At 36.1% G+C, this 144179-nt stretch overlaps 7 protein-coding genes across 14 annotated transcripts in view; 6 read left to right on the top strand and 1 right to left on the bottom strand.

The window, feature by feature from the left end:
- LOC131991221 (interleukin enhancer-binding factor 3-like) overlaps positions 1 to 9203 on the top strand; it is a 22615-nt gene extending 13412 nt beyond the window's left edge. For 3 of the 4 annotated variants that reach the window (XM_059356742.1, XM_059356589.1, XM_059356662.1), the window contains exons 13-20: positions 1664 to 1854; positions 2714 to 2830; positions 3621 to 3752; positions 4799 to 4960; positions 5937 to 6063; positions 6168 to 6206; positions 7404 to 7724; positions 8737 to 9203. In XM_059356742.1, the coding sequence (XP_059212725.1) occupies positions 1664 to 1854; positions 2714 to 2830; positions 3621 to 3752; positions 4799 to 4960; positions 5937 to 6063; positions 6168 to 6206; positions 7404 to 7724; positions 8737 to 8834 (1187 nt within the window). In that variant the 3' untranslated portion in view covers positions 8835 to 9203. The remainder of the gene's footprint in view (positions 1 to 1663; positions 1855 to 2713; positions 2831 to 3620; positions 3753 to 4798; positions 4961 to 5936; positions 6064 to 6167; positions 6207 to 7403; positions 7725 to 8736) is intronic. The other variant, XM_059356814.1, reaches the window with a different exon arrangement.
- Positions 9204 to 12643: 3440 nt separating this feature from the next.
- On the top strand, positions 12644 to 16620 carry acp5a (acid phosphatase 5a, tartrate resistant). Of its 4 annotated transcripts, none has more exons than XM_059337505.1 (6): positions 12644 to 12693; positions 13226 to 13316; positions 13432 to 13631; positions 14746 to 14870; positions 15338 to 15683; positions 16174 to 16620. In XM_059337505.1, exons 2-6 carry the CDS (start codon positions 13226 to 13228, stop codon positions 16411 to 16413), a joined length of 1002 nt encoding a protein of 333 aa, XP_059193488.1. In that variant the 5' UTR covers positions 12644 to 12693; the 3' UTR covers positions 16414 to 16620. The 4 variants fall into 4 exon arrangements, with proteins under 4 accessions (XP_059193488.1, XP_059193426.1, XP_059193349.1 ...); XM_059337443.1 differs by lacking the exon at positions 12644 to 12693 and adding an exon at positions 13036 to 13083; XM_059337366.1 differs by lacking the exon at positions 12644 to 12693 and adding an exon at positions 13066 to 13122.
- Positions 16621 to 28759: 12139 nt separating this feature from the next.
- Positions 28760 to 32329, top strand: syce2 (synaptonemal complex central element protein 2). Its single transcript, XM_059339689.1, has 5 exons — positions 28760 to 28886; positions 29279 to 29383; positions 30692 to 30771; positions 30868 to 31015; positions 31958 to 32329. Exons 2-5 carry the CDS (start codon positions 29309 to 29311, stop codon positions 32156 to 32158), a joined length of 504 nt encoding a protein of 167 aa, XP_059195672.1. The 5' UTR covers positions 28760 to 28886; positions 29279 to 29308; the 3' UTR covers positions 32159 to 32329.
- A 298-nt stretch (positions 32330 to 32627) lies between these two features.
- Positions 32628 to 43747, bottom strand: gcdha (glutaryl-CoA dehydrogenase a). Its single transcript, XM_059339678.1, has 12 exons — positions 43430 to 43747; positions 42251 to 42360; positions 41818 to 41850; positions 41562 to 41702; positions 40373 to 40435; positions 39499 to 39669; positions 37734 to 37863; positions 35116 to 35332; positions 34016 to 34119; positions 33700 to 33825; positions 33432 to 33592; positions 32628 to 33082 (listed from the first exon to the last, which is right to left on the bottom strand). Exons 2-12 carry the CDS (start codon positions 42351 to 42353, stop codon positions 33009 to 33011), a joined length of 1323 nt encoding a protein of 440 aa, XP_059195661.1. The 5' UTR covers positions 42354 to 42360; positions 43430 to 43747; the 3' UTR covers positions 32628 to 33008.
- A 4414-nt stretch (positions 43748 to 48161) lies between these two features.
- slc44a2 (solute carrier family 44 member 2) lies at positions 48162 to 81638 on the top strand. Of its 2 annotated transcripts, none has more exons than XM_059329903.1 (22): positions 48162 to 48309; positions 62253 to 62301; positions 62398 to 62471; positions 64715 to 64799; positions 65083 to 65167; positions 65263 to 65382; positions 67399 to 67459; positions 67563 to 67689; positions 68545 to 68628; positions 68953 to 69065; positions 69160 to 69291; positions 70589 to 70688; positions 71955 to 72047; positions 72812 to 72896; positions 73110 to 73372; positions 74152 to 74246; positions 75109 to 75212; positions 75289 to 75362; positions 75481 to 75551; positions 75668 to 75756; positions 75845 to 75929; positions 77462 to 78881. In XM_059329903.1, exons 1-22 carry the CDS (start codon positions 48273 to 48275, stop codon positions 77941 to 77943), a joined length of 2508 nt encoding a protein of 835 aa, XP_059185886.1. In that variant the 5' UTR covers positions 48162 to 48272; the 3' UTR covers positions 77944 to 78881. The 2 variants fall into 2 exon arrangements, with proteins under 2 accessions (XP_059185886.1, XP_059185892.1); XM_059329909.1 differs by lacking the exon at positions 77462 to 78881 and adding an exon at positions 80750 to 81638 and having other exon boundaries at positions 48163 to 48309.
- A 917-nt stretch (positions 81639 to 82555) lies between these two features.
- odad3 (outer dynein arm docking complex subunit 3) lies at positions 82556 to 101904 on the top strand. The gene is made up of 13 exons (XM_059330679.1): positions 82556 to 82685; positions 84958 to 85079; positions 86580 to 86657; positions 88120 to 88311; positions 88434 to 88535; positions 92870 to 92995; positions 93781 to 93903; positions 95199 to 95348; positions 95941 to 96101; positions 96202 to 96358; positions 97747 to 97896; positions 101481 to 101568; positions 101653 to 101904. Exons 1-13 carry the CDS (start codon positions 82607 to 82609, stop codon positions 101775 to 101777), a joined length of 1653 nt encoding a protein of 550 aa, XP_059186662.1. The 5' UTR covers positions 82556 to 82606; the 3' UTR covers positions 101778 to 101904.
- Positions 101905 to 108775: 6871 nt separating this feature from the next.
- Positions 108776 to 143833, top strand: rgl3a (ral guanine nucleotide dissociation stimulator-like 3a). The gene is made up of 18 exons (XM_059334569.1): positions 108776 to 108941; positions 111842 to 112100; positions 124115 to 124404; positions 128452 to 128496; positions 129254 to 129423; positions 130448 to 130608; positions 130867 to 131178; positions 131609 to 131712; positions 131821 to 131905; positions 133242 to 133295; positions 136741 to 136827; positions 137256 to 137288; positions 137478 to 137599; positions 137718 to 137813; positions 138562 to 138697; positions 139355 to 139609; positions 140094 to 140208; positions 142045 to 143833. Exons 2-18 carry the CDS (start codon positions 111912 to 111914, stop codon positions 142197 to 142199), a joined length of 2409 nt encoding a protein of 802 aa, XP_059190552.1. The 5' UTR covers positions 108776 to 108941; positions 111842 to 111911; the 3' UTR covers positions 142200 to 143833.
- Positions 143834 to 144179: the final 346 nt, after the last annotated feature.

Genomic DNA, 144179 nt, shown 5'->3' with positions numbered 1-144179 from the left:
GCTCCCGTCAGTGCCACCTTCTTTGCAGAAAGTGCAATTGAGGCTGAAGCATTTATTCGTCTTTTTTCCACTAGTGGATGAAGTGATTTGGGTGCCCAAAGCAAACAGCATCTTGCGTCACATTTTCCCCTTTCTTTAACGTAATGTAATTGACATTGGTGCAACTTTTTAAGTAAAATTTAGTATTATTAGTGAAACAATTCATACCACACAGTAAAAAGCATTATCAGTACAATGTTCTTAAATTTACGTCTGAAAGAGGTGGAGCTCTAATCTAATGAGTGATTGTTTAAAGAATAATAATGTATCATATTTTATTTAATTGTGATAATTAGTGAGTAAAATCTTACCAGTAACATTTCTCTCAGCTAAATGTAATAGTACTGTACACAGCAAGTTAACATTGCATACATTTTGTGCTTTTGAGAGCCTTTTGCGATTTGAATTACAACATAATTCATATGTTTCATATCAGACCATCATAAGGGCCCGAGGCAGTTTCCTACCTTACCTTACCTGATGATAGATCTGCACCTGGTGTTATTTCACTGTGAGCCAGAGTTCAGCTATGTCGAGGCAGCTGTATTGTTTTGGAGTGAAGGAATATTTGCATGAGCTGTTTTCGAGAAAGCTGCTTTGCATTAATGCCACAGACCTGTTCCCAACAAAACACACTGCATCATTGTACATAATTACTGAAAGACTACTGGTTGCTGGTTGTAATCTTGTTGAATTGTTGTAATCTTATGTATAAATATATGTATGTATAGGATATATTTGCATTTTCAAAAACTACAATAACCTATCTGTTAGCATATTCCAGTGCATGCTGTAGAGCAGCTATTCTCAGCCTTGGGGTTGTGAGATGATTTCTGGGGGTCGCCAAATCATTTTGGAAGTCAGCTCTGTCTCCACTGTGTCAAAGTGTTCATGTGTTAATGTGTTTTAGTCTTTTTGGTCATTTTGTGGGTTTTTTTTTGGTCATTTTCTGGTCAATTTGTTTCTTTTTTTGGTCATTTTGTGTCTTTTTTTGGTCATTTTCTGGTCAATTTTTGTCTTTTTTGGTCATTTTGTTTCTTTTTTTGGTCATTTTGTGTCTTTTTTTTAATCATTTTGTGTCTTTTTTGGTATTTTTTTATCTTCTTTGTGTCATTTTGTGTCTTTTTTTTGATCATTTTGAGTCTTTTATAGTCATTTAGTGTCTTCTTCGTCATTTTGTGTCTTTTTTTGGTCATTTTCTGGTCAATTTTTGTCTTTTTTGGTCATTTTGTTTCTTTTTTTGGTCATTTTGTTTCTTTTTTTGGGTGATCTGAACTGTGCGTGTGAGATTGTGTTCAGTGAGTGGGGGTCGCGGACAACATGCATGTTAAATTGAGGGTCGCGACTCAAAAAGGTTGAGAACTACTGCTGTAGAGGATAATGAATCCTGAACTGTGCATGTGTTTTTCAGTATACTGAAACATGAATATTTGGTCCCTGCTAATAGAAACTTGGTGTATTAATACAAAGTTATCTTCTTTAAGTCTGATTTAGAAATATATAATGGTTCAAGGTAACCAGTTTAGGGAATACCTATTTATTTTTGTTAAATGATTCTTCACATTTATTTGACTGCTCACATTTCTCATTCTGCCTTTTCTCTACCTGTTCTTGTTCTCTGCAGTCCCGGATGATTTTAGCATGAATGCAGTGATGCGTCTAAACCAGTACAGACCGGGCCTAGAGTACCGACTGACCTCTCAGACTGGTCCAGTCCATGAGCCGGTCTTCACAATGGCTGTGGAAGTAAACGGGAAGACCTACGAGGCAACGGGGCCCTCCAAACGAGCTGCCAAGCTTAATGTAGCCACCAAGGCAAGACTCTTGTATTTCAGTCTACATAAGCTGCTTTATTATAAAAATACAGCAAGTAGCCTGTACCAAGGTTATAATAGTTTTGGATTTTTCATCAGTTTTAGTTTAAATTTTGTTGGGATTTTTTGTTTTCAAATTCAGTTAGTTTAAATTATTTAGAGTGAGTTTGCTAGTTTTAATTAGTTTTTATTTTTTGGGAAATGCTTAGTTTTAGTTTAGTTTTTTTGTAATGGGGTATTTGTTGGGTGCCAGATTCAAAGAGGTCACAATAAATGTTTCCTTTATTTCCTTTGTCTGATCCATCTCATCTCAATAAGTTTATTAGGTCATAAAACCAGATAGATGAAATAGATTTCATATCAACCACAAAGGTTTACGTATGAAAAAAGTTGACAAAGACAAAAACGAAGGACATTTTCACTATAGTTTTAGTTAGTTTTAGTTAGTTTTGTAACCACAAAATACAGTTTCAGTTATCGTTTTTTTTAAAAGCTTGTTTTTTTTATTTCAGTTAACGAAAATGTTTTTTCAATTCTAGTTTTCGTTATTTAGTTAGTTTTCGTTAACTATAATAACCTTGGCCTGCACTGCATCCAGTGTTATGATGTAGCGTTGTGTAGTTATCTGCTACCAGCAACAAACATTTGACTCCTTTAATGGTCTGAATTTCTCTGGTTTCTAGTTTACTGATTGGCTCCCATACCTAAAACGTCACTAACTTAAAAATCAAACCCCCAGATTTAACTCATGATATCTTTAATGGCACAAAACGGCACAAAACTAGAAACATTTGGATGTTTTTTCTTGGGTTTGTGAATGAAGAAAGAGTTGTTAATGTTTTGACTTTTGTCATTTACAGGTCTTGCAGGATCTCGGTCTTCCAACAGGAACAGAATCAAAATCAGAACCCACAGTTGATGCTGAAAGCCAGGAATCAGTAAAAGCTGCTGGCAGCGCCTCGACCACGTCAGAAGACGTACGTACCTCAGTTGCTTCCTCTAGACGGGTGTTTTTAGAAGCCCCTTTAAAAAGAAAAAAGAAAAAAGCCCATAAAATTAAAACATTGCTCTTGAGAAAGGAAAAAAAAAATCTATATACACTACCGGTCAAAAGTTTTAGAACACCACAATTTTTCTATTTTTTTATTGAAATTCAAGCAGTTCAAGTCCAATGAACAGCTAGAAAGGGTACAAAGATAAGTTTTGAACTGCCAGAGGTAAATAAAAAAGGTAAGGTTAACCAAAACTGAAAAAGAATGTACATTTCAGAATTATACAAAAAGGGAACAAGAAATGGGTTAAAAACTTAAAGCAGTTCTGCAGCTACCGAGGTTGATCAAGCCTTGAAAGTTGCTAAGTTGCTACCAATTCCTACAGGTGTCCCAACTTTTCTTGATCACTTACAACCTACAAGTTGCTCCACATTTAAGGGAACTTCTGCAACAGAGTTGGGAAGAACTTTCTGAAGAATATTTGATTTCCATTGAGTGTGTTCAGCTGTTCTATCTGTTAAGGTGCTACTTCCATGAGTCAACAGTTTAGAATACGTTTTCCTTTCTAAATTGATTCTATGATTTATTTTTTAACTTCAATTGTTTATTTGTTATAATTTCAGAGTACACTGAAACATTAAACTGCATCATTTTCAATAACATTCTGGAAAACTAAAACTTCTAAAACTTTTGACCAGTAGTGTATATTATCAAGTGAAGGGTGTGTAGTCATGAGCGTTTTAACAGCTATTGTTTGTCCATTTGCAATAACCAGAGTGGTCAGGGTCCGATCTTGACCAAACATGGCAAAAACCCTGTGATGGAGCTAAACGAGAAGCGCCGCAGCCTGAAGTACGAGCTTTCTGCTGAGACGGGGGGCTCCCATGAAAAGTGCTTTGTCATGGAGGTGAGTCAGAAGTATCTTATGCAAGAAACCAGACTAAAGACAGAAAACAATAACAATATGCCCCTTTCCAAATGCATTGTTAACACAAAAAGACGAAAGAGAAAAGAGATTATCACATTTGTGTAAAGTGTATCAGCGTTTAACTTGTAGACAGTATAAAAGAAGTTCATTTAGCTTTCCGGGTCTGAAAACTAAAGTCAATGAAGAAATGCCTCGAACCTGCATTCTCTCTAATGGCCAGCAGGGGGCGACTACAGTGATTGCAAAAAGAAGTCTGTTTGTATTACAGTGGAATACAAATTAAGTAATTGAAAAGTACTTGGATTTTGGATAAAGTGCTTGAAAATGCTTGAAATTCTTACTGTATTTCTCGTGCAATCTGACTAAAGATCAGGGATGGGCAACTGGAGGCCCGGGGGCCGCATACGGCCCGCACCCTCACTTGAAGTGGCCCTCAGTACAACTACATGCATTTGAGCATGAAATCTTAAAAGTGCAGTGTAAAAATGCACAAAATTACTTCTTGCAATGAATGTTGGTCTGCTGTTATTGCACTGAAAAATAAATAAATACCACAGTAAGTGGGTTTACTAAGTTTTTATTTGCTTCAAACCTTTTGTATTCCTATTTATACAGTTATACATGCATTTTAGCATGAAATATGTTAAGTTACTGCACTGTAAACATATTTAAAATTGCAGTTTCATCATATCTGGTCCTTGAAAAGTGCTTGAATTTGACCACTGAAAAAGTGTACCTTGGTATTAGTCTATGAGGGACCGACCTACTTTCTCACTTGATTTATGGTCTCAATCACTAGTTTCAATACAGTATGATGTTAATTTTTAAGATTATGGTCTCATTCAAAGTGATATAGACAATAAAGTGGGGTACCACAGTGACCTGTCAATCAGGAAAGAGCCTTAGCAATGTTAACCATGACATTGTGGTCATTTAAGAGAAAACCGCCCTGTTTTCCAATTATGGTCACTTCTGCATTCCAGTTTGAAAAACTTGAATGTGTTATTTTTTTCCTGCCCTGTCAGGTGGAGGTTGATGGGCAGAAGTTCAAAGGGAGAGGCTCTAATAAGAAGGAGGCGAAGGCGTTTGCTGCCCTCGCTGCTCTGGAGAAGCTGTTCCCAGATGACAACGGAGAGTCAAACCCCAACAGAACCTTTGCAAAGAAGAAGGTCACCTACACTGACATGGTAATTCAGCTTGTTAATGATGCGAACTGTTGTTTATCTAGTTATTTGTACTGATCAGTCAGGGTACATTAACCCATTTAGGCCTAAAACGCCTGGAAAAAATGCCTGTAAAACCTCTGGGTGATTTTAAAATAAGCCCCTAAAACCTGAAGTTTTTCTGGAAATTCAACAGAAGTGTCAACGCTTCCTACTAAATAATAGATTTTTCAGCCTCTGTAGCAGATAGAAATGAAATTCACTAAGTGTTTGAGAGCTTATAGCTGTTATATCTGAGCTCCCTTCGCTATAGTCGTCTTCCGCCATGATTTCAGTTCTGGAAAAGTCCCATGATGCATTGCGACACTCCCACATGTATTCTGATGCATTTCATTGGCCAAGAGACCGAAAATAGGTGGACAAAAACTACAAATAATACATGGTAGATAATGGTAGAAATGCGGTAATGCTTTCCCGGCTTAAATTGGTTAAGATAAATAGAAACAATTTACTAACGTGACTATTTATCTTAACCAGTTTAAGCCGGGAAAGCATTACTGCAATTTCTACCATTATCTACCATGTAGTATTTGTAGTTTTTTCTACCTATTTTCGGTCTCTTGGCCAATGAAATGCATCAGAATAGAGTGTCGCAGTGCAACATGGGACTTTTCCAGAACTGAAATCATGGTGGAAGACGACTATAGCGGAGGGAGCTCAGATATAACAGCTATAAACTGAATTTCATTTCTATCTGCTACAGAGGCGGAAAAATCTATTATTTAGTAGGAAGCGTTGACACTTCTGTTGAATTTCCAGAAAAACTTCAGGTTTTAGGGGGTTATTTTAAAATCGCCCAGAGGTTTTCCAGACATTTTTTCCAGACATTTTAGGCCTAAATGGGTTAATGTACCCTGACTGAACCTACAGAAGCCTACTCTTTTGCCTAACAGTATTTGCTACTTACATTGAATCTTCTGCTGTTTTTCCTCTTCAACAGCACATCCCAGGGTTCGGCACAATCCGTGGCATCCCTTCAGACTCCGGGACCCGAGGCTGGGGTCCCAACAGAGGTCGAGGCAGGGGCCGGGGAAAACCCTTTCCTTCAGGACCCAGTTATAACAAAAGTACCGAATTTTGCACTCAGCTATGTATCACCCTATTTAGAAAAAAACTTTAAAATCTGTAAGGAAATCAATTAAATTGTTATTTCTTTACTTTATTCTAAAAGCTAACTACAGTTATGACGGCAACAGTGGCTCAGGCTATCGTAAGTTAACGCTCCTCAAAATCACCTACAGGAGCATCTCAATAAATTAGAATATCATAGAAAAGTTTATTTATGTCAGTAATTTAATTCAAAAAGTAGAAATAACGCATAACACAAAAGTATTCGTCCCCCTTGGATGTTTCACCCTTTTGTTGCTTTTACACATGAAATCATTGTCAATATAACTTGGCCTTTTTAAAAAAGAATTTGCAAAAAAAAGCCCAATATAATATCAAAGTGAAAAAAGATTTTTACACAATAGTATCAATTAATAAAAAATCTATAAGGTAAAATGAATGATTGCATAAGTATTCATACCCTTTAAAAGTAACTGAGCTAATTCAACAGAGGTCCAGCTAGTTGATGCCATCAACTAGCTGGATTGCATCATTGTTATTAAAGAGGGGTTTTTTTGCAAATTCTTTTTAAAAAGGCCAAATTATATTGACCATGATTTCATGTGTAAAAGCAACAAAAGGGTGAAACATCCCAGAGGGATGCATACTTTTGCAAGGCACTGTAGATCCATTACACACAGAATGAAACATTTCATGTCATGATTTATTTAATTTCTTCTAATTATAATGATTATGGCTTACATTTAATGAAGACTTAAAAAGTATGTTTAATATGGAAACGTTGGCCTCTGAAAAGTACAGTACAGGCCAAAAGTTTGGACACACACCTTCTCATTCAATGCGTGTTCTTTATTTTCATGACTATTTACATTGTAGATTCTCACTGAAGGCATCAGAACTATGAATGAACACATATGGAATTATGTACTTAACAAAAAAGTGTAAAATAACTGAAAACATGTCTTGTATTTTAGATTCCTCAAAGTAGCCACCCTTTGCTTACTAGAATATAAGACATGTTTTCAGTTATTTCACACTTTTTTGTTAAGTACATAATTCCACGTGTTCATTAATAGTTTTGATGAATCTACAATATAAATAGTCATGAAAATAAAGGAAACGCATTGAATGAGAAGGTGTGTCCAAACTTTTGGCCTGTACTGTATGTCCATCTATATGACTCAATACTTGGTTGGGGCTGTTTGACTTGAACTACTTGAAATGGACTTTTCCATCATATTCTAATTTATTGAGATGCACCTGTATATCCCTAAAATATTAGTGATATAATATTGTTTGAAACTGCACTAATACGGCTCTTGTTTCATGCTTGTTTTAGATAAACTTTATGGTAACAATGCAGCCAGCACCAAAGGCTCCGTCTCCACTGAATCAGGCAGCAACGCTGGCTACGGCACCTTTTATCCAGAGGCCAGCACCACCTACACCTCCCCACCCATCTCCAGCTCCACAAAGGTAGAGAGCTACCAGTCGATGCCTCCTCCCGCCGACCAGGAGAGCCCCTACAGCTACGGCTATGGAGACGAGAAGAAGAAGATGCTGACTCAAGGTCAGACTGAGGCCCAGGGAGGAGACTACTCCATGTACAGCACGGCGTACCCGAGCTCCGTGACGGGCGGCCAAGTCTATAATAATTATGGTGAGCAAAAGAAATCCACTGCTACAGTCAAATAAAACTGCCTGTCTCTTCTGGTAAATACAGGTACATCTAAAAAAAATTAGAATATCGTGAAAAAGTTTTTTGTCAATTATTTCAGAAAGGGAATTTATTTTATATAGATTTATCACACATAGAGTGAAATATTTCAAGCCTGTTTTTCTTGTAATTTTGATGATTCTGGCTTAGAGATAATGAAAACCCAAAACTCAGTGTCTCAGAAAATTTGAATATTATATAAGATCAAAAAAAAGAGAGGATATTTTAGACACAAATGTCAGGCTTCTGAAAGTTTGTTCATTTCTATCCATCAATACTTGGTTGGGCTCCTTTTGAATCATGAATTACTGCATTAATACTTGGTGTCATGGAGGAGATCAGCCTACAGCACCATGTTGCTTTTATAGCAGCCTTCAGCTCATCTGGTGTCTCTCACCTTCCTCTTGACAACAGCCCATAGACTCCTATGGGGTTCAGGTCAGCCCAGTAACACCATGGTCATTGAAGCAGCTTTTGGTACCTTTGCCAGTGTGGGCAGGTGCCAAGTCCTGCTGGAAAATGAAAGCAGCATCTCCAAAGAGCTTGTGGAAGCATGAAGACTCTAAAATGTCCTGCTAGATGGCTGCTATGTTGACTGTGGACTTCAGAAAACACAGTGGACCAACAGCAGCAGAGGACATGGCCCCAAACCACCACTGACCCAGGACCAGCATATTCAACTTCTGATCAATATTCAAATTTTCTGAGACACTGAGTTTTGTGTTTTCTTTATCTCTAAGCCAGAATAATCAAAATTACAAGAAAAACAGGCTTGAAATATTTCACTCTATGTGTAATGAATCTATATAATGTACGAGTTTCACTTTCTGAAAAGATTGACAAAAATATTGAACTTTTTTCATGATGTTCTAATTTTTTGATATGTACCTGTATATAATCCTTCACTGCATTTCTGACATTAAATAACACCTTCTGCTCTGATGTCCCTCTGCAGGCTGGGGGAACCAGTCGTCCTGGGGGGACCAGCAGGGCTACACCTCGTACCAGGGCTTCGGGGGTCAAAACCAGAGCTCGTACGACATGAATTACTAACCATCACATCTCTGAAAGTGGAATTTTTGTTTTTTTTATTGTGTTTTCACTGAACTCGCTTGTTAGTTCTTGGACATCTGGTAAAACAATGTTAGGTGACGGATGCAGGCTTATCTTTTGATTAAACCTGTTTTCTCTTAACTGCAGCATCATGTCTATGGTGACATAAGTGTAAAAAAACATATCTGGTTCATCATTATGTTTTGTTTCTAGGGTTGTTGTGTTTTTTTAATCGTGTGCTGCTTCTGTATCAGTACGTAGTGGTTTTTATTTAAAGCTGCTTGTAGCTTTGAACTGATGGGTTTTATTCTGTTTCGTTCAATGCTCTGATCTTTCTTGCAAAATAAATGACTCTTATTTTGAAGCAAAGTTTCTTACCATAATTGCTAATTCACAGATGGAAAGTTGCCCAAATTTAGTTTTTCAAGCCTCCCTTTCCAGTTGCTGTGATGGATGCAGCTCTGATATTGAAAGTCAGCTCAGGTCAGAGCTGGATTACCATTTGTTGGATTATGAATTATGTTTTTAAAGCTATGCTCAATTTGAGCTTCTCTTTTTTTATATATATACTCTTTTTATTGGTTTTATAAGCACAAACAAAAACAATTCAGACAACAAAGCACAAAACAAAACAAAAGAAGTCCCACCCCAAATTAACACAGCATTGCGCTATATATTTCTAATTTTACATAAAATAAGTAAGTAAATAAAAAGATGACAGGAGACAGGTAAACAAAGAGCACATACATAAAATAAATGAAAGTGCAGACAGTCCTCATCTCCCAGAGACAAATGAAGAGTTATAGCTTCTGTAAAAAGGACTGCAATGGTTCCCAGATCCTCCTGAACTTGTCCGATTTGTGATAAAGGTCATGAGTCGACTTCTCGAGAGGAATAAGAGCAGAAATCTGTGATATCCACATGTCGACTGGAGGATCTGGGGGGTTGACCACCGCAGCAAGAAACATTATTTAGCCAAAAACAAAAGATTTATCAACAGAGATTTGGTGTCCGTGACCCAGAAATTGTCTGAAGCATGATTAACCCTTTATCAGGCAAAGAACTATATTTGGTAACTTCAGGTAATATTTCGAGAAAAAAGTTGCAAATTTACTAGATTAAAGTGGCAAATCTACAAGAAAAAAGTTGCAGATTTGCGAGAAAAAAGTTTTTTCTCATAAAATCTCATTTTTAAATCTCATAAATCTACGCATTTTTTTCCTCGTAGATTTGCCGATTTAATCTTTTTTTGTGATCAATTATTTTTATTTTCAAAAGAGAAGGGCATGAAACAAGTCAAATACAGTAATACAACAAGTAGTATTCACTTCCCTTTACCCACCCACCCCTCCCAGGTTAGCGACATCCCCCTCCCTCGATATCCCAAAAAGATCTTCTACATTACATACAGCAAACATCACATAGTACATAAGTCATATCAATGTCCTATATGTCAAAGTAAGTGCATGAAAATAAACAAAAAATTACATGTATTTCAAGTAAAGATATCTTTCTCTTGCCGCTTTAATCTTGTAATCTTTTTTCTCAAAATATTATTTTCGTATGTTTGTTTTTTTTTACACATTCTGGCTGTATGTAATATCCTCCAATATTCTCTAGGGTTGAAATTTGGAATTTGCAAGTATTTCAATGAGTGTCCTGTTAAGGGTTAAAGTGGTGAATCTGGGAGAAAAAAGGTGTTTTTTTCACTTTTTTCTTGTAAATCTGCAACTTTTTTTACGCAGATTTGCCACTTTAATCTAGTAAATTTGCAACTTTTTCTCTCGAAATATTACCTGAAGTTACCAAATATAGTTCTTTGCCTGATAAAGGGTTAAGTAGATAGAAGGAGTTTACCAGTGACCTCCTGGATTACAGAGTGACCCCCTTCCAGAAAGTCTGGATGCGGTCACATGACCAAAATAAGTGGATAAATGTACCTTTGTGTATATTACATTTGTAACAAAGATTGGAGGTGTTAGGGAACATTCTCTGGAAGAAAACTGGTGTGTAATAAGTTAACTTGAGCTTCTCCTAAAAATGCCAAATATATTCCTCACATCAGTGTTACTGGAAACATTTGGCAACAGCCACAAGTGCAGCAAACGGCTTCTGCAGTGTATGCAGATGCTCCACAGTATTAGCCAGTGTAGCATTTATGTAGCATCGCCATGTAGCATGCATGTTTAACGTGTGTTGGGTGGCTAGAAATAATGGAATCAGGCCTCATTGACTGTTGTCAGGAGTTTAGGTTACTGTAGTTGGAAAGGTGCTTTGCCAAGGAGAAATTAAACAGACAACAAATGCACATACATATAATAGGTGTAAAACAAGTTGTAACAGGCGGCAACCTCTTTGTCTGAGCAGGGAGGCAAACCAGGAAGTGCCTTAAGCCGCATTCTACCGAAAATTCCAGCAGGGGGCGCTGATGGAGGCTCAATACAAAATGAGAAAAGTGTAAAGAGTAAAAAATCTTCAGGATAATTTGATGTTAATAGTGTAAATAATGGCCCCATTTAGAAGAAAATAGAAGATAAAGAATCGTGTGATTTGGGGCGTGGCTACCTTTGATTGACAGGTCACTAACAAGGCTAGCTGTCATCAGGAGAGAAGAAGAACAATATATATCCATGGCAACGTGTCAGTTAAGTTTTATATATATATATATATATATGTGTGTGTGTGTGTGTGTGTATATATACATATATAGTATATACACACACACACACACATATATGTGTGTGTGTTTGTGTATATACTATATATGTATATATTATATATATATATTTATATATATGTGTGTGTATATATATATATATATGTATATGTATATATGTGTATATATGTATATATATATGTGTGTGTGTGTGTGTGTATATATATGTATATATTATATATATTTATTTATTTATATATATATATATGTGTGTGTGTATATATATGTATATGCATATATATATGTGTATATATATATGTGTGTGTGTGTGTATATATATATATATGTGTGTATATATATGTGTGTGTGTGTGTTTATATATGTATGTGTATATATGTATATATACATGTATATATGTAAACTAAAATGTACAATATTTGCCTCTAAATGTAGTGGAGTATAAGTATAAAGTTACATAAAATGGAAATACTCAAGTAAAGTACAAGTACCTCAACATTCTACTAAAGTACAGTACTTGAGTAAATGTACTTAGTTATTTTCCATCACTGCCTTTTACTCAGGCCTTCATGTGTGAGCAATGTAACAAATATTAGGTCGATTTTAAACTGCTGACTTCTGCATCTCACATGCTAGTTGCTCTTCATCTGTTCATGTAAAAATGTGTCTTCTATTGATAGCTTGATTTAGTTTTTAAAAAAAGTAAATTTACAGGTTATAGTGCACTGCCATTGCGTCACAAAATAATTGTTTGCATCAAAGAGACAAGAGAGTAGTGAGTCCTGTTTAACTCAGATTAAATATGGGCCAAGCATTTATTGAGCTTCCTGTAATCATTAACCATTGATCCACTTATATAAACTCAGTAAAGTAGATATTTTACTCCCACATTGTATTAAAAGATGGAAGCACAGAAATAAAAATAAAAAAATGAAGAAGGAGATCAGTGATTAACACTGAGTCTGGACGCCAGCTATAATAACCATTGCGGGTCATGTGGCCCAGATGACCCTACAGTCCCAAGACTGAGTCAGAGTGTGAACAATAATCATGCCGCTGCAGCGTGTCCCGGGGCTGGTCCTCACAGAGTGAGGACTGCCTGATAAAAGGCAGGCAGGACGAGCATTGCGAGGACGGAGAGTGTCCCGTTGAGTCTTCGTGAACACACCTCCACAGTTATCAGCTGTGAGTGTTTCCTTTATCTTTGGCTCTTTGACATCATTATCAATGCAAGTTGTTTTTCTTTTCAGTCAGTTTTGTTTTCTTTCTGATACGAGAGGGGGGTTGAGGCATCGGATACTGCTTCACTTTTATGCTTTCATTTCATTGTGTGCTTCATAAAGTGTAGAGTTTCTTATTTAAAACAAGCAAAAGCTGAAATGTTATGCGATTGACTGATATGAAACTTGACCTCTGACCCTTTTGATCATGGCTGGTCTGATTAGCTTCTATTAGCTCCAGCTGGGGCATGTCTGCTTCAGGCTGGAGCCAATCACCACTCACCTTTAGGCTTAAATGCATGACAACATGTTGTTTGGTGAAGCAAGAAGGAGAGAGGAAGCGTAGGCTCACATGGTGCGCTGCAGCTGTGGTTTGACTAGTTCCGCTCGCTCTGCAAGTTTCTTTGCTTGTGTGGCTTTGTTATGCTGTGTTATCCATTTGATATGCGTTTAGCTCTGCCGCTAACTGTAGATCTGTCTATTTTCTTTCTTTAAAGATGGCGCTGGCACTGGTATCTATCTTAATCGCTGCCATTCCTGTGGCCTACTGCTATCCCACCACCTTCCAGGACCTGGAGGGGACTAGCAGTAAGTTTCTCTTCATGTGTGCTTTTATCATCTCCTGTGAACTTTTATGTCAGAGTGAGGTCTTGTCCTTTAATCTGTCATCTCTTGAGCTCTTCTCTTGTGTTCCCTTTTACAGCAAACCGAACCTCCATTAAGTTCCTGGCTGTAGGAGATTGGGGTGGAGTGCCTCATCCCCCCTATATCACCGCTGTGCAGAAGGCTACTGCTCATGAAATGAGCAATGTAGCGGAGCAGATGGGAGCTGACTTTGTTCTGGCCCTTGGTGATAACTTCTACTTTAAAGGTGTGAACAGTGTGGATTCTCCTCGATTTCAGGTCAGTTGATTAAACTTCTGAATTTTTATTTTATTTATTTTTAAACCCTCTAGAGTCACTGAAAATGCCTTTGCATATCTCTTTAACCCTCTATGGTACACATTATTATGCCAGTTAGGAAAAAAAAATGTTTGGAGTTTTTTGTCTTAAAATGGAAGAAACAAACATCTGGAGAATTGTTTTTGTTTTTTTTGGAAAATTTTCAGCATATTACCATAATGGTGCACAAGTGAAAAAGTTTTTAAAATTAATTTTAACATGTGTAAAAGCTTCAGTAGCTTCAACAGGGCACAATACATAACATTTTAAGTTTAAAAACATTATAAAAGGAACTTTTTTTAAAATGGTTTCTTGTCTGAATGTCGCCTGTAGGAAACATTGAACCAACGACCCATTGAAATTATTGTCTTGTGTATAAAACTATCAAAAAATGAAGGTTTACTCACCTATAAGTAGGAGTAGATCTTTTTTTTCCAGATGGAAAAGGGCCAAGAAATTACATTTGAGGGTTTTTTGTTTTTGTGGCGCAAAGCTGTTTCCTTTGCAAAATAGGGTTTCAACATGGCCTCCTGGAGGTCATGTGACAAATTAAAGCATTGCTAGTGGTTCCCTATACTCTTCCCTCTTAAAGTGTGGCATCACTCAAACATGCAATGTAGAAATTTGACAGGCCAAAAATGGGGGCAACACCGTACAAACGAAAACGAAGCAACGTTGAGCCCTGCTGTCAAATTCCCTCTAAAGTACTGGGTTGAAACACCGTGCCAGTTTTTGTTTGATTAGGCAAAGTTAAACTGGAGATAAGGTCAAATATATTCAGTATAAAAATGTATAACTTGATCCTCATTTAACTCGTATGTTATATTTGCAACCAGGGTTTAAAAAAAAAATAATAATAATTTTCAGCGTCATTTTGGGTTCAAAATGTTGATACAGTAAATTATCAGGTATTTTAGGTGAGGTTGTGCTTGAAGAAAAAAGATGCCAACATGGCATGGTAAACATTTTTACAAGTAGTATATACATGCAGAATGAGAAGTATTTAAAAAAGCCTCAAAGGTTAATTAAAAGCAACATTGTGGAACTAAACCCTTGTTTCTCCTTTGACTATCAGGAAACTTTTGAGTCGGTGTACACAGCAAAGTCTCTCCAGGTCCCGTGGTATATACTTGCTGGCAATCATGATCATGCAGGGAACGTCAAAGCCCAGATTGAGTACAGCCAGAGATCTGACAGATGGTAAGGACCAACTTCTTTAAAAGTCTTCTAAAAACAATCTGAGTCCAAAACTACAGAAAGTGTCAAATGTGCTTTCCCTTACAGCTGCATCAAGTCAAAAACAATTTCTTCCCAAAAGCAATAACAACCCTGAACTCTCATATGCACTGATTTCATATGGACTTTATTACTGTGCAATATTTATTTTTATATCTATACTATACCTAGCTATGTGCAATAAATTGTCCTTCAATGTGCAATATATTTATGAACACTGCATAGCATCATATCTGCTTCTGGCAAATTGAGGACTGTGCACCTTACCTCCCTTTCTTGCCAATGTTTACTTTATATCATATATATATATTCTTTAAATTTACTTATGTATGTTTATATTTTATATATATATTGTCGCACTGCGTTTTGGAGTCAGCTCTCAAATCTCATTGTACATGTGTATAGTGACAATAAAGGCATTCTATTTTAAGGAAATTCCCATCTTACTATTACGAGCTGAACTTCCGCATCCCCAACACTGGGAAGACCCTGACCATCATCATGCTGGACACCATAATGCTGTGCGGAAACTCTGACGACTTCCTGGATGAGAAGCCCCGAGGCCCTCTGAGTGCGGTGGATGCTAACCGCCAGCTGACGTGGCTGCAGGGCAGACTGGCTCGCTCCAGGGCTGACTTCCTGTTGTTGGCCGGCCACTACCCTGTGTGGTCCGTGTCTGAGCACGGGCCCACAGAGTGTCTCCTGCAGAGGCTTCACCCTCTGCTGAATAAATACAACGCCACTGCTTACCTCTGCGGCCATGACCACAATCTGCAGGTTGGTTCATGCAAAACTTGGAATGGCATTTAGTGTAAATCGACTTGGCCTTTAATCCATCACACAGTAGAGAGACAGCGGAGCACCTTCTCTCACAGGCTGCTCAAAGGGACAGATACAAAAAAATCTTTCCTTCCACATGCCATCACACTGTACAATAACAAATAATAGTCTGGTTCATTACATACTGTCTATGCACTTTGTGTTTTTTATGCACACTGTTCATTGCACCTTATTTGTTTCATAGCACCAACATTTTTATACTGTATATTCATATTTATTCTGCACTGGAATTCTATTCTACTCAATACATACCCCTTCTTTAGACACTTTATTTTTTATTGTATTTTTATATTTTATTGCTTGAAGTATGCCTCGGTTGTTTTTATTTAATTGTGTTATTGTCTCTGTGTGTAATGCTGCTCCTACACTGTAATTTCCCAGTTTAGGATAAATAAAGTCTATCTATAATCTGTTTTTCCCCTTGCAGTACATTGAGGAGTCTGGTGTGGGCTACGTGGTGAGCGGTGCTGGAAACTTCCTGGATCCTGACGTCCGTCACTGGAACCATGTTCCCAAAGGTACTGTGAAGTTCTTCACCGGCCAAGCTTCAACAATGGGAGGCTTCGTCCACGCAGAAGTCACAAAGAACAAGATGATCTTGACGTTCTTCCAGGCTAAAGGCACTTCTCTCTATCGCACCGTCCTCTCCCAGAGGACCTTTGAGTAGACCAGCTCATCACAGGAACTGTAAAGTTAGTTATCTATTGCACACAGTGTTGTTCTGCAATGATAAAGTAATGGCTGTTAATCCTGTGTTTTTAAACTTTGGCATTAATATTTCAAAGCAATTCACAATGCATATTTTAAAGAGAATCAACTTGTTTTACATGTAAATTTCTTGTATGATAAAAGAATAAATGTGATTTGTAAATAATGTGACTTGTGGTGCTTAAGTTTCTACCACAGACTTCTTGTTTCACTCAGCTGTTATCTGTTTCCTCTTAAATGTGGTTTTATAGAAGTGCTTGTTGTGCAATCTACAACACCACTGGGCTGCTTATATGGTTCCTATAAAGAATTCACAAGGCTTTGAATTATTTCAGATCCTGATCTACAGTAGTAAGACCAGTTTTGCTTACTGCGTTCACTTGTCTGTACATGTCACGGACAATTTACGTTGTTATTTCTACTAGAATGCATGTGGTGGGTGCTTTTCAATTCTACAACTTGAAGGCATAATATGCATCAAAACATTCTTTGTTAAAAGGCCACTCTCATATCCTTTATTTACCCTGGTAAAAAGTCTCTGAGATTAAAAATATATATTTTCCAAGAGACCTGGCCAAGAAAGCAGCATAAAAAGTTACAATTACAACATTTAAACAGTTGCCTTTATACTGTTAAATACAAATCCAGCCACAAGAACACTGAAGGAGCCTCAGTAGCCGACTTATAAGGAGCAGTCACACTGACCAAGGGAAGAGATTTCTTTATCCTTTAGAATTGATTTAAATTCACAGATTGTGATCAGTGTCAAGTCCTTTTGCAAATTTTTCCATGATAAAGGGGCGGCGTAACTAAAAGCTTTCTTGCCTAACTCTATTCTCACATGCAAAAAAAACAGTAAATCAGGAAGATAATTGTTAGAGGATATATTCTAAAGCACAAACACGCCTACACCTCTGCAGACAATGCTGTTGGAAGGTTCCACATTTTGTGTGAATGCAGAGCTTCATCCAGTCATGTGTGCAGAAAATCCTAGAAAACACACACACACAGCAATGCGACACAGGCTGTGAAATACTGCAGTATTCAGGAATGAGAAATCTGCCTGCCTGCTCTTATTGATTTGTGATTGGACACCAACTGGTGCACAAAGGCTTTTTGCTGATGAGACAAACGCTGCCCAAATGGCAAAATTAAAAGAAAATTCAAGCAGAGGCCAGGGTCTTAAGTGAGGATTGTTTAAGTAAATGCTGCATATTACACCTTTTTCCTCAATGTGAATGTGTTCTTTGCATTTTTCAAATGCTAATGACCTGTAAAGATTTGCACTTACTACACTTAAAGTTGATCCATATTGTTAGGAATTTAGTCTTTGTCTATTTAGTAGCAGAGATCTACTAGTATTACAAATATGACTGGACAAATATTGGCTGCTTTGTTCTCTTCATGGTGAATCAGGTGACTGTTTAATAACCATTTGTAATGATATTGCAGTTATGCACATCTAAGACATGCAGAGGTGGAAGAAGTATTCAGATCCTTTACTTAAGTAAAAGTACTAATACCACACTGTGAAATGACTCAAGTAAAAGTCCTGCATTCAAAACTTACTGAAGTCAAAGTACAAAAGTATCAGCATCAAAATGTACTTAAAATATCAAAAGTAAAAGTACTTGTTATGCAGAATGAACCCACTCAGATTGTTTATATATTCTCAATATAATATTACATTATTTGTATTGATGCTTTTATATAAGCAGTGTTTTAAATTTCACTTTAAACTGATATATTTTATGTTAAATCTCAACCTGAAAAGTAACTAAAGCTGTCAGCTATATGTAGTGGAGTAAAAAGTACAATAATTACCTCTAAATGTAGTGGAGTAGAACTTAAAAGTTGCATAAAATGGAATTACTCAAGTAAAGTACAGGTACCTCAAAATTGCACTTAAGTACAGTACTTGAGTAAATGTACTTAGTTACTTTCCACCACTGAAGACATGAAAAAAACAAAACATGTTGAAGGGGTCAGAGAGGTATAATGGTAAGAGTTCATCTATTTATTGAAAATACACAGCATGTTTTATTTACAGTAATAACTTTATTTATATATGATATGTAGACAAGCTGAGAAAGCCAGTTGAAAGTGCATCATAGGAGCTTTCACAGTGTGCCATTTATGTTTCTAGACCTTTTTTAAAATGTGAATTTTCTTTGTACTAAACTATTACTGTCTTTAATTTACATGCAAATATACATGTTGATGTTTTTATAGTTATTTATTTCATTATTTTCTGCTGTTTTTGTGTGCATAAATAGTGAAAAATTACATTTCCATTGAAACCTGTGTCTTTTGTTTGTATTTTGGGTTCCTGGCAGCTTTATACTTGTAATTTAAAAAAAAATGAAAAATCTGTCTGATAGCCAAGTTTGTGTGGAGAAAAAGGAGCCATGCATGTGATGTAAGGACAGACTGAAAGATGCTGAACAGAGACAGAAATGAATGCAGAGGAAGTTGACAAATTTGAACCAAAATCTCCTGGACTTCAGAGGTTTAATACATGTGCCATACAGTGTTTTTGTACTAGAGGCCCTTGTGCAGAGTTTAAACAGTCACATGATTGGCTGCTGCTGAAGGACGGACAGGTCAAGACTTCCACGTTCTCTTTTGTTCAGCACAGAGAACCACCTGGCCTGCCAACTCAGGATTAGGCTGAATGACTGCAGATTGGCAGTGACTGCAACCAGGATAAGCTCAGCCAACCAATGACCAAACAGAACTGACTGGTTTCTATTTTTTCTCCTTCCTCCTGCTGACAGGGTGAAATGTTTTGTTTTGCTGCCTTTAATTTCTGCATTATGTAAGCAGGATTTTGGGATCTCACCTCTTTTACTCTGCAGCGACAAAAGAAAAGCATGTACGGTTTGTACAAATGACCACTATGTTGATCATATTCACAAATCCTCAAACAGACCAGGACACGCTATTACTTTCTAACATAACGTCTCACTGTATCTTGCAGTTAAATACCATAGAGATGTTTTTATTTCCTTTGTTTTTTATTGTCTTAACCACAATTTGGCTACAGTAGTGTTACGGACTCTTCACATGTGTTGTCCTGATCCAATTAGGATAAGTTGCAGTCTGCTGATGTCATGCATCGTCAAACTGAGAGTTGCAACTGAGAACAGAATCAGTGTCAAAGAGAAATTGGCAGAGGGTAAGCGGTTACCTGAGGATAAGGTACAGGTAAGAATCACTTAACCCTGACTGACGTAAACCCAAAGAAAAGCCTGACGTTTGCACATTAGACTGACTGCTGATGAGACGCTTTCTGAATATACAGTAATATATGCTTTGCTGCTTTTGATACATGTTTCATGAGGTTTTTTAGGCATGTTTATATTCTATCCTGACATCCATTCAGACGCTACAGTTGTGTTGGTTAATCAAGCAGTTTTAATGTTGTAGGGCCATTAGGCTCATTTCCATTAGGTACTTTTCCCTCTGGTGAGCCGCTATGGTGTGGCTTGGGAGAGAGGATCCATCCAAAATCCGTCTAACTTCACCGGTTAGCAGCTCAGAAAGTACCTGCCTCGGCAAATTCGCGCACGCGTGATTCATTTGGAGACTGGTGCAAACTGGATGCTGAGGGGTTAACAGCTCCTGCTCTGCTGACTGCAGCTGGGAGAGACTGCTGCGGGAGGACTGGGCCGCCTGTGAGTGCTTTGGGACGTCACTACTCATTAAGAAGAGTGGGAACGAGTCTCCAAAAGTCTCCAATAACATGATAAAAAGTCGCTAGATTTGTCAATAGTTGCTTTTTTTGAAAAAGAGTCGCTAGAGAGGTCTGAATAGTCGCTAAATATAGCAACAAAGTTGCTAAGTTGGCAATACTGCTTGCCGAGCCAATCTGTTGTCACATTTGGACTCTGTTGGTTAGCCGCCACAAAAGTACCTGTATGGGAACAGAGGCAGAGGGGAACTAACTAGTGGGCGGAGCCGAAACACTCAGCCGCATTCCAAAAAGTACTCAGAAAGTACTTTTTGGAGTGAGAAGTGAGAAAGCCTATAATCTCATAGACCTCCATACAATCTCTATACAAGCTGGCCATTAGAAGGGATGCAGGTTTAAGACACTTCTGCATTAGCTTCACTTCGGCCCTCACAATTACATCCACTTCTTTTTATAAAGTCCACGTCGAGAACAGTGAACAGTGATATTATTACCCTCGGTTAAAGGGTCGGAACCGTCTGATGCAGCACTTCATCACAGATTGACCTTCTTTCTTTATCGGCTCCACCATAAGCCCTGACCCCTCTGCGTTACTTGGAGAGCTGGGCATCTCCCAGTGTCAGTGTGATCTGCTGCCTGAGGAAATAGGATTAACAAACCTTTAACCCTCCCTCAAGTCAGAACCGAAAAGACAATTTTAAAAAGGTGCATTTAAATTTGAACATGTTGATATGCTGAATAAAGCTTGCTTCTTTTATAGTGCACACTTTCCAACAGAGAACCAAATAATTAACTTTAAACAGATGGGAAGTACAAGAAGAAATCTGATTGGATATATTCTATTATATCGTGACTTTCAACTCGACATCTGTGCATTTGTTTTCCCTTCATAACGTCTCGTCTGTTCTCTGCATCACATTGCTGTTGTTTCCCTTTGCCAGCCCACTCCACACTCCTCCCTCTTCACCCTGGCCGGGATCCAACGAATCCTGTCATACAAGCAGAATACCAATGTAAGTTTCAGAAGTTCGCCCACTCAGATTAGGCTGTTGCTGACCGATTATCTAATTCCATGGCTCAAAAGTAATAAAAGGATGCTGTATTAAAGGCTAAGCTGCCCATCTAATCTTCTCTCCCTAATCTCCATCCCTCACTGAATACAAGCACTCCGGGTTTCACAGATGGCATGAACAATGTTATTGTTAAATATATATAAAAATAATAATGTAATACTTGTCGTCAATGTTGAAATGACAGTAGAGGTGGAATAATCTTTTAAAATACGGGCGCAAACAAGGTGAACTGAGAAATTAATGAAACTGCTGATACTGTGCAAATGTGTGTGTGTGTGTGTGTGTGATGTCACAGCCTTCATGTGCTTTTAATACCCCAGGATTTCTGCATCTCAGCCAATATCCTGCTTAAAAATGGGCCCTGAAATCTGTCTTTTTGTGTTGTGTAACAGTGCGTGTTTCTGGTGCCAACAAGCAAAAAATAGAGAGCTGCGTGTCTACTGCAGTTACAACCCAAAAGCACCATGTCTTTATAGCGATTATTTTTCAAAAAAGCGACTGGCGACAAATCTAGCAACTTTTTCTGGTGTTTTTGGAGACTCGTTCTTACTCTTCTTAACGAGCCGTGGGACCAGCGGCTCCTTAAGAAGAGTAAGAACGAGTCAAAGCAGCACAGTCCTCCTGCAGCAGTCTCTCCCAGCTGCAGTCACAGAGCCGGAGGGGATGTTAACCCCTTAGTGTCCAGTCTAATAGGCTAACAGTTAGCTCTGTAGCAGTACAGTGTGTATGTGCTAACAGTTAGCTTTGTAGCAGTGCAGTGTGTATGTGCTAACAGGCTAACAGTTAGCTCTGTAGCAGTGCAGTGTGTATGTGCTAGCAGTTAGCTTTGTAGCAGTGCAGTGTGTATGTGCTAACAGGCTAACAGTTAGCTCTGTAGCAGTACAGTGTGTATGTACTAACAGGCTAACAGTTAGCTCTGTAGCAGTGCAGTGTGTATGTGCTAACAGGCTAACAGTTAGCTCTGTAGCAGTGCAGTGTGTATGTGCTAACAGGCTAACAGTTAGCTCTGTAGCAGTGCAGTGTGTATGTGCTGCTGCTGCAGGAGGTGTTCACTTAGCGATCTCAGTTTGTTTACAACAAGCACTGGGCACTCTGTGCACAGTTAGCAATGCCGGTTGATTTATTATATAATAATAATAAGTCTCCAATAACATGAGAAAAAGTCACTAGATTTGTCGCTAGTTGCTTTTTTGAAAAAGAGTCGCTAGAGAGGTAATAAATAATATAATAATTATTACTTGACCAAAATAGATAAGAGGAGTTGATTACTCTATTTCCGAGGCCTTCATTTTCTATTTTAATTAATCTGATGTATACTGTGTCTTATCCTTAGAAGACATCACGCGGTCACGTTAACACGCTCACCTCCACTAATTGAATTAACTTCACCCTATTAGTCGGCCGATCCTCCTCAGGGCCTTAAATATATTTAGTATCTGAATGAGATTGACACACAGGTGTTAGCAACCATTCTCTTAGCGGATACGAGCATTCACCTTTATTGGACACAGGAACTCACTTGGCTCTCCTGTAATATGCACACATCATTTCTCTTCAGGTATTCATTAAACATGGTATTCTGATAATATATATATATATATATATATATATATGTATGTATATATATATAACAGTCAGTGAAACAGTGGAGCTTTAGGCGTAATACACAAAATTGTAAAAATGTCTATCACAGCATACAATCAATGTACTGTTATATCAGGCTTTCAGTCTGGATCCCTGGCGTCAAAATTTTATTTAACTGAGCCATTTTCTTAACATTATAGAAGTTATTATCTGGTTTCCACTCAGGTTGCTGCTGCTGTATTATGAAGCATTATAGTTTTAATGCAGTGCCTCAAAATCAATGCTGTTCTTTATCATTGAAAATGCTAATTTGTGGAGAAAAAAATCCCCCTAGTATTCAATATACATAAAATATAAGTATATAAAAATATTTATATATGTATATATATATATATATATATATATATATATGTGTGTGTATATATATACATATACATATATATACAACAGTCAACAGTGGCATTATGTAAACAAACTGGCATTTACAGGGTTAAAATCAATGTAGTTGTTTATCATTGAAAATGCTAATTACTGGCGGAAAGAAATTCCCCCTAGTATTCAATATACATAAAATAGAAATATATATAAATATTTTTGTTATATCTATATATATATATATATATATATGTATATATATATATATATATATATATATATATATATATATATATATATATATATATATATAACAGTGGCATTATGTAAACAAACTGGCATTTACAGGGTTAAAATTCTGACAATAAATGAATATTGTGGTTAATAGCATCACACCCCTGTATACAGCCAAATATGAACTAATTATAAATCTGGACTTGAATGTGGTCACAATCTCCACATATCCCAACACCATCTCTTTGTCGAATGAAGTAAAGACGCTACATAAAAACAAATGTAACAGCATGGACTGATGTGAGGGGTGAGTCTGGTTAGAAGGTTAAAGTCATGATGCTAACTTGGCACAAATCCACAGGGAAGAAAATGAACAAGTGAAGGCCGTCCCACTGAGAGTCCCAGGCTCTGATCCTGTGGAAAGCAGCAGTTTATTTCTGTTTCGGTCAAGTACAGAGATCAGTGACTGACAGAAGGAAGTCCAGACATCCATACTTGGCCTTGATCACTGCTTGTGTTTGAGTCCAGTCAGATGTGGAAAAGTCTGGATTTGTGAGACTCAGTTGCTCATGAGATCTTCCCAGAAATGGCTACTTTTTTCTTTATAATATACAGGTGCATCTCAATAAATGAGAATATGATGGAAAAGTCCATTTCCAGTAGTTCAAGTCAAACAGCCCCAACCAAGTATTGAAACATACTTTTCAGAGGCCAACATTTCCATATTAAACATACTTTTTAAAATTGGTCAATTTTTTTGAGACAGTGAATTTTAGGTCTTCAATAAATGTAAGCCATAATCATTATAATTACAAGAAATTAAATAAATTAAGACATGAAATGTTTAATTCTGTGTGTAATGGATCAATATAATGTGTTATTTCCACTTTGTGAATTGAATTACTGACATAAATAAACTTTTCTATGATATTCTAATTTATTGAGATGCACCTATTGATATGGGTAAAAGGTTGGTAACGCTGCAAACAAGAAGCTGAAGATCTACAGAAGAATATCAAGACCAGTTGTGAAACCAGCTACACATGGTCCAATCCATGGGAATTGTATGTCTCTGACATTAATCTCATGCGTCTGCACAGCTGGAACAAGAAGGAGCCGTGGTAGAAGGAGGAAGATACGGTTCAAAGTATCATTTCACAATGCAAACTGCTGTTTGTTATTGTCAGTAAATTGATCCTTTCCATTAAGGGTCAGAACACCAGCAATATGCTGACACATCGTCCCCTGCAACATGGGTGTAAAATCCAGGAATGCCATGCATTTGCCACTGCTTCCTTAGTTTGGTTCCTCTTCTTGACTTAGCAAACCTAAATTAAAATATTGGTATACCAATGTTCTGTCATTTAATCTGTGTTCAGACAGAAACAGCTACACTGACGGCTTTTTTTCTTGCCAGAAACTTGAATGAATGAGGAAAACAGAACTGATAATCATATTGGTATCAATAAAAAAACTTTATCCACTTTCTTCCACAATCAGAGATGCACCATGTAAAAAAATGTCTTCAACCCTCAGTGCTGCCTCATGCATCACTCTCCCTCGCGAGTGGTTGATTGTAGGCGGGGCTGCCGAAAAAGGAAGGTAGGATTTCTGCATCTCAGCCAATATCCTGCTTAAAAATGGGCCCTGAAATCTCTCTTTTTGAGTTGTGTAACAGTGCGTGTTTCTGGTGCCAACAAGCAGAAATAGAGAGCTGCGTGTCTACTGCAGTTATATCCCAAACGCACCAAGTCTTTATAGTTTAAAAGATCAAACAGATATGACTTGTGTCAGTCATAATCAGCCCATGGTGTAGTACCTATGCCAATCAGACATGCACCATATAAAAATGTCTTCAGTCCTGAGTGCTGCCTCATGCATCACTCTCCCTCGGGAGTGGTTGATTGTAGGCGGGGCTGCCCACGTTGAGGGAGTTGGGGAAAAAGGAAGGTATGTATGGCATGACGGCCATCAGAGGGCTGGTCTGCGGGCTCTCCAGCGTGGAAGACATGGGGATGATGACGTCATCCTGGTCCCACACGTGGAAGGCGTTGGGGTGGGAGTGGCCGAGGGAGGGGGGCATGTGCAAAGGGCTCACTCCCTCCACATCTCCCTCTTTTTTCAGCTCGTCGTCGATTGGGCCCAGCAGACAGTCTGTGAACGGACAGACAGAAGAGCTGGAGTGAGAATTGTATTACATAATAAATGACTTATATTGTTTTACAAGTCTGTGACTATTGTTTAGGCACCAAACATAGTAGCAAGGGACGTGTATCTGGTGATACGATACATATGGCGGAAGAAGTATTCAGATCCTTTACATCAGTAAAAGTACTAATACCACACTGTGAAATTACTTCACTACAAGTAAAAGTCCTGCATTCAAAACTTACTGAAGTAACAGAACAAAAGCATCAGCATCAAAATATACTTAAAGTATCAAAAGTAAAAGTACTCGTTATGCTGAATGGACCCACTTAGATTGTTTTATATAATCTGGATTATTATTGATGCATGTAAGCAGTGTTTTAATTCTAAAAAGATAGAGCTAATTTTAACAACTTTAATTATCTTCATGTGGTTTATTTTAAAAAAATTCTAATCACTTGAAATTTATCACATTTATGTTAAATCGCGACCTTAAAAGTAACTAAAGCTGATAGCTAAATGTAGTGGAGTAAAAAGTACAATATTTCAAAATGTAGTGAAGTAGAAGTATAAAGTTACATATAATGTAAATACTCAAGTGAAGTACACGTACCTCAAAGTAAAGTACTTGAGTAAATGTACTTAGTTACATTCCACCACTGGGTACAGGGAATACGAATCAATTTATTGTGATGTATTGCAATACTGTAAACAAGGCAATATAATGCAATTTTAAAAAATCTTATTTTAGGAAAACTGTCATAGTGTAAAGAGCACACTACAATATGCATAAAATCTGAGCTTAAAAACAACCTTTGAATCTTTGTAAAAACAAAAAGAAAAACTACTAGAAATAATGACAAAACACTCAATTTTAAATTGTTTTTTGTAAAAAAAAAACAACAACATGCAACTATTTTAAAACTGAGAGGGGAATTGAAGTTGAAGGAGCAGTTAAATTAAAAACTGTTTGCCATGCAATAGGGCTAGGCGATATATCAATATATTTTTAAATGTGATATAATTAATAATTAGACCATATCGCATATTTCAATATAGTTAAAAAAAAATGTCTTTCTTCATATATAAATGTGTAAAATGTATAAAGATATTTTTTTCATTTAAATGTGCACTTTATGGAGCTTTGATTTTTTTAAAAGGTACTCCTGTTGTTATTCAGTATTTATAATAAAAAGTTTCAATAAAACTACTTGTGACATGTCATATTTGACTTTGACTTTGACTTTGACGGAACATTTGCTCTCACTTTGCGATACAAATATCGTGATATATATCGTATATCAATATTCAGCCTAAATATATCGGGATATGACTTTTGTTCCATATCGCCCAGCCCTACCATGCACTATCAAACGTGTATTGGTGTATGAGGACAGACAGCACAAGCTGACAGACTCATTTAAACATTAAAGACAGTTCTGGTATAAAACTAAAGTTGATTTAAGACGAGACAGTAACCTCTAACAGACTGGAGTACCTGTTATATCCAGCATGAGGTCTTTGATGAGGTGACCCACGATAGCGTAAGCCACAGCGACTATGACCAGAGCGGCCACCACCAGGTAGAGGACAGACTTAGGTAGCTGGATGATGTCCCTGGAAGGAGGCTTGTACTCTCTGTACAGAGGCTCCCCATTCTGAACCAAGTACTGGAATGAAAATCCGCCGTTGTCCGTGTAGTTAAAGTTGTCCATATTCCCAGAGTAGGAGCTTCCACTTCGTCCAATGGGTAGTAGTTATTTCATAGTATCCAGAGGGAAAGTCTTCCCAGTTTTATTGATCCATTTGCTGATGTGTCACTATAAAATGCACAGAGAAAGTCAATGAAAAAACTTATTAGGCAGAAGGAAGGCCAACATTAAAATAGGCCAGTGAATAAATTCACCCACCTGTCAAGACTAAGTTTTTGCAGCTTCCAGAGTTCACACATTTGGATCTTTGCAGTGCTGGTTCACCAGCATGTTTTTTTTAGATACTAATTCATGTTTTTTTTTAATCAATCTGTCCCCCAGCAGACATCAGGACATTTCAGACTGCCTCTGTGCCTCTCTGGTGTGTGCTGTGCCCTCTCTGATGAAATAATCCAGACTGTGGGCGGGGACAGAGAGAGAGGATGGGAGGGATTACACTTCCAATCACAGCAGAGATCAATCACTCCCTCATCCCAGAGCCATATCCCTCACGGATGACTTAATCCACAGCAAAGAGTGAGTGTTTCCTCCCCTTGGAGACGCCCTTCCCCCCACAAATCAAAGGGAAATTAATACATCTTTTCTAAGTTATTCTAAATTGTTTTGACATCATCAAAAAAATAGATAAATCATAATACTTCAGACTTCCTGACAAGAAAGGATGAGATTAAGCCCACTTCTAGATTTGTCTGTTTTACAGACTGTAAAATAAAAATGTGCTCTATAAATAAACTTTATTACACATCTTTTAATGGTAACTGTTAATTGAGTGTTTATTTGAGTGTGGTGTCACAAGCTACTTCTTAAGTATTTTTCTCATTTTTAACTTTCTAATTAAGCTTTATAAATATATTATTGAGGATTTTCATGAAGTAAAAATATATATGTACACATTGGTGGAATGTTACGAAGTACATTTACTCAAGTGCTGTACTGAAGTACAATTTTGAGGTACTTTTCTATACTTAAGTATTTCAATTTATACTTCTTACTCCACTACATTTAGCTGACAGCTTTAGTTACTTTTCAGGTCAAGATTTGACATGAAAAACATGAGACATTTAAAGTGATTTGACTTTTTTTTATTTTTTTTAAAACACTTCAATACAAATAATCTAATAATATATTTAGAATACATACAGTCATGGAAAAAAATTTAAAAAATATTAAACCTTGTTTTCTTCACTTTCTTGTTCATTTCAATGCCTGGTACAACTAAAGGTACATTTGTTTGGACAAATATAATGATAACAACAAAAACAGTTCATAAGAGTTTAATTTAAGAGCTGATATCTAGACATTTTCATGGTTTTCTTGATAATGATTTTGGTTATTATTATCAAGAAAACCATGGAGCTCTTAAATTAAACTTATGAGCTATTTTTGTTGTTGAGTAGATGGATGGATAGATAATAATAAAAGCAATAGTAGTAGTAGTAATAATAATAACAACATAGCAATGTGTCATATATTTAGCTAGCTAGTAAATAGCTAACTAGCTATTTAGCGTTAGCTAGTTAGCGATAGCCATACAACGTTAGCAATTAAAAAGTTACTTTGTAAGCTAAGCGGCAACATTACACTGAGACAGCAAAGATTTCTGGACTAACAAGTAAAGTGCTAAGTATATGTTTCTGAAGATAGCATTTTAAGCATTTGTTCGCAGGAAACTATAACTTTATAACGGTATTCACAGTATGGTTTGTATGTGTAAAGCTAAAGATAACTTTATCTTACATTTTACAGCCAAGGTTTAGCTTAAGTTAGCTATCAGCTAAAGCTAGCTGCGACTAGCTTAATTTACGTGAGAATAGAGCATCTCCTACTTTTTATCTTAATAATTACAATTATTATCTTAATAATTACAATTATTATCTTAATAATTACAATTATTATGTTAATAATTACAATTATTAAGGTACAATATACTAGATATAGATATTAAATTTATTCGCTGACATTATTGGTGTATTGTAACCACTGTTTTCATTATATTCAATGCAGAATCAGCTCTGCAGAGTCAAACAATAAAAGATGGATTTTTTCTTCGATGACCTGCCCTCCACCTCCACCTCCACCCCCAACAACCGGCATGATGATTCACTGATGGTAACCATTATCATGACGTCACCCTGTTAAAATAAAATAACTAAAATAAGTTTTGCAGGAAACACAAAAAACTTCACCAAAAGTGTAACATATGACATTTGTTGATCATTTCACTCAAAAAGGATGTAACAAAGGATGGCTGTTGTCATAGTAATAACACTGTGTGTAAATTATGTAACTTAAGAGAAATAAATGACTTAGGCAATTTTTTTAACATGCCTTTGTGAACATGAAACAGAAACATGACATGACAAGTATCATGAGCATTAATGTTACTTCAAAGTGTCATTAATGTTCATGACACATCCCATGTCATGTTTATGACATGCTCATGTCACTCTTATGTAGACACCTTCAAAATAAAGTGTTACCATATCTTGCTTAAGTCACAAAGGCATGTTCAAAAAATTGCCAAAGTCACATTTTATTTTGACTTAGGCGTAATAAATCCGCTTAAGTCACACACGCCATTATCTTAAAGGGGTAAAATGACATGATCGGCGTCATGAGGAGATGATTTAGGCAAAAAAAACCCATTTTGACAAAAAATGACTTAGGCGATTATTTTAACAGTGTGACAATATCACACTTAAGACCCAGGAGTCCCAAAATAGACCCCAAAGATAACATTTATTTCTCTGAAGATTTAAAAACTAATTGGGATCTGATCATACTTATAACCAGTGGTGGAAGAAGTATTGTGTAAAAGTACTAATACCACAGTCTGGAATTACTTCACTACATCACTACAAGTAAAAGTCCTACATTCAAGACTTACTGAAGTAAAAGTACAAAAGTATCAACATCAAAATGTACTTAAAGTGTCAAAAGTAAAAGTTCTTGTTATGCAGCAAAGACCCACTCATTGTTTTATATATTCTAAATACATTATTTTATTATTATTGACACATTTATATTAATTTTCTCAAGGTAGGGCTCATTTCAACTTAATATACTGTGATGTGGTTTAATTTATTTAAAAAAATAGCTTATCACTTTAAACTGATCTTGTTTTTCATGTTAAATCTTGACCTATAAAGTAACTAAAGCTGTCAGCTAAATGTAGTGGAGTAAAAAGTTCAATTTTATCTCAAAATTTAGTGGAGTAGAAGTATAAAGTTACATAGAATTGAAATACTCAAGTAAAGTACAAGTACCTCATAATTGTACTTAAGTACAGTACTTGAGTAAATGTATTTAGTTACATTCAGCCCAGTTTGAACATATCACTATTTTCTTTACTACATTTACTGTTGCCCCTCTGGGGATGATGTGTGAGTTATGTTTTAATTGTTCTTGGTAATGAAGACAGGAGACACAGACCAGGATTCTTCAAGAGAGAAATCCTCAAGCACAAACATGCCTGAGAGTGCAGAGCAGCAACTCAGGTACAGCACCTCTACAGTCCAGTTAATTAAATGAAATAATAATGCATGTAGGAGCTACTTTTTCCCTGAGCAGTGTGTACTGTCCACTTTCCCCAGGATGGAAGGGACTGTATTGTATGCAACTGAGCCATCGAGCGCTGATGACATAAGTGGGAAAGTTCAGGAACTGGTGGAAAAGATAAACAACCATCGCGCCAGTGACCAGAAAGTGATGGACACCTTCCAGGAGAAGTTAATTGAGAGGGTACAAAACGTACTGTTTATGTAGATTCAGTCCATTGCTATATATATATGTATATATATATATGTATGTAGAGTGATACCTATATTATATTGTTTACTGTGTATTTTACACATCTCTGTCAACATACCGGTGCATCTCAGAAAATTAGAATATCATGAAAAAGTTAAATATTTTTGGTCAATCATTTCAGAAAGTGAAACTCCTACATTATATAGATTCATTATGCGCAGAGTGAAATATTTCAGGCCTGTTTTTCTTGTAATTTTGATGATTCTGGCTTAGAGATAAAGAAAACACAAAACTCAGTGTCTCAGAAAATTAGAATATTGATCAGAAGTTGAATATGATGGTCCTGGGTCAGTGGTGGTTTGGGGCCATGTCCTCTGCTGCTGTTGGTCCACTGTGTTTTCTGAAGTCCACAGTCAACATAGCAGCCATCTAGCAGGACATTTTAGAGTCTTCATGCTTCCACAAGCTCTTTGGAGATGCTGCTTTCATTTTCCAGCAGGACTTGGCACCTGCCCACACTGGCAAAGGTACCAAAAGCTGCTTCAATGACCATGGTGTTACTGGGCTGACCTGAACCCCATAGGAGTCTATGGGCTGTTGTCAAGAGGAAGGTGAGAGACACCAGATGAGCTGAAGGCTGCTATAAAAGCAACATGGTGCTGTAGGCTGATCTCCTCCATGACACCAAGTATTAATGCAGTAATTCATGCAGAAGGAGCCCAACCAAGTATTGATGTATAGAAATGAACAGACTTTTCAGAAGCCTGACATTTGTGTGTAAAATATCCTTTTTTTTATTGATCTTATGTAAATGTCCTGAAATAGTTGACAAAAAATATTGAACTTTTTCATGATATTCTAATTTTTTGAGATGTACCTGTATGTTCTAATCTGATCAATGAGACGATTGTTTACCTCACATTTATCCCCTAGGTGACAGAGATGTGTCAGCAAATGAAGGAGCACATGTACACGGTGTATGAGGACAACAGTGAGAAGATGCAGGTGAAGCTGCAGGAGTTGCAGGAGGTGCTGAGGAGCTGCACGAAGCTCCAGGATGAGCTGATAGAGGCCAGCCGGGCCCTGGCCAGCCTCAGAGGTGGCCTGGCCATCAGCCGGGCGTCAGAACCCTGAGAGGCTAGTTATTGTTCTCATGTGCATATTGGTGTTTCACTAGTTCTGAAATAGTTCATGTGTTGTTTTATTTATTATGCTGAGTATTCAGTATAGTTGTCTTTTTCCAAATCCTGGAATGACTAAGAATTACTCCTTCGTTTCCTTCTTCTTCTTCTTCCTCTTTTTCCAGGAATACACAGTAAACTGTCTTTGTTTTTAGGACAGTAGTTCGGGTTAAAATACATGCTTCTAGTCAAAAACTACAAAAACAAAAGCTGAATCCATGTTTTTTTTTAATGCTTGTTCAATTTGTTCAATTGTTGATTCAACAAATAAAAGTACAACTAACAACAACAAAATAAACCCTATTATTTTGATCTCAGGTGTTAACATTTTACACCAAAACTTAAATACATTAGCACAAATACACAGCTCTCAATAACAACCGAAGTGAATTGTGCACAGGTCTCTGCTATACTCACTCATACCTTTCTTTCATCCAAAACCACTTATTTACATAATATTCAATTTTCACCAAATAAACCAACTCATAATGCCATTACTTTTCATGCACCATGCCTAATGAGTGCCTGAAATAAACTCCAGACATCTTAACAGTACACACCATCACAGTTGGACCCAGTCTTAGATTTTTATATTAACCAAAGATACCAAACAGAGGTAGTTAAAACACCTCTTGTTTAAAAACTAGTTTAAAAACATGTAACTGTAATGAGGTATTTGTGATTTTGCCCACCAGGCAAAGCCCATAATATGGAGCAAATGAGGTGCTCTTCCTGTTTCTACAAGTTTAAGAAATAAGAAACTGGTTGCACAGCAGTGATTCATATCAAGTCCATTTCAACCTTTACTTTTCAACAGTGAAAGACTGCAGTCCAGTGATGGCTCTGCCCAGGATCAAGGCATGAATGTCGTGAGTTCCTATAAACAACAATGAAAGAACAAAATTGTCAGAAAATAACAGCTCTTTAAGTATGAAAATACCTAATACCTAATAAGAGTAATACACAGTAATTTGACTAAAATGAAATATATTATTTATATTAATTTAACCATGTGCTTTCTATGAAGCTGATCAAAAATAAGAGTTTTACAAAATATATTTCTGAATCAACCAACAATAATCTTTGCACACAGTGACCTCTGGTGGTAGATTTACATAATAGCAGCTCAAATTAGAAATACTTTTCATTATAATGCTGCTTTCTGTTGGTCCTTGTAAACATGTTGAATACACAAAGACTTGATGTATCGACAGCTGGTTGCCTACCCTCGTATGTGTTGACAGCCTCCAGGTTCATGACGTGGCGGATTATGTGGTACTCATCTGAGATGCCGTTACCTCCCAGCATGTCTCTGGCTTGTCTGGCGATATCCAAAGCTTTGCCACAGCTATTTCTCTTCAGCATGGAGATCATCTCTGGTGCTGCTCTATTAGATGAAAAATAATACACATTTTTAAGGAAAAAGGTTTTGAAGGCAGGTTCAGCGGCTAACAGGCCAAAACCAACGTGAAAGAAATTTAAAGACGGACTCACTTCTTCTCATCAATAAGTCTCCCCAGGGTCAGACATGACTGCAGCCCAATGGTGATCTCTGTCAGCATGTCAGCCATTTTTTTCTGCATCAGCTGGTTCCTGGCCAGTGGCACCCCAAACTGGATTCTGATTGGAGGACAGAAAGACATGAAAACCAATCCTCTAAAAAGGCTGAGGCTGGTATAACACGGGAAGACAATCTGTCTTGCTAGTGTTCACACTTTTTCCACTGGAGTTGGATTTTATTCTGTAGTCTGTCAGGTCCTCTGACCTTAACTGCACTGAACACACATACTGCAGACAGAACGTCATGTACCTGTCCAGGGTGTACTGTCGGGCAGCGTGGAAGCAGAATTCAGCAGCTCCCAGAGCTCCCCATGCAATACCGTACCGGGCGTTGTTCAGACAGCCAAAGGGACCCTGGTCACAAAGGTCAACAACAAAAGAAATGTTAGATATTAGCACACAGTAACTTTAATGTAAGCACTACCTAGCAGGGAGATCCTTTAAAGTATCTTGGACGGGAGAAGTGTCCAAACTACAAAACCTTTCCACTGGGGTGCCTCAAGGATCAGTACTAGGCCCTAGGGGTGTGCCATATCGTATCGTTCACGATAATATAGATATTTTTTTTTATGGTTAAAAAAAATGCATATCATGATATCTGCAACATTCCTACTTCTTGATGAAGTGGTTAAAGTTGTTTTAATCACAAAAAGCTACTTACTCCCTGTCGCTAAACACATGCAGCTTTCAAAATAAGAGTACAGTGTGTTAAGAGAATCCGCCACAGAATTTACAAGAAGACTGTCAAAATAAGATGCCTTAAATAAAACATATAAGAACCTTTATTCTCCTTTACAATATTTAATTAAAATATGCCCCCGGAACCCCTAAATGGTTATTTTTATTATTTGCTTATACTCAAGAGTCGAGAGTAATTTTTTTTGTATTTGGCAACTGTTGAGATTTGCATTTCACACTACATTTTAGATTTTTATTTATTTATACATTTTCTATATCTTTTTAGGTATCTCCTAATATCTTCAAGAATATCGTTATCGCAAAAAATGCCTGCAATATCGTGATTTTCTTTTAGGGCCATATCACCCAGCCCTACTAGGCCCCCTTCTCTTCTCAATCTACACCACCTCACTTGGCACAATCATTCGCAATCATGGCTTCTCATACAATTGTTATGCCGATGATACCCAGCTGTTCCTCTCCTTCCCACCAAACGACCCCACAGTCTTGGCTTGTATCTCTGCTTGTCTTGTGGACGTCTCCACATTGATGACAGAACATCAACACACTCAATTAAAATGAATCGGACTTGGAGGCAAAAAAACCTGATCTGGACATCCCTAATTGTAATATGGTTTTGTTGGAACTTGATCGAAGGGAGCAGCAACTTACACCTAGACCAGAGACATTGGGCAGCAGGTTCTCCTGGGGAACTTCCACTTCGTCCATCAGGATCATGCCAGTGGCGGACGCCCTCAGCGAGAACTTGCCCTCAATCTTGGGGGTAGCGAAACCCTTCATCCCACGCTCCAAGATGAAACCCCGCACCTTGCCGTCTTCACACTTGGCCCACACCACTGCGATGTCTGCCACGGGGGAATTTGTGATCCTAGCAGAGGAAAGAGAGCAGGAACATGAAAAACCTTCACTGCATGATTACGCATACAGTCAGGAAAAGATTATTAGACCACCCTTTTTTTTTTTAATTTCTTGTTCATTTTAACGCCTGGTACAACTTAAGGTACATTTGTTTGGACAAATATAATGATAACAACAAAAATAGCTGATAAGAGTTTAATTTAAGAGCTGATATCTAGACATTTTCCATGGTTTTCTTGATAATAACCAAAATCATGATCAAGAAAACCATAATAACCTAAATTATCATCAAGAAAACCATGGAAAATGTCTAGATATCAGCTCTTAAATTAAACTCTTATCAGCTATTTTTGCATTATATTTGTCCAAACAAATGTACCTTTAGTTGCACCAGGCATTAAAATGAACAAGAAAATTGACGAAAAACACGGGGGTGGTCTAATAATTTTTTCCATGACGGCAGAATATTTGACAGTTCATATAAAGTTTTCTAATATGTCAGTCTATCCCTCAGATTGTCAGTTAAAGAACAGGCTTTGTCAACTTGTGAGATGTTCTGCATCAGTTAGGATGTTTGTTCCCACTGGCGGCTCTGCAGTAAAAGTTATTTTCACATTATTATTCATTATTATTCAACACCGGACCTCCATGTGTCAGACACAATCATTTAAGTCCCCATTAGTAGGCACTTAAAAGAGAAGTGTACACTTAAACTATCTACCCTGTAGTCCCAAGCTAAAAGGTGACAGTGGGGCGATATTATTTTTTCCTTTTGTTCTTTGCAGCAGCAGTGTAAAATGTGAGCTTAACTAGAAAGTTGTAAAAAAAAATTATTTATTTTGTTGCCATAATGAATCATTTATAATACCTCTGCCATGGAGGTCATGTTTTTGATTTGGTTTGTCTGTCAGCAGGATTACCACAAAATGATTTTCATGAAGCTTTGTGGAAGGATATAGCATGAGCCAAAGAAGATTGTAAAAGTTGTAAAATATTGCATTTGTGCTACATTCATGGGGTGTCAAAGTAATAAGACAAATGAGTTCCCATCTGGGAAAATTCACTTAAAAGGCCTCAAGTCAATAGGACAAGCCTAGGCAGAAGTTTCTCAGAGTGCCCTTCTAGTTCTGTGAGTTTTGCTTCGTGTCACATTTTTTCACACAAGTGAAACTAAACAGCTGATACATTACAATCTAAAGCTTAAATCATTGTTAGAACTGGCATCAAAATCCTCATCTTTGTCCCTTTGTGAGTCAGTAGAAGGCTTTGACATAAAACAGCCAATGCTTCTTGTACATACAGAGACTGTATCCTAAATCGGACACAATTGCAATGCCGCACTTTCCGGTGTTTTCATGGTCATTTGGAATAAGATCACCACCACCAGTGTAGGTATAACTGATGTATACATATTTAACAATCTACATGTGAAATTTAATTAATGTACATGGAGATTTACATGTCTAATTACAATATGAAAGTAACTCTGATGAGAGAAAGCAGTAAGAACGCTTAGTGACACTCAGGCGACGATCTTTAAGTACATCTGCATTTTTACTGTACTGTATTTTATTGTGAAGGACAGAAGTACGGTCCGGGTGTGTTGATAACGATGGTTGATAACGTTGTTATTTATTTGGCTTACCCAGAAACATCCTATTTCCCCCGAAAAACTCATCAGCCACCATTATTTTACAGCGAGGAGATCCAAGTGTCTGATGTGGGATACAGTTAGCGCACGGCTAATTCACCGGCGTTAGCGTCCTTTAGCCCAATGGTTCTCAACCTTTTTGAGTCGCGACCCCCAATTTAACATGCATGTTGTCTGCGACCCCCACTCACTGAATAGAATCTCTCACACACAGAAACAAAATGACCCAAAAAAGAATCAAAATGACCAAAAAAGACACAAAATGACAAAAAAAAAGACACAAATTGACCACAAAATGACCAAAAAAGACACAAAATGACCAAAAAATACACAAAATGACAAAAAAGACACAAAATGATCAAAAAAAGGCACAACATGACAAAAAAACACAAAATGACCAAAAAAAGACATTAAATGACCAAAAAGACTAAAAACCATGAACACTTTAACACAGTGGAGACAGAGCTGACTTCCAAAATGATTTGGCGACCCCCAGAAATCATCTCGCGACCCCAATTGGGGTCAGGACCCCAAGGTTGAGAATAGCTGCTTTAGCCGACTCTGGTAAACTCGAGGCTAACGTACACGGTTCAAACAATAAACGGTTTGAAAGATAAGAAGTGAGACTTTAGTTTCACACCATTTAATGAATTGGAAGCATAACATGATCAGTTATATTAGTAGTTAATGTGAAATTTTAATAGAATCTTAGCCGAACGGTGTCCGATTTGAGATACAGTTACGCTATCTGTCCACCTACCAGGTCTTGGCTCCACTGACGCTGAAGGTTCCACTGGATGGGTTGTATTTGGCCTTGGTCTCCATACCGGCGGGATCACTGCCGTGGTTGGGCTCGGTCAAGCCAAAGCAGCCCAGGATTTCTCCTCTAGCTGCGAGACAAATAAAAACACAAGGGACAATTTCAAGACTGTTCTTTTAGAGGTGGGGGAATAAATCGATACAGCACAGTATCACGATGTTTTTCCTGGCAATATTATATCGATTCATGGCCGCCAAGTATCGATATTTAGCGTTCCGGCTGGTCTTCAGTATTTTTTGCCATTTTTTTATACATTATATTATATTAGATTATATTACATTATATAATATATACTGTACTATTATTACAATTACATACCGTCTAGTCACTATAGCATTGTTGCCATCATATCATCAGTATAATTATAATTACCATCATCTTGCCAACCTACCAACTGATCTGCTTTTTTTAACTTCTTAAGTGTCCTTGTTCTATTCTGTGTTTTTTTCTATTGTTGTTTTTATTTATGCTACCTCAGTATCTTATTCTATTGTATTTTATTGTATTTTATTGTACTTGAATACCGGACTGCTGTGACAACCGAATTTCCCTTCGGGGATGAATAAAGTAATCAGTCAATCAATCAATCAATCAATCAATCAATCTATCTATCTATCTATCTATCTATCTATCTATCTATCTATCTATCTATCTATCTATCTATCTATCTATCTATCTATCTAGAAGATCTAGAAGATCTAGAAGATCTAGAAGATCTAAGGAATCTCAGGAATATCATGCTGGGAAGTTGTCGAAATAACCCTTTTTTTTTAGGTTTCATTCAAAAAATTTCTGAGCAGTGAAGCTTAAAGATGAGGAAAGCTTCATATCAGTTCAGTTCAGTTTGACTGAATACTTTGTTGGTCAGTCTGTGGGTTTGACTCTCATTGTGGAGAAATAAAAAGACTGAAATGAGATCAACAGACTGAGAATTTTCTCTTATTTGACAAAACAACTTTTCATTGAATTTAATTTTGTGGACACAGAATGCACTTAAACAGTTAAATCTCAATATATTGTATCGCAATACTCTATCACAAAATGCTTAAAATCGCAACAATATCGTATCGTGACTCAAGTATCGGGGAAAAAAATTGTATCGTGGGGCCGATATGCTGTTTCACACCTTTATGCAGTGGCGGTTCTACACAGGGGCCTACAGGGGCCACTGCCCCTATGAAGAAGCCTTTGGCCCCTGCTGTGGCCCCTGTGTCAAATTAATAATAGAATGATCAATTTATAACGATGAACAATGGAACAATTCTAACCTTTTTTTGTTCAAACAATATCTCATTGTACACAAAAGGAACCCAGAATGTGTACATTGTATAATAGTTTAATTGTGCAATAAAATATTGTGTATATAAAGATAATTCTCACTGTACTGCACTTTCAAAATAAAAAAAAGTGATTGTGCACAAAAATGAGAAATGTCATTGTCATACAAAAAAAACTGTTATTGTTGGTGAGTCTCATTTGTATCTTCCAAATATACTTAAATGTGATGTTTAAATAAGCTAAAATAAAGATTTTGAATGCTTAAATATCATCTTTGCCATTTTTTAATGTGCTAATGTGCCCCTCTGATTAAACACTGGCCCCTCCTTGGCCCCCACAGTAAAATTGGTCTAGAACCACCACTGCCTTTATGTTCTTTGCCATTTTAATAAATGTCATGCACAAATACAGCAAATGTCAGTCTCACCGAGCCGGGGCAGGTACTTCTCCTTCTGGGCCTCTGTGCCGTAAGCATTGATCGGATGCATGACCAGTGAAGACTGGACACTCATGGCTGAGCGATAGCCGCTGTCCACTCTCTCAATCTCTCTGGCAATCAAGCCGTACGCCACATAACTGGTGCCTGCACAGCCGTATCCTGCAGGGAGGATGAACAGTGTAATGTGCTACGAGTAATGAAGTTTGAAGTTTTTTATTTTGCACAATAATAAGACAAAAAGAAAAGGATAAAGAAATAATAAAAAAAGGAAGGTGCAAGGTAGCGGCAAGAAATCCGAAAGGGCTCATACAGGCCTCTACCTATATTAAAATTCACAAGTTAAATTAGAAACAAGTAACTATGAAATAGAAAAAAACCAAAAGTAACCAAAAATAATGCAAAAGTGTAGAAATGTGTGTGTGTGTGTGCATGCGTCTCTGTGTGTGTGTGTGTGTGTGTGTGTGTGTGTGTGTGTGTGTGTGTGCTACTTAGTGAACTGAGCAATCAGAGCCACTAAACTGCTCTTGTAAAGGAAAACTGTATTGAATTATTAAATTAATCATTCAAGTATTGTACCTCTGTATTTTAAGGAAAATTTACCAAGGGTAGTATGATAGTGAGGAGGTGAAATCTTGTCAGTTGTCTAGTTTTGTACTTATGTAATTGTGAGTTGACATGGAAATATTCACTGAAAGCTTTAGGAATGGAATTTGGAATATACATATAATTAAAGATAAAAATGCAAAAATTGTCATTATCTTGAGTTTTTGGATTCATCCGATCCAAAAAGATCTTAGGAATACTGCAGAACAAAGATTATTCTGTAGGACAAAATAATGAAAATGTAGCTTTGTTTGTTTACCTTTAATAGTTGGTCCTAAGACGCCCAACTCTCCCATCTCTGACATGATCTCACGGTGGAAATCTGCAGCACAGAACATGTTGGGGAAATAGAAAGTGGCAGTCAAATATTTATCAGATAAACATTTTTTTTCACATCTACAGGTACATCCCAAAAAATTTGAATATTGTGAAAAAGTTCAATATTATTTGTCAGTTTTTATATAGATTCATTACACATAGAGTGAAATATTTCAAGCCTGTTTTTCTTGTAATTTTGATGATTCTGGCTTAGAGATAATGAAAACACAAAACTCAGTGTCTCAGAAAATTAGAATATTACATAAGATCAATAAAAAAAAAGATATTTTAAACACAAATGTCAGGCTTCTGAAAAGTCTGTTCATTTCTATACATCAGCACTTGGTTGGGCTCCTTTTGCATGAATTACTGCATTAATACTTGGTGGCACCTTCCTCTTGACAACAGCCCATAGACTCCTATGGGCTTCAGGTCAGCCCAGTACCACCATGGTCACTGAAGCAGCTTTTGGTACCTTTGCCAGTGTGGGCAGGTGCCAAGTCCTGCTGGAAAATGAAAGCAGCATCTCCAAAGAGCTTGTGGCAGCATGAAGACTCTAAAATGTCCTGCTAGATGGCTGCTATGTTGACTGTGGACTTCAGAAAACACAGTGGACCAACAGCAGCAGAGGACATGGCCCCAAACCACCACTGACCCAGGACCATCATATTCAACTTCTGATCAATATTCTAATTTTATACTGACACACCGAGTTTTGTGTTTTGTGGTGTCCCCCAGGGATCAATCCTGGGGCCATTATTGTTCCTTATATATATTAACGAAGCATGACATTTGTGTTTAAAATATTCTTTTTTTATTGATCTTATGTAATAGCCTAATTTTCAGAGACACTGAGTTTTGTGTTTTCATTATTTCTAAGTCAGAATCATCAAAATTACAAGAAAAACAGGCTTGAAATATTTCACTCATTGTGTAATGAATCTATATAATGTATGAGTTTCACTTTCTGAAAGAATTGACAAAAAATATCGAACTTTTTCATGATATTCTAATTTTTTTAAATGTACCTGTTAACTAACCCAGAGCTGCTTCTAAAACAACAAGAAAGTCACTTCAGGTCCTTTGACTTTGTATCCTGTGATAAACATGGATGTGTGCTGGTTGCTTACGCTCGTGTCTGTTGGCCATGAGGATACGGGGCATGAGTTTCTCCTGGCAGTAGTCGCGGAAGGAGTCCCGGATCATGACCTCCTCCTCCGTCAGCAGACCCTCCAGATTCAGAGCGTCCCGCCAGTTAAACACCACCTTGGCTGAGGGTCAAAACATGCACACACACACACACACACACACACAGATATGTTATGTCACTGTGACATGTGAGAGAATCTGAACGGAGCAGGTTCAACTCGTTAAAACATCACTCACGTGCTTTCGCCGGCTTCTTGACTTCTTCAGCATCTAAAAGGAAGAAAAATGTAAGTCTTTAGTTTTGTGAATTATAGTCAAGTCAAGTCAAAGTTTATTTATATATATATATAGAGCACATTTAAAAACAACCTCAGTTGACCAAAGTGCTGTACAGTTATTAAAATACAATAAAAATCCTACACAAATATAGTTTTAAATAAAAACAATGAAAACAATAAAATGATAAAAACAGTAAAACAATAAAATAGTAATAAAAACTCAATCCAAAGGGTAACAATTATACATTGTTTAAAATAAAACAAATAAAAAAATGTTTTTTCCTTTGGGGAAAAGAGAAGAGTGTTTCCTACATCAAGGGAGATATAATAATATATAATAAGACCGCCACTACCAACTTTAACTAAGAAATAATAAAGACTTTGAAAAGAACCTTTGGTAACTGTTGCAGCTGTTCCCTGAGCTCTAGAAACAGTGACAGCAGCACATTTGTGGCTGTTGGAGAGCAGACGGGACACAGCACCTCTGAGAGCCATGTTTACTGAAATAAGAGGAAAAGGAGATTAATACTTATTAAAATTATACTTTTAAAATATCTATAAACAGAGTGAAAGCTCATATCCAGTGGTGGAAAGTAACTAAGTACATTTACTCAAGTACTGTACTTACGTACAATTATGAGGTACTTGTACTTCACATGAGTATTTCCACATTTGTTACTTTATACTTCTACTTCACTACATTTTTAGGCAAATATTGTACTTTTTACTCCACTACATTTGGCTGACAGCTTTAGTTACTTTTCAGGTCGAGATTTAACATAAAAACATGATCAATTTAAAGTCATGAGACATTTTTTATTAAACCTCATAACAGTATAGTAAGTATTTTAAATGAGCCCTACCTTTACAAACTTAAAACACTGCTTACATAAATGCATCAATACAAATAATACAACAACATATTTATAATATATACAACAATCTGAGTGGGTCCATTCTGCATAACGAGTACTTTTACTTTTGATACTTTAAGTACATTTTGATGCTGATACTTTTGTACTTTTACTTCAGTAAGTTTTGAATGCAGGACTTTTACTAGTAGTGGAGTAAAAGTACTTTTACTGAAGTAAAGGAATCTGAATACTTTTTACATCACTGCTCGTATCCCAGTTATGACACACTGTTATGCAACAATGGCTTGGTTGAGTTGCAAGATCAGTGAAATTAAGCAAGTTTTTCAAAATAAAATAAATATTACAATTTCCTTTATTAGCTATGTAGTTCACAAATCCACTTTTTGTGATTAATTAGTAGTAGTAACTGTGTAAGTATTATTAATGCATTATTATTATTATTATTATCACTTCATGGAGGACTAAACTGCGTACAGATTCGGTTAAAATACTAAAAAAAAATACATCTTTAGATAGAAAAATCAAATTATAGCTTAGTTTATAATGTTAGACATTCATGTGAACAAACACACATGCTGAACTGAACCTTTGTGCCCAATGTGCAAACACCCGACATCAACTTGACCATGCAACAGTGTAAACATTTAGTGACTTTTGTTAAGAAACCTTGTGCTGATCATCCAGTGGTACTGTACCTTTTTTCTTCCCGGCAGGTTTATCTGATGATCCGATGACTTTTCAGCTGCGAGGTGAGCTATAAAAGTTGCTTAAGTAATATTTCGCCGCTTGCAACGTCACGAGAATACGTAACGGGACACATGGGAGGTCTTTTCCTCCATGACAGGTGTGGCAAACTAAGCTGGAAGCAATGCACGACCTATAGTTGTGAAACGCATGGCAGTTATGCAACCAGTGGAAAACTGAGTGGAAAACATGCTTTTATTATAATGCGCGCGCGTCTTTGTCATTGTCGTGGACATGTTTGAAGCTGCTTCCTGCACCGATCACAGCAGATCGGTTTAAGTTCTAGTAGGCGTGTTGTGAATTACATTTTCCACGCATTTCCACACTCAAGATGGCGCATATGGCTTGCTGTGTGAGCGGGTGTGTGGAGGGTGTGGGTGCACGCCTCCAGCTCATTGGCTGCTAAAACAAGAACAATGTACAGAATGTCAGAGGGCCCAAAGGTTTGAAAGTGACACTGCAGCTGAGAGTGGAGACAACTCAAAACATGGTCAATATAACAACAACTATATTTGATTTTTTGATTTGATTTAAGTTTATTTTGAATATGAAAACAAATAATAATAAATTTAAAAAAAAGAGTCAGACAAAACATTAACATGACAGAATACATATTCGAAAAGGAGTGAGAAGAAGTAAAACTTATAAACTCCCACCATCTCCTTAAATATGACAAGTTAACATTCCTGTCTAAACGTGTCTTGTATTACAAAAACATAAATATAATTTTAAATAAATTCAACATATATGATATTTATTATCAGTCAGTAATTTCTTTTAACACTCCAAATAATTTTTATCATACCACTAATATAGGTTATTTTTCATAGAATTGCTTGAAATTCACCTAACTCATTTTTTGTCAAAATTGTTTTTTGTTTTTTTTTGCCTAAATCAGCTATTCTCAACCTTGGAGACCCCAATTGGGGTCGCGATAAGATTTCTGGGGGTCGCCAAATCATTTTGGAAGTCAGCTCTGTCTCCACTGGTGACAGAGTGTTCATGTGTTTTAGTCTTTTTGGTCATTTTGTGTCTTTTTTTTGGTCATTTTGTGTCTTTTTTGATCATTTTGTGTCTTTTTTTTGGTCATTTTGTGTCTTTTTTTTAAATCATTTTGTGTCTTTTAAAAAAAAATCATTTTGTGTCTTTTTTTTGGTCATTGTGTGTCTTTTTTTTAAAATCATTTTGTGTCTTTTAAAAAAAAATCATTTTGTGTCTTTTTTTTTGGTCATTTTGTGTCTTTTTTTTTTTTTTTTATCATTTTGTGGTCAATTTGGGTCTTTTTTGGTCATTTTGTTTCTCTTTTTTTGGGCAATTTTTTGTCTTTTTTTGGTCAATTTCTGTCTTTTTGTGGTCATTTTTGGTCATTTTGTGGTCAATTTGAGTCCTTTTTTGTTTAATTTTATGTTATTTTTTGGCAATTTTGTTTTTTTTCTGACAAATCCCAAAGTAGCACAGACAGGGAGATGTTTTAGTTGTTCTCTGCTTCATTATTCGTCCAAAATTCGTCGTATCAACTGAGTTAGTATGATCTGAACTTTGCGTGTGAGATTCTGTTCAGTGAGCGGGGGTCGCAGACAACATGCATGTTAAATTGGGGGTCGTGACTCAAAAAGGTTGAGAACTCCTGGCCTAAATCATCTCCTCATGACGCCGGCCACCTATGGTAAAATCACCTACATCCTCAGTTGATCAGATCATGTGATTTTACCCCTAGGATAATGGCCTATGTCAAGTGTGTGACTTAAGCAGATTTATTATGCCTAAGTCAAAATAAAATGTGACTTAGGCAATTTTTTTGAACATGCCTTTGTGACTTAAGGAAGATATGGTACCACTTTATTTTGAAGGTGTCTACATAAGAGTGACATGAGCGTGTCATAAACATGACATGGGATGTGTCATGAACATTAATGACACTTTGAAGTAACATTAATGCTCATGATACTTGTCATGTCATGTTTCTGACAGGCTTGTGTTGCTCTTATGTAGACACCTTCAAAATAAAGTGTTACCATATCTTGCTTTAGTCACAAAGGCATGTTCAATAAATTGCCTAAGTCATTTATTTCTCTTAAGTTACATAATTTACACACAGTGTTATAACTATGCCAATAGCCATCCTTTGTTACATAATTTTTGAGTGAAACGATCAATAAATGTCATATGTTACACTTTTTGTGTTTCCTGCAAAACTTGAAAAAATGAGTTAGGCGATTATTTTAACATGGCTAATATAACAACAACTATATCAACATATATGATATTTATTATCAGTCAGTAATTTCTTTTAACCCTCCTGTAGTCCTGGGATCCTTTTTGACCCTAAATAATTTTCATCATACCACTAATATAGGTTAACTTTCATAGAATTGCTTGAAATTTTCAGCATATGTGCCCCTCTGTATCCTTTATAGATAGTATACATTTCACATACATTTTTACGTGTTTTATACATTTTTATAGCACCCATGGTCCTCAGGGGTCAAAAAGGACCCCAAGACATTTGACTGGTTTTAGAACATGTAGAAAAAAAATATTAACAACTTTTTTTTTCACCTTTTAAGGTAACTCATGACCAACAAATTGATATTTATTTATTTTTTATTTTTAAATCACTTCTTAAAACCCACTTTTATAGACTTGCTGTTATGTAATACTTTCTATCTCACCACTCCTTTTTACTTCTTCACTTTTTACTTTTTTACTCCTTTTACCTTTTATTTCCTGTGTATCTGAGAATGTCTTGTGATTGTTCCTGCTCTGTCTCTTATTGTTTTTCTTTCAATGTAAGAATTGTTTTTAGCCTTACGGCATCATTCTCTTTGTGATTAACTGTTTGCTATATAAATAAAGTTATTATTATTATTATTATTATTATTATTATGTGGGCTTTAGGTATTGACCCTTGATGGACTAATAGGCTAGAGTGAGGACAATGTCATGTATGTACAGTCATGGAAAAAATTATTAGACCACCTTTGTTTTCTTCAATTTCTTGTTCATTTTAATGCCTGGTACAACTAAAGGTACATTTGTTTGGACAACTATAATGATATCAACAAAAATAGCTCTTAAGAGAAATTGAAGAAAACAAAGGTCTAATTTTTTTTCCCGTGATTGTATGTATAAAAGAAAGCAAAGAAACTCCAGAAGTCTGAAATGTAGTCTATTAATTGTATAAAGAAAAGGGTGAGTACCACAAGCTGACTACCATCTAGTTCCATTATATTGGAGAGAAGGCAGATATCTTTGCAGTTGATAGTTATTATAGTATATATTTCCTGGTATTTATAATATTTCCTTCTATTTGTATTTTATATTAAACTTTTTATTGTCACTTGAACTCTCTAATTTTGCACATTCAGACTAGTTTTAATTTTATTCTATTGTATTTTATTGTATTGTCGTTGCTGGAATTGCAATTTCCTGAGGGAACCTTTATTAGGGATTAATAAAGTTCTTATCTATCTATCTATCTATTGTCACAGATTTTTTTTAAGAAACCTGAGATCTTTAAATTATTAATTTCTTTACCGGCACAACTACACATGACACTATTTTGGCGAGAGGCGGGGCAGAGAAAGTCACTTGTCATCAGCTCCCCTTCCAGCCAGTGGATTTATACAGTTAACAGTCTCTCCTTTATTTTGTACATTACATATTTGCTGTAGTGTTTATAAGAGCTGAGTAGTAGCCTACGTCAGTCATCTATCTGCTATGACCAGTTTAATTGCATGAAAATGTGTTTCCAAATGATAGTAACTGTATGCTTATCTATTAATGTTGTCACGGGTTAGATCGTAAGGTGAAAATCAACACATTTTAATATTTTTCAGCAGTAGATTACTATGTTATACAGCCTACAACTGAGTTGTTTAACCCTCTGATGCACAACATGGGTCTAAAGTGACCCCAATGAGTTTTTATGTTATATATCTGTGCAATAAATTAATTTAATCATTGAGTATTCCAAATTTTCCTCAATTAACTTATGAAAAAACATTAACTTGAGAAAAAAGCATGAAGGGAAAATGGAAATAATGATCTGTTGTAATTAAAAAAACAAGATATTCAAATAATACTTTGAATATTCAATCATAAAATAAATGGATTTAAAAAAAATAGAGCAAAGAAACACACAACCAGCATGGAATAACATGGGAAATGAATGTGGGTCATTTTTGACCCATGTTGTGCATTAGAAGAGGTGTCTACAAGTTGTGCATCAAAGGGTTAATCTATAACAAGGAATCATATTTTATCAGCTGATCATATATGAAAAAAAACTTAATAGGCACAGTAACTGTAACTAATACTAAAGTTATGTAGGCTCACATGATTTAGTTATTTAGTGTTCTCTTACACACTTTACACATACGATTAAAGTAGGCTACGGATGTAAATAAATAAATAAACAATGATTTATTCTTACTCAATAAAAGGAAAGCGGTGATTTTAAACTTCTTTCTAACTCCATTATGTCCATTAGGATCTCATTAGTCTCTGCTTCACACATTCCATTAAACTCGCTGCAAGCCAAATGTTTTTGTTCCGCTCAGGCGCACTCTGATTGGCTGCGGCAGCTGTCAGTCACCAGATGCTGCTCTGTGATTGGCTGCCTCCTTTCTCCGTTATCTTGGAATGCGCCGTGCTTCTGTTCGGTTTGGGATGGTCTCTCTCTAGTAGCTGTAGCGGTCTGCCACTGTTATTGGTGTTTTTTTCCTCGACATTTCCATGGTAACTGTCCTGTCTAACGTCTGAACAGCAGTGAGCAACCGAGCAGTGAGTGAGAATGGAGCTGGAGGAAAAAAACCCGGACCCTAAATACGGTAAGAACCGCTTTATGTTACTGTTTTCTCCCCGATCTTTGATTTTTCTCTAAACGATCGAAGAAATGGAAACAATGACTGCCAGGGATGGATGGGTGTGGACCTCATGGGTCTCATGCAGATCTGGAGACATCCTCATCTTCCATAGCCGGCTATTTGTCAGATTAATTATCATATTTAATCACAATTTTCATGTAATTCGTCTTTTATTTTTTCATTTGAACAATACACAGTGAATGGAAGCAACATTCTGTAAATGTATAGATGTGTTTGTCTGGTTTTCCCTTTTTTAATTACAAACCAAATGTAGCTTTCAATGAAACTAAAACTACACACCTCAACCTAGGTTGTTTATTGTTCATATATGGCTTAATGTGACCGATTAAACAGCCTGATAAGGAAAAGTAGGTTGCCATCCATTCAAACCAGGCTTGTCATGATAAGCTTTAATTAAGTTACCTTCATATTCAGGTTATTCTGTACTGCACAAAAACAGGCCAGGTTTCTTGAAGGCTCCCCCGGGTCCAAAAACCATTTGGTGTTTGTAGAACAACATATGGCCATCTCATCCACCAATGCACTCAAATACTCGCTCAAATACATGCACTTCACAGATGTTTATTGCTTTTGTTCGTACTCATTTATTTAAATGTACATATTATGGAAAATCCATTCTCTTATGCCAGCCAAAGACGTGACTCATTGCTGATTATTATGTGTGTCACACATGCATTTTCTTAACTTAGCAGCCCACAGCAGCCTGGTGTGGTCTTCATGTGTCTGGGGTTGGGTTGTTGTTCACATGGACTGTTGAGTCATGAAGTTTTCGTAACGGGTGTTATTCTTGCTTTAATACCCCTCTTGCCCGTGTTGTTACATGAGAGGGTGGCTGTAGCTCAAAAGCCAACCACAGCCTTCACACTGGAATTTAATTTCCAAGACAGCACTAATGCTGTGTGATTGTTAAATTATTCCATCTTTAACAATGCAAGATGCCCAACAACAGCTCACACCCACAATGTTAAGATGTTAAGTGCATCACATCCTCTCCAGTCAATCCATGGAGCTCCCAGTGTGGAGCATTTCCTTTTTACCACGTCAACTCTTTTCCCCCAGCTCTCCTCCCCCCTGAAGGCCAAAGGTCAGAAACACAGCCCTGTTAAACCGTAGATAAAGGTTTATACGACACAAACACACAAAACACATTCCAGCTCAGCAGTATTCTTAAACAGCAGGTTTTATCAGCAGAGTTGTGAGGAGTCCCGGGTTGCCTACTTTTGTCACTACAACATTTTCCATTTATCTAGGTTGATCCATGCATGCAGGCAGGCTGCAGCCTGCACGGCCTGGACTGTGTTCAGCCTTGCCTGCTCTACCCACTCAGCAGACACAGTCAAGACGCTTCCAGTCAATATTAAGCTGGCACACACTCAGATGCATTACCACACAGATACACTGCATGTACACACACACACACACACACACACATGCAGAGACACTCCTGCTACGTGTCTCACAATGATCGCTTGTCATTTGCACAGTTGGTTTGTGAAAATTATACAAACTGTTGCTGTGAGGAGACAGTGATCAGAGCCAATGCTTGTCAGGTTTTAAGTGTTTAGCTGTGCAAAAAGACACTTTAATGTGTTTCTTCATTTCCTTTAAGAAGTATTGAGGCCAATGACCTCCTTTGTAGCTGTCAAAAGGGAGTTTCTGTTGCAGTAACAGCTGTTAGATAAAAGCTGTAAAACAGTAGTACATAGAGGAGTTTCTGTAAGTCACAAACATTAACCATTTTTATCTACACACTCTAAATAGAAAGATAAAAATGTCAAGTATAAGAGCAAAGGAGAGCAAGTGTGCTCATAATGTATTACAGTCCGCGTGCACACACGCACACACACACACACACACACACACACACACACACACACACGTGCACAACCACAGTGGCCGCTAACCCATTAAGGTAGCCAGGGAAGGGTTCATCTGATATCCCCTCTGGGCCCATTAGTGAATGATATCAGTCATGACATCATCACTTCCTATAACACACACACACACACACACACACACAATCATGACTTGAAGCCAAGCCCATATTCCTCCACTTTTACCATTCACTTTTGTTTCCATGTCATTTTTTAAATTTTTTAATGATTGCACTAAATACTGGTTTGTTTAAAGAGCAATATACATGCTATTTATCAATATCAATAGATGACACTTGTGATGCTCTCAAAAACTCAACAGCAATGGCTCTTTTCAGATACCATGACCAAATTACGCACAATAATCCAAATACCTTGTTTTGAGCAGTTTCATGTAGGAACTACTTTCTTTTCTACCAAACTACACCCACCAGCCATATCACCATGCTGAAGAAAGCATCTACTGTGCAAGATGTAAACATTAGGGGCATCCTCCTCAGCTTAGCTGTAGCGTTAGCTAGCTCAGGTGAGCTAACAGTATGAACTATTTGTTCTGAGCAGTGATACAGCTGGCAGGTGTAGTTTGGCAGAAAGAAAACAGTGATGAGACAGCAGACATCTATACAGCTGATATCTCCCACACTCAGCAACTTGCACTAAAACAATCTAGATTGTTTAATAGTATTACAGGTAAGAGAAGAAAATATGTTTTTTTTTGTGATCAAATGTTTCTTTTTTTTGAACATCCAGCAATGTACAATGTCAAGTATTCAAGTATTCTGTCAGAGCCACTTCCAAACAATATGTTGAATAAAGTGGGGAGGCTTCCAGCAGGTAGCCACTAGTTTTTTCGCTGCCGTTAACCCAGTTAGTAACGCTCGCTTTCTAACCAGTGTCAAACTTGGACAGATTGTTCAAAATGAGTGTGCAGGTGCATCTCAATACATTACAATATGATGGAAAAGTCAATTTCCAGTAGTTCAAGTCAAACAGCCCCAACCAAGTATTGAGTCATATAGATGGAAATACTTCTCAGAGGCCAACATTTCCATATTAGACATACTTTTTAAAACTGGTCTTTTGTAATATTCACATTTTTGAGACACTGAATTTTAGGTCTTCTTTAAATGTAAGCCATAATCATTATAATTAGAAGAAATTAAATGAATTAAGACATGAAATGTTTCATTCTGTGTGTAATGGATCTATATAATGTGTTATTTCCACTTTTTGAATTGAAGAACTGACATAAATAAACTTTTCTATGATATTCTTATTTATTGAGATGCACCTGTAATGTAATAGGGTGAACAAGAAGCATTAATCTCAAACATCTCTGAGAGGTAACCCTCAAATCCTAGCCACTGGCCTTCGCAGTACATAGAGAGCAGGTGGAGTCATTTATCATTTTCAAAATATGTATTTTTGATTTTGGGGTGACCTGTCCCTTTAAGGTTTGGTGGGTACCTTGAATGAACCTGGATGCAGACTGAGATGTTCTGCCAGGCTCTGTGGGTTTCCAGCATCAGGCCCAGGTCATCCAAATCCAAATGATTAAAAAACACATTTGCAACATTTTCACCTTTCAGAAATATCTGCATAAGTTTGCTACATCTACTGAGAGTGACACCAGTAAACCACTATGCAATTAGTTTTTACTAATTACACAAACAGACACAAGTATTTACAAGACATTTGGCAGCTTTTACACAACAAAATGTGCTGGAATGGTCCGAGCACAATCAGACATTGTTTTATGGCACAAAGCAGGCAAAGAGCCGCCTGTTCCTCCGGCTCTAATGGAGTGGTGTCTCTCACATTAGCAGATGGTCATGCAAATGAAAGGCTGATGGAAGAAAATCACTCCGATGTTTATCCTCCTCTGTAAAGAGAAAGAGGAAATGTACACAGACAAAGTGATGACAGGGATGAGTAAGCCCTAAACAGCAACCGCAAACCCTTTAAACTTTTGTTTAAAATACTATGCAAAAAAAATTTGTTTCTAACTGCAGTCACATGTAGGGGTGGGCGATATGGCCCTAAAAGAATGTCACGATATTGCAGGCTATTTTTGCGATAACGAGATTCTTGACGATATTAGAAATTACTTAAAAAGATATAGAAAATATGTTTTTTTTAGTCTGTATGAATAATTAAAAATCTAAAATGTAGTTTGAAGTGCAAATCTCAACAGTTGCCAAATACAAAAACATTTACTCTTGACTCTTGAGTATGAGCAAAAAATAAAAAAAAAACATTTAGGGGTTCCGGGGGCATATTTTAATGAAATTTTGTAAAGGAGAATAAAGGTTCTTGTATGTTTTATTTAAGGCATCTTATTTTGACAGTCTTCTTGTAAATTCTGTGGTGGATTCTCTTAACACACTGTGCTCTTATTTTGAAAGCTGCATGTGTTTAGCAACAGGGAGTAAGTAGCTTTTTGTGATTAAAACAACTTCAACCACTACATCAAGAAGTAAGAACATTGCCAATATCGTGATATGCATTTTTTTTAACCATAAAAAAAATATACCGGTATTATTGTGAACGATACGATATGGCCCTAGTCACATGTGGTTGTGTAATATTTTGTGCAATTGTATTAACCAGAATTATTTTGGTTGACAATAATACCTCATTTTTTTGCAATCTTCAACAATAATCCATGACATCACAAATGATTTACTAAAGAAAATACTGTACATCTTAGTAACAGTAAATACAATTCATTTTGGCTGTTTAAAAACCTTTAATTTCATGATTAACATGGAGCCCAGTGAATACATACTGATATTAGCAGTTTTCTTTAGCTTATCACAGATATGCTGTATAAATATATATTTGGGTTGATAAATTACAAATAAGTGCAGTACAGAGACACCAAAATATACTTTTGATAACATTTTGAAAGTGTCTCCAGTTTATCCACCCGAGAACTGTTCAATTGTAACATGTCCCACTCAGTTTTTGATCATCATTCTTTAATAAAACCAAACTTAGGGGATGCTCATCAAAAATATCAAAATATGTGTATATCTTTATTGGATTTGTAAAAACAGAATAGTTTGACATTTTGGAATTCACATTCTCATGTTATATGATATTCTCTACGCCAAGTATGAACCTACCACTAGCTGTCGATTAGCTTAGCATATAGACAGCAAACAGGAAAACAGGCAGCAGCAGCTAGCCTGGCTCTGTTCAAAGGAAATAAAATCACTAACAAGCACCTCTTAAGCACACTGATTAACATGCTAAGACTTGTTTGTTTAACATATTCAAAAACTGAAGTGTCATTGAGACCTTATGAGGAATGACTTCTCCTTGCCAAGAAATAGTCTGGCACCTAACCTTTAACCCTTTATCAGGCAAAGAACTACATTTGGTAACTTCAGGTAATATTTTGAGAAAAAAGTTGCAAATTTATTAGATTAAAGTGGCAAATCTACAAGAAAAAAAGTTGCAGATTTAAGAGATTTAAAGTGGCAAATCTGTGCGCAAAAAGTCGCAGATTTACGAGAAAAAAGTGGGAAAAAAGCAACTTTTTTCTCCCAGATTCAACACTTTAAATCTCATAAATCTACGCATTTTTTTCTCATAGATTTGCCACTTTAATCTCGTAAACTTTTTTCTCAAAATATTATTTTCATATGTTTTTTTTACACATTCTGGCAGTATGTAATATCCTCCAATATTCTCTAGGGTTGAAATTTGGAATTTGCAAGTATTTCAATGAGTGCCCTATTAAGGGTTAAAGTGGTGAGACTTTTTTCGCGCAGATTTGCCACTTTAATCTAGTAAATTTGCATCTTTTTTCTCAAAATATTACCTGAAGTTACCAAATATAGTTATTTGCCTGATAAAGGGTTAACAGTTTGGTTTCTGTATAGATTTAACAAACAAGATATGACGTATTCATTAGTGAGCTAGCTGGTGGGCAAATGTTGTTACCTTCTGACAGAGCTGGCTACTTCCCTCTATTTCGAACTCTACTTTCAGTCTTTAACTGGCTACAGCAGCAGTATCACGCATAGAGATGCTATGACATGATAGTGGTGGTATCAGTCTTCTCATCTAACTCTGCAAGAAAGCAAATAAGCGCCTATCTGTTGGGCTCAAAATACAGGCTTAAGAAACTGAATATCATGGCACAAGGTTGAGTTGGTGTGGGCAAGGACATGGCACTGTGTATATAACAGGCACGTGCATGAGGCCAACAGTTAGTATTGTATTTCATGCTATGGCATGCCATCAGTCTGTCACATGGCAGCGGAAGTGGGCAGACTGGACCACAGTCATGAGCCATGTAGGACGCTCTTATCTCTGATGTACAGTTCAGCTCACCGCCTCGCATGTGTCAAACACACTCCTGATCATAAACAAATCATTGTCCAAGCAATGTAAGAAACCAGTTAAAGAAATCTTTGTCCATTGTTTGGGAAGTCAAAAGCACTCAGAAGAGAGATGTGGTCACAGTGCTGAAACAAGCTTAAAGTAGAAACAGGAAGCAGAGAAAACAGGACATAAATGATACTGGGGCAGAATGGCACAGTAGTGGTGCTGTGTAGTAGTGATACCCAACCATGGGTACTTGTACTCTTTTTAAGAAAACACAAATTGGGATTTCATGAAAAAAAATAACACATATCAAGACCATTTACATTGTAATGGATACACAGTTGAAATGTAGCTAAAAGTAATGAATAAATAACTAAAAAATAATGTATAAATAGTTAAAATCACTGACTCAATTAAACACTGAACATAATTAGCTTTAGATAGAGGATAAATAATTTAAAATAAAGCTATCAGATAGATGCTGTAGCTAAAAGCAAGGGGTAAACAATTCAACTGAGTTCTTAGCTAAATGTAATGGACAAACAGTAGAAATAAGCTAGGCCTTAGTGTAGCTATTGGATAATGGTGAATTAGCTAAAAGTGATGGGTAAATAGTTGGATTGATTAGCTAAAATAACATTTAATATAGTAACTAAAAGTGAAAGACAAACCACTGAAACATAGCGAGTAAAACCACAAGTAATGGTTGAAATACTTAGCCAAATTAAGTGGTACAAATAGTTAGCTAAAAGTAGGCTAATGGATACATAGTTAGCTTAAAGTAGGCTAATGGATAAATAGTTAGCTAAAAGTAGGCTAATGGATAAATAGTTAGCTAAAAGTAGTTGATAATTAGCGGAAATAGGTAGCTTGAATGTCAAAATACTTAGCTAAAAATCAGTGATAAATGGTTAAAATATAGAGCCAATCAAGTGGTTCAAATAGGCAACCTAAAGTAAATGATAAATGGTTGAAACATTTAGCTTTAGCCATAAAATAAACATATCAAATATACATACATATATATAGTAATGTAGTTACTAAAGTGAAAGACAAACCACTGAAACATAGCTAAAGTAATGGTTGAAATACTTAGCCAAATTGAGTGGTACAAATTGTTAGCTAAAAGTAGGCTAATGGATAAATAGTTAGCTAAATGTAGTTGATAATTAGCGGAAACAGGTAGCTAAATGGTCAAAATACTGAGCTAAAAATGAGCGATACATTTTTTAAATAGTAAGCTTGACCAAGTGGTTCAAACAGGCAGCTGAAAGTAAAGGATAAATGGTTGAAACATTTAGCTTTAGCCATCACAGTGCAGTTCAACAGTTCAGGTATATAACGTTTTACAACAATATCCACGTTACATAGCTTCTGGTAATATTATTAAAACATCCCATTCCATTTAAAATCCACTGTCCACATTTTGAACATGACTGGAGTGGTAGATAAGGCCATGTGAGTTCATGGGAGAGGCTCAGTGGGGATACGTCTGGTAACGAAGGTTGGGAGGAAGTGTGTTACATAGTGAGTTTTAAGAGCTGTGCTGTGAGAATTACATGTTTTGGCCATGTGGCTACTGTGGGTGAGAGCGCAGCTGCTCTGTATGCAGCTGCAAACTGTAACACAGGAAACAGTGAACGCAGTTCACAATACATGTTGATAAAATGGATTGAGTTGAAGCCTATAATAACTGTTTTGATGCTGGAGTGAAAGACTATTTTGATTTCTCATGTCCCTGTAGTTAGATGTGTAAAACAAACGCATTTTAGGCTTTTGGGCTATTTTGGCAACAGCAGGTTCACAGGCGCCACAAGTCTTTGTTGCTTTCTGCTGCTCCGCTCAATTCCCCCATCAATACTGTTTGCTGCAATTCCCCCGACGAGTGCTGAGCTAAGAGAGGGACCAAAGAGAGAAAGGGGGGATAGGAGGTGAAGGCAGGGCTCTGAATACACTGAAAGAAGGAAGTGAAGAGTTAGAGACTTGATACAGGAAGAAGGAGACACAAAAAAAACTACTGCCAGACACAGCAAAGACGCTGAGAGAAATCTATAGAACCGTCCATGACAGAAATATCAACAGGATGACCAAATACGAAAGACAAGGTACTGTGACAGCCTCAGTTTATGCTGAACTGGAAGTTAATTTGATGCTTAATATATAAAATCTTAATGAAGCATGTCAGATAGACTGCTGCTCACATAGATCACTTATTTTAATTATTAATTATTCTATGGGCGGCTTTAAGTCACTTATTATCGTAAAACACGAAGTCCAGTGACGCCTTTGTGGTGGTGCTGGTTGTGCTGTAACGTTGGACAGAGTGGGAGTGTTTGTGTTTATGTGTGCATTTGTGTGTGTGTGTGTGTGTGTGTGTGTGTGTGTGTGTTCGTGTGTGTGTGTGTGTGTGTGTGTGTGTGTGTGTGTGTGTGTGTGTGTGTGTGTGGCAAGTTTTTCCACACAGAAAGTGTTTGTAATCTTTACTCAGGCTGTTTCTAAGTAATATTTATTTAATAGAACCACTTTATTTTTATTTTTATGAAAATACACAAATAAATTGCAGATTCACTGATTTCCCTCAAGTACATTTTACTTGGAAATATCAACTAATTAAGCCAATGAACTGGTTTAGTGAATATTACTTGGAACAAATGATTCAATTTACATATAAAACTGAGGACACATAATAACAAACATCACTAAGTAATGCACTACATGGAAAAACTGCTATTTTAAAGTAAAAGCACTGAATTCGTATTTTCTTTGTAGAATTTATATAGATGATTAAAAAATATTTTCCTTCCTCGCCTCTTTGTGTCTGTCACAAACATTTAAAGACCATTTTGACAGTTGGGTAATGTGGCAGGATGTGTAATATGTGTCTAGTTTTCTTACAAAAGGACGTCGTCGAGGAGATTATGTGAACTCTAGTCCTCATTTCCTGTTTAAAACATATTTCAAGGTTTCATTTAGAAGAAAACGAGCGATGAGCACATTCATCCTCTGTAGCTTGAACATGTTGACTCACAGTGTCAGATCATGATGACCTCACTGTAGGCGGAGTGGGCTTGGTTGGTGTTTTCTCGCGCGCCGTGTCTGAGGTGTTTCCATGGCGGCTGGAGATGTCCACAGGGACAGCTCACTGTCGCCGGGGAGCCATTTTGTGGGTTGCTAGGCATGGCAGTCAGGCAGAAGAATCCTTTTGTTCTGGAGAATGTCCTGTCTCTGTCAACACCAGAGCTTTCACTTAGATGTTGTTCCTGTGTGGGTCTCCGCTACGCTGAGTGCACTTTGTGTGACAACATACATTGAAATTATTCATCTAATCTGCTCCACCCTACAAAGCCTAACTGTTGTAGATACATTTGTGGTCGAAATTGAGTTATAACAAAAAAAATGAAGTCCTTGATATCTGTTTTATCTCTTGACAAAGTTTAAGATTTCAATTGTACCAGTGCTTTTTGATGTAAAAAATTGCAGTAACTACAAAAATTGCAGTAACTACAAAATCCAACTCAAAACCAAAGCAGACCACTGTAATATATATATATATATATATATATATATATATATATATATACATATATATATTGAGTGGGACATGTTACAATTGAACAGTTTGTGCTCTCTGATGGATAAACTGGAGACACTTTCAAAATGTTATCTAAATATTTTGGTGTCTCTGTACTGCAATTATTTGTTATTTATCAGCCCAAATATATATATATGTATATATATATATATATATATATATATATATATATATATATATATATATATATATTTACAAATTTAAACATACAACAAATAGTGAAGACAAGAATAATAGAAATTATACGTTTATTTGATAGGGACATTATTATCTTGATAGTAATTCAGTTCAGTTCAGCTTCTTTATTTTCGAACATGTGCGAGTAACACAACAAAGTAAACTCAAAAACAAACAAATCCAATGAGAATAATCAAAACAAAAGCTATAATGTGAACACAACATGTCCGAAAAGGAGTAGGATGAAGCATATCATATGCTTATTTAAACCTACCCCTTCTCCACTACTCAATTAACATTTTTTTCCCTCTAAACATACATATTTACATAATACATATTTACAAAAAAATTGAAAATAAATAGATTAAATAATTAAATACATAAATAATTTATCATTTATGAAAACACCCTGTTGTTGAAGCCCTTCTTCCTCCCTGTACCTTGTGAAAACCATGTGTTTGTACTGCTTTTAATTAATTAAATAAAAATAAAGTGAGATAAAATGATATGCTGTATCAACTAAATTTTTGGGGGTCAAGGTTAAAATAAATCGTCATGATTTTTTAGCATAAAAATGACATCATCAACACATGAAGAAATAAGTGTCATACCACTTATCTACCTATAACCCATTTGGCTGGCCAGTTAAAAAAAACTTTAAAGCAGTTTTCTTCAGTTTTACCCTTTTTGTAGTTACTGCAGTTTAACTTTGTAGGAAGTACTGTAGAGACCAATAAAGTGCTAACAATTTGAAATGTAGGGCGCAGTACTGGAAGAAATGTTTTTTTGCAGGGTCCCCATTTCCATTCTAAACCAAAAGTTGATTGAGTTGAGCTTCCGGTTTCAATTACTAAAATTAGAATCAGGATCTGCGGTTTGAAAATTTGTGTATGTCGTACATAAGCAAAAATGCAACACTTAGAACACACCTGAAACCATGTAGCATATCTTCTTATGTGGCCTGTTATTCTGGCCTTCAATACTGAAAAAAAAAGAAATAAAAGATTTAATCAAATCGGGACCATAAGGTTTGAATATATAATCAAATTCTGTTTTGTTTTTTTAAATCTTGACACTTCTGCTTGATGTTGTGTGTGTGTAATCTGTGTCACGAAGCAATGCACAGACTCTGATTTATAGCTTCGTTTCAAACCATTAGTGGTACAAAAATAGCCTTGAAGAAACCATGACAGCATAAGCACTTCAAAAGCACTAATGTAAAATCTATTGAAGAGTGTTTTTCTCGCATTTTACCCTTTTTATTTCATAGTGACTGGCAGTACAAATAAAAACCAAAGCAGGGAGACAGAGACAGGATGACAGGCAACAAAGGTCCCAACAAAGGGACGTTACGGTCACGTGTTGTGTCTTTGTCTTAACCACAGGCCCCCAGAAGTCCAACTCAAAAAATCTCAAATGTGGTAGCACGGAAAAATAAAATAACCACCTACAGATGTTGGAAATATGTAAACATTATACTGCCGTAACTGCAGTAACTACATTTTTGGTTGAAATTGAGTTTATAACTAAAAATGAACCCCTTGATGTCTGTTTTATCTTGTGACAAAGTTTTAGATTTCAATTTTGCTTTATTTTGGAGAAATAATTATATAAAAACCACAAAATCCAGCTCAAATCCAAGCAGTAATTGCACTTACCACAGTCTGCTTTGGATTTATATACTAATTTAAATATAAAAATAATACACATTATAAGTTTATTTGAAAGGGAAATTATTATCTAGATAGTGATGAAGTAAAAAAAAAGTGAGATGAAATTATATTAAGACTAAAATAAAAAAAATCTTTATAATATTTATTAAGTCTAAAATACACACTTGATAACAAAATCAGTTTGAAAATGTTTATTCACTGAAAACAAAATATAAAAGCTGAAGGAAGACAACAACAGGAAGACTCCTTGTTGTCTGTTTTATCTTGTGACAAAGTTTTAGATTTCAATTTTGCTTTATTTTAGAGAAATAATGATATAAAAATTGCAGTAACTACAAAATCCTGAAAAAAGTGAGACAAAAATGACTTTAGGACTAAAATATAACATCACTTTATAACATTAAGTCTAAAATACACAAATATTTGAATAGAGTTGTTAAACACTTTTAAATACTCTTATAACAAAATCAATTTGAAAATGTTAATTTACTGAAAACAAACTATAAAAGCTCAAAGAAGACAACAACATTGTAGTTACTGCACTCTGTTTTTGCATTACTGTTGGAACCTTTTACAGCAAAACCTGAGTGCACTAACTACATTTTTGGGGTCAAAGGTCAAATATTTGTCATGGTTTTCAAGCATAAAAATTACATCATCAATACATAGAAATAAGTGTCTTAACTTATAATAAGTGTCATATCACTTACCTACCAATAACCTATTTGGCTGGCTAGTTAAAAAAATGTTTTAAAAAAATTTCCTCAGTTTTACCATTTGCGTAGTTACTGCAGTTAGACTTTGTAGGGCAGTTTAGTTGCATATTAACCAGATTGTAATCATAACTCTTCACTCACACACAAATTTATACAAAGGTAGTTTTTTTAAACATGTGCACCATTTGTGCTAGGAGGTGCTCTTAATCCAACAGTGACATTATACAGTGATACAGAGTCTTCTTCACATTTTCATATCTATATTTAGTTTTGCTTTGATGACACTGATGATCACAGAGAGTGTAAACTGGCCAGCAACAAGGGCTGGACAGTTATTTAACCCTCTGAAATCTTGGGCTACTATGTCCTTTAAAAATCTGTTAAAAATCTTCACCATGCCATGTTGGTATCAGGGTTTTTTTAGCGCAGCCTCACCTATATGTCCTTATAATTAATTTTTAACTTTGACTTACTTGATAAAAATGTTGAACCCAAAAGAAACAAAGGAAAACATAACATCTGATCTTAAATTATGTTTCACTACACAGAATTTTAAATGTCGCAATATGAATACAGGTTGCAAATACAACATATAACAGGTAAAATGAGGATAATCTTGAGTTCTATATTTTTATACTAAATATATTTGACGTTATCTCCAGTTTTACTTGGCCGAATATAATCCCAAAAACATCTTGTATGGAATTTCAAGCCAGAACTTTAGAGGGAAGCTGGTGGCTAAAGGCTCGATGTTGCTTCATTTTTATGTCTTCATGTCATGAAGAAGTAATATGCAGGTGCTTTCATGGACTCTAGAGGGTTAATATTGTTATACATGATTGCTAATGAAGTTGTAAAAACATATTTTTACCTCTGTCCATGAAATGATTGTGACAATGTGATTTGTTCTTGACATATAGAGTGTATATATTCTCAAAACTTTATTAATCAATCTCTTCCAAACATATCACAATGAAAATGAAACCACAATTAACAGAAGATTGTGTCTGAAAACAAAATTATTCCAACTTTATGGGCGACCATGTATTATTATTATTATTATTATTATTATTATTATTATTATTATTATTCAGTGGAATAGCATTTTAATGTTATATTCTTGCAGTTTTATCATTTTACAAGTTGTCCAAATTAATGATCCCATTTTAATTAGAAACGTATCTGAGTCCATACCATGATCTATCACAATTTTGGAGAAATATTTTATTTTATTTTTATTTATTTCAATGTCAGTATGAACAACCAAAGGATTAACCAATTATTGCTGTCTCAGTGGTCATATACATTTATTTAATGAATTGATTTTCACTGTTTTAAATTGAGGTTGTCATTGAGAGCTAACAATGCTAACTGTTGTTGCGGAGGTGAAACCTAGAGATTTTGGTTAACTAGCTTTAATTAATGTGTTATAGACTCATGAGATTGAAGTTAATGGTTACAAATTCAAGTTATAGTCAGAGATATTAACAAGCCTGTTGTCTCTTTTTATCCGCAGGGGAGTCCAGGAAGTTTGATCCAAACTTCAAAGGGCCGATTCACAACAGGTGAGACATCTGTTTTCAATAACTGATCATAATTCTTTTCATTCTCTGTAGTACAAGAAGCATGCAAATAACAATCCTCTCATCTCTTCTCCTCAGGGGCTGCACAGACATCCTCTGCTGTATTCTCTTCATCTTGGCCTTGTTGGGTTACTTTGCCGTTGGTATTGTCGGTAAGATTAATCCTACATTACTACAATATGTAGTTTCTTTCAGTGCACCAAAGACTGTATCGTCTGACAGCTCCACATAAGTTAAGAACATGTTTATCATTAAGATAAAAAACCCTTGAGATGTATCATCTCATTTTCAAGGTGGTCCCTAACCCATTTAGGCCTAAAACGCCTGGAAAAAATGCCTGTAAAACCTCTGGGCGATTTTAAAATAAGCCCCCAAAACCTGAAGTTTTTCTGGAAATTCAACAGAAGTGTCAGCGCTTCCTACTAAATAATCGATTTTTCAGCCTCTGTAGCAGATAGAAATGAAATTCAAAACGTATTTGAGAGCTTATAGCTGTTATATCTGAGCTCCCTCCGCTATAGTCGTCCCACATGTATTCTGATGCATTTCATTGGCCAAGAGACCGAAAATAGGTGGAAAAAACTACAAATACTACAAAACGACGCATGCGCTTTTCCGGCTTTAATGGTAGAATAACACAAGAGCGACCCCGGTTTTAATGGTAGAAATGCAGTAATGCTTTCCCGCCTTAAATGGGTTAAAGTGAAGCCAAAACATCTGGATCGCCCCCTGGTGGCTGGCTGCAGTATAGGTCATAAACCCCGCCCCCTCCATGTTAGCAGATGAGACAAAAACCAGCTAAAAAATCTATGAAAAATCAGATTTTTCCCCACGCTGGTTTCTGCCAATGTGTGTATCACATTGATGTATTTCAAGTGTTAAATTTGGTTTTACATTTATATTTGATGTTATAAAATGGGAGAATGTTGTGATTGACAGCTCCCATTGTGCTCCCATTTGGTCGGGTGGGTGTTTGTGCAGGAACTCAATAATTAAAAGTGAGTGAGTGACTGAGAAACTAAGAATAGGGCTCCAGATAACGTCACCAGTGCAAGATGGCAGCAGCCGTATGTGGATATTTTGACTTTTATGTTTGTACAGTGGGAGGAAGTGGAGACATGAGGTCCGGTCTTCATGTAGCTTATAGCCTGGACACTTAAGCATTGTTTACCTTATTTGTATCAGACCATCAAAATGAAAACACATCACCAGTGGTGGAAGAAGTATTCAGATCCTTTACTTAAGTAAAAGTACTAATACCACACTGTGAAATTACTCCACTTCAAGTAAAAGTCCTGCATTCAAAACGTTAAAAAAAAAGTATCAGCATCAAAATGTACTTCAAGTATCAAAAGTAAAAGTACTCGTTGCAGAGTGGACCCACTCAGATTGTTTTGTGTATTCCAGATATATTATTAGAATATTTGGACTGATACATTTATGTGAGTGTTTTAATTTTGTAAAGATAGGACTAATTTTATGTACTTCAAATACTGTTATTAGGTTTAGTTAAAAAAAATGTCTAATCACTTTAAATAATCATGTTTTTGTCCCTGTCCCTGTGTGACGTTACCCAAAAATTAGAACTCAATACTACTGCAGTGCTTTTATTTTGAAGGCGATTTACGTACGTGCTTGCAGGCATGAGTATGCACAGAAATGCACATAAACACTTGAGTTACCTTGTTACCTTGTGAAAAACACTTGTTTCTTTTTGTATAAAGTTAATTAATTGCTGGTTTACTGTAAACATACATGCTCTATGTTGTTTTTGTGGTTTGAATATATGTTGTGTTTAAAATAAATGGAAAAGTGATAATGATAATGATGGAGTTCTTACTAATTTTTACTGCTATATTTGATTTACTCCACATTAATATTAAGCCTTATAACATGTATTCTTACCAGTAGCAGCTCAAAACCAGATAATTTACTGCGTTTTATAAGGCGATGAAATTAAATTTGAGCAGAATTTATTTCAGAGTTTTGGTCCGGCCCTCTGAAACCTTAACAGTATGTCTTGTGGCCCCTTGGGGAAATTAATATAGATACTTTGTACAATACCAATAGATACAGAACAAAAAATAGATAGAACCATTTAGACATACAGAACAATGTACATAATCCTTTATCTGCTTTCCCAGAATCCTTTTCCAGGTCTTTGCTACAGTATGTAACAGTCTGTCTTTACCAGCTGGAGTATTATATAAATCACACGAATGCCAGCAAAGAGATAAATCATACATCCAAAAATTGCATTTGTTTGATCGTGTATTAATAGAAAGATCTGGTCATATGCAAGAGCAGTGTGTGCCAATTTCCATTTGTAATATTTGTTGCGATTTGCTCAAATGTCGTCTTTAGTTGTGAGTGATTTTGATTCTTCTCCGTGCAGCCTGGTCTCAGGGCGACCCCAGGAAGGTGATCTACCCCACCGACAGCAGGGGGCAGTTCTGTGGACAAGCTGGAACACGTCTGGAGTGAGTCACCTCACAATATGATGTTTACACTATCGGTCTCCATGGAAACATCTCACATGCACTCTATCTTGTGTAGTTCAATAATGAATTTACTCTTTTTAATTTAGTAAATTCCAAATTAAAAAGACAGTTTGCAGAATCAAACCGTTAAATTATAGCCATTTGGATTAAATGTTTAGGAATAATTGGTGTAGAATGACTGTAATCTGATACCGCTCATTTGTTTCTTTTATTTATAACACAGGTAAAATAATAGTTTTTTAATACTGTTCTCACGAAACAGGAAGAAGCCTCTTCTGTTCTACTTCAACATCCTGAAGTGTGCCAGCCCTCTGGTGCTGCTGGAGTTCCAGTGTCCCACCACGCAGGTCAGAAACGATTTCTTTCATGTTCAACACATCTGTTTTCTCCTCTGCATCAATCACGCCAAATATCCTGTTTGTATGTTGTTCTTTGTGTCCAGTTATGTGTGGAAACCTGCCCGGACAGACATATGACGTTGGTGAAGGCCAAGCTGGGCAGCGCAGAAGACCGCGAATACTACCAGAAATACTGCAAGGATGGAGTGGATTTCGCCAAAACGGTAAGTCAGTGCATTTATATGCACAGTTTAATCAAGCTATGCTTAACCCTTTATCAGGCAAATAACTATATTTGATAACTTCAGGTAATATTTCGAGAAAAAAGTTGCAAATTTACGAGATTAAAGTGGCAAATCTACAAGAAAAAAGTTGCAGATTTACGTGAAAAAAGTGGGAAAGAAGCAATTTTTTCCCCCCAGATTCACCACTTTAACCCTTAATAGGGCACTCATTGAAATACTTGCAAATTCCAAATTTCAACCCTAGAGAATATTGGAGGATATTACATACTGCCAGAATGTGTAAAAAAAATATACGAAAATAATATTTTGAGAAAAAAGTTTACGAGATTAAAGTGGCAAATCTACGAGAAAAAAATGTGGGAGAAAAAAGTTGCTTTTTTCCCACTTTTTTCTCGTAAATCTGCAACTTTTTTCGCGCAGATTTGCCACTTTACATCTCTTAAATCTGCAACTTTTTTTCTTGTAGGTTTGCCACTTCAATTTAGTAAATTTGCAACTTTTTTCTTGAAATATTACCTGACTCTAACTACCAAATATAGTTCTTTGCCAGATAAAGGGTTAAAAATCGATTTAGGTGTCTTATAGGACTTCTGTCCTTGTCCTAATTTACATGCAACTGAGAAAATAACAAACGAATAACTGACAGGAACGTGTCCTCCTCCTCAACACTAGGTGGTGATATGCGTCGTTTCAGCAGGTTAATACGGCCCCCTTTCTGGTTGACCTCAGTTTGACACTTTGTGCGGTCGCTACTGATAATAACTTATGTGATCGGTTACTGCGACCGGCGTTCTTGAATGTTTTTGTCCGGGATCGTACACAAGCGCGTTGTCTTGCCACACATGCTGGTGAAAATCCTATTCCAAACGTATTATCTGGGTGTCTTAACACGTTTACATGCACTTCAGTTGTCCAGTTATAGTCAGATTAACCCATTTAGGTCTAAAACACCTGGAAACAATGTCTGTAAAACCTCTGGGTGATTTTAAAATAAGCCCCTAAAACCTGAAATTTTTCTGGAAATTCAACACAAGTGTCAACGCTTCCTACTAAATAATAGATTTTTCAGCCTCTGTAGCAGATAGAAATGAAATTCAAAAAGTATTTGAGAGCTTATAGCTGTTATATCTGAGCTCCCTCCGCTATAGTCGTCTTCCGCCATGATTTCAGTTCTGGAAAAGTCCCATGTTGCATTGCGACACTCCCACATGTATTCTGATGCATTTCATTGGCCAAGAGACCGAAAATAGGTGGAAAAAACTACAAATACTACAAAAACGACGTATCCGCTTTCCCGGTTTTAATGGTAGAAATGCGATAATGCTTTCCCGGCTTAAATTGGTTAAGGCATGGGTCTCAAACTCGCGGCCCGCAGGCTAATTGCGGCCCTTGTGATGATATTTTGTGGCCCCCACCTTGATATGAAAGTTTAATGTGAGTTTTATATAAATGGCACTTTACCGTGTTGTGTGTGGAAGGTCCCTTTATTGCGCAAGCTGGAGCTTTGTTTCACTTATGACGACGTTAACAAAAAAGAAAGGCAGCTGCTACTGGACCGTTTATTATCTGCCGTGTAGGTTGTTAGTGGAAATTTTATGTAATGTCATTTTGTGTCTTTTTTTTGGTAGTTATGTGTCTTTTTTGGTAATTTTGTGTCTTTTTTTGGTAATTATGTGTCTTTTTTTTTGTAATTTTCTGTCTTTTGGGGATTTTTATTTATTTTTTTGGTCATTTTGTGTCTTTTTTAAGTAATTTAGTTTTTTTCTGTCATTTTGTGTCTTATTTTTTAGTCATTTTGTGGGTTTTTTTGGTCATTTTGATACTGCCTCCAGCGGCCCCCAGGTAATTTGAGTTTGAGACCCCTGGGTTAAGGCAATAATTAGTTTTTCAAGTGTCATGTAAACATACCGAGTGTTCAAATAATTTGGTTTCACAGTTTTCACAAGAGTAAAATCTTGTAAAAAGTTTAATGAAGGGTGTTGATTCATGATTCAGAGCCCTCCTGAGCTGCTGAGGGACGGCTTGTGTCCTGCCATGCTGATGCCCAGTAAAGCCTGTAAGTGAGAAACTTGTTCTTCACCTCTTAATCTTACTTCATTGTCCACCCACACTGCAAGCTGCTGTGTCTGCATAAAACACATCCTCTTGTCCCTCCACAGTCACACGCCGCTGCCTTCCCGCCTTGGGAACGCTGAAAGGAGGCGTGGTGGTGGTGGGCAATGACACCTCTTTCGATGCTGGAATGGGCGTCACTATCAACGCCTCGGATGTGCTGGAGGCATCAAAGTGAGTCTTTTCCACTGTTTAGTAAAACTTGGGGTTATTTGACAGCATGATCTCTATTCATGATCTTTAACATTCTTTTTATTGTAAGCCAGGGATGGGCAACTGGAGGCCCGGGGGCCGCATACGGCCCTCACCCTCACTTGAAGTGGCCCTCAGTACAACTACATGCATTTGAGCATGAAATCTTAAAAGTTCAGTGTAAAAATGCATAAAATTACTTTTTGCAATAAATGTTGGTCTGCTTTTCTTACACTGAAAAAAAAAAAAAATCACAGTAAGTGGTTATTTTTTATTTACTTCAAACCTTTTGTATTCCTATTCATACTGTTATACATGCATTTGAGCATGAAATATGTTAAGTTATTGCACTGTAAACAAATAGACAAAAGTTAAACAAATAGACACAAAATGACCAAAAAAGACACAAAATAAGTAAAAGAAGACACAAAATGAACAAAAAAAGACGCAAAATGGCCAGAAAAGACACAAAATGAACCAAAAAAGACACAAAATTAACATAAAAAGACACAGTTACTGCACTGTAAACATATTTAAAATTGCAGTTTCATCATATCTGGTTAAGTGCATGGTCCTATATGTGGCCCTGTGGTAGTGTCAATAAAAACTGTGGCCCCCTCCAGCATTTAAGTTGCCCATCCCTGTTGTAAGTATTTAACTCAACAGCATTATTTATTGAAGTGTTCAGTTGCATGCTCATTTTTGACCTTTTACTAAAAGTTGCATCATATCAAAATTCAATATCATATCAAATATCGCAATAAATGTTCATTTAAGAGAACAGTGGTTTGTTTTAAATAATAAAAAAATGTATTTCTTCTTTTTTTTTTCTTCAAGGAAATCAAATGTGGTTGTTGAAGCCCGCCAGGTGGCCATGAGGATCTTTGAGGACTACACTCAGTCTTGGCACTGGATTTTGCTGTAAGTCTGTCATTTTCTGGTGATTACAGTAGCAGAAGACTGTTGTGTTCAGCAGAAGTTTGGGGAATAAACACAGTTTTTCCTTATTTACTGGTTTGTATAGCAACTTAACAGATTCAGTCAGCTGATTTGCTGTAAGTGTTGAAACAAACAGTTCTTGTGACTCGTAAATGTTTTCTCTTGGTATATGGAAGCATGTGAGTGTTCAAGATGGACAGCTAATGGATCATTTAGAAACCAGGAAATATGCAGGACAAGATCATAGGCAGAAATTCTGAAAGACTCTGTTGTTAACTGTCTGTACGTTGATGTGTCCCTGTCCAGAGGTCTGGTGATCGCCATGCTCGTCAGCTTGATTTTCATCGTCCTGCTGAGATTCCTGGCCGGCATCATGGTCTGGGTCATGATTGTTTTGGTTATTCTAGTCATCGGATACGGTAAGTCTTCAGCCTCCGGGGATTATAAAACTCTCTGCTTTTATTAAAATGGAAAAACTCTAAAAAAAACGAAATATTTGAACTATTTATTCAGGGATTTTCCACTGTTACATGGAGTTTGCGAGTCTGAAGGGAGAGCCCGGCTCTGACGTCACCATCCGGGACCTCGGCCTGCAGACCGACTTCTCTGTCTACCTGCAGATCAGACAGACCTGGCTGGCTTTCAGTACGTACAAACACACTTCCAGTCTCTAATATACAGGTGCATCTCAAAAATTAGAATATCATGAAAAAGTTCAATATTTTTTGTCAATCAATTCAGAAAGTGAAACTCATACATGATATGGATTCATTATGCATAGAGTGAAATATGATGATTCTGGCTTAGAGATAATGAGAACACAAAACTCAGTGTTTCAGAAAATTATCAGAAGTTGAATATGATGGTCCTGGGTCAGTGGTGGTTTGGGGCCATGTCCTCTGCTGCTGTTGGTCCACTGTGTTTTCTGAAGTCCACAGTCAACATAGCAGCCATCTAGCAGGACATTTTAGAGTCTTCATGCTTCCACAAGCTCTTTGGAGATGCTGCTTTCATTTTCCAGCAGGACTTGGCACCTGCCCACACTGGCAAAGGTACCAAAAGCTGCTTCAATGACCAGAATCAGAATCAGAATCACTTTATTTGTCCCTTGAAGGGAGATTTGTTTTGCAGCAGGACACACAAGACAAGGTACACAACAATACAAGACAAGGTACACAACGATAACATAACATAATAAGACCCAATAAATATCTAATAAAACACAGTCAAAGAAACGCCATACGCATATATAAAATCACTGACACATGGTCGTTGCAGAGCTGATACCCCTAAATGGAGAGTTACTACCTAGTATAGGTATAGGTAAAAAGTGCAATGTGCAGATGTGCAAGAAACAGACTTGTGAAGATGAGCAATTTGAGGGCTACTTTCTATTAGTTAAATAAATGGCAGTTGGTATAAATGAGACCTGGAGGGTAACGGTTTTACTGGGCTGACCTGAAGCCCATAGGAGTCTATGGGCTGTTGTCAAGAGGAAGGTGAGAGACACCAGATGAGCTGAAGGCTGCTATAAAAGCAACATGGTGCTGTAGGCTGATCTCTTCCATGCCACCAAGTATTAATGCAGTAATTCATGATTCAAAAGGAGCCCAACCAAGTATTGATGGATAGAAATGAACAGACTTTTCAGAAGCATGACATTTGTGTTTAAAATATCAATTTTCTTTATTGATCTTATGTAATATTCTAATTTTCTGATTTTTTCTCTCTGTTTTGGGTTTTCATTATCTCTAAGTCAGAATCATCAAAATTACAAGAAAAACAGGCCTGAAATATTTAGTTTCACTTTCTGAAATAATTGACAAAAAATATTGAACTTTTTCACAATATTCAAATTTTGATTCCAGATGTACCTGTATATCTATATTAGGTATTAAGTATTTACAAATCATGTTAATCTAATTCCCTCACTGTGTTGCAGTGATCATCCTGGCTATTGTGGAGGTCATCATCATCCTGCTCCTCATCTTCCTCAGGAAGAGAATCATGATCGCCATCGCTCTCATCAAAGAGGCCAGCAGGTCAGTCTGAGCTCTGTACAGCAGCTTTCTCTTCTGTTGTCTCTGAGGTAGACATGTCACCTGATAACTTATTTTAAAGCTGCATTCATCAATATTTTGGATGGATTTAATGACTCTTATTGAGTATTATGATCCAGCTCACAAGGAGTGTTTTAGCTTCTTTCAGCTCATTGTTTTGGTTTTACATTACACTATTAGAGCTGCAAGGATCAGCCAACTTATTGATTAGTAAAATGACAGAAAAATAATCGTCAACTTTTTAATAATCAGTTAATCTTCTTCAAAAAATAGCAAAAAAATGCTGAGATTTCCTGTCAAAAGTATCGATACTCAAAAGAGTATCAATGCTAAAACGTTGTATACGATACTCATTTTCAAAAGTATCGATTGTTAATATTGTTCTAATTGTTATTGTTTATTGCATTTATTTATTTTTTGCACTACCTCAGACCTGAAGCTTGTTATCATAGTTGCAGTTTCTTTTTGCACAACTGTTTTTTATTATAAATATTGAACCTGTGGTTCTGTTAATTGTTACATGTTGCATTTTTCTTGTTAATGAAAATATTTCTGTTAAATTTTGGGGTCTTTGTTTTTATCCTTGTGGTTTCGAAAATGGTATCGAGTATCAAATATTTTCCTGAGTATCGGTATCGAGTTGAAAAATTAGTATCGTGACAACCCTAGTTTGAACTGACATCACATTGGACTTTGAGACATTTTTCACTATTTTCTGACACTTCATGGACTAAATGATAAAATAAATAATCGGCAGGTTGATTCACAATGAAAATAATAACTAGTTGCAGCCCTACACTCTCTCAGCTCTCATTACCTCCTTGCAGCCGCAGCAGACAGCTGTTTTTTTTAGCACAAAGCTTTGATGATCCCACTTCAGTCTACCTGTTCAGCAGCACTGTGGAGCCCTGAGCAGCTTTAGAGACAACAAATCCCCTCAGTAGTTTTTGGAGGCCAAACAAAGCTCGGTTTGGACTCACATTCATCATTCATTCATGAATGCTCATGTTGCTCCATGTCCACTGGATGATTAAACAGGCATCTGTTTACTCATACCATTAGCATCCCAACACTAACAGCTAATATGTCAGCGTTATATTTAGAGCTTGTTGAACTGCCTCTAAACAATGACATTTATTTTTCCATTTAACCCGGTTTTATTTGTCTGGGAACAAACTTTCCTCCTCCTTTTATAGAGTGTACTCTGACTTCTAAACTTGTTTACTTTACTTTTGATGTGTTTTTCAGAGCTGTTGGGCACGTGATGTCATCTCTGTTCTACCCCCTGCTGACCTTTGCCCTCCTGGCCTTGGTGATCGCTTACTGGGCCATCACGGCTGTGTATCCTTTCATTTGTCTTGATGGTGATCAAAACACAGATGTGTTACTTTATAGGCCTCTGCTACGGTGGCCCTGAGAGCTCACAGCACTGCAACTTAAGAAAACACATGCAAATACACAAAACACAAGCAAACTGAGAAAACATCTTCATCAATTTGACAACACAATTGCAGCATTTATAAAACGGCCCTCACCCTCACTTGAAGTGGCCCTCAGTACAACTACATGCATTTGAGCATGAAATCTTAAAACTGCAGTGTAAAAATGCACAAAATGACTTCTTACAATTAATGTTGGTCTGCTGTTCTTGTACTGATAAAAAAAAAGAAATCACAGTCAGTGGTTATTTTTTATTTGCTTCAAACCTTTTGTATTCCTATTTATACTGTTAAACATGCATTTGAGCATGAAATATGTTAAGTTACTGCACTGTAAACATATTTAAAATTGCAGTTTCATCATATCTGGTTAAGTGCACGGTCCTTATGTGGCCCTGTGGTAGTGAACATGATAAATTGTGGACCCCTGCAGCATTTAAGTTGCCCATCCCTGCTCTATATAACGTGTTATTTCCACTTTTTGAATTGAATTACTGACATAAATAAACTTTTCTATGATATTCTTATTTTTTAAGATGCACCTGTATTTACTAGTTTGTTAGGTGTTCACATTAATATTAAAACACATGCAGACGTCTCTTGATTGTGACCCTTTCAGAGATATCTCCTCTTTGTTGACATAATCTCCTTGACCACTCTGACCAGTTTCTTGTCCACCTCCAACGAGCAGGTGTACAAAGTGTTCAACAACTCTGACTGTGAATACTCACGAGAGACCTGCGACCCCAAGGTACGCTTTTAAAACTCACTGCCTCATCATGTTAACTGATTGAAAATGTGTGTTTGGTTCAGCCAAAAAAAAAATCTTATTTTTGTCAGAAGGGAAACTGTTTTTTATCTCCCTGTTTACTCAGACGGTACCACGCTTTTTATTACAGCTTACAGTGTGAAAACTCTCTCCAGTAATCCTGCGTCTGCCTCTTCTTTTTCTCTTTCTCTCCAGACGTTTAACACCTCCAACGCTTCGGCTCAGTGTCCCGATGCAGAATGCCTGTTTGCCTTCTACGGTGGGGAGACCCTCTACCACAAATACCTCATCCTGTTCCAGTTCTACAACGTCTTCCTCTTCTTCTGGTGCGCCAACTTTGTGACGGCCCTGGGCCAGGTCACCCTGTCGGGGGCCTTCGCCTCCTATTACTGGGCCTTCAAGAAGCCTGATGATATTCCCGCCTTCCCCATCTTCTCCTCACTGGGACGAGCCCTCCGGTTAGAGCCTGAATTTGTATTTTTATTTTCATATATATATATATATATCTATATATCTATATATAGATATATAGATATATATATACAGCCATGGAAAAAAATATTAGACCATTGTTTTCTTCAATTTCTTGTTCATTTTAATGGTTTCTTGATAATAACCAAACTCATAATCAAGAAAACCGAATTTTTCGTATATATATGGAAAAAATATTCAACCATTGTTTTCTTCAATTTCTTTTTAGTTTTAAAATCATAATCAAGAAAACCGTGGAAAATGTCTAGATATCAGCTCTTATGAGCTATTTTTGTTATCATTACATTTGTCCAAACAAATGTACCTAAATAACTTCTCCTGAGTGTTGTATGTACATTTTCAATGTAATGTGTATATATATATATATATTTTTTATTTTTTTTAACTTAATCACTATCTAGATAGTAATTTCCCTATCAAATAAACGTATCATTTTTATTACTTTTGTCTTCACTATTCGATACAATGAAGAAATACAAGGCTACACTGTATCACAGTCAAAGCAGACCGAACCAAAACTTACTGCAGTCTGCTTTGTTTTTATGTTTAAATTCATACACACACACACACACACATATGTATATATATACATATATATATGCTTTGTTTTTATGTTTAAATTCATACACACACACACACATATGTGTATATATATATATATATATATATATATATATATATATATATATATATACATTTAGTTTTTGATGCTTACTGTTTTCTTGTGTCCCCTCCACCTGTCCAGGTACCACACAGGCTCCCTGGCTTTTGGCTCTCTGATCCTGTCTATCGTCCAGGTCATCAGGGTCATTCTGGAGTACCTGGATCACAAGCTGAAAGGTCAGAAGATTTTACTTTGCATGTGAATTTAGATATAGATGGTTTCTTAATCCAATAACTTTATCAGTAGTATTGCATTTTGAAGATTTGCATGGGAAAAGCTTGATGGAAACACCACAATTTGAAGAAAAAAAAAAAGAATAAGCTTGAATGAGGTAGTTTTTGTGTGTTTTTTAGAAAAATAATTAATGCGCTAAACAGGAGATGGAAACAGTTTTTCTGACGTATCAAACTTTTAACTCATGACAGATCAGCTGTTTCCGCTCTGCCAGTCAAGATGAGCTGGCATGAAAGAACAATATAAGTTTCCCAATTGAATCCAATTCCTGAAGACTTCTCTCCATTTTCTCTCGTGTGTGGCCAAAGTTGTCCGATTAGCAACTTTTTTTTTCTTGCCCTCTCTTATGTAATCTCTTCTTCTACTTTTTACTGACTGATTAGCCGACAGCAATACATTGCACTGCCATCTTCTGACAAAAGTACATTAATACAGCTTTGTTTATTCAATCTAAACCAGCTGATGGAAACGTCCTAAATTCACATTTTCATTAATGCAAAATTTTGCTTCAAAATTTGCTTAGAGTTTAATGGAAACACAGCTAGTGACTGTGTTAAAATGCATTCAGTATATTGTTAAACTGGTTAGTATTGAACCATGGTTTAGATGCATATGAAACACAAGGTCAGAATAAAGCAGGTTATCTGACACTGCAATCATAAATTAACTGTAACATTTATGGCTGCTAATGATGCAAAAATTACAATCCCCCTAATGTTGTGGATCATAAAGCCATTGCCATATTGTTCAAATAATCACAATTAGATATTTTTTCCTATTTACATTCCTGCTCTCGTCCTCCAGGTGCTCAGAACAAGGTTGCTAAATTCTTTCTGAGCTGCATGAAGTGTTGCTTCTGGTGCCTGGAGAAATGTATCAAGTTCCTCAACAGGAATGCCTACATCATGGTGAGTCATGGTAACCAGATGCTGCAGAGGAGCTGTTGTGTCTCTCAGGTTTTAAAGTGTTGTTTTTCTCCTACAGATTGCCATCTACGGAAAAAGTTTCTGTCCCTCAGCTCGAGATGCCTTTTTCCTTCTCATGAGGAACATTGTCAGGTGCATTTCATCAACATCCACATTTTATTATTCTATAAGCATCTAAAACAAATATTCTGAGTTTCTAAGCTCAGTGATGTTCTCTCATATGCTCTGCTGTGCTTGTTTTTAAATGCAGGGTGGCTGTTTTAGACAAAGTGACTGACTTCCTGCTGTTTCTTGGGAAGCTCCTCATTGTTGGAATCGTCGGTAGGAGAGCTTTTATTTTTAGAGCTTTTATTTTTAGACCTTTTGTTCCTACGCTGGAGTGAGATCTGTCTGGATTTCTACTTCAAATCCACTGATTCACTTTATATTCTGCACAGGCATCTTCTCTTTCTTCTTCTTCTCCGGAAGAATCAAAGCGGTGGAGGAGGCAGCTCCGTCTCTGAACTACTACTGGGTGCCGATACTGGTGAGAGACAGTAATAAGGATACTTTGAGCTCCACTGAGGGCTTTGATGGCTCAGTAGACGTCTTGATTTATGATTTTCTTCTCCTAGACGGTGGTGGTGGGATCCTACCTCATCGCCCATGGCTTCTTCAGTGTGTACGCCATGTGTGTGGACACACTCTTCCTCTGCTTCTGTGAGTATCGTTTCATTCAGCCAGATCTGCCCTGCAAAGCCTAACTGCAGTAAAATATACATTTTTGGTCGAAATTGAGTTATAACTTAAAATGAGCTCTGTAAGAGCCATTTTGCTTTTTTATTTGTTTGTTTGTGCCTCCCACCACCAGGTGGAGAAGAGCGCTCATTATTATTATTATTATTATTATTATTATTATGTTCTGATATCACAAGTTAATAAAGGCTGACTGTGGTAGATGCCCGAGAGGCACACAGTTTTTTTACTTTTGTGGTAATCGGACTGCTACTCTAAAAAGATGCCACTAATATGATAAGATCCCGTTCAAAGTGTTTTTTGACCGCAGAAATGTGATGCATAAGTTGGAAGATATAACTTTATTTGTCTAAGAAGGAAGTGTACCTTTGTTTGGAGACGCTATAATAAACTGAGTTAATTTATATAAGGAAACTGGACATTTCATTTGTGCGCGTAAAACACTTTGAACAGGATCTCATCATATTAGTGGCATCTTTTTCGAGTAGCAATCAGGTCACTACAAACTCCTTGATGTCTGTTTTATCTTGGGACAAAGTTTTAGATTTCAATTTAGTTTTATTTCAGAGAAATAAACATAAAAATTGCAGTAAATCCAACTCAAAACCAAATCAGACGTAAGTTCACTCACCATATATATATATATATATATATATATATATATATATATATATTTAAACATAAAAACAAAGCAGACTGCAGTAAGTTTGGTTCGGTCTGCTTTGACTGTGATACAGTGTAGTCTTGTATTTCTCCATTGTGTTGAATAGTGAAGACAAGAATAATAGAAATTATAAGTTTATTTGATTTATTTGATAGGGAAATTATTATCTAGATATTGATTAAGTAAAATAAAGTGAGATTAAATCAATGAATATATTAAGACTAAAATATAACATGACTTTATAATATTAAGTCTAAAATACACAAATCTTTGAATAGAGTTGTTAAACACTTTTAAACACACTTTTTTCACACTGAAAAGGTTTATTCAACAAAATATAAAAGCTGAAAGAAGACAACTACATTACTATTAGAAGCTAATACAGCGATGCAAAAACCTGAGTGCATTAAGTACATTTTTGGGGTCAAAGGTCAAATAAACTCTCATGATTTTTGACCATAAAAATGACATCGTCAAGTGTCAATATATCACTTACCTACCTATAACCCATTTGGCTGGTCAGTTAAAAAACGTGAAAACACTTTAAAGCAGTTTTTCTCAGTTTGACCCTTTGTGTAGTTTCTGCAGTTAGACTCTGTAGGGCAGAGATCTCCTCTCTTCTTCCTGTTTTCAAGCACTCTTTCAAGCTGAAATGCTGGTTTCTTTCTTCCTGCCATGTTTCTGACTTTTCTTCTCTTTGTCTCCCATTAATTTCACTTTATTTTCACACATTTCCCTTTATTTCATGCTTCCATTTTCCTTTAATTTTCCATTAACCCAATCAACAACAAAAAAAACACAAAATCCCGACACACACACACACACATAAAAGGCGAGGACCTGGAGAGGAACGATGGCTCGTCTGAACGGCCTTACTTCATGTCCCCGGAGCTGCACGAGATCCTCTCCAAAACCCAGCGGCTGGAGGAAGACCGCAACGGCGTGGAGCAGGGGGACGGCTCCGCCAAGCAGTTGGACGGGGTGACCGTGGAGGAGGAGACCCCTCTGCAGCAGGAGCAGGATGGAGAGATCCAGCTGAAACAGCAGACGGTGGTCAAACAGGAAAAGGAGGAGGAGGAGGAGGAGGAGCCTCTGAAGGCCGCCACGGACGCGGAGGAGCCCAAAGAGGAGAAAAAAGAAGAAGAAGAGAAAGTCGGTCAGGATGAGGAGGCTGAAAAGAAAGAAGAGGTGAAAGAAGAGGCGGAAAAGCAGGAGGTGAAGAGCGAGGAAGTGACACCTCCTGAAAAAGAGGAGACTGATGAAAAGAAAGAAGAATCTTTGGAGGAAACCGCTCCTTCTGCACCGAAGGAGTAGATGTTAACAGTAATGTCAGGGCAAAAACTGAGGCTTGGTAAACCTCATAAAGAAAGAACTATATCTCCGACTTTGTGATGTGGGCCTGTTAAATGTGCGACTTTCAACAAGCTAATGTTTCAGACGGCCTTGCTGTGTGAGTGGCGCGACGTCCTGCTGGAGACGGTCCACATTAGAAAGTCAACGCAGGTCAAAAAGCCCAGTGCGTCTCTGTAGCTTGAAAAAAAAATAGCTCTGTTGTGTTGGTTTTTAGAACAGTGTTGGTTTTTATATTGTGAAGATCTGTAGACCATTGTGAGTGCTGAACCTGTGCCTGATTACTGTCACTAATATTTGTTGTCTTAATCTCGTTAACGAATGCACTACAGAACCACTAAAGTACCGTGTTTACAGTCAGAACACACACATCTCTCAATCTCTCACTGTTTACAATAATACCAGCTGACGCCAAAATGTTACAGACATATTTGATATACTGTATGGATATTGGATCTTTTTCTTTCCTATGGAACTTGTATATATACAGTAGTGTGCGTCTATATTAGGTATTTTTTGGCTTCAGTCTTGTAAAGATCCAACATTGGGATCCCATGTATTGTATTGCCACCTACTTGCCTTGGTATTTCCGACTGGCGTAAGTGCTGTGATTGTGTCGCCATGACGCAGCCATCATGACCTCTCTCCAGACCCCCGTTGCCGTGCTCTGTCCCTAACCTCTCTGTCTCTTTCTGTCCAAGTGCTGCATGGTGTTGACATGGCCTTTGAATGCTCGCAACTAACATCTTTATTCTCTGGATGCTTTTGTACACTTTATTCTTGTTTGTCACCTTGTAAAAAAAAACTGTATAAGTTGATTCCCAATGAAAGTACTGATGACATTCCATATTTATTGGATGTAAATCTTGATTAAAGGTGATTAAAGGTATTTAATCATGGTAGTTCTGTTTGGAGTTTGAAGGTGGTTTGGCGTTTGGAAGCAGGTAAGTTTATCTTGTCCAACAATGTGAGCCAGGGAGGATTTTTTGTCTTAAAGGGGCACTCCAACGATTTTACGTGTTTCAGCAGAAAGTCATGTACAGAATATGCTCAGTGTATGATTTTTTTAAGTCATGAGAACACTGCTGCAAGGCAGCAAACAACACGGACGCTTTCAATTTACCGAGAACTTAACATCCACCAAAAAAAAAATACTTCTGCTGCTTCTGCTATTTCTGAAAATAACTAATGAAACTTTCAGAAAATTTTCACTCCAGGTTCATCTCAATAAATTAGTATATTATAGAAAGTTTATTTATGTCAGTAATTCAATTCAAAAAGTGGAAATAACACATTATATAGATCCATTACACACAGAATGAAACATATCATGTCTTAAATTTCTTCTAATTATAATGAGTATGGCTTACATTTAGTGAAGACTTAAAATTCAGTGTCTCAAAAAATGTAAATATTACAAAAGACCAATTTTAAAAAGTGTGTTTAATATGGAAATGTTGGCCTCTGAAAAGTATGTCATCTATATGACTCAATACTTGGTTGGGGCTGTTTGACTTGAACTACTGGAAACGGACTTTTATCATCATATTCTAATTTATTGAGATGAACCTGTAGTTGGTGATAAAATCAGAATATCTTCTCTCTGGTGTATTTGTTTACAACATCTTTTTTTTCTGACCACTTTAAAATAAAACAATGTCTACTTGTGGCCCGTAATCACAGGTTGTGTAACTTGTGTGGACATTCTGACTTTTCAAAGAATGAGTTTCCTCTTGGAAGAATATTTGGTATCTGAAGAGGTATAGCCAGAATAAAACAAGAAAAAAGTAAGAATCTGCAGCTTTTTGCTCTTAAATTATCTCCTGACCCCTCATATTATTTTTTGAGCTGATTATCAGGTTGAGATTCTTCTTTTAGGCATGATTCTTTTATTTCTTTAGTTAAACTATGAGGGGTTTTCCAAAAAAATAAAAATAATGCAGAGACTCAGACAAAAATAATCCCTCTCAGTCATCACTTAGTTCCCACTAAAAGTGTGTGCTGGTGTCTGTATCTGTCTTGCCCTCTGCTTGCATTTTCTCTTTTCTTTTTCTTTTGCTGTGCTCAGGACGTTTTGTGCTTCTGGCTGACACTGTGTCGTCTAAATTTGAAGGTCAGGAAGCAGCGATAAATTCTGCTGTCCAGACACAAATACATCTATTGCACCTCTGTCTGTCCTGGGAGATGGATTCCTCCTCTGTCTCTCCCTGAGGTTTCTTCTTTGTTTTTCCCTGTTAAAAGGGTTTTTGAGGAGTTTTTTTCATGGCCGATGTGAGGGTCAGTTTTTTGTTTTTTTTTCTCATTTTCTTTTACAAGTTTAAAAGGGTCAGTTTATTTTTTTTTCTCATTTTCTTTTACAAGTTTAAAAGGGTCAGTTTATTTTTTTTTCTCATTTTCTTTTACAAGTTTAAAAGGGTCAGTTTTTTTTTTTCTCATTTTCTTTTACAAGTTTAAAAGGGTCAGTTTATTTATTTTTTGCCGATGTGAGGGTCTAAGGACAGAGGATGTCGTACCATGTGCAGTCCGTAAAGCCCTTTGAGACAAATTTGTGATTTGTGATTATGGGCTATATAAATAAAATTGACTTGACTAGCAAGCTAAACTGAAGATTGCTAAACTGGAGTGCTCCTTTAATTCTTAATCACCTGAAAGCCAAAACAGATTATGGATCAACAATTTAATGAATATAGGAACAGTTAAATAGTTATTTTGTGTCAGCATGCTATTGAAAAAAAATGTTGTTGTTGAACTGCTTCTGTCCGTGTCACAGTGGAGGATCTGGAGCGCAACGACGGATCAGCAGAGAGGCCGTACTTCATGTCTCAGAACCTGCTCAGCCTCCTGAAGAAGTCCAATGAAGAGGCCAAATCTGTAGATTAAGTCACATTTGTGTGTGTGTGTGTGCGTGCGTGCGTGCGTGTGTGTGTGTGTGTGTGTGTGTGTGTGGTGTTTTAAAGTGGAAGTCAGAACAAAAGGAGGTATTACAGCCATTGTTTATGTATAGTATTTTTGTGTCTTACTGCCAAATGAGATTCATGTCATGTTGTCTGTATTGATATTTTTGTACATTGTTACAAAGCCGTTAGGCCACTGGCTCCCTGTATTTTCCCAACAAGGGTAATTTTTATTTCAGAAGGAATTTGGGAGCTTGACTTACAGATAAATACTGTAGGTAATTTAAGCAACAGTTTGCTTTAAAACCAATGTTTTGAATTTTTATTGTACATTTTGGTCTTTTTTTTGTTAATTTGTGTGTATTCCGTCAGGCAGTTTATATGGAAACTTTGAAGGGTCCAGTATCTTTCATTGAGATTGCCACTTTATGGCAGATGAAGTGTGTTGATACATGACTAAAGCTGTGCTTTATAAGTAAACATATTGCACTGTTTGAAATTAGCTCACCAAAGCAAAGTTGCTTAACTGCAGGTAATTAAAAGCTTAGTTTGATACTCAAAGCCTTAAGAGATTACAGACGACCAAGTGATTAAACTTGGACTTGCAGTCTCATTTCTTTAATACCTTGTGTTCTTTTTTCTTTTTGCTCACTCTGAATATAAAACATATCCATTATTCATGTGCAAATGTTGAGTTTGTAAATGTTTTACAAAAGCTTTCATTTTGTTGTAAACTAATAAAAGTGTGTGTTATATGGAAGCGTATTGCATTTACTTGAGAGAAAAAAATAAGTTTTTTTTGAGTAATATATTTTTGGTTTGTTTTTCGGGGTTTATTATTTCTGTTTTAATGAGTAATTTTTTTTTTCGTGGTGCAATATCAGCCCCTAAATGTAGTGGAGTAGAAGTATAAAGTTACATAAAATGGAAATACTCAAGTAAAGTACAAGTACCTCAAAATTGTACTTAAGTACAGTACTTGAGTAAATGTACTTAGTTACATTCCACCACTGCTTTTACTTAAGTAAATTATCTGAATCCTTCTTTCATCACTGGATAAGTTGTTGCTATAGTGCCCTACACAGCCTAACTTCAGTAACATTTTTGGTCAAAATTGAGTTATAACTAAAAATATAATCTTTTTTCCATATTTAAATAATATTTGGGCCTGGTTGTGTAACACTTTATTCTGATTATATAGATCATACATTATATAGTTACAATAAATATCACAATACAGGCGCACTACATTATATAGTTACCATATATATCACAATACGGGCGCACTACATTATATAGTTACCATAAATATCACAGTATGGGCGCACTACATTACATAGCGACGGCTGGCTTGACTACGGAGAAGCGAATGACGGCTCACTTGATTCAATTCAATTGGCTTTATTGGCATGACATAACAATGTATATATTGCCAAAGCAAGCATCAGAAATAAAGACAACAAGATAAGGAAAGCAATATTTACAATATTTTTTTATTATAATTCTGTTATTCATTTTAAAAGAAAAGAAAAACTAATAACAATAAAAGAAAGCAATATTTACACAATATTTATCACTTGACCGCAGTGATCTTTCCGGGTTCCGAGTGCAATCGAACGCAGCATTAGTTTACAGGTTGCTAGGCGACCAGCAGAGGTTTTGTTGTGGTCATCTACTGTGGACACATTTCTCTCTCTCTGCTAAGTTGTCTACAACAAAAACGCAGCACAGAAATGCCGTTCAGTGCCGACGCAATGAAACCTCCGCTGCATGACCAGATAGCAGAAATGCAGCGTAAAATCCAGCTCCTGGGTAAGTTTGTTTTTAGTGTGAGCGTCGACTTCTGTTCATGCTGGAGGACTTTGTGTGCTTTGTTGCAGTTAACGTTAGCTAGTTATGGCGGACACTTCCAGGTAGTAGCCACCGTAAACTCACTACTAAACCCAGCAGAAGTAGCAGTTGGCTGTGTTATTAGTGAATAATTATTCTGGGCTTACACCAAAAGAGTTTCACAGTCCCAGACTAAAAACTGGAAGTCTTTAGTAAATCTAGGAGTTTTACTGACGTCACGGAGCGATCCCGTCATCTCCACTCTGACAGGAAAAAGTGACGTCACAATGATGGTAGTAAGCTCAGTCCTTTTTTTTTTTTTTTAAACATTTGTTTATTGATTTTTCAGTGACATAACAAAATCAAGAGATGACATTACAAGAGTCAAAACAGTGTCAAGTGTAACAAGTAAAATAATAATAATAATAATAATAAAAATAATACATAAAATAAATATAAAATAAATAATTAAATAAATAAAAATGGAAGCGAACAAGAAATGCACAGAACAAAACAAAAACACAAATAGGTCACCCACTGCTAAATAAAAGTCTAATAATATGTTCACTTAAGCAGAGATAAATAAAAAACATTCCCAGCATGCTACAAAATCACACAAGAAAAACTCACAACTAGTAGACAATCAGGGTGGTTACTCAGGAATAGCCGTAAAAATCAATCCCTCAACATGTGCAAAAACGGACCCCAAGTTTTATCAAACTTTGCAAGAGAACCATGTATGGAGCACCTAACCTTCTCCAATTTCACAAACTGAAGGATGTCCCTGATCCAAGAGCAGTGAGAAGGCGGTGCAGAAGACTTCCATCTCAATAAAATCAAACGTCTAGCCAGTAAGCTCAGTCCTAAATACAAAATATAGTGATGTCATATATTTACGGCCACAGGAGGGATTTTGGGGGCCCTGTTTCTAAGTAAAGAGAACAGTAAGGAGACCCAGTTAAAATGTATAATAAATGTATACATGTCGTCATCCTGTTAAAATAATCGCCTAACTCAGGTTTTGCAGGAAACACAAAAAATTTAACCAACAGTGTAACATATGACATTTATTAATCATTTCACTCAAAAAGGATATAACAAAGGATGGCTATTGGCATAGTAATAACACTTTGTGTAAATTATGTAATTTAAGAGAAATAAATGACTTAGGTAATTTTTGAACATGCCTTTGTGACTTAAGCAAGATATGGTAACACTTTATTTTGAAGGTGTCTACATGAGAGTCACACAAGCCTGTCAGAAACATGACATGACATGTATCATGAGCATTAATGTTACTTCAAAGTGTCATTAATGTTCATGACACATCCCATGTCATGTTTATGACACGCTCATGTCACTCTTATGTAGACACCTTCAAAATAAAGTGTTACCATATCTTGCTTAAGTCACAAAGGCATGTTCAAAAAATTGCCAAAGTCACATTTTATTTTGATTTAGGCATTATAAATCCGCTTAAGTCACACACTTGACATAGGCCATTATCTTAAAGGGGTAAAATCACATGATCTGATCAACTGAGGATGGAGGTGATTTTACCATAGGTGGCCGGCGTCATGAAGAGATGATTTAGGCAAAAAAACAAACAATTTTGACAAAAAAATGACTTAGGCGATTATATAACAGTGTGACGATAAATAAGTAATACATAATCGATGATTAATGTATGATTAACTAAATGAAAGTTGATAGAGCTGATAAATATAATTATTCAATTAAACAAATTATAATAAAATATGACATAAATGTATATCATGAATTAATTTCAAAATTTCCCTTTCCTTTATTCTTACTTTTATTTCTTTTTTTTTTGTAAAATAGACAACTTTTCATGTCAGAAAACAGAAACCCTTTTTCAGCTTTGTGAGGGGGCATTTTGTGGTGTCTTTTCCTCTTCTTTTTGTTGTTGTTGTTTTTTTCAACACAAACCACTGCACACACTAGAGCAGCTGGAGCCAAAAGCTGCTTCTCCTCCGTTTTGTGAGTTTTTACTAAGAGCATGATTGGAAAAAATTGCATGGTAGGAAAAAAATGCTTAAAGACTCTGCAAGATTCATAGTCTGTCTAAAATCTCAGTGTGAGACTAAAAACTCTAAACACTTGTCTTTAGATGTGAGCTGATAGTTTTCCAGGAGTCTTTTCCAAATCTTTTAAAAAGTCTTCTGATGTAAAGGTAGCATTAGACATATTTCTCCATGTTTTATACGTTGTAATGATTAAATGTGTCCACCAGAGGGCGACAGAACTGCATACTATGAGAGCTCTCAGTCCACCATCAAGAAGAACAGAGAGTCCATCCGCCAGCTGAGGCAGGACAACAAGAGGCTGTGCAGGAAAATGGCAGAAGCTAATGCTGTAAGTCCCATACATTAAAGGCAACGCTCCCGGCTCTGTTGCCTCCAATGGTCTAAGCCAGGGATGGGCAACTGGAGGCCCGGGGGCCGTATACGGCCCGCACCCTCACTTGAAGTACAACTACATGCATTTGAGCATGAAATCTTAAAAGTGCAGTGTAAAAATGCACAAATTTACTTATTGCAATTAATGTTGGTCTGCTGTTCTTGCACTGATAAAAAGAAATCACAGTAAGTGGTTATGTTTTATTTTGCTTAAAACTTTTTGTATTCCTATTTTTACATGAAATGTGTTAAGTTACTGCACCGTAAACATATTTAAAATTGCAGTTTCATCATAATGTCTAGTGAAGTGCATGGCCCGATATGTGGCCCTGTGGTAGTGTCGATGAAAAATGGTGGCCCCCTCCAGCATTTAAGTTGCCCATCCCTGATCTAATGCATGAATGTTTTTAAGTCCCACTTGAAGACCTCCACCTCTTTTCTCTTGCCTTCGATTAAAGTTTCTCCTCCTGCATGTGCTAGGGAATAATGTCCCCTAGTAATCCCTCAGTGCCTTTAAAATGATCCCTTCTTCTTTTAATTTATCTTAACTCTTGCAGGTAATGTCTTTTAACCCTTTTTGTTTCTTTCGCCTTTGTCAATCCTCTATTTTATTGCACTTTATGCACTTTTATGTGAAGCACTTTGGTGCGGCTCAGCCGTCTGTAAATGCGCTATAGAAATAAATTTTACTTGACTTGACATGTAACTAAGTTAAGTACATTTTGTTCAAGTATTTACTGTCCTTATGTACATTTTTAAAGGTATTTGTACTTTACTTGAGTTTTCCCATTTTCTGCTCTTCTATGCTACACTTCAAAGGCAAATATTGTGTTATTTACTGCACTACATATATCTGTCATCATATATCTCTACATTTAAGTTAATTAAACACATGAGATGCAATATGATATGCTACACTCTACTTATAATCAACCTGAAAAGATATATTATAATATGTATAATAGATATTGCAATTTCGATATGATTCACAATTTTGCAGGGATTTATCATCTTAAGTCTGCAGAATACAATTTGCTTGGACATCTCTGCAGCACCACAATACTTAGTTTAGAATGTTATTTTGACACATTTGCCTTTAAAAGTTATTGTGTTGTACCATTTGGATATTGCACTACTCCATATTGTAATTTGGATAAAAAGCTGCAACTACTAATCCACCCAATAATAAAGAAAGTATCTGAAAGTAAGAACATTTTCTCCTAATACTTATGTACTTTTACCTTAGTAACATTTTACATTATTTTATTTCTAATTGAGTATTTGTAGGAGTATTGTTGTATTTTTTTTAAGTAAAGGACATGAGTACATCTTCAACCACTGGTTTCTTATTTTCTTTTCTTTTCCTCACTTATCTTAGTCAAAGGAACAGTCAAACATCATAACTGACTTTCTTCGTAATTTAATAATTTTTCTCTCTGGTGTCTTTACATATCAGGGTGATGAAAATATCATCAAGATGGCCTTTCATAACAGAGGCACGGAGAAGGATGCATACCGCAACATGTCAGGGAAGGTGAGAGGAAGCAGCATCGATACTGATGCTCATAGCAACTATTTATTATATAAGATCATTTGTATAAGGCTAAGTGGATAAAATCTCAGTTTTGTACAGTTTCCATGTCTGTCTCTGTTTTCCTCTCACACACTCTACCGGTCTACAGGTACATGTAAAAAAAATTTGAATATTGTGAAAAAGTTAGATATTTTTTGTCAATAATTTCAGAAAGTGAAACTCGTATATTATATAGATTCATTACACAGAGAGAAATATTTCAAGCCTGTATTTCTTGTAATTTTGATGATTCTGGCTTACAGATAATGAAAACACAAACCTCAGTGTCTCAGAAGATTACAATATTACATAAGATCAATAAAAAAAGGATATTTTAAACACAAATGTCATGCTTCTAAAAAGTATCTTCATTTCTATACATCAATACTTTTGCATGAATTTCTGCATTAATACTTGGTGTCATGGAGGAGATCAGCCTACAGCACCATGTTGCTTTTATAGCAGCCTTCAGCTCATCTGGTGTCTCTCACCTTCCTCTTGACAACAGCCCATAGACTCCTATGGGGTTCAGGTCAGCCCAGTAACACCATGGTCATTGAAGCAGCTTTTGGTACCTTTGCCAGTGTGGGCAGGTGCCAAGTCCTGCTGGAAAATGAAAGCAGCATCTCCAAAGAGCTTGTGGAAGCATGAAGACTCTAAAATGTCCTGCTAGATGGCTGCTATGTTGACTGTGGACTTCAGAAAACACAGTGGACCAACAGCAGCAGAGGACATGGCCCCAAACCACCACTGACCCAGGACCATCATATTCAACTTCTGATCAATATTCTATTTTCTGTGACACTGAGTTTTGTGTTTTCTTTATCTCTAAGCCAGAATCATCAAAATTACAAGAAAAAAAGGCCGGAAATATTTCACTCTACGCATAATGAATCTATATAATGTATGAGTTTCACTTTCTGAAATAATTGACAAAAATATTCAACTTTTTCACAATATTCTAATTTTCTGAGATACTGAGTTTTGGGTTTCCATTATCTCTAAGCCAGAATCATCAAAATCCCAAGAAAAACAGGCTTCAAATATCCTCCATGTGTAATGAATATTGAACTTTTTCATGATATTCTAATTTTCTGCAACACTGAGTTTTGTGTTTTCATTATCTCTAAGCCAGAATCATCAAAATTACAAGAAAAAAAGGCCGGAAATATTTCACTCTACGTGTAATAAATCTATATAATGTATGAGTTTCACTTTTTGAAATGATTGACAAAAAATATTGAACTTTTTCACAATATTCTAATTTTCTGAGACACTGAGTTTTGGGTTTTCATTATCTCCAAGCCAGAATCATCAAAATTACAAGAAAAACAGACTTCAAATATCCTCCATGTGTAATGAATATTGAACTTTTTCATGATATTCTAATATATTGGGATGTACCTGTAAATTCCTTTCTCAGGCAGCCCTGACAACACTAGACCAGAGGGTGCTGTCCAAGATGAAGCGTCTCAACGCCCTTAAATACACCACCCAGACACACCAGCGCCGCCTCGAACAGCTGAAGGTGGAATACCAGAGGATGAAGCCGGAGGGCAGCAGTGGAGCACAGTCTGCTGATGCTCGTGCTCGGAAAAAAGAGGAAGATGCCATGGTGGTTACCTCTCAAGCTCATGTAGAAATGTGCAAAACATTCAAAGAAACATAATGTTCACTCTTAACGAAACACATATCAGCATAGTACATGCTCACTAAACAACGTATGTGTGTCTTCAGAACTTGCGGGCCCTGGAGAACAGTCTGGAGAAGACCCAGTTTAAGTGCAAGGAGGCTGAGAATATCATGACGAACTATCTGAAACTTAAAAGTCACCTGCAGGTTAGTCCAACACACTGAGACTCTTATTTTGGAGGTATTGTTGCCTCCGTCTCCCATAATGACTTGGGTGGTTCTCATGAACATGGTACAGCTCATAGCAAAAATCCAAGAGCATTGAATACATATTTTCTTTGACCCTTTATAACAAATACAATCTAAAGTCACTGTGTAATATGAATTTATAATCTTTTTTTTTTAAATTAAGGTATTTTCTAACATTTTTAGAGACACCATAACACATTTTTAAATAAAAAAAACAACGAAAGTTTTTTATTTTATTCGGCAAGCAGTTAAGTATGCTCAAGGCTAGCTGGTATCACCAAAATGTATTTTATTATAATATACACATATTTAAATTAAAACAATTCTATCATTACCGTAACATTTAACCATTTTTTATCATCAATTTTCATTCAGATTGTGTTCTTTATACATTGTTAAAAACCATTATGTTTGATTATATTCTGTTAAATTAAACATTTTTAAACAAATGTATATTTATTTTTATAAAGTTTATTAAATATTAAATATGAAGTTTATTAAATATATTAAAAGTATATTATTTTTTATAAAGTTTATTAAATATTTATTGTATATAATTGTGAATCAAAAATATGTTTAAAAATATAGAAAATATTTAACACAAAACAATGAATTGTGCCTCATTATGGCTATACTGTTCATTCATATAAAAGTGAAATATTTTCAGTTTAATAAAGTATGTCCTTATAATCTTGACAGACAGAACTTAGACTGGCTTCATGACAATCACCCAAATGTGGTTATGTATTCTCCATCAGCGGACACCCTTATGAGACGAAAGTATTTTACATCATCAGTGTTTTGTACACAGTCTGCAAAATAATTTTCATCCAGGTATCATGTACAGAAAGAAATGTCTGCTGACTGTCACTCTGCAGGGGAATGCTCTGTGCTCTGACTCTCTGTTGTGCCTTTGATATGGGACTCTGTGTTTGTGGTATGTAAACTCTGAGTGAGACTTTCACAATGGTACAGTACTTCCTGTCCCATGCTCACTTTACCTTTGTTTGCATTCAACTTGACCTCCCTTTTGTGTAGTCAAATAAGTTTAAAGTCGGCCACTTTACTTTACAGACAGTCCAGAGAGCCTTAAAAAGTCTTTTTCAGAATTTAAGGTCATAAAATGTTTATTTTCAGGAAGTCCTAAATTTCATGGTGAAGCCTAGTTGTATGCTGTGGTGGAAAGTAACTAAGTACATTTACTCAAGTACTGTACTTAAGTATCATTTTGAGGTACTTGTACTTTAATTGAGTATTTCCATTTTATGTAACTTTATACTTCTACTCCACTACATTTTGAGGCAAATACTGTACTTTTTACTCCACTACATTTAGCAGACAGCTTCAGTTACATTTTGGGTCAATATTTAACATGAAAAACATGATACATTTAAAGTGATTAGACATTTGTTTTTAGATTATACCTCATAACAGTATATTAGGTAGTTAAAATTAGACCTCTCTCCACACAATTAAAATGCTTCTTACATAAATGCATCAATAGAAATAATGTAATAATATATTTAGAATATATAAAACAATCTGAGTGGGTCCATTCTGCATAACAAGTGCTTTTACTTTTGATACTTTAAGTACATTTTGATGCTGATACTTTTGTACTTTTGCTTCATTAAGTTTTGACTTTTAATTGTAGTGGAGTCATTTCACAGTGTGGTATTAGTACTTTTTTTTAAGTAAGAGACTTACTTAAGTAAAAGTCCATATATTCTACTCCATTAAATTTTAAGACAAATACTGTACTTTTTACTCCACTACATTTAGCTGACAGTTTTCGTTACTTTCATGTCAAAATTTAACATAAAAAACATGACACATGATAAGACTCTTTAAATAAACTTCATAACAGTATATAAAGAAGTTAAAATGAGCCCTACATTGAGAAAATTAAAATTCAGCTTACATAAATGCATCAGTGATAATAATCCTAGAATATATTTAATATATAAAACAATCTGAGTGGGTCCATTCTGCATTAAGAGTACTTTTAGTTTTGATACTTTGAATACATTTTGATATTGATACTTGTACTTTTACTTGATTAAGTTTTTAATAGAAGACTTTTACTTGTAGTGGAGTAATTCTGCAGGTGGTATTAGTACTTTTACTTGAGCCTGAATACTTCTTCCACCACTGGTTGCATGAGAACCTTATTGCCACAGGACTCACCTATTTGAATATAGTTTGACTAAGTCAGCTGTTTCTTTTCTGTGTAATGTTTTGATTTGTTCTCCACAGGCAACCTGCTCTCACAGAGTTAGTAGGAATTAACCCTCTGGGCTCTGAGCCTATTTTGGCCGTTTTTGAATACTTTTGATTTTGCCCTTCATGTACCACATAAAAATGTTTACTATTCTCATATTTGGTATCCATTTTTTCTTCACCTATATGATCTGACAGTTGTTTTCTCACTTTAACCTACTAGATCAACATATTGAGCCAGAAAATCATGAAATCCGAGTTGAAAATTATACTATTTACTAAAATATTTTTAATTTATTCATTTATTTTGTTCCTTTCACGAAGGTGGACAACACAATGTGTACAGAGACACACTATACACCTTCATGATTGGAATGGAGCAGAAAGAAGAAAACATTTCTTATATTTGTCTGCCCCCTACTTGAACAATAGTAAAAAAAAAACTTAAAAAAAACAACAAAAACAAACAAACAAGACAAAAAACAAACAAAAACCCATACAAGTACATGTTTACATCTCAAAAACAAAAAAACAACTGATCATAAATCAGTTTGAGTTTCCAGTACATATTGACATTTTTTTCTGCATTTGTACATTTAAAAAAAAAACCACACACACAAATATGCTCAATTAACTGTTTTGGAACTTGAAAATGTAAACGAAGGATACAAATATGAACATAAAAAAAGGTGATTTAAAAAATATATATAATTAAACTATATACAAAAAAAGTGTATTTATAGGCTTTTTTTTCCCTTGTTAGCTTCAACTCTTCAAAACAAACTATGTGCGAAAATTACACAGAGAGCTACAATAACGCCCAAATATTTCTGTACTATCAAATTAAAATGATCATATCTTTGGTTTTACATGACCTAGGAATGTCATACAAAAACTGGGAGAAAGTTTCAAGTGTGTACTTTGGAGTGAAGTTGATAGCAGCGCTCCATGTGACCTAGTTTTTTTGTTAAACGTCACATTATCTGATCAGGACGGCACGATCATAGACCCCAGAGGGCTAAGACACACAAACAGTACAGATGATGATTCAGAGAAGACACAAAGCCTTGTCTTATTTCTGACAATTGCTATAATCCGGATAATAATAGTTTATGTGCGGAGCCACGGAAACCAATCTGCTACATGGAGGATAGGAGCAGACTTTGGGTACAACTTAGCTGGAGTGTACAGATTTAATGGACTGTTAAAATAGATATACTGTAAGGTGTTTGTGTCTTAAAGTATAGAATTAACTCTACCCTACTCTGAGTATGACAACAACCAGAATAGCTTTATTGTTTTACACAATATTGTCAAAATGAACAATTGTAATTCAAATGAAATATTTAAACACAATTTATTTAAGTGTAACAGTGGGACACAGTTCATTGGATTTGCCATTACTGAAATTACGTTATGAGACTTTAAAAATAATTTTATATAGAAAAAAATAACCCAATGAATATTAATAAACAGTTTCAAACATAAAGCTCAGCCCTATGGCACATTTGGTTTGCTGTGGAAAGAGTATTATATTTTCTCTGTCATGGTCTTAGAAAGCTCTTAATTTGATTTCTAATAGTGTGGAATAACCCCATGTTCCATAATCGTGGCAGTCAATGCACTTAACCGGTCACACTTTCTATTTGATTAATGTTGTTATGCAATCCAACTTATTCATAAATAGATTTAGCTTTCCCATTTTCTCCATCATAATCTAGTGACCAGCCTGTAATAATTTATACAGAGGTCCAGATAAATAAAAAAAAAAAAAATATATATATACATATATATATATATATATATATATATATATTTTAATTTTTTTTTTTTTTTTTTTTTAGACTTTTAATTTAATTATTTTATTTTATTTTATTTTATTATTTTTTTTGTATCAGTAGTGTATGGAGAGACTCCGTGTATGAAATCAGTGCATATGAGAGTTCAGGGCGGTTATTGCTTTAGGGAAGAAACTTTAAAAACTAAATGACTTGCTGCGTCTCTCACTCTTTCCACCCATATTCTTGTTCTTTCTCTTTCTATCCCTCACTTTTCTCCTGTCACCCCTTCAGGAGGAGAGTCTGACTTTCCAGGGCCAGTTGGACAGTCTGGAGGCAGAAATCCTGAAGCACAGAGAGGAGCTCCACAACATGCAGGTCATGAACAACAACGCCCAGCTCTCTAAAGAAGCTGCTAAGGTGACCTGGCCCACAAGCCTTTTTGCACGTTTCTGGGCGTAACAAAGATGATTCACTCACCATTACTGTCACTAAGAATAGAAGTTATATGAGTCATAAGTACAGCAGCTACAAAAGCGTCTTTGTTTACCTATTGTGTTTTCATTTTGATGCATTTATAAAATTTTAAGTACAAATTAGGGCTGGGCGATATGGACCAAAAGTTATATCCGGATATATTTAGGCTGAATATCGATATACGATATATATATATATATATACATTTTTATCGCAAAGTGAGAGCAAATGTTCAGTCAAAGTCAAAGCCAAATATGACATGTCACAAGTAGTTTTATTAAAACCATTTATTTAAGTGAACATAAATACTGTATAACAACAGGAGAACATGTTTTTTTTTTAAATCAAGGCCATAAAGTGCACATTTAAAAAAATATCTTGAATGAAAATAGCCTATGAAATAAAATAGGCCAATATTTTTCTGAAATGAATATATTTATATGAGAAAGGAGACACTAACATTACAAAAGAACTAAATATGACAAACCCTAGTAAGGGCAGCATTTATGTGTAAAAAAAATAAGAATTAAAAAACTTTATTGACATATGCGATACGGTCTAATTCCATATCACATTTAAACATATACCGATATATTTTTTATATGATATATCGCCCAGCCCTAGTACAAATACATTACACTCCTCATCATTATACATTGTTTAAACAGCATTCTCCCCCACAACAATGTAACTCTCTTCTCTTTTCTGCCCTTTCCTCTGCCTGCCAGGCTGACTTGCAGCAGCAGGAGGAATTGCTCTACAAGGAGCGCAAGGAGAGAGAACGCATTATAGCAAGCTACAGGAAAAAGGTTGAGGAACGTAAGGCCCAGGCTGAAAAAGTTGATAGAAGGGTGAGATATATGTGGTGGTATATTACAGGTGCATCTCAATAAATTAGAATATCCTAGAAAAGTCTATTTATGCCCGTAATTCAATTCAAAAAGTGGCAATAACACATTATATAGATCCATTAAGCGATCACTAGAGCGTGTTGGATAAGTACGATTTGACCAGTTTAATAAAGTGCTTTTTAATAGCACATAGAATGCACTTTAATGTTTACAATCCTACCAATATGAAAGTATAATGGAAAATCAGAAGGGATGAAGTGGTCTAGAATACTTAATTATTAAGTTGATTACAATAATTTAATGCATGCACATATCCAGAGTAAGGGATAAACAAAGGACTGTTATGTAGCTATCTAGTTATTAGTTAGCTTAGCTTGTCTGGTATTAGATGCCATTAGACAAACAAATTTGGCGGTGGTATACTTTAATTTAAAATATTTTTTTAAAAATTAAAAAATTGTGTAGATGAAACAGACTATTTAGAAAATCAATCATTTAAGGTTTTTTTTTTTTAAACTTTAATACATTGCATGAACCCAGTACAGGTGCATCTCAATAAATGTTAATATCATAGAAAAGTTTATTTATGTCAGTAATTCAATTCAAAAAGTGGAAATAACACATTATATAGATCCATTACACATAGAATTAAACATTTAATGTCTTAATTTATTTAATTATTCTAATTATGATTATGGCTTACATTTAATGAAGACCTAAAATTCAGTGTCTTAAAATAATTTAATGTTACAAAAGACCAATTTTAAAAAGTATGTTTAATATGGAAATGTTGGCCTCTGAAAAGTCTGTCCATCTATATGACTCAATACTTGGTTGGGGCTATTTGACTTGAACTACTGGAAATGGACTTTTCCATCATATTCTACTGTATTGAGATGCACCTGTATATGTGATGAATTGAATGTTTAACTGAAGGATTTATTGCTGAATTACTTACTGAGGCAATCTTTAATAGTCTTCCATTTAATTAATTTAGATAATTATTTTTTTCTAGCCTTGTCTTTTGTTTCACAGCGCTGCAACTTAAGAAAACACATGCAAATACACAAAACACAAGCAAATTGAGAAAACATCTTAGTCATTTGACAACACGAGCGCAGCATCTATATGACTCAATACTTGGTTGGGGCTGCATGACTTGAACTACTGGAAATGGACTTTTCCATCATATTCTACTGTATTGAGATGCACCTGTATATATGAATGTCTCTATTTCATTCAAAACATTCTGTCAAATTTCTGTATTGAGTTCTTCTATATCCGGCCACATTTAGGCTCAGAGAACAACGATGCAGCCAGATGAGCTGAGCAGCGAGGCCCAGCGCAGCACCCCCAGGATGGCAGGTGAAGAGGAGAAGGTCATCTCCACTTTTGAGGAAGCCTTCCGACGCATCAAAGAGGCCACCGGAGTCACAGATATACAGGTATGGCTGTGGGAAGCAAGGTTATAATAGTTTTGGATTTTTAGTTTTATTAGTTTTAGTTTTAGTTTTAATTTTGTTGTGATTTTTTGTTTTCAAATTCAGTTCGTTTTCATAAGTTTATAGAGTGAGTTTGCTAGTTTCAATTAGTGTTTATTTCTTGGAAAATTCTTAGTTTTAGTTTAGTTTTTAGTAATGGGGTATTTGTTGGGTGCCAGATTAAAAAAGTTACAATAAATGTTTCCTTTATTTCCTTTGTCTTATCCACCTCAATAGGTTTATTAAGTCATAAAACCAGATGGATGAAATAGATTATATATCAACCAAAAAGGTTTACATATGAAAAAAGTTGACAAAGACGAAAATGAAGGACATTTTCACTATATTTAAGTTTGTTTTAGTTAGTTTTGTAACCACACAATACAGTTTCAGTTAGTTATCTTCTTTTTTTTCATTTCAGTTAACAAAAATGTTTTTTCAATTCAAGTTTTCGTTATTTTTTTAGTTTTCCGTTAACTAAACTAACCTTGGTGGGAAGAGAAGGCTTGGCTGAACTGTGTATTCATGCTTACTATAATTTATTTTATGTGTGTAGGAGATAGTGGATCGCTTCACCTCACAGAAGGAGACGCACCAACACCTGGAGAAGCTGAGGGGGGAGAATGAGGAGGTGCTGCAGCAGCTGAAGGAGCAGAAAGAGCTCCTGAACCAACAGTTCCAGGATATGAAATACTCCGGAGAGGCTAAACTCTCCAGGTGAGACACTCGGACAGTAGGAGAGGATCAGAGCACTAAGTATGCAAATGTAATGTTTATTTTATAAGCTTTTCCTTGTTCTCTGTGTGTGATTTATTAGTGACCAACAGATGCTGCAGGAATGTGAGCAGCAGCTGCAGGCTCAGCAGCAGAGGTGTGACGCAGGGAAAGAGCGGCTGGAGTGGCTTGTTAAAGCTCTGAGTACTGTCCGGGCCGGAGTGGAGCATCTCTCAGACAAACTCCAACACATCACTCTGGTAAATACCACTTCAACCTAGGGCTGGGCGGTATGGACCAAAAGTCATATCCCGATTTATTTAGGCTGAATATCGATATATGATATATATCCCGATATTTTTATTGCAAAGCAATGAGAGCAAATGTTCCGTCAAAGCCAAAGCCAAATATGACATGTCACAAGTAGTTTTATTGAAAAGTATAAACTAGGGCTGGGCGATATGGACCAAAAGTCATATCCCGATTTATTTAGGCTGAATATCGATATATGATATATATCATAAGGGGTAGGACTCGATACGTTTTTTTACTTCTTCCTACTCCCTTTTGAGCTTGCAGAAAGTGTCTGTTTTCTCAATTTTTTTTTTGCTTTTTTGTTTTGTTTTTTATTTATTCATCTATTAATATTTAAACTTGTTTTTTTGTTGTTTTTTTACTTGCTTGCATGTTCGAAATAAAGACAATCAATCAATCAATCAATCAATCAATCAATCAATCAATCAATCAATCAATCAATCAATCTATCCCGATATTTATTTTTTTTTCAAAACTTTATTTATTGAGTTTTTTCCCCAAAAAGTAATACACAATGAACACAACAACGAACATACAGTCATAAAACCCCATCCCTCCCTCTCATAACCAACAGTCATCTCGGAGGGAAAAAAAAATACTTGAGTTAATAAAAATAAATAAGTAAATAAATAAAATAAATGTATTAATCAATAATAAATAAATTAAGTTAAATCATATTAATAAATAAATAAAATAAAATAAATTTTAAAAAAATGGGGAGGAAATAAATAAATAATAATAAAACAATTTTACACAATCATAATAATCATGAAAGTATACATAATATCCCGATATTTTTATTACAAAGCAATGAGAGCAAATGTTCCGTCAAAGCCAAAGCCAAATATGACATGTCACAAGTAGTTTTATTGAAACCGTTTATTTAAGTGAACATAAATACTGTATAACAACAGGAGAACCTTTTTTTCCAAATCAAAGCTCCATAAAGTGCACATTTAAATAAAAAATATCTTAAATAAAAACTTATGAAATAAAACGGGCCATCTTTTTCTGAAAAACAATATATTTATATGAAAAAAGAATAACGAACATTACAAAAGAACTAAATATGACAAACCCTAGTAAGGGCAGCATTTATATATAAAGAAAGAAAAATATTAACTATATCGATATATGCAATATGGTCTAATTCCATATCACATTAAAAAAATATATTGATATATCGCCCAGCCCTACTTCAACCAACATGACTGTAGGTTTAACCTATCCTCTGTCTTCTTTACAATATGTGGCCATTTTCCTTCCTTTTCTCTCAAAATCTGTGGCGACAATCAAGTATATATGTGTTCACCATTCTTACATTTCTCTCCAGAGTGATGACCCGGGGGCTAAAGTGTCTCCAGACTCAGAGGAGTTTGTGGTGGAGCTGATGACCCAGTGTGAGCTGAAGTTGCAGTTGCTGCATGAGGAGCTCCAGGGAAAAGATGTGGCTGCTCTGATGAAGGAGATGGAGGAAGAAGAGGTGAGTTGAGGCTCCACTCATCAACACTTGTTGTTGTGAATACAGGTTTATGTTTTTTTGGATAGGATATTGAAAACTGTTTTGCATTGGCAGAGGTAGTCCTCATAAACACGTGCAGAAGGTTTTGAGTGCAGATTTAATTACAGGTGTGTGGGAAAGGCATGAGATAATTACATATAAGTACATACTGTCGTCATAAACAGAGGATGTTTGCACTTATGTGTACACGTGTACCTATATATATATATAGATGTCTCTGGTGAAGGACATGTGACCAATATAATATCTCTGAAACAGGATAGGTTTTGTGATCAGTTGACACCATTTAGTATTAGTATAAGTAAAATAATGTATATTGTAAAAATTATTTTCAATTTGGACTCCTGATTTGGGAATAGACTAACAGTCTACTCAAGAGTCAAGATTCAAGAGTTTTTATTGTCATAATACAAGATAACGAAATTTCCTTCAGACTCACAGCTTAAAGACATACAATATGTTGAAAAGACAAGGAATAAATAAAATAAAATACATATGACTGTACACCTATTTGTTTGTGGACTGCCGTTTTGAAGCCTCAACATTATGGCATTTTGGCCGTCACCATCTTTGTTTTTGGAGCAATGCTTGGACCAGAATGTGGAGCTGAGGGCTGACCCTGCTAACCAAATAGTTTGGTTAGCAAGGTGCATCCATAATTAATGTCAACTGTGATATTAATTGGGATGCAAGCAAAAAACAGGCTTCAAAATGTTTTACCTACCTGAAAAAATAAACAGTTGCACAGCTGAAACAGCTGAAAACAAAAGAGTCAAAGTTAGTAAAGATAGCAACGCCTATTTTACCCCAATGGGCCCATCATTTACTAAGTGGACCTCATGCTGTGTTGAAGAAAACTTGACACTAGGGATTGAGACCATGAACTGAAAATGTTTCCTGAGGTAATAAATCAAAAGAGAAGTAGAGCCATTTTCTCATAGAATTCTATACAATCTTACTTCTTTTTGCAACCAATGAAGTTGCTCCTTGCTGGCCATTAGAAATAATAAAGGGTTAATGCACTTAGATCTGCAGTCTTTCATAAGCTTGAAGCAGAAGCACAATCTGTTAAATGTGAACGTTTCTGGACCCATTCTCATTGTGACGTGATCAATGCTGCTTTAAACATAACCACAACATGTTGAAAATGCATGACGATCTCTGTTTTAAACGCTTTAAAAACACTTTAATGGGTAAGGTTAGGCACCAAAAACACATGGTTAAGGTTATGTCAAAAGAAAAGGGTTTAATTTGACACCTAACAATACACCTTTTCCCCTAACCTTAGGGAAGTAGTTTTGTCTAAACGTAATCAACCTTCAACCACATCACAACATTAATGTTGTCTTTAAAACGACGATCGCTTTTAGTTATGAAGACGTGTTGATTACTTGCTGAGGGCTTTTATTTTGGAAATTCTCCTGTGGGTTATATTTGAAGGTAGGAACAAATGACATACTGTTTGTGGTCTTGTGGTTTGGACTTATGGACGATTTCTTATAACACTATTCTGTTCTGGCAAAGGGCACGCTGGGACTCTTGCTACACTGCAAAAAAGCCAACTTGTATTTTTTGGCCTAAAACAGTGATTTAAGTTGGTAAATCTTGGAAATATAAATTATTGACATTTAGGGCAATAATGTAAGTTAGCACAACAAATGAAGCCAGTTGTCTGCTCAAAAACAAGTTTGTGAGTTGTTGTTACTTATATCTTTAAGTTGGGGTTCACAACAAGGGACAATAGTTCTGCTAACTCTTATTTCTTTGTTGTGAAATGCGGGAAAGCGGTGAAATTTGGTCATTAGCGAAAGCTAGCGGCTAACTGATGCTAGCGGCTAACCTTTAGCTAGGGGCGCTGCTTGTTACAGCTACAAGAGTAGCCATTAGCGTATCAATGCTAACTCAAAATTGTGGTCGCAACATTAGCTGACATTTCATAGCGGCATTATAATCGTGCAAATTCAGCACATTGCAGAAGTTAGCAGAAGTAAGGATTAAAAGTTATTACAATGTAAAATTATAAGTTAGTACAACTTACAGTTGAGTTGACAGAAATCTGAATTCAGAGTTGAGCAAACTCAAAAACAAAACTTAAAATATTTAGTTAAATTGTCCAACTTAAAATTTTATCGAAGTTTGTTGCCTTGAAATTTTGAGTTCACCCAACTTTTCTTTTTTTGCAGTGTAAAGCCTCCAGTGCATGGCGTGACAAGTGAACACAGCATGGCAGAGCATGTATGCATGCATGCTGCTCTGCTTGCTTAACTTATCTGAGTGGAAAGGCGGCCTTATGAGCCAGCTGAAGTGTTTGTTCTTGATTATTAACGGTCGGCAGCACTTTTCTCTGTTTGAGAACACTGGATATCAGAGTGTACCATAGGAAACACGTAACAGGCCATTTGCTAATGACATTGACTATTTTACTCTCAGATCCATTTTTAGGAGGCATAATCTTTGCAAGTGACGTATTTCTGAGCTGATAGTTTCAAAATCAGTGCAGCCTTGTTTGCTTGACTGTTACTGTTGAAACGGTTTGGCCGTCCTGGTCAAACTGCTGGCACCTCGACCATAGAGAAGTACGTTTGTGGAAAAAACGCACCTGTTGCTCATCAAACCTGTTACATGATATGACACAGCCAGTTCTCAGTGTCAACACTTGTCATACACTATAATAGATGAAAACCACTATGTCTATGTAAATGACCAAGGGCACAAGCTGTCAGAGGGTCCCCACCGGACCCTCACCTAAAAAAAGTCACTCAAAAAGATACGTATCAACCAGGAAGAGACACAAAATAACATAAATGAAACATAAAAGGACTACAAAGTTCAACAAAAACAAGGGCAAAACAACCACAAAGACACACAAAACAACTACAAAGAGACACACAGTAACTACAGAGACATAAAACAACTACAAAGAGACACAAAACAACATAAATGAAACATAAAAGGACTACAAAGTTCAACAAAAACAAGCCCAAAACAACCACAAAGAGACACAAAATAACTACAAAGAGACAAAACACAACTACAAAGAGACACAAAACAACAACAAAAAGACATAAAATTACAACAAAAAGACCAAATCAATAAAAAAGTGACACAAAACAACTACAAAAAGACATAAAATGACCATGATGACACAAATTGTGTCATAATCAGCCTTTGTGTATACTAATATAAAAATATCCAACAAAGGTTAGTGGTTTGCATTATAGATTCCATATAATTCCACAACTTCAAACTGGCTCTTTCAAAGTTTTTTTTCTAAAGTTATCTATGAAGATAGATAACTAGAGCCAATTTTATATTAATTTGAAATTATTTTTATATTATAAGGCTTAATAAAATCAAAAGCCGACACATGTAAACAAGAGTTTAGTACGATTTTTATATTTCATTCTGTTGTAAATGTTATTTCCAAGGAATTAAGGCACTTTAAGGATATTAAATATAGAAAATCTACATGGGCTAAAATTAAAACATAGATGTTTTACTGGTTTGGAGTTATTAACTGTTTTCTTTTTTTGTTCTCTGAACAGTTCTTTGTCAGGATTGAGGGCAAACTGCCAGATTACAACACCCGTGTCAAGCTGCCCGAAGACCAAAGACTGGACCTTTTCAATGACGGTGAGAGTCTCACACACACACACACACACACACACACACACTAATACAAGCGCACAGTCTAAGCTGTCCCTGTTTGTGTCTCAGAGGACGAGAGCGAAGAAGACGAGGCTGATATCATCTCTCGTGATGCTCTGAAGCGTCAGTCTCAGCTCATCATTGACTCCAAGTCCAAGAAGAAACCCTGGAAGAAGAAGAAGGGGAAGTTCTGAACCATCACTGCAGTCTCACTGAAGACTGAAGAACAATAAAGGACCATTCCAGATTTACAAATGCTAGTTTAACCGTTCATTGTTTCACCTCTATGAATACAGGTACATCTAAAAAAATTAGAATATCATGAAGAAGTTCAATATTTTTTGTAAATCATTTCAGAAAGTGAAACTCATACATTATATAGATTCATTACATATAGAGTGAAATATTTCAAGTCTGTTTTTCTTGTAAGTTTGATGATTCTGGCTTAGAGATAATAAAAACACAAAACTTAGTGTCTCAGAAAATTAGAATATTACATAAGATCAATTTAAAAAAAAAGGATATTTTTAACACAAATGTCAGGCTTCTGAAAAGTCTGTTCATTTCTATCCATCAATACTTGGTTGGGCTCCTTTTGAATCATGAATTACTGCATTAATACTTGGTGGCATGGAGGAGATCAGCCTACAGCACCATGTTGCTTTTATAGCAGCCTTCAGCTCATCTGGTGTCTCTCACCTTCCTCTTGACAACAGCCCATAGACTCCTATGGGCTTCAGGTCAGCCCAGTAACACCATGGTCACTGAAGCAGCTTTTGGTACCTTTGCCAGTGTGGGCAGGTGCCAAGTCCTGCTGGAAAATGAAAGCAGCATCTCCAAAGAGCTTGTGGAAGCATGAAGACTCTAAAATGTCCTGCTAGATGGCTGCTATGTTGACTGTGGACTTCAGAAAACACAGTGGACCAACAGCAGCAGAGGACATGGCCCCAAACCACCACTGACCCAGGACCAGCATATTCAACTGACGATCAATATTCTAATTTTCTGAGACACTGAGTTTTGTGTTTTCATTATCTCTAAGCCAGAATCATCAAAATTACAAAAAAAATAGGCTTGAAATATTTCACTCTACGCATAATGAATCTATATCATGTATAGAGTTTCACTTTCTAAAATGATTGACAAAAAATATTGAAGTTTTTCATGATATTCAATTTTTTTGTGTTTCATATTTTTATTCACATGTATACAAAAACAACAGAGGGACATGCCTATATCAGGGTACATTGGTGTCGACATTAAACATACACATCCTTAGATTTAAATTTGAAAATAAAAAAACGAATAAACTATACAATATTTAGAAATTTAGACATAGTCTGTATAAAATTAATAAACTGACTACATAAACATAACAGATAAAATACATAAATAATAGTAAAAGAGAGGGAGGAAAGAGGAGGAAAGAAAAAATAAAAATAAAGGAGAGTGTGTGTGTGTGGATGTACCTGTATTATTATTCATTGGTGCAAAGAATCTTAAATTGTTAGCTGAAAACCTATTTTAAGACATGAAAGATGATCCCAGTCTAACAGCTCAGGTGATATTTATGAATAGAAAGGTTTGTACCTGTGACCTGGTTACTTGTTACATAAGTTGGTGTGTTTTGACAACAGCAATGTTCTCTGTTAGGTGTCAATGTTGAACCAACACTAGTTCATAATCCTACCCTCGGCGGCAAGCCAATAAAAACAACCAAAATATTGCTCTCACCATTCAACAGATAATTTTTAGCATGACTTCTTCATGACATCCAGACTAGAAAACAAAGCAGCGTGGAGCCCTACTGTAAATGTACCTCTAAAGTTCTGGCTGTAAACTCCATGAGGCCAGTTTCAGTTTGATGATGATATACCAAGTAAAACTGGAGACAAGCTCAAATAGATTTAGTATAAAATGATAGAACTGGATGTAACCCTCTTATATGTTAGATTTGACACCTTTGTTCACATTTGCAACATTTAAAATTCTTTATTGAGCATGATAGTGTTTTGAAAGTAAAAAAAAGATTCAAAATCACATTTTATGTTGGACTAAAGGACTAAAAAAGACACAAAACGACCAAAAAAGACACAAAATTACTTTTAAAAAAAAGACGCAAAATGACTAAAAAAAAAAACACAAAATGACCAAAAACGACACAAAAAGACACAAAATGGCTAAAAAAAAAGACTCAAAATGACAACAAAAAAAAGACAAAAAGACACAAAATTACTAAAAAAGGACACAAAAAGACACAAAATGACAAAATAAAACCCCACAAAATCACCAAAAAAGACACAAAAAGACAAAATGACAAAAAAAAAGACTCAAAATTACAAAAAAAAACAAGACAAAAAGACACAAAATGACTAAAAAAGACACAAAATGAGAAAACAAAATGACGGGGGAAAAAAAGACACAAAATGACCAAAAAAGACACAAAATAACTTAAAAATCAACAACAAAATGACCAAAATTGTTATGCTAAACACACAAGACACAAATAACATAGAATCACACTAGAATAAAAACCAAAGTTGGATGACAGGATCACACACAATCACAAGATCACATTTATGTTGGTTTTTCTTTGGTTCTTTTTGGTTCAAGATGTTAATCCAGTAAGTCAGAATAAAAAATAAATTATTATAGGTCATATAGGTGAGGTTGTGTTGGAAAAAAATATACCAACATGTCATTTAAACATTCTTTAAGTGGTGTATACAGGCAGGATGAAAAGGATTCAAAAATTGACAAAATAGCCCAAAAAGACTCCATAGAGTTCATGTGTGTATGTGGGTGAAACAGTGCCTGAAGGTTTCTTCTGTTATTGTCCTGCTGATCGAAACCTATCTATTCATTCTGAACGTAATGGGTTTTATCTTACACATTTGATGCAGGTGACTGAAAGCCAACACCTGTGACAAATCCAGCCTTTATTTAACAGGTGAATCATGGCGACAGTATAGAGGTGGCTTCTTTGTTCCAGTGTCAGTGTGAACCTTCCCTGCTTGTCGACCTCAACACCTGAGATATCTCTGCTATGTTCAGCATCCCAGAAATGTTTGTGGCTCTTTGCTGAAACACTTTGAGGATCATGGTGCCAGCTCTTGGATGATAGGTGGAATATCTTGTTCTGAGCCTGAGTTATTGGCAGAACAAAATGTAAGAGTGTCGCTTAAATGAAGTTCTCTCTTTGATCATCCAGCTGACATCTTTAATATGTCAATTAAAGGGCAACCATGCATGAATCACCACACAGACAACTTTTAGATGCAAATACAAGTTATTAATCGATTGAATCAGAGTGTTTCTGTGTGTGTGAATATACATAAATACAGTCTACTGAGACAATATTGAGATAAGTTGTTCCCAACCGTTGTGGTTTTGATGAAGAAATGTCTACTTGTGACCAATATCACAGTTTTATGCCTTAGTGATGAAAATTATTTATTCTCAGATTGTTTCATTTGAAGGTTTTGGGGCTCCTCAAGACATGATTCTATCTTGTATTTCACAGGAAAAGTAGACATTAGATAAATATTTAAGTTAATTATTCTGCCATACAAAGCCTAACTGCGGTAACTACACAAAGGGTAAAAATGAGAAAAACTGCTTTAAAGTAACGTTTTTAAATTGGCCAGCCAAATGGATTATAGGTAGCTAACTGATATGACACTTATTTCTACCTGTATTGATGATGTCGTTTTTATGCTAAAAAATCATGACGATTTATTTGACCTTTGACCCCAAAAATCTCAGGAACTCAGGAACATTGACTCACTCCCCCATTTCAAATCACAACTCAAAACACATCTGTTCAAAACTGCTTATTCCCTCTGATCACAATTACCCTGTCCAATCTATCTTTTGTATTGTATTGTTATTAATTCTGTGTATTTTATTGTATTTTATTGCTGAATCTTTTCTATCTTTTTTTGTACGGTGTCCTTGATTGCCAAGAAAGGCGCCTCCAAATAAAATGTATTATTATTGTTATTGTTATTATTATTATTATTATTAAAAATGTAGTTACTGCACTCTGGTTTTGCATTGCTGTAAAGGGTTCTAATAGTAATGCATGTTTTGATTTGGATTTTGTACTTACTGCAATTTTTATATCATTATTTCTCTGAATTAAAAGCAAAATTGAAATCTAAAACTTGGTCACAAGATAAAACAGATATCAAGGAGTTCATTTTTAGTTATAACTCAATTTTTTTTAGTTACTGCAGTTAGTCTTTGTGGGGCAGAATTATTATAAGAGGTGATACTTATAGGATCTATAAGTTGATGGTAATTTCAAGTTGAATACATCTTTAACTTGTGCTAACTTGTACTTGGTCATAATATTATGCCTTGAACTTTCTCATATGTATATGTTAGCCAGAAAAGCACCCTGGCTTGCATGGTGCAAAATGCAATACGGCATCCAGGTAATCCCTGCAAATTATTGTGATAACAACAATAACTATTGTGTTCATACACCATTACAGATTGAATTATTGTAGATGATCCTCAGCCCAAAATCAAAAATTCAATTTGAAATGGATTTACACAAAAATTAAGTTTGATTTCACAGCCTGGACAAAACTCCACACAATGGACACGGGTTGGCATGAGTATAAAATAAGGTTAATTAAGTATTCAGATACTTTACTTAAATAAAAGTACTAATAAAACACTGGGAATACTTTGTTACAAGTGAACATTCTGTGTTGAAGATGTTACTTAATAAAGGTATGTAACTATTATTACAAAATACTCAATGGAGAAAATCAAATCATTTATTTGATTAATTCCTGCTCATCAACTCATTGATTAATGGTTCCAGCTGTACTTTACATTTTCATAGATGTCTCAATAAAAACATTTAAATAACCTGAAAAGTGTCTCAAGCTGTCAGATTCGTGTTGTTTAGAGAAAAAAAAGTATAATATTTCCCTTAACAATGTTCCAGATCTGGAACCTACATTTACAAATTCATTATAATGTTATACATAGGGTCTATTTAACTCCTAGGAGGCTTCATTTGATCAAGGTTATTAATGATCCTAAACTGTAAAAAATGTTTGTAGAAATTACAGTAAAACACTGTCAAATTGCATCAGAAATAGGTTGTAAAATTAAACATTGTACATCACCGTAGTGATACTTTTAATTACTGTAAATCAAAGAATATCATAAAACTTTAAATTCTACCGCCATAAACTGTAGAAAACACAGTTTTGCTGTAAAAATATAAAATTTTCATGCAAAGTTAATGGAGAAATACCACGATGAAACAATTATCCTAAAAGTAATGGGATTATTCAGTATAAATTACAGTTTTTGCTGATATTTACATTTACATACGCTCACTGTATTTTTTACGGTGATGTTCTGGCAACCACAGCTGCCGGTATTTTACCGTAAATTAAACAGATTTTTTTTTTTACAGTGTACTTGTACTTTCTGTTCTTCTAAAGTGATGAGCACTTTTTTACCATATGTTTTGGAAGTGTACCCCAGTAACTGAATTTTGGAAGATGTTTGCCTTTAACCTGTTACTATTCAGAGCCCAAGCATGTTAGGATCACATGTCGGGAAGTTGTTGAAAAAAGTTGCAAAGTTAGGCTATTTTGGCGATTTTCAAAACGGTCATGTGATCTCCAATGTCATGCTGTCTCAATGAAAATGGTCTCTCTGTGTTTCCACAAGTCTCTCTTTACATACATGCCTACTCAGTTTAAGGGAAAAACCACATAGTTTTTCTCATGTATCAAAAAAATTGCCAATTCCGCCTACTGTATTTGAATATTTGTGCATACTGAGATCCCTAAACAGGCTTTGAATTACATAAACTGGGTATCAGTGGAAAGCTGAGACTCTTGTGGATTCAATGAGTCCAGTCTTCTTCATGTGGGATGATGTTAGTCATCAGTAGTAGCCAGTTCATTGCAGTGAGGACATTTCTTGAATCTCAACCTCAGTGTATAAAATGAGCTGCTGTGACCTCACAGCCTCATGAAACTTTACAACCACAAACTAGAGACCTAGAGCATTCAGAGGATGTGCAGCTTTCCTAGGTTTATTGACAATAAGGGGAAAAATACAGAAATCTCCAAAATGAGTGTAGCAAATGGTATCGACCCAAAAATTGCTGCAACAACTTATGGGACATAGTTTAATATGGACTGGACTTTAGAAAGCATACCCATATGTTATGACCCTGACCCGGTTATGACCACGAGGAAAGCTCATCCTCTGAATGCTCTAGGTCTCTAGTTTGTGGTTGTAAAGTTTCATGATGCTGTGATCATCCTAGAGGTCCCAGCAGCTCATTTTATACACTGAGGTTGAGATTCAAGAAATGTCCTCACTGCAATGAACTGGCTACTACTGATGACTCACATCATCCCACATGAAGAAGACTGGACTCATTGAATCCACAAGAGTCTCAGCTTTCCACTGATACCCAGTTTATGTGATTAAAAGCCTGTTTAGGGACCTCAGTATGCACAAATATTCAAATACAGTGGGCGGAAATTGCAAATTTGTGCTACATGAGAAATGTGTTTTTGCCTCAAACTGCATGTTATCAGCATAGTAGGTATGTACGTTAAGAGAAGACTTGTGGGAAAACAGATTTTTTTTTTACTTTATTGAGAAATTCAAATACAGCCAAAACATTAATGTCGGATGGAACAAACAAAGTCTGGCATCACAAAATTGAAAATAAATAAATATGAGACAAAGTGAATGAAGTGCATAAGTCAGTGTAGGTGTACATTAAACAGAATAATAAAAATAATTACATTTAAAGGGAAGGAGGGGGAAAATAGATAAAGAAAGAAAGAAAGAAAGAAAGAAAGAAAGAAAGAAAGAAAGAAAGAAAAAGGCATGACATATTACATATCTCCAAATATTTCTTGAATAATTGTGGGAACACAGAGCCTATTTTCATTTACATAGCATGACGTCAGAGGTCACATGACGTCAGAGGTCACATGACCACTCTTTAGATTCCTTATATACTCTAGTTTCATATGATACCATTATATTTAGTATACTCCTAGCCTGCAAACAGCCTCCGGGAAAAAATGGGGCGTATCACCACTTATCACTTCTGAATAGTAATTTAATAGTCTTCTACTTCTTCTTCTTCTTCTTCTTCTGATCGACCAATCAGAGAGAGGGGGCGGGGCTTAGCGTCCTGGCTGCTGCAGACTTTGAATCGCGTCCAGCTGTGAGTGGGTTTCCTCTGCAGGCCTCCAACTCAACATGTCTCAGCAATCTGGAGGTTTTACTCCGTGATTTAGTCACGTTTTTATAGTTGCACTCTGTCTGAACAATGTGCTGCAACACAACCTCAGGTAAGAATGATTATTAGTAACACTGAAGCTCATTACAGCTTGTCAACAAACTCCTTAAGCCTCTATGGTACGCATTATGATGCCAGTTAGGAAAAAATGTTTGGAGTGTTTTTGTTTTTTTTGTCTTAAAATAGACGAAGTAAACATAATCTGAAGAATTTTATAATCTATTTTTTGGGGGAAGTCTTTGGGGTTTGTTGCCATGTGTGGAAATTATAAGCAAATAAGACATGTAAAGTTCACTATAATAGTAGACTATGGCCTAAAGAGGATAGTAATAGCCTGAACTGTAACCAACATCAAATATATGTTTGATTGTAAAGATCAGAACAAAATTATGATGAATGGTATGCTTTTGAACATTAAATATATAAACACACAATACCAGTATCTCATGCTGCCATGCTGATTCCATAATGGTTCATTTTTCTCTTGAGGCAACATAGCAAATTTTCCATAATTTAATTAAAAAATAAATTTTATGAAACTGTTAGAAATGAAGGTTTACTCACCTATTAGTAGGAATATATTTTTTCCAGATATTTTTTGTAAAAAGGGCCACGAAATGACGTTTTGAGTGTTTTTTTGTGGCGCAAAATGGCAAACCTGTTTCCTTTGGAAAAAGTCTGCAAAATAGGGTTTCAATATGGCCTCCTGGAGGTCATGTGACAAATTAAAGCATTGCTATTGGTTCCCTATACTCTTCCCTCTTTTTTTAAAAAGTATTGCATCACTCAAAAACATACATTGTAGAAATCTGATAGGCCAAAAACACCGTACCATAGAGGGTTAACCCTTAATAGAGCACTCGTTGAAATACTTGCAAATTCCAAATTTCAACCCTAGAGAATATTGGAGGATATTACATACAGCCAGAATGTGTAAAAAAAAAAACCATACAGACCCGGGGGAGGGGGGTAATATGTTATGAAATAAATTTACGGGGTTAAAGTGGCAAATCTATGAGAAAAAACATGCAGATTTATGAGATTTAAAGTGGTGAATCTGCGAGAAAAAAGCTACTTTTTTTCTCGTAAATCTGACTTTTTTCTCGCAGATTTGCCACTTTAAATCTCTTAAATCTGCAACTTTTTTTCTTGTACATTTGCCACTTTAATCAAATAAATTTGAAGTTCCCAAATAATGGTTCTTCGCCCGATAAAGGGTTAATATCATCAGCCAGTTGAGTTAAAAGTAGCCAGAAACATCATGTGGGTTGGTCTGCATTGTAAAAATCTCTATGTGGTCTTCAGTGTGTGTATCCCTCTGCGGTGGGGGGTGAAAATGAGGGCAGAGAGTGTATGCTTTATTCTAATGAGGAAGTTAGTGAGCTGGAATGATTGGATGGGAAATCAAAGTGGAGCATAATTATATATCACAGTGTGGCCAACCAGGAAGCAGGCCAATGCAACACTCACACTCACAGGCACGCAGAAACATGCGCGGGGAGCATCATCCACCCACAAACACAAAGAACAATCAGTCCTCAGTGATAAATGCCAGAGTCTCTTCCTTCCAACTTTCACACATGAATATTGTGAGTGGACAAACAGAGCTCTGCACACTGTCTTCATCGGGATTCAAGAGATGCAACATTACGGTTAAGTAACTATATATTTCTTCAACAATTGTGTTTAAAATATGTTTGGAGTGCTAAGATATTTTGATTTGTATTGGGGATGCTGTGGAGGAAACACTGTTGTCAATGGTTAAGGTTGTGTTAAGAATATGTGAATGTTGTGGATTTTGCACCATTTTTAATTATTTTATGATGATATTGAGCATTGACTGAAATGTTTTACTCTGTGTCTTGTCACAGTTTTCATATTTTTGATTGAATCTTCTCATGATATGCACATTTTGCAGCCATTTGTATTAACAGTTACACAATTCAAATGAATATAATCTACATTATGTAAAGCATGTGCATGAGTGACAGTCATTTCTATCATTTTTTTTGGAAACACAGATTGTTTCCAGAGTATTACTTAATCAGTTTAGACAAAATAACTGTTTGCATGTCAGTTTAGAGCTTTAAATGCTGTCATTTGTTAGGAAGCGGATTCATTGAATTAACATTGTGTGTTATTCTACTGCTTGGACTTAAAAAGTAAAAACCCTGCCCTAGCATGACAAATCTAATCAATTTATTTATGCTGAAATTCAACTAAAACTAACAAAATAAAAAACATTTTTGGACTAATCTGATCTAATGAAATTCAAATGTTTAAGAACACAAGTGCAGCTGATTTTACAGTGAGAGTTAATGTTGCAGTAAGAGTTATGGACAACATTTTTGGCTGTGTTGTAAGTTAAATAACCTAACCTCCTGTCCATCCACAGTCTTGAAAATACAGCATTAAAATAGACGACCAACACGTTCCTCGCTCACATGCTTCAATCTGTGCGACTAAGATAGCCTCCTCTTTTCTCTTTCTCCCCACTATTTTTCATGTTACTTACACTATACAGAAATATACATCTTTTACCCATCAAACTTTTAGGAAAAAAGAAAGAAAGAAAATTAAGCTTAGCATTAGATCTAATGAAATTCAAATGTTTAAGAACATTTGAATTATTGAGGTTTAAAAAGTGTATCCAGCAGACATAGATAGATAGATAGATAGATAGATAGATAGATTGATTACTTTATTCATCCCCGAAGGGAAATTAGGTTGTCACAGCAGTCCAGTATTGAAGTACAATAAAATACAATAGAATAAGATACTGAGGTAGCATAAATATAAACAGCAATAGAAAAAAAACACAGAATAGAACAAGGACACTTAAGAAGTTAAAAAAAAACCTTTTTTGACACTTCTTTGAAAATAACAAAATTAAAAGGAAATACAGAGTGAGGGACTGTGTCTAATGTTTTCATGTTCTCTGTCTTGGCGTAGATGAGGCAGCAGGTGTGGGAGAGCTCTGAAGAAGTGTGTGTGGGCCTGTAAGCGTGACAGGGAGCGGGAGATGAGGACCACTATTCCTGTGTGTGGGGGCGGTGGTGGAGGGGAGTCCCGCGGCCTCCGCAGCAAGGTGGGCAGGATGAAGAAGCTGCTGTGGCTCAGACCGAGTCATTGCGTGGACGTCCACATGGACACGGAGCCCGGCGTTTGGCTCACCAGCTTCCACTCTCTGGACACTGATGGACAACACAAGGTGAGTCACAGCACGCTGCAGAAAACATGAAGCTCACGAAGTGTTTTCTTCTTATATTTAGCAATAGTATCTTAATTATATTGTTTTGAGTATAATTTACCTACTGACCATAGCTGTATGTGCTTATTTAACCCTTTGATGCACAACATGGGCCGAAAGCAGGGGTCTCAAACTCAAATTACCTGGGGGCCCTGACAAAAAATTACAAAAAAAAGACTAAATAACTAAATTACTTAAAGACACAAAATGACCAAAAAAAGACACAAAATGACCAAAAAAAGATACAAAATGACAGAAAAAAAACCTAAATTACTTAAAAAAGACACAAAATGACCACAAAAGACACAAAATGACCAAAAAAAGACACAAAAGGACTAAAGAAAAGACACAAAATAACCAAAAAAGACACAAAATGACTCAAGAAAAGACACAAAATGACCAAAATAAGATACAAAATGACCAAAAAAAGACACAAAATGACAAAAAAAAAGACACAAAATGACAAAAAAGACACAATTACCAAAACAAGACACAAAAAAAGTAATTAAAGGGACCTTCCACACACAACACGGTAAAGTGCCATTCATATAAAACTCACATTAAACTTTCATATCAAGGTGGGGGCCACAAAATATCGTCACGAGGGCCGCAATTGGCCCGCGGGCCGCGAGTTTGAGACCCATGATATAAAGTGACCTGACAGTTTTTATGTTCTATATCTTTGCAATAAATATTTTTTATCATTCAGTATTCTAGGTTTTCCTAAATTAGTTTTTTTTTTTATCATCATACATCCTAATTGTAATGTTTTCCTTTATTCATTTTTGAATAAAATCCTTTTTTGTGTCACTACCCTTCTAGTGCACAACATGGGTCAAAAATGACCCATATCCATTTTTTTTTAGCTAAGTAGCTTGCTAAGCTAACTACTTAGATAACTTCTTGGCTAAGTAGTTAGCTTAGCAAGCTACTTAGCCAAGTAGTTAGCTATGTAATGATTCAAAAAGTGTTTTTCTTCATAAAGTATGAGAGGCAAAATGGAAATAATGATCTGTTGTTATCAAAAACAAGATATTTAAAGAATACTTGGAATATTCAATCATAAAATAAGTTGATATCAAAAGATAGAGCACAGAAACACACAGCAGCATTAAATAACATGGGGAATGAATGCAGGTCATTTTGGACCCATGCTGTCCATTAGAAGGGGTGTCAATATGTTGTGCATCAAAGGGTTAATTATTACTACTATTATTATTATTATTACTATTATTATTATTATGTGCACTGCAAAAAACAATTGACAAAAAAACAAGGGATAAATAAGTTTAAAAACATGCTCGAAACAACTAAAATTATCTGCCAGTGCAGTAAGTAAATTTTCTTTGTAAGAATTCTTTAAATAAGTAAAATATCTAGGCATTGGAAAAATGATGTCTTGAAAAAAATCCAGAAATACTTATTTTGAGCAACTGTGGCTTCAATAGCCCGACTGTAACATTAAAATAAGCCAGCAATACTTTAAACGAGCACGTTTTGGTGTTAGAAATATCATTCAAGCTACATGCAACTAAAACTGTCATTTGGAACCAACATTTTAGGTAAAAACTCATCATATTCAACAGTTGAATAGCTTGAAAAGATGTCTTTAAACAATAAGATAATTACGCAAAATCACAAAAGGTTTCTATGATTGTCAATAACTGGCCTTTCCAGTCCTTACTTCACTCTCACCCGACATTTATTCTGTTGTTTGGATATCATGTATGGGAATTATGCAAATAAGTTAAAGCATCAATAAACATTTCTCCTCTGTGAACACTCGGTTTATTGTCCAAGCTTCTGGTCAAACGGAGCCTGATGGAGCCAAACACACAACTTATTGTTATCGTAGGAGGAACTCTCACGTGTAGGAGGACTCGTCTATGAAACATGGAAATATTAAAAATGATTTAATTATTTACGGAGTATTCCACCGTGAGAGAGAATAATTTTATATACAGGTGCATCTCAATACATTGGCAGGGATGGGCAACTGGAAATATGTTTACTGCACTGTAAACATATTTAAAAATTGCAATTTCATCATATCTGGTTAAGTGCACGGTCCTATATGTGGCCCTGTGGTAGTGTCCATGAAAAATTGTGGACCCCTGCAGCATTTAATTTACCGATATTATCGTGAACGATACGATATGGCACACCCAATACCTCTCGGTTATTTTCGGATGAACTATTCCAACACATAAAAAAATCAATCACAATGTCCAAAAGCTCAACATATCTTCTTTAAGTTCCTTGTTCTGTCTGACTAACAACACAGAAATCTTGGAACCCGTCTGCTATCAGTCAGACAACATTTTCATCTCTGCTGGTAATGGTTAATATTCCTGATGTTCAGTGTAGTCGGCATACAGTCATGGAAAAGATTATTAGACCATTGTTTTCTTCAATTTCTTGTTCATTTTAATGCCTGGTACAACTAAAGGTACAGGACCAAAAAAAGACACAAAATGACTAATAAAAGACACAAAAAGACACAAAATGACAAAAAAAAAGACACAAAATGAATTAAAAAAAGACACTAAAAGACTTAAAAAATACACAAAATGACATAAAAACAGACACAACCAAAAAATGACCAAAAAAGACACAAAATAACAAAAAAAAGACATTTGTTTGGACAAATATAATGATTACCGATCATTATTTTGGTTATTATCAAGAAAACCAAGGAACATTTTATTTAATTTTTCCAACACTAACATGAGTGATGTGTGATAGTGTTTGGCAATTAATTGAATTTCATTTTCAATTAAGATTTTGGCTTCCAACAAATATGATAAACAAAATAATCTAGTTAAAATTATTATTATTGTTATTTGCGCTTCCTCCTGCTTGGCAATGATGCTATTTTTTTGTCTTGTGTATATATATATATATATATTTTTTTTTTTTTTTTTTTTTTCTATTTAATTTATTCTTTTATTAGTTTTTTTTACAATCAATTTATTGTTTTCGTTTTTCAGTTTAATTATTTATTTTAACTAGATCTAAGAAAAAAAAGAATGAATTAATAATAAGTAATTATGTTAAATCATTTTGATCCTGATATTGACTGATACAGTCATGGAAAAAAATATTAGACAATTATTTTCTTCAATTTCTTGCCTGGTACAACTAAAGGTACATTTGATTGGACAAATATAATGATAACAACAAAAATAGCTCATAAGAGTTTATTCTAAGAGCTGATATCAAGACATTTTCCATGGTTTTCTTGATTAAAAACCCAAATAATTTTCCAGAAAACCATGGGAAATGGCTAGATATCAGCTCTTTAAATAAACTCTTATGAGCTATTATTGTTGTTATAATTATATTTCTCCAAACAAGTGTATCTTTAGTTGTACCAGGCATTAAAATGAACAAGAAAATAGAGAAAACAAGGGTGGTCTAATCATTTTTTCCATGTACGTGTGTGTTGATATCTGTGCTACTGGTGTTATTCTAAGCAAGGATATCAGTTTTCATTTTGATTAATTAGATCTACCGTCATATTTATTGTCCTCTGATAAGTAAGTCATCACCCAGTGAATTATTAGCTGTACGTCTAGTGAATCATCTGTGACGGAGCAGATGTCATGTTTACGTCACGTTTCTCTCTGGGAACTTTTGCTGTTGTTCCACTCAGCTCAACATTTTTTCACTGAGCCGTGCTCAAGATATTTATTGACACTGGGAAAGAGCTACAGCTGCAGACTCTCCAGGAAGTATATCAGGTTCCTGTGGGTGTTTCATGTTCAAAAGCCCTTTTATTAATCATACGAGGTTCCAGGAAAACAAACTCAACCAGCATGTTTCAGCATCATGTTGCTTGTTTCTCGGCTGTAACCTCATCACCCATTCATGTGTCCTAATGAGCACTAATTGACATCTCTGCTGGGACTTTCTCTGCGCTTTTGTTCAGCCTCTGTCGAGCGGCCGGGCCGCGTGGAATAGGCAAACGTGAGAATGATGGTCGATTTTTTTTTAGTTCAGAGAGACTCATTAGAGAAACAAAAAGCTCATTATTTCCTTTGAGCTGAAAGAGAAATGAACAGCCCGAGAAAGACGTCCCATCTGCTGAGCTCGTCAGTTTCTCTCTGGAGCTAATGACATGCAGTGTTTTCACTAGTACTGACTGAAGGCTCTTAATTTGTACACATTCTCATTTTGTGCTTTCTCTCTTAAACCCTCTGGAGTCTCCAAAAGCACCAAAGTATGACTTCTTGATGACATCCAGACTAGAAAACAAAGCAGCGTGGAGCCCTACTGTAAATTTACCTCTAAAGTTCTGGCTGTAAACTCCATGAGTCCAGTTTCAATTTGATGATGATATACCAAGTAAAACTGGAGACAAGCTCAAATATATTTAGTATAAAATGATAGAACTGGATGGAACCCTCTTATATGTGATATTTGCAACCTTTGTTCACATTTGCAACATTTAATATTCTTTATTGAGCATGATAGTGTTTTGAAAGTAAAAAAAAGATTCAAAATCACATTTTATGTGCGACTAAACGATCAAAAAAAGGCACAAAATGACCAAAAAAAGACACAAAATGACAAAAAAAGACAAAAAATGACACAAATGACTTAAAAAAGACATAAAATGACCAAAAGAAATATACAGAAGACACAAAATAACAAAAAAGACACAAAATAACTAAAAAAGACACAACAGACACAAAATGACAAAAAAAAGACACAAAAAGACACAAATTGACTAAAAACACACACAAAATGACTTAAATAAGACACAAAATGACAAAAAAAATACACAAAATGACCTAAAAAGACATAAAGGATTCAAAAATGGACAAAATAGCCCAAGACTCCATAGAGTTAAAGTTAGAGCGAGGAGCAGATCAGACCTGTTTCAGGAGGTATGTCTCCACGCCCCTGACACCGTGAGCAGGAGCAAAAAGCTAGAGGCCAAAGAAAAAGTGTCCCGACTGGATTCTTTAAACGCTCGGTTCCTGGCATGTTGATGTTGGCCTGGAATCAGCTGAGATCACACACACAACACTTCCTTTAGCATCTTGCATGTCTTCCTGTAAAATGATCAGTTGGTTTTATAAGAATAAAAAATAAATTTCCTGGTAAATGTAGGTCAAGTTTAACCCTTTATGATTGACCCCCATTGTTTAAGAAATTGTGTTTGTGGGCAGTGGATTTTAGGGGGAGATAGTAGGTCAACAATAATGCCTCATAGAAACGGTGCACATCATCTGAAAGCTGTGAACCTGGAGATTAATTTAAGATGTTCAGCACTGTGTGTAATTGTAATTTATTTATTTCAAGACAGGGACAGCGCACAATAAGACATTAATCTTGCACAACAAGAGAACATGCATTGTGCCTGCCAGGTTCTAGCAGATTGCAGGTTGATGGAACAGTATATAGAAAATTAGTATAGAAAAAAATAAAATAACAGAACAAGGCAAAGAGACGATATATAAAATAGATAAATAGAAACACTGAAGCAGATTCAATGGGACAGGACAGGCTGCCCCCCAACACACACACACACACACACACAATTCATCGTGTCAAGTTGTTGTGGTCATAAGTCACTAATAAATTGACTTAATTAATCAATTAATAAAAACCTATTAAGGTGTACAAGGGTTCAGATTAATGTTGGTCTTTCTGAAGTCTATTTGCCTGTTTAGGGATCCCAGTATGTAGAAATATTCAAATACAATAGGCATGCATGTCATCATCATAAAGCATGTATATAAAGAGGAACCCATAAATGTATTTATTAACTATGACGACAGAAGTCAGAGGACCGCATTGAAAATTTGCCTATAGCGAAAAAATATCCTAACTTTTGAACTAACTTTTCTCCAATTTCCTGACCAAACATCCCAACATGCTTGGTACCTCTTACGTTTCAAATTATATAAATATCTTCTCTGTAAGAAAAATGAAGCCCACTATAATATCCCCGTGAGCCCAACGTCCCAAAGGGTGGTACATTGGAACACAAAGGGGGTTTAGTTTATCAGTAATGCTTTGCTCACCAGTGGAGCTTACACAGCTTCACCTGCAAACACAAAGTACAGCACAGGCTGCTGGGACTGTCATCAAAGTGTCAAAGTAAAGAGCTCATTAAGGTTATTATACTTAATCTTAAAGGAATACTCCACCGTTTTTTCATATTAAAACATGTTATTCGGGTAAGTAAGACGAGTTGATACAGACCTCTTGCGTCTCAATGCGTGCACTCAATCGCCCTGGCGCGCGGAGCTACTTGGCTAGCACTTAGCTTAGCCCAGTTCATTCATTAGGATCCAAACAGATGATCATCACTCCTGACGGAAGTGAGAGGGAGCGGAAGTGATGATATTACTGCGTAGTGCTCCCAAGTGCTATTCCGCCATACATTATAGTTATCCTTTTTATCCGCTTCGAAAAGCGCCACGTTTTATTTTGTGTCTCCATACTTGGTCGTTTAACTACTCGTGTAGCTGTATTTAAATAGGGAAAACGTGGAGGAGTTTGGTCGCTTCTAACTGTCCATCTGTTTGGATCCTAATGAATGAACTGGGCTAAGCTAAGTGCTAGCCAAGTGGCGCTGCACGCCAGGGCGATTGAGTGCACGCATTGAGACGCAAGAGGTCTGTATCAACTCGTCTTACTTGACCGAATAACATGTTTTAATATGAAAAAACGGTGGAGTGTTCCTTTAAGGGTGACATGGGTGTGTTTAGCAAATATCATTGCAATCCATCCAACACTCAGATGTCACAGATGTCATGTTAGAGAGGAATAAGTCATGTGAGGATAGATGGTGACTTTAGATTATTTATCAGGAATTCCATCAACTCTAAAACTTTTTACCTACTCCAGGTTTAAAGATGACGAGCTTTCGATTGAGACACTTTTTCCACCAACGTGTGACTGCTTTCTTCCACTTCAACCACCTGATGTTGAACCCTTTGGATCATTTCCACCAAAAATAAATTGATCTTGAACCCAAAAGGTTTTTTTTTTTACAGCTGGAAGGAAAATACACCAAGTGAACCAAAGTGGGTGTGTTATGTTGTACAGGGAAAGAGAGGATGGAGTCTTACACAGAATAGTTTTATTTGTCTTTTTATCATAGATAGTTGGCCCATGCTTGTTTTTGGCAGAAAAACAAAACAAAAATCTGTAATAACTGAGCAAAAGCTTGGTGGTAACCAGTGCGATCCACCATCTGTTGTGCATTGTGCAACTCCATCTGTTGATGACACATCCTTGATTACAACAATTCTGCTCAAAACTGGTGGAAACGCTTGTTGGTTTGCTAGATCAGGACAGAACCGCTTCAAGAACCAGCAGTGATTTGGGGGAAAGGGGTAAATTAGAGGCAGGATAGCCAGATCAAGATCTTCACAACATGAGGCTTGTTGGGAAGATCTTTTGAGTGAACATGAGCACTTTTGTCCATAGGTGTCGCCAAAACACAAAATGAAATTTTCTTGTAGTTGCTCTAAATAATGCAGAAGTTGATATAAATCACCTCTAGTGTTTGAGTATCTTTCCAACTCGGCATAAAAAAGATACTGCCTTCCATCCAAAAACCCACAACCAAAGAAAATATACACTTTCTTAACTTGAAATAATTTTTAGAGGTTAGGAATCAGGCTTGTAACCAGAGGGTCATCGGTTTCGAATCCCAGGACTGACAGGTCCTTGAAGTGCCCATGAGCAAGGCACCTAACCCGCCACACTGCTCCCTGGGCACGCAGAAATGTGCTACCCATTGCTCCTTAGCATGGTGTGTTCACTGGTGTGTAAAAATGGATGGTTAATAAGGGATTTGAGTGTGTGTGTTTTTAGTGTGTGCGCGACTAAAACTCTGGGAGGAGTAGTCGACCAAAAAAAAAACCCACGGAAGAAACGGAAGTATAAAATCTAGGATTGAGCCCGGTGAATAACATATAGTGTGCTTTTTCAAGCACACTCAATAATGTAAATAACAGGCTTTCAGGTAGGCAACTTCCTTTCATTTTACTTCATATTTTAGTTAGCTTCTGCTTGCAGTAACTATCAGTATTAATAGCATTTTTTTTCAGTCATGGCCTCATATTTGAAATTTGTATTATAATAGCTGATGCCTTTATTCCCATGTCATAATTGGTTAATACATTTAGCCACGCCCACACCTGTCTCACTAGCCCCGCCCCGTGACGTCAGGCCCCTCCCTGTCCTCCAGACTGGTCCCTCAGCTGTCACAGTGCCGCAGAGGGACTCCGACTGCGGGACACAACTTTGCTCTATCCTGCTTTCTTCCACTAACTCTCAAAAATGAAAGATATAATTGAGCCTCAAGTGAACTGTTGGAGGACGGCGCTCAATCCTTAATTAGTGTCGGAGCTGCGGGTTTATCACCTGCAGCTGAAGGACTTTACACACACAAGATTTGGGGATTTCTTCTCTCCGAGAGCACGAGACAGACAGACATGGGAAAATGGCACTTATCGATGGTAGGTTAAATTAAATGTTTTTCGTCAAGACAAATTTTGAATAAGTTTTTAAAGTGGCGTTTTTGCCTAACTTTTTCATTTTTTATATCAATATGTCAGCTGCACGTGAACGTTATTCTCTCGCGGACAAACTTTTGTCATTGAAATAATGGATTCATTCATATAAACAGAGCAGTGTCTCACTGTGTCAGCAGCTGGCACGCTGCTTTTTGTCGAGTTTCTGTCATGTGGTATCAGGAACTCAAGCATGGTCTCTATTGTTACAAAGGTACCAAATAACATTGTGAAAGAACACCTAAAACCTGCCACCATGTTTTCTACCAGTCCAGTCTCATTTCTAAGTAATGAATAGTTGTTAGAGTGGTGACACCCAGTTATTATGGTCACCAGCATGCTGCACTTTGTCAACAACAATTATATTTCTCTTCTTTCACTGATACAGTACACAGAGCGTTTTTATAGAGTCTAGTAAATTATAATTATAAACTACAGGCCAAAAGTTTGGAAGCAACTTAAATTTTCTGTTCACAATGGCTTTCTTAAAAACCAGTTTGGATTCTTTGGATTTTTGGATGTTTACTACATGATCAGACTTTACTTTCATTGAATTGAACCATTTTCCTCAATTTACCTTTAGGTATACATTGATGTTACCAGATCATAGCTGAATAAATGTTAAAAGAAAATAAGTTTTAGGGTTGAGAAGATTTTTGCAACTTCAGTGCAAAAGTAAAAAAAACAAATCAAAGTTTGAATTTTTCACTTTAGCTCTTTGGCTTTTGAGAGTTTGGATACAGAAATCCCAAATAATCTCAACTGTGTTCATATCCCTTAAAAAACAAAATAAGAGTTCAGATTTATACATTAAGATAGAAGGATACACAAAGTCTAAGCAATAAAAACCCAAAGACCTGATAATTAGAGTACAATGTGTTCTAATAAGTGACTCTTTATATAATAATTATGTTTATTTTGTTGCAAAGTATAGCAATGAAACTATGATCTTTGTTGTACAAATTTGATCTTGCTTCTAGTGTGTATCTAGTGTGTATCCTGAAACAAAACTAATATAATAGGGACAATTATCCCAAATAGCTTTGTCACATAGTTGACCATCCAGTTGGAGACGATGTGTCATAGAGGAGTTTCTTACTGTGTCATATTACCTTCTTCCACCAAGTTTCCTTGTGGTGTGACAGTAAAAAATGTTGCCTTTATGCTGACTGAGCCAAAATGTAATACTATTGTTTATAGTCATTTCAAATATGACAAAAGTCTTATTTTGTTTTCTCAGCTGTCTTGTAATTAAAAAAAAAATCAAAATCTGTCACTGGATATAAGATATTCAATATTTTTTAGTAAAACAATGTTGGTTTAGTAATATACAGCGTTAAACAATATGACTTAAAGAGATGTACTGTCTAATAAAATGTGCCTAATTGAGCTCATGCTGCACTGCAAAAACCATCCGACAAAAAAAAAAAAAATTCAACCTACATGCAACTAAAACTCTCAATTGTAACCAATATTTTAGGTAAAAACTCACCATATTCAACAGTTCAATAGCTTGAAAAGCATGAAAAAGCTCACAATGTCAATCATAAAAAGAAGTATTTAAACAATAAGATAATTAAATAAACACATAATAATAATACTAATAACTAAATAAGCACATAAAGCTATGGTCAGTAGGTAAATTATACTCAAAACGATATAATTAAGATACTATTGCTGGATATAAGAAGAACATTTTTTGCAGTGTGTGATAATTATTGTGATATTGTTGTTGACACATCACTCTCACTTAGTTTACAGCAGGGGTGTCAAACTCAAATACACAATGGGCCAAAATTTTAAACTTGAATAAAATCGCGGGCCAACATTGAACAAATAAACCTTTTAATATATACCAAACGTGTTTTGCTTTAACATTAAATATGGAACCAGCAACGCTTATAAACATACAAAAAATAACTAAATAGCGCAGACATGCAAAATCAAATTTCAAATAAAAAACACATCAATGTCATTAATTTACAATAATAATATAATAATTTGGTATTGCCTCGCGGGCCAAATAAAATTACGCTGCGGGCCAAATTTGGCCGGCGGGCCAGAGTTTGACACCCCTGGTTTAGAGTCAGTGAAAGATGTGTTTACGTGTTTCCAGGTCAAGGACAGACTTCCTGATCTCTCCTGGACACTTTATTGCATCTCTATGGTTTTGTAACAACCTTTGCAGTGTAGAGTGAGGGTAAACATATTGTTGTTGCTATTCTAGACAGGTACAGAATATTTAATTATGTGTCATGGTTCAATACATTGTCCCTGCATTTGTGGACGTAAACAAATATGCCAGTGAATGCCTCTTTGCATGATGATGAGCCCCGTCAGTCACCAGGTGTCTCTGCGTCAGAGTTCAAGGCTGGGTCACCAGCAGAATCTCAAGAATGAGATTTATTGACGTTGTGTTTGGCCTTTTTAATGAAATGACTCAGCCTGAAGGCCTGTTTCATTTGTCATGAGTTTTTGTCACAGTAATCCAGTTAAGCAGCCGCTGTTGAATAAGCTCCATGACTGTTGGGGATTAATACAAACTTTGTAAAAGTTTCTCCCACAGTTCACTAAGTGTTTGCATATATTTCTGCTCTGCTGTAAGTGACACCTGGACTAGAAACTAGGGTTGTCAAAAGTATCGGTACTCAAAAAAGTAACGATACTAAAACGTCGTACCCGGATACAATACTCATTTTCAAAAGTATCGGTACCCCCAGTATACACAGTGTCAGTATACATAAGCATATAATTAATAAGTTTACATACATGCTGGTGACTGAAAAGTGTTATTTTCCCAGAATGAAGCAGAGAAAAGTTGACCTGCAACCAAACAGCAACACGCACAGCCGAAAATATTGTTCTAATTGTTATTGTTTATTGTATTTATTTATTTATTGCACTACCTCAGACCTGAAGCTTGTTATCATATTTGCAGTTTCTTTTTGCACAACTGTTTTTTATTATACATATTTAACCTGTGGTTCTGTTAATTTTTACATGTTGCATTTTTCTTGTTGATAAAAATATTTCTGTTAAATTTTGGGGTCTTTGTTTTTATCCTGAGTATCGGTTTCGAGTTGAAAATTTTAGTATTGTGACAACCCTAGTAGAAACTTGCACATTAACCCATTGAAGCCTGTAAAGCGGATACGTCGTTTTGTAGTATTTGTATAAGCTCTCAAATACTTTTTGAATTTCATTTCTATCTGCTACAGAGGCTGAAAAATCTATTATTTAGTAGGAAGAGTTGACACTTCTGTTGAATTTCCAGAAAAACTTCAGGTTTTAGGGGCTTATTTTAAAATCGCCCAGAGGTTTTACAGGCATTTTAGGCGTCAATGGGTTAAAGTCAGTGTTATCAGAAAGGGATCAGAGTGGAAAGCTGTATGTATAATTTGCCAGATCTTGATGACCTTGCTTTCTCTCCTGCAGGACCCGGTGCAGGAGTGGGGGGAGGAGGAGGAGGACGGGGCCGTGTTTGGCGTCACGCTGCGCAGGGAGCCCGTCCTGCCGGGCTCGGACGCCGCCGAGCTCCCCACGGCCTTCAGCTTCGTCCAGTACCACACGGTGAAGGTGCGCAGGCTGAAGGCCGCCACCCTGGAGCGCCTGGTCACCCACCTGCTGGACCCCGAGCACCAGGAGCCCGACTTCACCCGCGTCTTCCTCTCCACCTACAGAGCCTTCACCTCCACCAGCACCCTCATTGAGCTGCTGTTTCAGAGGTGAGGAGCTCTGCTCACCTGTTGGCCTGAGATGTTTGTTATCGTAAACAACGAGGGCTCGTCTGCAAACCCACAGATTTTATGTTGTTGCTGTAGGATCCATAGAGGGGCGGCTTCAGTTTAGCACTAAAGATTTAACTCTGTTGAGAACTTGTACACTACTGGTCAAAAGTTTTAGAACACACCAACTTTCCCAGAATTTAATTGAAAATGATGCAGTTTAATGTCTCAGTGTACTCTAAAATTAATGCACATTTGCAACATTTAAAATTCTTTATTGAGCATGATAGTGTTTTGAAAGTAAAAAAAAAGATTCAAAATCACATTTTATGTTGGACTAAAGCACTAAAAAAAGACACAAAATGACCAAAAAAAGACACCAAAAGACACAAAATGACTAAAAAAAGAAACAAAATGACCTAAAAAAAGAAACAAAATGACTAAAAAAAGACACAAAATGACTTACAGACATGAAAAGAATTCAAAAATGGACAAAATAGCCCAAGACTCCATAGAGTTAAGTTGTTAACCCATTTCTTGTTCCCTGAAAAAGGCCTACTTGTATAATTCTGAAATGTACATTATCTTTCAGTTTTGGTTAAGCTTACCTTTTTTTTATTTACCTCTGGCAGTTCACCACTTACCTTTGTACCCTTTCAAGCTGTTCATTTGACTTGAACTGCTTGAATTTCAATAAAAAACTGCAAAAATTGGGGTGTTCTAAAACTTTTGACCGGTAGTGTATATTTTTAAAAATAGTAGGGCTGGGTGATATGGACCAAAAGTCAAATCCCGATATATTTAGGCTGAATATCGATATGCGATATATATCCCAATATCAATATATCGCCCAGCCCTATAAAATAGCTAGGCATTTTTTGAAAAACACTAATTCACCCTCTGGCTGAGAGTTGTAATGGAAGGATTCATGGGAATGCTCAAAACTATTTGAAAGACACTTTTTTTTATAATTAGAGTTAATCCATTTAGGCCTAAAACGCCTGGAAAAAATGCCTGTAAAACCTCTGGGCGATTTTAAAATAACCCCCTGAAACCCTGAAAGTTTTTCTGGAAATTCAACAGAAGTGTCAACACTTCCTACAAAATAATAGATTTTTCAGCCTCTGTAGCAGATAGAAATGAAATTCAAAAAGTATTTTTTAGAGCTTATACCTGTGGCTTTCATGAGAAGTTGAGTTTATTTGTCCAAACCTTCAATAAAGTTTTTTTAAAAATCAACGTGTTGCATTGGGACACTCCCACATGTATTCTGATGCATTTCATTGGCCAAGAGACCGAAAACAGGTGGAAAAAAACTACAAATACTACAAAACGATGTATCCGCTTTCCCAGCTTTAATGGTAGAATAACGTAAGAGCGCCCCAACAGGTTTTAATGGTAGAAATTCTGTAATGCTTTCCCGGCTTAAATGGGTTAAATTGCCAGTTTTGGAATTTTTTTATTCAAAGTTCTTTACCTCAGTGACTCATCTCCTTATCAGAAACCAGATACAGATTTGAGGCTCTGATATGTTCTTCATATCTTACTGACACTGATTTATTATTCCATCATGTGCTACTTTTAAAAAGGTCACTTCTATATGCAAATTAAGTCGAAGCATAACCAGGTTTTACAACATGTCAGATTTGCACATCAGTTCCAAATCCGACAGCTGTTTAACCTCTTTACGTCGCCTCAACTATTCATGTGGCCGTCCTCTGCTGACGCTTGGCAAGTTTCTATGACAGCTCTTATCGTCATGAACTAAACAAAGCTGTCAGGAGATTTATTCCATTCCAGCGAAGTCAGGGCTACACCCTCCACACCTAGCGGAGCGGCTTCTTCGCCTAGCTGAACCTCTCTCAACTGAAACTGACATTTATTCTGACTGCACTGCAAAAACATTAAGTTTACCAAGTATTTTCTTCTTATATCCAGCAATAGTATCTTAATTATATTGTTTTAAGTAGAATTTACCTACTGACCATAGCTTTATGTGCTTATTTAGTTATTAGTATCATTATTATGTGCTTATTTGATTATCTTATTGTTTAAAGACTTCTTTTTAGGATTGACATTGTGAGCTTTTTAATGCTTTTCAAGCTATTCAGCTGTTGAATATGGTGAGCTGTTACCTAAGATATTGGTTCCAGTTGAAAGTTTTAGTTGCATGTAGTTTGAATGCTATTTCAAAAGCATTTACTACCACCAAAAAGTGCGTTTCAAGTATTGCTGGCTTATTTTAATGTTACTAAAGTTGGGCTATTCAAGCCACAATTGCTCAAAATAAATATATTTGGATTTATTTCAAGACATCATTGGTTTTTCCAGTAACTAGATATTTTTTACTTATTTAAAGAATTCTTACAAAGAAAAATTTACTTACTGCACTGGCAGATAATTTTACTGTATTTGCTTAATGTTAGTTCTTTATTTCTTATTTTTTGTCAGTTGGTTTTTGCACTGTGAGTGAGTGAGGAATGCAACAGAAAGCCTCTTTGGTGGTTAATACTTGTAGGAATAAACAGATTTCTCAAAGAAGTTTTCTCCATAATCTGATTTAATATAAATCTGATTTAATATACATAATTGAGCAGCTAAAACGGGGCTTAGATCCGGTTCACAGAACTTGCCAGGTCTTTTGTCTCTCTCCTTTGCTGATTGTGCTGTAAATGGCTGCCTGTGATAAACTGTGGTCATTAGTGTTGTTCAGGTGATATATTATTTGTCAAACAGTCGCCCTCATATCTGTGCTGCTGGTGGCAACAGGTTTCCTCTGTGTGAGGTCAGCCTCAGAACAGCAAGGGAAGTGTTTCCCTCCTCTACTTTAGAAAGGTTTTATACAGGATGTGACATTTTGTTGCTGTTCTGAAACTTGATAGTTATTGTATAGATTACAATATATTTATCTTTATTCAACACAGCTTTCACAATCTTTTATTTGCTCTTTTTTGTCATATTTGGTGCAGGAAAGAGATTGACCCTGTTATAGAAAACATTGCCCATGTTCTTCCAAATGTCACAGCAAGACAATATCTACGGTGGCCCTGAGAGATCACAGCAGCCGCAACTTAAGAAAACACATGCAAATACACGAAACACAAGCTAATTGAGAAAACATCTTTATCAATCAACACAACACAAGAGCAGCATTTAGAAAAGGTGCTGCAAAGACCACAACACAATAAGAAAAGCTCTGCAAATAGACCACAACACAACAGAAGTGTTTCCAGAGGACACTTTAAAGTGATGCACACGTTTAGCCGGCAATCGATAGCATGCTAACATTAGCCACCGATTGATAGCATGCTAACATAGCCACCGATTGATAGCATGCTAGCGTTAGTGGGCTAGCAAGACCAAAACCAACTGGGTGCCGTTGAGAGAGACCAACTAAAACATGTATCATTCATTTATTTAACTGCAATGTAATTCATACGGGCTAGCAGGCTAACGCTAGCGGGCTAACGATATATATCACGTTATAACATGAAAATATCACTATCATTAACTAATGTGATATTTTCAGGTCATAACGTTATAATGTGAAATTATCATTAACTTGAAATAACATGAAAATATCAAGTGTGTTCAGACGTGTGCATCACTTTTAAGTGTCCTCTGGAAACACTTCTGTTGTGTTGTGGTCTTTGCAGCGCGTTTTTTTAATGCTGCGCTCATGTTGTCAAATTGATGAAGATGTTTTCTCAATTTGCTTGTGTTTTGTGTATTTGCATGTGTTTTCTTAAGTTGCAGCGCTGTGAGCTCTCAGGGCCTCCGTACAATATGCTTCACTTACAATAAACTGTATATATTTATTTATTTTAGCCATAATTGATCCCTGAGGGAGACATTTGTCTGTTGGCTCTGTAAGGCCACAGTGTCCCTGCAGGGAGGCAGAGTGTTGTCGGACATATCCACAGGATGAAGCGTTCGAGGACATGTGTTGTTTACAGGAGGTTCTCTGTCACCATGGCGACCCTTCATGTGATGGTCGTCATTGACATGTAGTTCTCAGCTGATAACTGTGTGTGTATTTGTCCACAGAGATGACTCAATCGCCAACATGGATAACACCGTCTGCCCACGCAGGTGAGTGTGCTCACCACTCCTCCATTAGAAAAGATTAGTTTGGATTTTCCATCAGTCCAAATAGGGTTTGGTGTTATGGAGTAAAATCCACAAATGAACAATGATTATTGTTTGTTTATCTGCCAGAAATGATGCCAGTGTAGTTCAAGTCTCAATCTCAATGTGGAATAAACCTGAACACACAAAATCAGACTGACTTTACTATGAACACTTATTTTGTGAACATATAATTATTGATTTTATATATTTAAAAAAATATTCATGCCTCTCCCAGATTATAACAGACACCATTAAATAAATACATATAATAATAATAATAATAATAATAGTAATAATAATAATAATAATAAATTATTATTATTAGTAATGTTTTCTAATGGCAATGATAGCAATAAAAATCCAGTCAAAAATTGATTTAAAATTAATAAAAAATAGCTCATAATTGTTTAATTTAAGAGTTGATATTAGACATTTTCCATGGTTTTCTTGATCATTATTTTGGTTATTATCAAGAAAATCATGGAAAATGTCTAGATGTCAGGTCCTAAATTAAACTCTTATGACCTATTTTTGTTGTTATCATTATATTTGTCCAAACAAGTGTACCTTTAGTTGTACCAGGCATGAAAATGAACAAGAAAATGAAGAAAACAAGGGTGGTCTTATCATTTTTTCCCATGACTGTATATTCAACTGAGGTTGTACGAGTGGAATAATATGATAATTAACATTTCTTAATGTCTGATCCTCCCCTCAGTCCGTTGCCCCCGGTGATCCGGCTCTGGCTGGAGGAATACAGTGAAGACTTCCACGAGCCCCCTCAGTACCAGGCCCTGCGGCTGTTGTGCGCCCACTTGCGGCATCGCCTCTGCTTCAGACGCTTGGCTCCGCTCGCAGAGAGCGTCCTCAAGAGGCTGCAGGAACAAGGTAGCCTGCTAACACCAGACTAATCACAAAGGAGATTAGTCTGGAAAGAAACCATTCATTTCTCCGTAGAGGAGGTGTGGTTTACGATCCTCCGGAGCCGTTTATTGGGCGCTTAGAATGTCTATCAAAAGCGTCTGTAGGTAGCTCTTAGCCAATCAGATCAGTTATACCAGATGACGTAGTAGAGCGACAGAAATGGATGTTTGTTGTGTGAGGTCTGTGAGAGAGTGTTGCTTGCTGCTTTGCTTCTCCAGTTCTCGCTTTCTGCAAGATTATTTATTTTCACGCTTTATTCCCCCTCATGTCATTCAGCCACACACATCCACTGATTTTATGGGCAATAAACAAGCTGCTGCGGGTCTCTGCCGGTTCCGCTGTCCCCCGGCTCGTAGCCAGATCACCGGCGTTACGGTAGCGGGGCTAGTAGCGGGGCTATTAGCGGCTCTAGTAGCGGGGCTAGTAGCGGGGCTAGTAGCGGCGCTAGTAGCGGCGCTAGTAGCGGGGCTCGTAGCAGGACTAGTAGCGGGGCTAGTAGCGGCGCTAGTTGGTAGATTAGTAGATTAGACTTTTCCCAAATCCTGTTGGTAGCAAGGCTAAAACATCCTTTTTCGTGGTGAAACAGGAGTGTAAAGTCAAACTTTGTTATTCTTTTAAAATCAACTTTCACTCTAAACTATTTAAAACACCATCTACAGCTAAAGTGAGTTTCGCGTCTGCTGCAGCCATGTTGGATCCGTAAGAAAACTACAAAACTACAACCTTCCGTCTGCCGAGTAGTACGCGTCATCGTCTTGCCGTCCCTCCCTCTGTTCTGTGATTGGATCCCTAAAACAGGGCTAAGAAACCTCTCTGGTTGCCAGACTGCCTGGAGGTTCGAAATGAAATTCAAGTGCGCAAGGCAGTCTGGGTATACCCAGGCTAGGAACAAGGTACAGAAGAACAGGAGGCGTGAACTGTAAATAATCTAAAATCCTGTATGCTGTTATCCTGTTTGATTGTCATTTATGATTTGTGTGTTTGACAGATTGCAGCCGGTCTGCGTCAGAGCAGGACAGTGAATCATCTCAGCTGGAGCACCGAGAGCAGGAGGACGGAGGAGAGACGTCCACCAAGGAGGAGGACAGATCCAAGTTTATGGACTTCCCCGTGAGAGAAGTGGCGGAGCAGCTCACCCGACTAGACGCCGTAGGTTTCATTAATAAACACGTCAAAGCTCATTTATCACATCAAAGTGTTTTTAACAAGATAAATCTGTGCAGGTGCTTATGCATGCATGCACATACGTAATTCGCCTTCAAAATAAAAGCACTGTGGTTGTATTGATTTCTGATTTCAGGGTAACCCCCGGGCTGCCTGATGCCCAGATGTGGTCTAATTCCACATCACATTTATAAATATATCAATATGTGTCCCAGCCCTAACTCCCACTGTGTCCTCCTTCAGGAGCTGTTTGTCAGAGTGGAGCCCTTCCACTGTTTGGGCTGCGTCTGGTCCCAGCGCGACAAGAAGGAAAATCGAAACCTGGCGCCCAGCGTCCGCGCCACCATCTCCCAGTTCAACGCCGTCACCAACCGTGTCATCACCTCCCTCCTCTGCCCGTCCTCTCCCAGCCCTCCCACCTCCTCTCCCATCTCCTCACCCAGCTCCTCCTCTAACTTCCTGTACCCCTCCACCGCTCCCAGCTCCCCCCGCTCCTCCCACACCAGCCCCGCCCACAGGGCACGCATCATCGAGAGGTGGATCTCCATCGCTCAGGTCTGTAAATGCAGTTTCTTCACAAAATATTGAGTGTATAAAATACTTTTCTTCCTTATATACAAAGTTTCAGTCTTACATGATCAGAGAACAGGAGGAAGTTACAGGTGAAGTTGCGTCTTAATGTGATTAACATACAGGAACCAGACATTGCAAAGTAGTGAGAGAAAATTTGAAATTGGGAAACAGTTCAGGTACTTGCCATGCAATACACATGTTAATCCCCTGCAGTTGGCCTGTCTGCCCATTTGTCTATGAGACATGATTTAATTAAATGTTGTGTAAATGTTTATTGTTTAAATATCAAGAATCTAATACTATTTTTCCACAGGTCAGGGTCGGAAGACATTTAATTTATCATCAAGTGACATAAATGAACAGAACTTTAGCTCAACAAAACTGTATTTTCTTGTTTTTTTCCTCTGTGCAGGAGTGCCGACAGCTGAAGAATTTCTCCTCGTTGAGGGCGATCCTTTCAGCGCTGCAGTCCAACGCTGTGTACCGCCTCAAGAAGACCTGGGCTGCTGTCAGCAGGTCAGTCAACTATTATGGTCACGCTGTTAAAATAATCGCCTATGTCATTTTTTTTCAAGTTACAAAAAAGTTACAAAACAGTTAACTTAAAGAGTTGTTTGGTTTCAGGGAGAGCACGGCCTCCTTTGACCACCTGTGTGAGACTTTCCCTGATGAGAACTGTGTGCTGACCAGCAGAGAGATCCTGGTGGAGGTAACTATTTTTTTGACATTTTTCTGTGCAATTAAAAGACTGTTAAAAGGAAGGAAAAGTTCAGGAAAAAATCAGGAAAGGCTATCCGATAAAAGTATATTTTAAGAAGAGATTTAAAAGAGATCAATATTCACTCATACATGCAGATTCATGTACCTGTGTATAAAAGATAAGTCTACAAAAAATATTGAAGATTTATTTATTATTTGATAATTAATTTACAGAATAAACATGAAAATAATTGTGAATTGCAGCACTTGTATTTTAGGAAAAGTTTAACACACTTATTGTCTACAAATAGCCTCTAATGTTTGGTTATTAGTCGACCTATTAATGGTCTAATAATAATAATAATAATTATTATTATTATTATTATTATTATCCCACCCATCCTATTAAAAACAGCACAAACTGAGGAAGCTCCATCTCAACGTTAGAAATGAATTAGATAAAATAAAATAAAAAACAAAAGTAAATAATAACAAAAAGTAAAAATAAACATGAAAATATATATTTTTTTAAATTAAAAAGTAGAGCATGATAAAATATATGTATAAAAATAGACTTATAAATAATAGCAAATAAATAAATAAACAAATAAAAGAGAAGATGTTGTAACACGAAGATGCATGAGCAGAATTAAACATTTTTTTTTTTTTAAAGATTTATGTCTTTTGTTCAAATGTCTTACTCTTTTCTTACTTCAAGCCAAACAGGCTAGCTTTGCCTTTTTTTCTATTAGAGCAACATGGAGGAATAATCCTCTCTGATTAAATATTTTCAGCTTTTTGCAAACATATAACATTTATTTGCAAGAAATTAGTAATGAGATTTATTTTTTTGGTCAATTGGTGCCTTAATGATGAACAAAATGCAGTGGTGAAGAGTAATTCAGTATATTTAATTGATTTAATTACAAATAGCCTCTAATGTTTGGTTAGTAGTCGACCTATTCATATAATATATCTAATCGCGTGTCTTTCTCAAATCACTAAACTGAATGTTCAGCCTCCAGTTCACCTGCCACTCTGTGTCCTTTGTTCCCCGTGGAAAACAAAAGATATGAATGTGTATTTATTGATGTTATCAGCAGCCCAGTTTCTATAGATTAATGAAAAGGCCATTGTTTGCAGCCAACACAGATAAAACTACAAATAAAAGCGGCTAGTTGTGCAATAACCAGTGCTAACTGCAGAGACACGCTCCCACACCTAACACCACCCTGTCGGCAGGAAAATTATATAACGTATGCGCTTTGTTGTCATCTCACACCCAGCACGCTCACTCTGACACCCCGAAGGATCCAAGTTGACGAAGTGTTTTCTGTTTTCTGCAGGATGGGACTCACCCAGATGGCAGCGCCACCCCCAGCTCAGTGTCCAGACAAACTGTAAGAAAATACTCATTATGTCGTTTTGAGGAATAACTTTTTTTAATCTTGTACATCAGTTTCATTTCTTTTTTTCTTTTTTTAACAATATTTTTTTAATTTTTCACTTTCACAAGTAAAGGATGGTTACATAATATGGTTCACAGAAATAAAAAGCAAAACAAATAAACAAAAAACAAACAAAAACATCAGCTCAGTGTCCAGACAAACTGTAAGAAAATACTCATTATGTCGTTTTGAGGAATAACTTTTTTTATCTTGTACATCAGTTTCATTTCTTTTTTTCTTTTTTTAACAATATTTTTATTAATTTTTCACTTTCACAAGTAAAGGATGGTTACATAATATGGTTCACAGAAATAAAAAGCAAAACAAATAAACAAAAAACAAACAAAAACATCAGCTCAGTGTCCAGACAAACTGTAAGAAAATACTCATTATGTCATTTTGAGGAATAACTTTTTTTAATCTTGTACATCAGTTTCATTTCTTTTTTTCTTTTTTTAACAATATTTTTATTAATTTTTCGCTTTCACAAGTAAAGGATGGTTACGTAATATGGTTCACAGAAATAAAAAGCAAAACAAATAAACAAAAAACAAACAAAAACATCAGCTCAGATCCGTATCAATAATACTTGGGGTTACAGTAATAATGTGTAGTATGAGCAGTTAAGAAAATCCCTGCAGCATGATATTAGAGACATCAGGTTCTACATAATTCAAATAGGGTTCCCACCAAGGTTATAATAGTTTTGGATTTTTCATTAGTTTTAGTTTTAGTTTTGTTGTGAATTTTTGTTTTCAAATTCAGTTAGTTTTAGTTAGTTTTTAGAGTGAGTTTTCTAGTTTTAGTTTTAGTTTTTAGTTTTTGAAAATGCTTAGTTTTAGTTTAGTTTTTATTAGTTTTAGTGTTAGTTTTAGTTTTTTTGTAATGGGGTATTTGTTGGGTGCGTGATTCAAAGAGGTCATAATAAATGTTTCTTTTATTTCCTTTGGTTTATCATCTCAGCCCCAATAAGGTTATTAACTCTTACAGTTCTGGGTGTTTTGAATTTTGGTTCTAGTGTAGACATCCCAGTCTCAGTAAACATATTTACCATGTGTTGCATGTTCAAATAAATACACTTAATTATGAATTTAAAAAGTTGACAAAAACGGAAACTAAGGACATTTTCACTATAATTTTAGTTATTTTTAGTTAGTTTTGTAACCACAACATTTTTAGTTTTAGTTAGTTATCGTTTTTTATAAACTCTAGTTTTTATTTTTATTTCAGTTAACGAAAATGTTTTTTCAATTCTAGTTTTCGTTATTTCTTTAGTTTTCATTAACTATAATAACCTTGGTTCCCACACTTTATAGAATTGGTCTGTTTTTGAATGCAATATACATATAAGGTTCTCTAATTGCACTAGATCAAATAGCACTCTTTGCCAGCTTTTAACAGTTGGTACTTTTTCATTAATCCACTGCAATAAAATATTCTTCCTCGCTGCATAGGTAAGAATACAATACAACCTGTTATTATGTTTGGATGTTAACCGTCGGCTTGGGAGGCCCAGTATGAGAGACGCAGGGTCCATCTCAAGTTCTAAGCCCAATATCTTCTCTATTTCAGATAATACAGTAAACCAGTACATTTGCAGTTTTGAACATGACCAAAAACAATGAGTTAGAGCAGTAGTTCTCAACCTTTTTGAGTCGCGACCCCCAATTTAACATGCATGTTGTCCGCGGCCCCCGCTCACTGAACAGAATCTCACACGCACAGTTCAGATCACCCAAAAAAGAAACAAAATGACCAAAAAAAGACACAAAATGACAAAAAAAGACACAAAATGACCAAAAAAAACAACACAAAATGACCAGAAAAGACACAAAATGACCAAAAAATTAAACAAAATGACCAAAAAAGACACAAAATGACCAGAAAAGACACAAAATGACAAAAAAATGAAACAAAATGACCAAAAAAGACACAAAATGACAAAAAAATTATCAAAAAAAGACACAGAATGACCAAAAAAGACACAAAGACACAAAAAAACAAACAAAAAAACCCACAAAATGACCAAAAAAAGACAAGAACACATGAACACTTTAACACAGTGGAGACAGAGCTGACTTCCAAAATGATTTGGCGACCCCCAGAAATCATCTCGCGACCCCAATTGGGGTCCCGACCCCAAGGTTGAGAATAGCTGAGTTAGAGTACCAATTTCTATCTTGCATTTAAGGCCAATGGGTGAGAGAGTAGGATTGATTTGATGCCTGCGGTTGGGGGATCTGTGCATTCTGTGTATAATCTTTAACTGTATTGCTTTGGTACGATTGCAGACTGAAATTGATTTAGCATGTGTCCAAATATCCTTCCACTCTCCATCAGTTTCATTTCTGATCACCAAAATAAAAATAATGTGTCAGCTGTACCAGCCGCTTAAAAATAAAATGCAGAGATGTGTTTTCTCTGCCAGGATCATCAATCCTACTTCCCTAAAAGTCACATGTTTTCAAGCTGGTGTATTTTGCTAAAATAGAGCCCAGTTCCTCCTTCTTCTCTGATCTGTTTATCCGATGGAAATAGATTTCAGCTCAGACGACTGTTAGTTTTCCTCCTAACGTAGGTGAGGGCTGTAAAAGCTGATGTAGCTGCAGCGTTTCTCACAGTTTAGCAGTTTGCTTAGTGTGGGTGTAAAACGTTTTATAGCCCCATATTCACTCTGTTTGGATAGGGACGGTCGCGTTTTTTCACTCATTATGGTCGTGTTTGATTGATTGAAATCACTATGTATGTCATGCTGGAAAAAAAAACATTAACTGAAGCAGAAACAAACAAACAATCCATCAATCAGACTTTATTTGTATTATAGCAATTTTCATACAAGATAAATGTAACACAAAGTGCTTCACATAAAAAAGGAAAATAATAATATTATTAATAATAATAAAACATAGAAACAAGTAAACACCCTCCATCCCACCCATTCTATTAAAAACAGCACAAACTGAGGAAGCTCCATCTCAATGTTAGAAATTAATTAGGTAAAATAAAATAAAAAACAAAAGTAAATAATAACAATAAAAAGTAAAAATAAACATGAAAATATTTTTTTTTAAATAATTAAAAAGTAGAGCATGATAAAATATATATGTATAAAAATAGATTAATAAATAATAGTAAATAAATAAAAGAGCAACATGTAGGAATAATCCACTCTGATTAAATATTTTCAGCTTTTTGCAAACATAAAACATTTATTTGAAAGAAATTAGTAATGAGATTCATTGTTTGGTCAGTTGATGCCTAAATGATGAACAAAATGCAGTGGTGAAGAGTAATTCAGTATATTTAATTGAGTACTTTTACACTGTGGTATTAGTAGAGTATTTCTTCCAGCATTTATGTAAATAAAATGTAAACGTGTCTTGATTTGTGTACTTAGACCTTCAGCAGCGGCGTCGTGCCGTACCTCGGCACCTACCTGACTGTTCTCACCATGTTGGATACAGCACTAACAGACACTGTGGAGGTGAGGACACACACACACACACACCTGTTGTTTTCCTGTATTTTATGGCAAGGCAAGTTTATTTGTATAGCACAATTCAACACAAGGTAATTCAAAGTGCTTTACATACACATTAAAACAGCAAGACACAATTGAAAACAGTAAAAACAGTCAATTAAAACAGGGAAATAGAAATAAAAATATAAATAAGATAAAATAAGATACAGCAGGATAAGAAAAGAGATAAAATAATAAAAAGCACAAGTCAAGCATTGCGTAGTTAAAAAGTAAGGGCAGTAGAGTAGAGCAGATAAGTGTTAAAGTTAAGAGTACGCTGCAGTAAACAATAGTGTTTTTAGTCCTGATTTAAAGGAGCTGACCTCAGATCTACAGGTATGATTCTTTTTATGATGCTGTATTTGTAAAACTGTCTTTTTCCTTCGTCACAGGGTGGACTCATCAACTTCGAGAAGCGCAGACGGGTAGGTGTCGCCCCCTAGTGGTGTCTCACATGAATTACTAATGAAACAGCACTGACATATTAGTCTTTTTAACTGGCACAAGAAAGTATCAGCACATTTCACCTATTTCTGTGCTATATAAATAAAGTGGATTGGATTAGATATTATTTCAGTTTAATGAATTAAATTAGCTTCCTCTTTCTCTTGTAGGAGTTTGAGATTCTGTCTCAGATTCGGCAGCTGCAGGCGTCCTGCTCCCACTACAGCCTCCCAGTAAACCCTCATATCTCCGCCTGGCTGCAGGCTCATACGCTGCTCACTGACCAGGAGAGGTGAGACTCACATTAACATCACTCTAACACGCAATAATGACAATCAGCTTGATTGGATGCTTTCTGCAAAAGCTTTTGCATAATTTCTTTTTTTTTTTTTTTTTTTTGTCCCCTGAAGCTACGAGCTGTCCCGTGAGCTGGAGCCTCCAGTCGACCCGTGTCCCGCGTCTCCCAACACGTGGAGCAGTCGTCTGCTCACTAAGAAACTCGCCTCGTAAGTCTGGAAAACTGCTGTCTTCCTGTTGTGTCTCACACAAAAGACTGGATTTAGCATATTAATTGTAGAATGTTGATAATTTATATTTGCATCCGAATACACATGTACAGTCAGAGATGCACTACAGGACAAAAGTTTGGAAGCAACTTAAAATTTTCTGTTCACAATGGCTTTCTTAAATACCAGTATGGATTCTTTGGATTCTTTGGATGTGTTTACTACATGATCATACTTTACTTTCAGTGAATTGAACCATTTTCCTCAATTTACCCATAGGTATACATGAATGTTAGCAGACCATTGCTCAATAAATGTTAACAAAAGAAAATAAGTTTTATGGTTGAGAAGATTCGGAAGAGTCACAACTTCAGTGTTAAAGTAAAAAACACAGTTTGCATTTTTCACTTTAGCTCTTTCAACAGTGTTCATATCTCTGACAAAAGAAACAAGAGTCCAGATTTATACATTAAGGAAAGAAGGATACACAAAGTCTAAGCAATAAAAACCCAAAGACCTGATAATTAGAGTAAAAATGTGTTCTAATAAGTGACTATATTTATAATAATCATGTTTATTTTGTTAAAGTATAACAATTAAACTATTATCTTTTTTTGTACAAATTTGATCTTGCTTCCAAACTTTTGGCCTGTAGTGTGTATGCACACGATTTTATTTGTTATTTAAAATGGATTTTAGTTGCTAATTAGGGAGAAAGTACAGAACTAAACAGTGTTTGTTTGCTCAGGTTGCGAACCTCCAGCGACAGCTCCCTGAGGAAGACTCACGCTGACCAGATCAGTGTGTCGTCTTCTGGCTCCAGCAGCTCCGACATGGAGGACCTGTCGGCCCCGCAGCCGTCCCCCCTCAGACTCAAACTCAAGGTGAGCTCCCTCTCTCTGCTGGTGTCACAGTAGAGACAGAAAAATAATCGCCAACTGTTGTTTATCAGTTTAATACTAATAATTTTTAATGTCAAAATGGCAGAAAAATCTGCTGTCAGGCTTTTTATATATATTTATATAGCCCAAAATAACAAATCAAAGATTTTCCTCAAAGGGATTTACAGACTGTACATTTTATATCATATTACCAATAACTTTGGGTTTTAAATGACAACAAAGGCATTTAAAGACACCACCTTGTTTTTTTTCATATTGGGATGGACATTTTTCACTATTTTGTGACATTGTAAACGAAGCAATTGATTGGTATTTTTAAATAATAATAATAATAATAATAATATAAGAAGTATTAAAATAATAAATATACAAAAAATATAATAAATAATTAAAATATAATAAATATTTAATAATATTTGATATTTTAATTTGACAAAATTATTATTATATATTATATTATATTATTAAGTATTGATATTCTTGATTTGTATATTTTATTATAATTGGGGTTTTTTTATTATTACTATAAATATTTTGGATTTTTTTTAACATGTTGAAAGAAAGGGAGATCAATCAATCAATCAATCAATAACTTAGGGGTAATTGTTTATAAATTATAATGTAATATTTTCTCCTCAGTCCCTCTCAGGCTCCCTCCACAATGTTGCCGAGGATTTCTCCTCCATGTCCTCCTCCTCCTCTCCCAGTCTGTCCAGCTCCTCCTGCAGCTCCTCCCATCCTGACCTCAGCTCTTCTTCTCTGGTGCTGAGCCCCGAGTCCTCCTCGTCTCCTCAGGCCGCGCTGCCCGTCTACAACAAGCAGGTGGCGGACTCGTGTATCATCAGGGTCAGCGTGGAGTCGGTCAGCAACGGGAACGTCTATAAGAGCATCCTGGTGAGAACACGGTGGAGTTATCTCTGTTTCTGAGGTCAGGCAGCTTGTTTCAGGTTGACAGACTTTCTGAGGAAAGTGCAAGTAGAAAGCAGAAGAGGAAGGACTTGTGGTATTGCTTCAGTATTTATTTCATTCATTTTTTCATTTTACTAACCCTTAATAGGGCACTTATTGAAATACTTGCAAATTGCAAATTTCAACCCTAGAGAATATTGGAAGATATTACATACTGCCAGAATGTGTAAAAAAAAAAACATACGAAAATAATATTTTGAGAAAAAAGTTTACGAGATTAAAGTGGCAAATCTACGAGAAAAAAATGTCTAGATTTATGAGATTTAAAGTGGTGAATCTGTGAGGAAAAAAGTTGCTTATTTCCAACTTTTTTCTTGTAAATCTGCAACTTTTTTGCTGCAGATTTGCTGCAGATTTGAATCAGAGTTGTGTTTGTGTTTTGACGTGTGGCGCTCTGTTTCCTCTGCAGCTGACCAGTCAGGACCACACGCCTCAGGTGATCCAGAGAGCTCTGGAGAAACACCACATGGAGGAGGTCAGCTGCTGTAACTTCAACCTCTGCCAGATGCTCAACAATGGAAAAGGTGAATATCCTCTGTGCCAATAAAACCTGCTCACAACAGGATTAAGACCTCCTTTCAGGTTTTTTGTACACTTGCACAAGCAGGAGCAACAGTAACACAATGTTTAAAGCTGTCAGTCATACAGCATCACACTGGAAACTTCAGATTACTTTTTGTGTGTTCAGGCCTACATGTACAGCAATATTTAATCTAGTCGCAGTAAAAGTTTGGGCCTCTGTTACACATGAACAAAAAAGACAGGAAATCCATTTTAGAGCAAGAAAAGCCTTTTTAAATACATTAATACATGTGAACATCTGCCTCCAGCCACTGAACATCTGCATCGATCTGTTTATAACTGTATTTAGTTAACTGCACTTTATTTATACTATTTAAACCATGGGTCTCAAACTTGCGGCCCGCGGGCCAATTGCGGCCCTCGTGATGATATTTTGTGGCCCCCACCTTGATATGAAAGTTTAATGTGAGTTTTATATGAATGGCACTTTACCGTGTTGTGCGTGGAAGGTCCCTTTAATTACTTTTTTCGGTAATTTTGTGTCTTTTTTTGGTAATTTAGTGTCATTTTTTTAATAAATGTGTCTTTTTTAATAATTTTGTGTCTTTTTTGGTCATTCTGTGTCTTTTTTTTGGTCATTTTGTTTCTTTTTTAGCTAATTGAGTTTTTTCTGGTCATTTTGTTTCTTTTTTAGCTAATTTAGTTTTTTTTCTGTCATTTTGTGTCTTTTTCCGTCATTTTGTGTCTTTTGGGTCATTTTTTGTCTTTTTTTAATAATTCTGTGTCTTTTTTTAGTAAATCTGTGTATTTTTTGTCATTTTGTGTCTTTTTTGTCATTTTGTGTCTTTTTTTAACTAATTTAGTGTTTTTTCAGTCATTTTGTTGAATTTTGTGTCATTTTTTGGTCATTTTGATACTGCCTCCAGCGGCCCCCAGGTAATTTGAGTTTGAGACCCCTGCCTTAAACTGTTTGCACTACCTACTGCTATCTGCTGCAAAAAACAACAACAACAAAAGAACAAAACCCCAAACCTTATTGTATTTATTTATGTTACATTTACATACATCACTGTACATATGTACTTTACTGCCTTTTTACACTTCTGGTTAGATGCTAAACTGCTTTTCATTGTATAAGTACCTGTACTCTGTGCAATGACAATAAAGTTAAATCTAATCTTAATAAACTCTAATGCAAAATCAGCCAGAAAACAAGAAGCCGTATAAACTGTAAATTATTCTTCCATTCTCTCTAAATTGATTTAAAATGCCAGCAGTTTCTGAAAATAACTCTCCGTATCATTCAGAGGAATAAATGTAACACAGAGATAAAGTAGGCTAGTGGAAAATAAGTTGAGGCACTTCATCACTTTATTCCTCTTTCTGCCTCAGAGCTCCAGATCCCCGACAAAGCCAACGTGTTTTACGTCATGTGCACCTCCGCCAACTAATTTTGTGTCTTTTTCAAATAATTTTGTATCTTTTTTGGTAATTCTGCGTCTTTTTTTTTGGTCATTTTGTTTCTTTTTCAGCTAAATTAGTTTTTTTCTGTCATTTTGTGTCTTTTTCTGTCATTTTGTGTCTTTTGGGTAATTTTTTGTCTTTTTTTAATAATTCTGTCTTTTTTTTTAGTAATTCTGTGTATTTTTTTGTCATTTTGTGTCTTTTTTAAGTAATTTAGTGTTTTTTCAGTCATTTTGTTTCTTTTTTTGTCATTTTGTGTCTTTTTACTATAACTCTCCGTTTCATTCAGAGGAATAAATGTAACACAGAGATAAAGTAGGCTAGTGGAAAATAAGTTGAGGCACTTCATCACTTTATTCCTCTTTCTGCCTCAGAGCTCCAGATCCCCGACAAAGCCAACGTGTTTTACGCCATGTGCACCTCCGCCAACTATGACTTTGTGCTGCGTCAGCGCTGGAGGAGCCACGGGAGACATCTGGGCTCCTCTTCCAGCCCTGGAGCTCAACCCAAGAACCGCCACGGCAAGTGAGGAGCATCTGTTCATCTGGCGGACTGTTAGGAGGACATGTAGAGGACAAGAGGAGCTGTTTGTATCAACTCGTCACTACACAGAACACAGGAGCTGCTCTGAAGCAACAGACCCAGCCTCGACTGAAAAATAACCTGCAGGAGGAGTTTTCTCATCAGGATGGAAATGTGTTCCACCAGGAATTATTCTGGACTGTTAAAGAAGTGATGCAAGATAAGGGAAATGTCCACAGAAGTGAGACACCAAGAAGAAGCAGAGAAAGAAATCAGGATGTTGTTTGCAACATATTTGGATAAATGAACCACAATTCATACTTTTTCCTGTAAGACAATTACACTTGTATTATTGTGCACAAACACACTTTACTTTGTGGATTATTGCGCATCATAAGTGAACACTGCTTCAGGTTTCACAAACAGGATGAGGATCAGCTGGTCTGGGAAAACAGAAGTTCAAAACGTGGCTTCAGTTTGTCGTCTGGGACTCTTAAAGCAGACGTGGGACTTTTCCTTCAGCCTGTGTGGCCGGATGACTTTATTTTTTTTAACTAGGCACAGCACAGTGACTCAGCAGAGAGGCTCACTGGTGGTTGATGAATGAACAGTGACGAACAATGAGACAAATTGTGTTTGAAACACTGTCTGGACTCCTGACTTTGAGATTCGTCCGCAGAGAGTCTGCATTCAGAAGTATTCAGTCGTCTTCTAGTTGAGGATTTAAATGTTTTAATGTAATTTTATCGACTTAAATTATTCAATGCATTTCAGTATTCAGCTTTTAGAGCAAAAGTGGCATGAGGACAATTTGTTTGTTTCTGTTTGTTCTGGATTCTCTTCTGTTTTCAGACATAAAGTGTACTTAAGTTGCTTCGTCATAAGCTGACCTTTTACTGTATGTGAGCATCATGTGCACACACTCTGTCATCTTTCCTGCACTGTGGCACTAGTGTCTGAAGAAGAGCTGAATAACAGACATAGAAGTATCTCTGGTATGTTTTCCTGCTAACAATAAGAGGTTTCGAGGTAATGAGTGCTATGTGAGACTGTGAATGAGATGAATCCATAGACTGGTTCGTGTATGTGGAAAAAGTGTCTCAGTATGTGATTTTTCTTTCTTTCTTTCTTTTTTTTTTTTTTTTTTTTACCTATATAAGATCATCTCAGTGATATAAAATCCTTCCCAAAACTCTCAGGCAGCTTTCTGTAAGTGCTAAAAGTGTAACTGGTTTAAAGGTTAAAGTCACATTTCAGAGTTGATTCACATCTCTGTTTAAAATGAACAAAAAATACATAAACACTGGTGAAGTTTCTCAGTTTTGGGCAGGATTCTGCATCTCTGGGTGCAGCTTTAATGCTGCGGTGGGTTTTTTTTTTTAGTCAGGTGAGAAGTGTGGAACAAAGGTGTGGCAGCTGCAATATAAAGTATGAAGGATTGTCTGTCTGTCTGTCTGTCTGATTATGTTTGAATTATAAGTGAAGTTGTCAGCGTTACTGTATGCAAGTTACAATTCAAGCCTGTGTGTCTTTGTTCTAATATTTTATTTCAAAAGATTCTTTATTTTTAAAGTTTATTCTAAGCACTTGCTGTTTGTTATTAGTATTATATGTCCACTAATAAAGACAATTTACTATTTATCAATTGTGGGTTTTTATACATTGAATTGCTTATGATTTAGAAATGTCCTGAGTCCATTGAGAAATGAAAGGACACAATTAATGAAATCTATAAAACAGATAATAAGGATTAGGTATCTAAACTGTTTGATGTAGGATGGAAGAGAATACAGAAAAAAAAACTATACTTAAAGATATTCTCTGAACCAAACCTTTATTATTATTATTATTATTATTATTATTATTATTAATAGGATTAAGGATTTACACTAAAGTTTTTTTGTACTTTTTTTCCCCTCTGAAGCTCCTAATTTAACAAATGAGTATAAAAAAGTAATATTAAATGTATCCTCTTATCTATAATTAT

This window comes from Centropristis striata, chromosome 1, assembly GCF_030273125.1.
Source record: "Centropristis striata isolate RG_2023a ecotype Rhode Island chromosome 1, C.striata_1.0, whole genome shotgun sequence".
NCBI lineage: Eukaryota > Metazoa > Chordata > Actinopteri > Perciformes > Serranidae > Centropristis > Centropristis striata.
Note: the sequence above shows the minus strand (reverse complement) of the source record. Positions and strands in the feature narration are given on the sequence as shown.

Coding starts and splice junctions, on each gene's coding strand:
- acp5a (XM_059337366.1), top strand. CDS start 13,081: ATGGTGCGCTGCAGCTGTGGTTTGACTAGTTCCGCTCGCTCT. Junction 13,123..13,225: donor TGACTAGTTCCGCTCGCTCT/GCAAGTTTCTTT, acceptor CTTTCTTTAAAG/ATGGCGCTGGCACTGGTATC. Junction 14,871..15,337: donor AGCCAGAGATCTGACAGATG/GTAAGGACCAAC, acceptor TTCTATTTTAAG/GAAATTCCCATCTTACTATT.
- syce2 (XM_059339689.1), top strand. CDS start 29,309: ATGGATTTTTTCTTCGATGACCTGCCCTCCACCTCCACCTCCACCCCC. Junction 29,384..30,691: donor GGCATGATGATTCACTGATG/GTAACCATTATC, acceptor TTGGTAATGAAG/ACAGGAGACACAGACCAGGA. Junction 30,772..30,867: donor AGTGCAGAGCAGCAACTCAG/GTACAGCACCTC, acceptor CACTTTCCCCAG/GATGGAAGGGACTGTATTGT.
- gcdha (XM_059339678.1), bottom strand. CDS start 42,353: ATGGCTCTCAGAGGTGCTGTGTCCCGTCTGCTCTCCAACAGCCACAAA. Junction 35,333..37,733: donor GTCAGTGGAGCCAAGACCTG/GTAGGTGGACAG, acceptor TTCCTCTGCTAG/GATCACAAATTCCCCCGTGG. Junction 33,593..33,699: donor AGACTTATTGATGAGAAGAA/GTGAGTCCGTCT, acceptor TTCATCTAATAG/AGCAGCACCAGAGATGATCT.
- slc44a2 (XM_059329903.1), top strand. CDS start 48,273: ATGGAGCTGGAGGAAAAAAACCCGGACCCTAAATACG. Junction 64,800..65,082: donor CAAGCTGGAACACGTCTGGA/GTGAGTCACCTC, acceptor CTCACGAAACAG/GAAGAAGCCTCTTCTGTTCT. Junction 67,690..68,544: donor GATGTGCTGGAGGCATCAAA/GTGAGTCTTTTC, acceptor TTTTTCTTCAAG/GAAATCAAATGTGGTTGTTG.
- odad3 (XM_059330679.1), top strand. CDS start 82,607: ATGCCGTTCAGTGCCGACGCAATGAAACCTCCGCTGCATGACCAGATA. Junction 82,686..84,957: donor GCGTAAAATCCAGCTCCTGG/GTAAGTTTGTTT, acceptor TGTGTCCACCAG/AGGGCGACAGAACTGCATAC. Junction 85,080..86,579: donor AAATGGCAGAAGCTAATGCT/GTAAGTCCCATA, acceptor TTTACATATCAG/GGTGATGAAAATATCATCAA.
- rgl3a (XM_059334569.1), top strand. CDS start 111,912: ATGAGGACCACTATTCCTGTGTGTGGGGGCGGTGGTGGAGGGGAGTCC. Junction 131,179..131,608: donor GGTGGATCTCCATCGCTCAG/GTCTGTAAATGC, acceptor TCCTCTGTGCAG/GAGTGCCGACAGCTGAAGAA. Junction 137,814..138,561: donor CTCACTAAGAAACTCGCCTC/GTAAGTCTGGAA, acceptor TTGTTTGCTCAG/GTTGCGAACCTCCAGCGACA.